This window comes from Diospyros lotus, chromosome 9, assembly GCF_014633365.1.
Source record: "Diospyros lotus cultivar Yz01 chromosome 9, ASM1463336v1, whole genome shotgun sequence".
Lineage (NCBI taxonomy): Eukaryota > Viridiplantae > Streptophyta > Magnoliopsida > Ericales > Ebenaceae > Diospyros > Diospyros lotus.
Genome location: NC_068346.1, coordinates 16611010 through 16755188, shown reverse-complemented (window position 1 = coordinate 16755188; position 144179 = coordinate 16611010). Strand labels below are relative to the sequence as shown.

General features: G+C 36.2%; 4 protein-coding genes across 7 annotated transcripts; 3 read left to right on the top strand and 1 right to left on the bottom strand.

Annotated features, from left to right (window-relative positions):
* The first annotated feature begins 3099 nt into the window (after positions 1-3099).
* Positions 3100-7585, top strand: LOC127810140 (uncharacterized). Of its 2 annotated transcripts, none has more exons than XM_052349418.1 (2): positions 3100-4614; positions 7535-7585. In XM_052349418.1, exons 1-2 carry the CDS (start codon positions 3789-3791, stop codon positions 7567-7569), a joined length of 861 nt encoding a protein of 286 aa, XP_052205378.1. In that variant the 5' UTR covers positions 3100-3788; the 3' UTR covers positions 7570-7585. The 2 variants fall into 2 exon arrangements, with proteins under 2 accessions (XP_052205378.1, XP_052205376.1); XM_052349416.1 differs by lacking the exon at positions 7535-7585 and adding an exon at positions 4932-5071.
* A 26555-nt stretch (positions 7586-34140) lies between these two features.
* Positions 34141-77275, top strand: LOC127809795 (alpha-glucan water dikinase, chloroplastic). Its single transcript, XM_052348890.1, has 34 exons — positions 34141-34307; positions 34385-34702; positions 36046-36087; positions 36209-36318; positions 36411-36489; positions 36611-36702; positions 36800-36953; positions 44174-44395; positions 51119-51457; positions 51543-51650; positions 51778-51873; positions 51960-52100; positions 52227-52315; positions 58717-58851; positions 59165-59327; positions 59469-59558; positions 59637-59822; positions 60438-60500; positions 60577-60639; positions 60748-60807; positions 60914-61066; positions 61229-61312; positions 71014-71190; positions 71266-71372; positions 71569-71782; positions 71865-71968; positions 72162-72297; positions 72467-72592; positions 73377-73487; positions 73928-74026; positions 74555-74728; positions 76015-76107; positions 76439-76554; positions 76670-77275. Exons 2-34 carry the CDS (start codon positions 34436-34438, stop codon positions 76872-76874), a joined length of 4398 nt encoding a protein of 1465 aa, XP_052204850.1. The 5' UTR covers positions 34141-34307; positions 34385-34435; the 3' UTR covers positions 76875-77275.
* A 5564-nt stretch (positions 77276-82839) lies between these two features.
* Positions 82840-87557, top strand: LOC127809945 (uncharacterized). Its single transcript, XM_052349129.1, has 7 exons — positions 82840-83932; positions 84056-84142; positions 84242-84454; positions 84888-85052; positions 85827-85880; positions 86011-86157; positions 86938-87557. The coding sequence occupies exons 1-7, from the start codon at positions 83711-83713 to the stop codon at positions 87313-87315; spliced, it is 1266 nt and encodes a 421-aa protein (XP_052205089.1). The 5' UTR covers positions 82840-83710; the 3' UTR covers positions 87316-87557.
* Positions 87558-88043: 486 nt separating this feature from the next.
* On the bottom strand, positions 88044-107108 carry LOC127809944 (pentatricopeptide repeat-containing protein At1g60770). 3 transcript variants are annotated; one of them, XR_008025315.1, is made up of 3 exons: positions 106714-107108; positions 88531-90200; positions 88044-88417 (listed from the first exon to the last, which is right to left on the bottom strand). XR_008025315.1 is itself a non-coding variant. In XM_052349128.1 (2 exons), exons 1-2 carry the CDS (start codon positions 106942-106944, stop codon positions 88956-88958), a joined length of 1476 nt encoding a protein of 491 aa, XP_052205088.1. In that variant the 5' UTR covers positions 106945-107108; the 3' UTR covers positions 88044-88955. The 3 variants fall into 3 exon arrangements, 1 of the variants encoding a protein (XP_052205088.1); XR_008025314.1 differs by having other exon boundaries at positions 88542-90200; XM_052349128.1 differs by having other exon boundaries at positions 88044-90200.
* Between the last annotated feature and the right edge of the window lie 37071 nt (positions 107109-144179).

Below are 144179 nucleotides of genomic sequence, written 5' to 3'. Positions count from 1 at the left end.
AAAAAAAAAAATAGAAACGCAACAGCAATCATGTAAACCCTAAATAATTCTCATTAAAAATTGAATATATGATTCATTCATTTATGATGCACAGAAACTTCTTAGGGGTATTGTTTTGGCGTTTTTGAAATGATTTTATTTCTGAAACTCTAAAAAAACATTTCTAAGCTATTTTTACAATTTCAAAAGTATTTTGGGACAGTTTCGTAATATTAAGAAAATATCAAAAATGTATTTTTAATTTATAAATATATTTTCATACACAAAGAGATTAGAGAGAGAATTTTTTCTGTCTCTAACACAAAATTTTTAATTTTTTTAGAATTTGTTTTAATATATTATAGAATTTATATTTATTTTTAGATTGAATAATTATTTTTTATAATTTTTATATTAAAAATTATATTTACAAAAAGCCCCTATATTTTTTTATTTAGAAGTTTCTCCCGCATTTTCATTTTTTACTTTTTTTAAAAAATTATTTTTTCATTTCCATTTAACATAACACTATTTAACATAAATATATTTAATTTATATAAATATATTATTACTAATTACTAACATCCTAAAAGATATTAGCAAAACGTAGAAACATGCATGAAGCTCTAATTAAATACTTAAATTTTAAAATAAAAAAAATCTAATTAAGATATTCAAATCTCATCTATATACAAAGTACAAACAAAGTTTATTATCCCACATGCATGGTGCAGTGATAAAGCACCTAAAATTTTACATGGAGTATCAGAGTTTGAATTAGTATAGAGACTTGCTGACTACGTGGACTACTCTGAATATCTAATTCTGGGTGTGTGTAGACTGTATTCGCATTTGAATTTATCAAAATGGTGCATTAGGTAAAAAAGTCACCCGTCCTTGAAAATTAGTCAGATGAACTTTGGACATCTCAAGTAAATAAAAAAAATAATATAATATTAGGATACAGTTTCTTACGAAAACGACTCATTTTCTACTAAAAAGATAATGTAGTAATTAGTTCACTTATCAATCAATTTTAAAATATTCCATGGCTAATTTAAATGAGATGCTTGAATTAGTGAAGAATTGAGATGTGACACAATTTTTAATATAAATTAATTTAAAGATTATTTAGAAAATATTTAGACTCTTTATATGATAAAATTTGACACCTTAGTTATTGACGTACATGGCACTATTGACATGTCTTGAGCCCCTGGCCCTGCTGGCATCATGTTATGACTATGCCCAGTTTCATGTTCCAAATGATATTTTCAGCAAAAATTATATTTATATTTATTATTTTATTCAATTTCTCTATTATTGAACATTTACTTAATATTCAAAATCTATCCTAAAAAAATTAAAACCCCTGAACTCATAGAAGATTAACTGGTGTTATAGGTCCCGATCTTTTGGAAAATGACATAAATTGAACGAAAGAATTGGCTGCTTCAAGCTACCCTTTTTATTTTTTATTTTTACAAAGAGATAATCCGTTTTAACCAAACAAAAAAAAAAAAAAAAAAGATACGAAAGAATTGGCATAAATTGAACGAAAGAATTGGCTGCTTCAAGCTACCCTTTTTATTTTTTATTTTTACAAAGAGATAATCCGTTTTAACCAAAAAAAAAAAAAAAAAAAAGATACGGGAATTTTGAAAAGGAGGGTTGCTTCAATTTTCATTGACTATAATTTTTTTTTTCTCTTTTTATTTTTGTACAACTAATTTGTTACTTTGTAAAGAAAAATGCATCTTTTAAGAATTTCATCGAAAAAAAAAATAACACGTTAATCATTTAAAATATATAAGGAATTAAAACCCCAGCAAGAGTTGCGTGAGACAGTGGCATCAATTCTCAACCCTTGAAACCATCGGTTGGAGGTATGACGAATGTGAACCAAACAGCAGCTTGTGCTACTTCGACTTGTCTTGTCTTGCTTGTTACCGTGGAATTGGGGGGCTGTTAAATCACTGAATCATTTCTCAACCATGTCCAAGGAGTCATTGTTCATAGATGGGCATGATTTCGGGTTCGAGGGGCCCTCAAACGGGTTGGTGTGGACACTTTTAACGGCTCAAGTAGCTGATTTGATGGCTCATCAAACCTTAACCTTTGGAGGAGACGTTGAGGTTTCCGTAGCAATATGGCAGTGCCTTTTATTATATATATATATATACACACATGTCGGTAAATGAGTACATCACCGACTACTCGTCGATGAGTCAAATGTCACCCCCCTCAGATAATTCCATCAGTTTTTTTAAAATATTAAATTTATTAATATTTTATTAAAACATTTTTAAATATATTACTTGTTGCGGTGAAGTGGTGACTCTTTTCCCATGAGATAAACAACACAACAGTGACATGGGAAGAGATATAGAGTGTATATAAGTCGGCAGATTTTCACATTTTTCTAGAATTTTGCTTTTTCCTCAATCTTCTCTCTCTTGGCATACTAACACACTCTCCCGGCAAACTTTTCCTTTCTTCTTTATCCCTTTCAAACCACATCTCCCAGCAAATTTCTCTCTCTATCTCTTCAGTGCTATTATCAAATATTCTTTTTTGATACAATTTAAAATTTGTACTGATTTTGGTTTAACTATATATATATATATTTAATTTAAGTACTTGTTAATGTTATTTATACAAATAGTAGTTTTAATCTAATAATTTATTATGAACGAAATCAATTTTTTTTCTCATTTAATAAAAGCATCATACCATACTGTAATCAATCAATTTGAAGCACTGAAGGAGGGCAAACTAGATCTCATGGACTGAATCATGCTAGTCTCCAAAATAAGATCCTATGGATGATTCAAAAATAACATTATTTTTCAAACTATACAATCATAGCATCTGAATTCAAGATAAAAAAGAAAACATCTTAAGCAATGGAATTCTTAGGTAATAGATTTTGATGGTTTATATTTGTTGTATTGTTTGTTTACTGTGTTTTTTATTTTGGCTTTGTTTCTTTGTATTTGATGTTGCTATATCTCCGTTATTTTACTTTAGTGGCAATTTTGTAATTACATATATCGATGTATTAGTTCTAGGTATTTAAGCTAAGATCAATAAAGTAAATGATCAATGAGGCATCTTAAATCTGTTATCTTTTCTCTCTCTCGTAAAATGGTATCAGAGCAAAGGTGAAACCCTAGGTTCGATCTGTGCGCCTATTCTTCTTCTCCAACGCTGTGCAGTTGATCTTGTTTTTCGGCGACGTCAGTTGATTCTCTATTGTTTCAGAGACCGTCGCGGTTCTGAATCTTGTGATTTTTCCTTTGCCTTCTTCGATCGCGAATGCGATTTCCAGATCTGTCGTTTCTAGATCTGTGATTTCCAGATCTTGTGATTTCCAGATCTGTTTTTCTTTGCCTTCTTCGATCGCGAATGCGATTTCCAGATCTGTTGTTTCCAAATCTGTAGTGTTTCTTTGTATTTCTTCTGCGATTTCCAGATCTGATTTCCAGATCTGCTGTTTCCAGATCCGTATTTTCTTTGTCTTTGTTATTTGGTTTCTTCTTCATATGGCGTCGTCTCCAGATCACTTGTCCTCCTCAATGAATAATCATGCTGTTGACGACGGAATGAGTCCGTTCTTTCTACATCATTCGGACAGCCTTGGTTTGGTCTTGGTATCTCAGCCATTGACAGGGGATAACTACGCATCGTGGAGCAGATCGATGTGAATTGCGTTATCGGTAAAGAATAAACTTGGCTTTGTTAATGGTTCGATTACTCGACCATCAGGTGATACTCCTCTACTTAATACTTGGATCCGGAATAATAATATGGTGATATCATGGATATTGAATTCTGTTTCGAAAGAGATATCTGCAAGTTTGATTTTCTCTAATTCTGCTTTTGATATATGGACTGATTTAAAGGAAAGATTTCAACAAAGTAGTGGTCCACGAATCTTTCAACTTAGACGAGAATTGATGAACTTGAGTCAGGGACAGTTGTCAGTGAGTGCGTACTTCACGAAACTTAAGACTATATGGGAAGAACTTAGCAATTTTAGGCCTATGTGCTCATGTGGAAGGTGCTCGTGTGGTGGTAATAAGGCTTTAGCTGAACATTCTCATGTTGAGTATGTGATGTCCTTTTTGATAGGACTAAATGATTCTTATGCACAAGTTAGGGGACAATTACTATTAATGGATCCCATTCCCCCAATCAATAAGGTGTTTGCCCTAGTTGTACAAGAAGAAAACCAAAGGACAATTCTTAATTCTAAGGTGTCTGATCCGGTTGCATTGGCCGTTAAGCATGGCATGGTTAAGACTGATCAAAACAAATCTCAGAAAAAGGAAAGGGCAATATGCACCCACTGTGGATTTCACGGACATACAATAGATAAATGTTATAAACTACATGGGTATCCACCAGGGTATAAGCCTAAACAACGGTTTAATCCTAGCCAAACCAATTTTAATGCTAAGCCTAATGTTGTTAGTCAAGTTTCTGATGCAAGTCATGGTAATCCTCAGGAAATTCATGGATTTATGCAATATTTGAGTCCAGGGCAATATCAACACCTGTTGAACTTGCTGAATTCTCACCTAACAATGGCTAAGACAACAGAATCTGATAATTCTATTGGTCAGGTTTCAGGTATCTGTTACTCTATATCTTCCAATATGTTATTTAATCCTAAGTGTTGGATTTTGGACTCTGGAGCCACTAGCCATATTTGTGTTAATAAATCATCCTTTGTTGAGTTAAGACCTATTCAAAATGCTTCTATTATTCTTCCCGATCACACTCGGATATCAGTAAAGTTCATTGGTACTGTTAAGCTTAGTCCACACATTGTTCTGGAGAATGTTCTATATGTTCCTCAATTCAAATTTAACCTAGTCTCTGTAAGTGAATTGGTTGGGAAGAATAGCATCAGTCTTAAATTCTCTTCTCATGCCTGTGTTATTCAGGACAATCACAGCTTGAGGATGATTGGCAAGGGTGATTTAGTTGGAGGCTTGTATCTTCTTGATGTCTCTGATGATAAGATGAATAATAAGGGATGTATTCAAAACTTTACTGTTGCACACGTTGATAAAAATACTTGGCATAATAGGCTAGGGCATTTATCTTTTCAGAAACTCAAAATTTTAAAGGATCAGTTGCATTATCATGGTGTTGGACATGATTTGTGTGCTATATGCCCTTTAGCCAAACAAAGAAGGCTTTCCTTTGTCTCAAATAATCATATGTCATCATGTGCTTTTGATCTTGTGCATTGTGATACTTGGGGTCCTTATCATATACCAACATATGCAGGGCACCGTTATTTTCTTACTTTGGTTGATGATTGTACTAGATTTACTTGGGTTTTTCTTATGAGACACAAATCTGAGGCTAAGATCATTATTCCCAAGTTCTTCTCCTTAGTTGAGACTCAGTTTAATAAGGTGATTAAAAGATTCAGATCAGATAATGCTCCAAAATTACAATTTACTGAATATTTTGCCTCTAAGGGTGTTCTCCATCAATTTTCCTGTGTTGAGAGACCTAAACAAAATTCGGTAGTGGAAAGGAAACACCAACACCTTCTTAATGTAACCAGGGCACTATTTTTTCAATCCAGAATACCTATCAAGTTTTGGGGGGATTGTATTCTTACTGCCACATTTTTAATAAATAGGACATCTGCTCCTATTTTACAAAATAGTACTCCCTATCAGTTATTGTATCAAACTGCCGTTGATTACTCAATTTTTAGAGTTTTTGGGAGTCTTTGTTTTGCTTCTACGCTGCCCTCTCATAGAAATAAATTTTCCCCTAGAGCCTCAGCTTGTATATTCTTGGGATATCCTCCAGGTGTTAAGGGATACAAATTATATGATCTCACCACCAAATCTGTGTTTGTTTCTAGAGACGTGGTGTTTCATGAAAATCTTTTTCCTTTCCATTCTATCACTACCTCTAATGAGCTGGTTGATCCTTTTCCTGATGTGGTACTACCTGTATCTTTCATTGAACCACCGTCTTCACCTAGTGTGTTATCTAATTCGGATGAAATACAGCCCATCACGTCCAATCCTTCTCCTGAAATTTTGGTTCATGTACCTATTCGTAGGTCTACTCGTGTTACTATTCATCCTTCTTATCTTCGGGATTACCATTGCAACTTGTTAACTCATCGTCCCTTTCCTACAGTCCATTCCTCTTATCCTTTACAGCATTATCTCACATATTCCAAATTTTCTCCTATTCACAGTTCCTTCCTTCTTAATGTATCTTCTGATTTTGAGCCTCAATTCTATCATCAAGCTGTCCAATTTGCTCATTGGAGAGATGCCATGGCAACTGAGTTGGATGCCATGCATTTGAATAACACCTGGACTGTTACCTCTCTTCCACCTGATAAACATACCATTGGTTGTAAGTGGGTTTACAAAATTAAGTATAAAGCTGATGGTTCCATAGAGAGGCATAAGGCTCGTTTAGTGGCAAAGGGGTATACTCAACAAGAGGGGTTAGATTTTTTTGACACCTATCCTCCTGTTGCAAAGCTTGTTACGGTAAAAATTTTGCTTGCTTTAGCTGCTATGAAACAATGGGTCCTTGTTCAATTAGATGTCAATAATGCCTTTTTAAATGGGGATTTTTTTTGAGGAAGTATACATGGATTTACCTCTTGGATATAAGCCTTCAGTTTTTGTTATTCAGGGGGAGAAGTTAGTATGTCGTTTGAATAAATCCATCTACAGTTTGAAACAAGCTTCCCGACAATGGTTTGCAAAATTTTCTCATTCCCTTATTCAGTTTGGTTTTCAGCAGTCTAAATCTGATTATTCTTTGTTTACCAAAGGCAATGGTCCTTCTTTTGTGGCTCTTCTTGTTTATGTGGATGATATCATCATTATTGGTCCAGATTTGACTGTTATAGAATCTCTCAAGTCTTTTCTTCATAGTCAATTTAAGCTGAAGGATCTTGGCAAATTGAGGTATTTTCTTGGCCTTGAAATTGCTCAATCCAAGAGTGGGATATTTCTTTCTCAAAGACATTACACCCTACAAATCTTAGAAGATACTGGTTTTCTTGGTTGTAAACCTGTTCATCTGCCTATGGTTCACAATCTTAAACTAAGTATGCATGATGGTGAGCTCCTTGAGGATCCATCAGTCTATCGACGTCTTATTGGCCGATTACTATATCTTACCATTTCTCGGCCTGATATCACATTCACAATTCATAAGTTTAGTCAATTTGTCTCTCATCCTCGCAAGCCCCATTTAGATGTCGTCCATCACTTGTTACAGTACTCAAATCCACTCCGAGTCAAGGTTTATCATTTTCAGCTTCTTCTTCTTTATAGCTTCGGGCATTCTCAGATGCAGATTGGGGTTCACGCTTGGATACCCGTCGTTCAATTATTGGTTTTTGTGTATTTCTTGGTGATTCTTTGGTCTCGTGGAAGTTTAGAAGCAAACCACGGTGTCTCGGTCCTCAGCTGAAGCTGAATACCGTGCTTTAGCTTCTACTGCCAGCGAGATTACTTGGATTAATCAGATTTTGATGGACTTTCAGGTTTCTATTTTATCTCCTGCTTTGCTGTTTTTTGACAATCAAGCTGCCATGTGGCTGCGCTTAACCTTGTGCATTTATTTCAAACAAACACATACAAAATAAACAAAGAAGAAACAAGCATGCAGGCACAAGGCGTTTATACTCGCCAGTATACGAGTGTGCGCTGTAGCACAATTTAATTTTCTGGGAAAGTCCAGGTCGATTCACTGGGAGATCAAAATAGAAATGAAATGCGGCGAAAGATTTTTATGCGCTGAATGAGTTTGTCAGACCAATTCAGCTAAATGATTTGTTTTTCAAGATTAAAAATAAGATGATGTTTGTGTATGGAAGCAATGTTGGGACAAAGCAATTTATGTGCCGGCCCACTGATTTACCAAAGAGATATCAAAATATTAACATCGACTGATTTAAATTGAGGTTATGCAGTTAATTGTATCCCAAGATGATAATAGTTCTAAGTTAAGCACTCTCCATACATGGCATGAGAGAGTCTGGATTAAGTAACTATCATAAATTGAAATACAGATTAACACACATTTGAGATCCGATAAGTAACCACAACTCAAGGTCATGGTAGTTCTAGGTTAAGCACTCTCCATACATGGCATGAGAGAGTCTAAATTAAGAAACCACCATAAATTGGATTGCAGATTAATCATTCCAGCTTGAGTATGAAACCATTTCCAGTTTAAGTAACCTCCATACATGGCATGGAGACTCTAAGTTAGGCTTATGTTTCAACTCAACCCAAAGATTCAATACACACACATTTCTCAATTCAAATAAGCATTCTGTTAATTCAATCGGAGTTCAGCTCTCTTGGGCAAACAGTGGCACTGGACACATTCCTTGCCTTGGCCCAAGCTTAAACTTAGCCACACATCTCCAACTAAAAATTAAAGAGACAGGAAGTAAAATGCGAGAATGTAATACAGAAACGTAAATAAACAGTTAAAGAACATTACAGAATGTAAACAAGCATGAAAAGAAATTGCAGAATGTAAGTAACTAAAAATGAAGAACACTGTATTGATGAAACAAAGTAAATGAACAACACTATTGGAATGAAAGAAAAACAGAACATAAACAATGCTCTCTTCCCCTTATTCTTGCAGAAATGGCGGATGGGGTCTCTTTTTTGTGAAGCTGACGATAGATATATATATATATATATTCATCTTCTGCAAATGGCCCTGGTCAAAGAAAAAATTACGTTGTGTGCCACCATGGTCATTTGCGCGTGCTCTGACAAAATCTTCAAAAAGGGATTCCGATGATGGTGATGGAAACAGCATTGAACAATTTGGAGAGGGCATATCCGGATGAGGGACGAGTCATTCGAATGAGTTTGATCTTCAACAGTACTTGGACTTCATCCATCCGAATGGGTTGTGAAGCATCCAAATGAATGTTGGCTTTATCGGATTGAGCTTCACGCATGGCTGCCAAGACATTATAATATGTTATAATGTTATATATATTATATGATATATTATATGCTTATATATTATATTATATATATGCTTCACGCATGCACTTATATGACATATATATATGTTTTATATTTATATAGGTATTATATTTATATATATTATATATATTATATTATATTTATTTTATTATTACTATTTTTTTTATATATTATATATATTTTTATATTAATTTTTTAAACCTGCATATAACCACAAATTGCATATAAATATTCAATTAAAACTAATTTTAAGATTAAACTAGGGGTATAAATATAATAAAATTTTAACATTTTTGAGCATTAATCACCATGCACATTGCCAACAACCCTGTCTTTCATGATCGTACGAAACACATCGAGCTTGATTGTCATTTTATTCGGGACAAAGTGGTTGCTGGTCATATCAAACTTCTTCCTATCCGTTCTCAGCATCAACTGGCAGATTTGTTTACCAAAGCTCTCCCAGCTCCTCAATTGTTCTCCTTATTATCCAAGATGGCTGTTGTTAATCCTCATGGTCCATCTTGAGGGGGAGTAATAGATTTTGATGGTTTATATTTATTGTATTGTTTGTTTACTGTGTTTTTTATTTTGGCTTTGTTTCTTTGTATTTGATGTTGCTATATCTTCGTTATTTTACTTCAGTGGCAATTTTGTAATTACATATATCGATGTATTAGTTCTAGGTATTTAAGCTGAGATCAATAAAGTAAATGATCAAGGAGGCATCTTAAATCTGTTGTCTTTTCTCTCTCTCGTAAAATTAGGCCACACTAGAGACAAAATTCTCGTAAGGTAACTTCGTTTCTCATAGGCCAAAATTATTGACTTCTGAATTGTTTGTCCTGCCATGTGCAAAAATAAAAGTTCATTGGCATAAGTTGAGTACAAAAGAGTTGATCATTTACATGTATGCAAGGTCTATGCAACAATGGAGTGTTAAATCACTGTCACTTGATTCAAATACAAGCCCATGACACCTTTGTGGTGCATATATGAATTATAGCAATGTATGGCATCACCTAATGTACAGTAAAAACAAAGTTTAACATATGTAAAATAATCAAATGATACCACACGTTTTTGTGCTTACCTGGAGCTAGGGGTGTCTAGTCGGTTTCAACCGAACTGAATCGCCCGAAAATCAAAAACGGAACCGGAAATAATAACCAAATCGAATCGATCGACACCAATGGAATAATCGAACTCTAAAAATGTCCTAAGCGAACCAAAATGCTAACCAAAGTTTTGCCTAGACTACTAATCGAACCGAGAACCGACCACTATATAACCGAACCGAACTAGCCAATTCGTTCGGTTTGTTTGGTCTAACCGAACCTTCGAAATGTATATTATTGTTTGAACTAGCCTAATGTACCTTATAAATTGTTCTATCTAACTGAATTGGGAAACAAAGCTTTGCAATTCAAGATTTCTAATAATGAAAAATTTAGAGCTTTCAGCTTTGCAATCAAGATTTCAAACAATAATATACATTCAGCAATAATATTTCACTCAACTTGTCACAAGACATGATTCAAAAGTAACTTCAATAACAGCAAACATAACATAATATACAACATACAAGTAATAACAACAAACATAACAGCAACATAGAGTTTGAAAGCAGATGAATAATATGTTATAACCACATACAAGTAATAAGCCTCCATTGTTGGTGCTCGTGCACTACTCTACTGTCTGCTCCACTCAAGAGCTCCTAACTTCTCCAGCCTTCGAAAAAAGAAAAGCTGAACTTCAGTACATACATTTTTAATCTTTGCAACACATTATTATCAAACAACATACAACATGCAACAATATGCTTTCTGCAACATGCAATAATTCATAATATACAGCTTCCCAACCACAAGACAAACAGACAAAGCTGGTCATAGACAATGTCCTAATGGCTTAAGAACCACAAACCCAAGTGAGAAAAGGGCATAACCAAATAATGAATTTGTTTGGAACCATAAGAAAATAACAGCAAAAAAATGGGACAATATCCCAGTACACCGCCCACCAAGAAATGTCTACTCTAACTACACAAAGGCAATTAGCATCACACTCCACAAACATACCCAAACAACCACAAGATGAAACCAGATGAACTAACAATCAATACTTTCTTTGAAGAATTACCCACAAGTGAAGAAAGTAACTTCTCCATCCAGAAAAGTCACAAGTTAATATCATATACTAATTCTAGATTGTAACTCAGAAATTTTTAGAATCAAATAAGGAGAAACTAAAATAATGGGGAGATTAACATCACATAATTATTGAATTTTTAACTAAATTTGATCCAAATAATCAACTGATCAAACACCTGGATAACCGGATACCTAATTTTGAAACCATGACAATCCCAACTCAAACATTATAGGAATTACAGAATAAGTAAGAAAAAATCATAAATATTGAACTACGAAGAAACCAAAAGAACTAAATTCTCACTAGCAAAAGAACTATATCACAGTTAGGTGTATAAATACCTAATCATATTCCTTTCAACTTGGAGCACACATGTTATATGGCATACAGTGCTAGCAATTAAAAAAAAACCTCAAACATAGTTAACCAAAGCAAACCAAATAATCAATAGATATTGAAATATTGAGAAATTCAAATTCTCTTACTTACAAATGCATTAGTCTTCAAAATCTAAATTTTTATAAGTGCGGGGCTATCAACAATAACCTTTGCCAATTCTAAAACAATACACAAAATTAATTAAATAATTTAAAGTAACAAGTATTGAACTAAAATTTAAAAAAAAAAAAAAAAGAGTAACAATGAGTTTACCTTCTTCAAATTGTTCAACATGATCCAAATCTTCTTCAACACTCATTGAGGTGGTAGATGACCGAAACCAATCTTACGTACAAATCAAACTTTTAACCACTTTAGGAGAAAGAGAACTCCTAAATGGATCAAGTTCTTGACCCCTTGTGTTGAAAGCAGACTCGGATACAATAGTAGAAATTGGAATTGCCAATACATCCCGAGCCATAGAAGATAGAATAGGAAATCGATGACAATTAACTTTCCACCAATTCAAAATGTCAAAGTCATCAGTTTCCTCCTCACACACTTCACTTAAATACTTATCACATTCTAAAGGCACAGTTGTAGACCTACTACCACTGGCATACTTATACTTCTTGAAACAAGAACTAAGCAAGTATGGTCTACTAGATTTTTCCTTCTCGACATTCTCTACAATAGGTGGAGTAGACACTTGAGACCGCTATTCTACTTCACCTTGGGGTGCCAATTTTTTCTTATATTCTTCATACAAAGCATATACGACATTTTTTAAGGATAAAACTGTAGCAACCTCTTTCTCACCTAGATAGATCTCCTGAAATGCATACTCCATAAATTCTAACTTGTGCCTAGGATCAAGCACCACAGCAATGTAAAGCAGGTGATTTATTTTCTTCAGATCCCCCCAATATTTACCAAAATTTTCTTTCATTTTTCCAACCATCTCACTCAACTCAAGATCATCACCCTCTTGCCACTCATGTAAGAGATAATGAACAGTACTAATCTCATGGAAAAAAGTGTTGGAGGTGACATATGAAGTACCTAAAACCCGCAAAGTAAGCTCATAAAATTGTTACAACACTCTAACAAACATTCTGACCCTCATCCAATCCTCTGACTTGGGTCTCCTATCAATAGTTATAATTTGTTGCAGGTCATTATTCCAACTACTTGTACCAAGATCAAGCATAAAACATGACTCTTCCTCATCAAATATCTCAAAAGCCCTCTCAAACTTTTGAGCAGTCTCTAACATCAAGTATGTGGAGTTCCATCTAGTTACAACATCCAACGACAATAGGCCCTTAGATTCTATTTTTTCCACTTTCACATATTCTTTGAATTTTCTTAGTCTTGCTATAGATTGTCTAATATATTTGATTGCATTCCTAACTCTTGTTATTGATTCATCTACCTCTTTCAACCCATGTTGCACAACCAAATTTATTATATGAGCCACACACCTAATATGTAAATACTTGTCACTCATAATGTTAGCATCCCATTTTGCCATTTTTTTCCTGAAGTTACCCACAATAACATCATTTGAACTAACATTATCTATTGTCAAAATCAAAACTCTATCAAGTTTCCACCCCATTAGACACTTCTCAATTATCATAGCAATAGCATCACCCTTGTGACTATATATTGGACAAAAATTTAATTTTTTTTTCTTTAATGTCCAATTATTGTCAATATAGTGCGCCGTCAAGCACATATAATTAATCCTTTGAATGGAGGTCCATGTGTCACTGGTTAAGCAAACTCTTTGACATGTATTTTTTACCTCATTCATCAATTTCAACCTCTCTTCATTAAATAATTCAAAACAATTACAAAAAATTGTCTTGTGAAGGAATCCAAAATTTTAGACAAATCACATTAATGAAGTGCCTAAACTCTCACGCTCAACAAATTTGAAAGGCATCTCATCTACCATCACCATGAGAACTAAATCCTTTCTAGAAAGCACTTAATCAAATTTTCAATTTACCAATCCCATACTCTCCCCCTCTCTCCTAGCCCCCGTTGTCGTTGAAGTTGGCTGCAAGTTTAATTGCATTTGATGGGTTTCTAAAGCATGAGGGTGTTTTTTACATGTTCCCATATGATTCCTTAGAGTCATAGTCCCATTTTTTTTGGGATCACAGTGGAACTCCCTAGAACAATAATTGAATCTCCTTTTAATCTGACCCTCTGCATTTGTAAACTTAGTAAAATGATCTCATACATCTGACCTTGCTCTTATTGTTTTTCTATTTGCCTTTCCTAGTGATGTTGTACCTCTATCAGCTTGAGATTGACTATCTTGACTTGGTACTATTGGTATAGGTCTTGAACTATCATCCCTACTATTAAGGATGTTTGTGGCGTGACTGGTGTCTTTTTCTCTAGCCATCTAAAATTAATACAATTGTAATTAATATGTATTAAAATAGTGAGTTAAAATGGCTTCTTGTGATTAACTTACAATCTTGTAATTTAAAAGAAAAATTAAGGGGCTACAATTAAAATTCTATCATCCTCCTAATACTAGCACTAAAAGTTCAGCAAAGTTGTCTTGTGTCTACCCTTTTTTTCTTTTTTTTGTCCACTTCTACTAATTATATGAAAATGAAAATGTGTTTGGTTTATAATTTTTTCCTTTATTATAAATCAATTGATTCAACATGGAATCCACTTCTACCACATTACACAACTAAATAATGTTGGGATAAAAAATACATGCCTGAAATTTTGCAAAAAGAACAGCAAGTTCAGCAGCCTCCTTTCCTTATACAACCTGAGATGTTTCAAAAAGAACAGGTAGTGAATCCCAACATAACAAAGAATGGCAATAACATAACGAAGAATGGAAACAACAACAAGTCAACAAGAAATGAGAAAAATAATGGCAACAACAATAAACAAAAAACCCCCAAACCTGTAACTAAAAGTCCAAAAAATATAAAAAATCTGAAACCCTAACCTAACGAAAATTTGAAACTAACCTAACCTCAGTGTTGGTGGTAGGTGTGGTCGTGTAGGTCGATCTTTGGTGACTAGGTGTGGTCTGGGTCTAATCGATTATGATTTAGGTTTAGGGTTTCGGCTAGGAGTAGGAGTAGAACGAAATGGGTCAATGACCTAACCGACGACGACGAATCGACAAACGGTAGGGCTTCTTTTTCTCTTAGTTTCGATTAGGATGGATTAGGGCTCGAACACTCAAAGAATCAAAGATACAAAGCCACTGATGAACATGAACTCACCTCACCTCTGTCGACTTCTGATAGCAAAGGAAAAGACGATGTTGCGATGGAAGGAATCGACGACGACGGTTGGAAACGATGATGACGATTGGAAGCAACGAGACGAGTTCAGTCAATTTTTTTGTAGTGATATATTTTTTATTTATGCAAGATGTAAATTTATTTTGAATTAAAAGTAGGTAAAAAGAGTAATTTTTTTTTAAATTAAAAGTGGATTGTCTTTAGATATGTTTCCTTGTTTTGATTATTTATGTCTCAAAAGTTTGTATTTAAATTTTTATATCTTGATAAATGCATTTCTTACTTATGCATAAAGTAAATTTATTTTGAGATATTTTTTCTCTTATTCATACAAAAAGTAAATTTATTTTGAATTAAAGGAGAATTACTTTTAAACATGTTTTCTTGTTTTAATCATTTATGTTTCAAAAGTTTATATTTAAATTTTCAAATCTTGAATTAAAGGAGAATTATTTTTAAATATGTTTTCTCTTACTCATGCAAAAGTAAATTTATTTTGAATTAAAGGAAATTATTTTTAGACATGTTTTCTGGTTTTAATCATTTATGTCTTAAAATCTTATATTTAAATTTTCAAATCTTGATTTCTCATGTAAAAAGTAAAATTATTTTAAATTAAAGGTGAAACATGTTTTCTTATTGTTTGAGAAAGTCTAAAACATTTTTTAAATTTCATATTAACCCTTTCTTTAATGACTAGTGTGTTTGGAAGATGTATATATATAGGGTAAGTATGGAGGCTCAATAGAGAACAAACTTGATACAGTATTCAAACAAGAGTGAGAAGTTTCGAAGTGCTGGAAGTGTGCTAGTTGGTGGAATTCTCAATCGTTGGTGACTTGTTTGTAATTACCTCTGGTTGTAAGTTTGTTATTTTTACTCACTTGCTGTGTGAAGAGATTATTTTACTCACTTGTTGTGTGAGAGGATTATATTTATTAGTAGTGTGCTAGTAGTTCTTATTTAGATAAGAGACTGTATGTTGGTTTTAACTCCAATTAAAAGATAGTGTTGATTCTCTCTAGTGGAATCTCAAGCTAAGTCTTGAGAGAGAAGATTAGGTTTTTTAGAGCCGAATCTCTATAAATTTCTCTTGTTCTTTGTGGTTGTGTGATTTTATTGTTATTAATCCTACTGCAATCATTATATATTAAAATTTAAAATTTAAGAGTTTTTAAAAGAATTAAAAATTATTAATTAATTTTTAAAAACCCAATCCAACCATTCTTTGGTATTTTTCTGGGCAACAAAAACAATGACTACTTTTCATCTTATAGTATAGTTGCTAAGGTTAAGATATGATATACATATGGTTGATCCAAAATCAAATAAGTACACATTTCAAAATGTATCAATTACATTCAAATTGTTGTATCACATTTCAAATATTTATGTATATCTTTCTGCTTGTTAATATTTTGGTTCCATCTTCCAAGGATAAGATATTTTAGTATGGTAGAGATTTCTTTTCCTGCTATGCAGTTTAAGAGAATGGAAGAGAACTGAACAAGCATGAAAAATATTGCAAAGTTTCACATTTATGCTAACAATTACTTGAGTTTAAAGGTGACTACAAATGAGTAAAATTAAACCTCCGGGCCTGTAGTTACTGCTCACATAAATAACCAATGTTTTTTCCATAACTAAAGATTGGCCAATAAAATAATAAAACATTTATATTTTTTCTTATCTTAAAAAGAACCAAAATTAGGTTCCATGATTCATCATCATTCATACTATAAAGAATATATACACCAGCATTCAAGATCAGGTGCACTCACCAAAGTAACAGGTCAGAAGCCCTTTTTCCGGTGAACTTAGCAGGCGGTGATAGTGAAGAAATCCAGAGAAATCTTTAGTTTTTTGGCAAACTTGGCAGTCAGTAACAGTGAAGAAATGTAGAGAAATTTGCTGGGAGATGTGGTCTGAAAGGGATAAAGAAGAGAGAGGGAACGTTGAGAGAGAGAGAGAAAAAGAAACGAAAAGTTTGTTTGGGTGAGTGTGTAAGTGTGCCACGTTGAGAGAAAAGAGAAAAGATGGAGGGAAAAGCAAGATCCTAGACAAGTGCGAAAATCTGCCAATTATACAATCCATGTCACTGCTGTCCATCTCCAGTGAAATAAATAGTAAAACTTTCTCCTATGACCCTCACAATGCGAAAGCTTGGTCCGTTGAGATGCCTCTCTCGTCTTTCGATTAGTTGAAGTATGATTTCATTTGTATTTATTATTATTTTTTATTTAAACACAGTTTCCAATTTTTTTTTAATAAAATTTTACTTTTTTTTTATTTTTATCAAGAGGGTGATTGAGATACACTAAAATGATGAAAATATCCCTTATTCATTTGCAAAATTATTTCTCATTCCCTTCTTATGGTTGCCTCTTTTCTTTTCCCTTTTCATGGCCGACTCCAACAATTGTTTTTCTCTTATCCCTTTTGTCTCATCGCCTTATCTCGCGTCGGCCATTGCTACATTCTCCTTCTTTGTCGTAGAAAGGGAGAATACATTAGTTGTCGACGCGAGGCGAGGAGATGAAGACAATGAAAGAAAGGTAGGGTCGGTTGATGGGATAGGTTGGTGAGACAATTGTTTAGGGTCCCAACCCCATCAACTTAATAAATAATTATTTTAATTTTATTATTAAAATAAATTTAATAAATTTTTAATTTTTCATTAAAGGTTAGGGCCCTAAATTAATGATGGCTTAGGGCCCACTAAGCCCTTGAGCCAGTCCTAAAGGAAGGTAGTTGCTAAAGGCAACCATAGAAAAAAAAAAAGAGAAGAGGCGAGCAAGAGCAAGTGAAGAAAATTTGATTTTTGGTAAGGGATATTTTCATTATTTGTATCATTTTTTGTCAAGCTGACGGCAACTCTCTCCAATAAAGTAGCAAAATTCTTATATTTTATGGATAAATTTTTCCAAAAATAAGAGTTAATTCTATTTAATTTTTCTTTTTTCACATTTAACACACAATTCCCTATTTTTGTATGCTATTAAAAAATAATAACAAACCCTTTATTTTCTTTTTTCTAATGTGTTTTTATATAAAAAATTATTAAAAATATCTACATTAAGAAATGAAAAAATATTTAAAATTTAACACATCTCGTTTATTATAAGAGATAAATCATCACTTGAATCAATCTAATCTTAATATTTCTCTTTTATTATGGATTCCAAACTTTCGGATAGATTGTCACGAAGGCTATGACCCAACTCTCTTGTTAGTGAATGAGTATGAACGACAAAAAAGATATGAAAAATAAATATAATATTATGCTAACATTACATGTAAGTGACATTTTTAAATAATATATATGTATTACTGAAGTTATGTGATACTGACATTTTTCTAACCATATCTCCGCTAACATTGATGTTTTAGTTTGATTGGTAATAATAATCCGCTAACATTGATGTTTTAGTTTGATTGGTAATAATAATAATAATAATAATAATAATAATAATAAGTTCCGTACATTTTCCCTTTTAAAAAGTTAATGAAATATTTATTTTTAAAAAATCAAAAAATACAAAAAATGATATTTTTTGTGTTTGTTCATTTGTTTTTATTCAATTAATTAGCTCCCATTTTCATTAACTTAGTTAGATGAGAGTAAAAGTTCTATTTACTTAAACTAATTAAATTGAATTGAGTGAACTTGTCAGTTCAGTTCAATTTTTTTCTTGCATCGGTTTGAATTGATTATTTTTTCTCAAAAGTTTAAGTTGCGTTCTCTTTGCTGTTTTTAAGTCATTTTTAGTTTTCAGCTTTCTAAAATAATGAAAACGTGTTCTCTTTGCTGTTTTTAAAAATACATTTTTGAAAACAAAAAAAAAATTGTAAAGAAAACTCAAAACAACAAAAAGTTGTTTTGAGTGTTTTCATCCAAAACAAACTCTAAACTCAAAATACATCTATTTATTTATTTATTCATATTTTATTATTGTAATAAAAAAAATATTACAAAATTCATTAACTTTAAAATGTATATATTTTTTAATAATATATTAAGATTAAATATTTATAATTTACTTAATAATCAAATTCATTGAATAAAATATTTTCAAAATTTCAGACAGAACGCGTTTTCTAATTTTCTGTTTTGAAAAATAGTTTTTCAAAATGACAAAGAGAACGCGTTTTCAATTTTCTAAAAACAGATTATCAAAACAGAAAACTGAAAATGAATTCAAAACTCAAAACTGAAAATTGAAAAGCAAAGAGAACGTAGCCTTAGTTTTTAATTTTTGGTTGAAAGAACCGAACTAATTGAACCGACCGAACTTTAAAATAATATTACTCTATTATTTATAAAACGACGTCATTTTCTTCGATTTTTTGCTTTTTTTCGATTTAATCAGTTTAGTTCGATTTTTTATGGTTTGGGTTTGGTTTTTTTAGTTATTAATTAGTTTAATTTTTTGGATTAATCAATCAATTCGGTTCAATTTTATTCATTGATTTGATTTAATCGATTAATGAATTTCGGTCAGTTCGATGACCGAACCAATCGTTTGTACACACCTAAGTTATTTTTATCAAACTAACTATTTATACACCCTAACTTACTCAACATTCAGCGATCATCAATCATACCACCTTTATTAATTAGATACTTGGTAACCAACTAACATTTTTCTTTTGGAGTGGGGTCTTGTTGAAGAAAAAAAAAAAGATGAAAAATAAAACACAAGATGATACAATCACACTTAAACACAAGAAATTTTTATATGAAAAATTTAAAAAAGAGAAAAATCACGACCGTCAGGACGATAGAGTAAAAATATTACTATATAGTAAAGTTTACAACTACAAAACTCAATAGGAAAATTCTATTGGGAACCCGATAAATTACTCTTCATAACCCGTTCAAGTAAATTTTCATTTTTACTCTTTACAACCACAATAATTACTATTTACAGCCCATAAATTCCCAAATATGCCCTCACAGCCACACCATTTCTCACATTTCTCAAATAAACCTTAATAATCTTCGGCCATTGTTTTGCGAGGAAGAAGAGATCGGACTGAAATCAGGTACGCCTTCTGTTCAGTGTTTAATTTCTTCAATAATCGCACATGGCGGCATCGCCATCGGCCGCAATAGCAGCCACCATGGCCACCATCGTCAGCCATGGACCTTCGCATCGCGAGGTGCGGGGGTTTTAGAAACCCCCCTCCCCTACCCTGGCGGCGATGAAGGCGGCACCTCGCAGTACGGGGGATTGAGATGGCTCCGCACTTCGAGGTGCGGAGGGTTCTAAAACCCCCCACACCTTGAGATGCGGAGCCATCTCAATCCCCTGTACCGCGAGGTGCGGGGGTCCAAACCTGTTCCGGGTTGTCAAACCCACAAAACCGGAACCAGAGATTTATTAATCTATTTTTTTTAATTTTTTTTTAGTTTTGTGCCATTTGAATTTTTTTTAAAATATCATTGATTTAATATTAATCTCACATATTATTTTTTATATTAATTATGATTTTACACTTCACCTTTCTAATAAATCTAATTATTATTAATCTTATTATAAACAATTTTATTTGTCATCATGCATTTTGACATTTAATATAACATTCTTATATGAATTAAATTAATTTTGTAGTAGATTATTATTATTTTAAAAATAACTAATATGGTACATTCATTTATAGGTATAGCACGTACTCGAGGAGGAGGAGTAGAGGGAGCTCGCCCATCTTCATCTCGTCAGCGTCCAACAGCTTCCATGAAGAGGAAGAGGGTAGAGGGCCATGATGGTCATTCTGTAGCTGATAAATTTATCTCAGAGGCGTACATTTCTGAGCAGCCAGGTACTTTGGACCCATCACCTCCTAGTGCTCTGGAGCAGTCATCTACTAGTGCTCCAGAGCAGCCATCTACTAGTGCTCTGAACGATATTACTGAACTATTTTTGGGAGGCCCTGGAGATCCATCCATTTTAAAGAGTTTTAAAAATCATGTTGATGTTAGCATATGGGCTAGAGAGGTAAGCGATTATGAAAATAATTTTACATTTAAAATAATTATTATAATTTTAGTGATTATTTTATTATTTTTATGTAATAGGAAAGAGATGTATTAAAGTGCAATAGCCATGGACAAAGAGTTCTTGATTGGCCATTGGCAAATCAGTAACGTATTTATGATGTTGTCATAAGATCTCAGTTGGCACCTTTAATAGAATCCATGTAATACCCCATGTTTGTATGAGGTTGCAATGTAATTTTAATAAGTTTAGAATACCGAAATATTGAATTGATAGCAGTTATAAGTACCAAATCAACTATAGGGAGTGTCTAGGAGTGAAATTGTCTAAGGAAAATAATATGGTCTCGATGAGCGTTGCGATATAAGATTTATGGTATCGAAAGAAATTGGATCAGGAACGATTTTCGGTACAGCTAAAATGCAGCTGCCATTTAGGCTATAAAACCGAATCTTCGTAGAGGATTCCCAAAAAATCAACGAAACCCTAGGAGGGCTCCGATTTTTCGTATTAAGCAACCCCTCAATGGTTTCAGGATGAAACGACAGCCCGGTGAGGACACTAGGGCGAAATCGTCATTATCGAGTAATTTTGAAGTTATTAATTTTGCGTTTTCGGTATTGTAATGTAAATTAATTTGAGGTTTAAGGGCATAGTTGCAATACAGAAATTTCTCAAGTGATATTATGATAAAATTGAGGATTAATGTGCAAATTTCTATATCTATTATTGTGATATATAGTATATATATATACATAGGTGTGTTGTGTGTGCATGTGCAATGGTCGCCCATCCCTCTGCAACTTTCTCCTATTCCCTGCAAATCCATCTCCATGCCCTGCAAAAAAATTGAAGCCACGCCTCTGCAACTTCAGCCATACTCTGCAAATCTCCATGCCCTACAATATTGATGGCTGAATTGGAGTGTCCTTCACGCAAGATGATATGGGCAGTGAGGTGAGGGAGCGATCGATTGCCTATAAATAGGCAGTGAGCTTGGCCGATGAGAAGCAGCAAGGGAGATCGAGATCGAGAGAGAGAGAGATCGGATGAGAGCTCGTGAGAGAGAGCGCTGGAGCCGAGAGGGCCGCATGGAATGGCCGAGGTCGGCCATGGCAGCAGCAGTAAAGCTGTTGTTCGGTAGCCATGGTCGACGAGTAGCAAGCATGGCAGTGGCAACGGGCAACTTTAAGCTGCTGATCGGCCATGGGGGTGGCTCACGCACGCGAGGAGGCTTAGGGAGACATTCAGTGGCGGCCGAAGATCCTGAAACAGCCGGTTGCAGCGGCCATGGCCGCGGGCAGCAAGCAGTCGTGATGGGAGCTAGCGAAGTCGGGGGTGGTTGGTGCGGCGGTTGGTGGGAGTAAGGGAGGGTCGGTGGAGCTCGGCCATGCGCGCGCATGGCAGCGCACGTAGCAGGAGGCAGGGGAGGAAGAAGAAAGGAGGAAAAGGAAGGGAAGAAAAGAAAAGAAAAGAAAAAAAGAAATGAAAAGAAAAGGAAAAAAAAGAAAAAGAAATAGAGAAATTTTTTGAAAACATTCTAAAAAATAGGAAGTAGATATTTATTAATATTTCGGAGATTTTGGGAGAGAAAATGGTCCTGGCACGTGTTTCAAGGACATGACACGCATATCGAGGAAGTCGGAGGGGCTAAATCAAGGTAAGTAAAATTCTCTAAAAAATTTCAAAAATTCAAGAATATTATTTTATAAATTTTTTGTAGTGAAATATTTGAGAAAATATTTTAGAAATATTTAGTTTAAATTTATTGAGGAAAAATAGGAAAAAAATAGAGAGAAAAATAAAGATAATGTAAGAAATTATGGAAAATAGGTTTTGATGCTTATTTAAATAATTATGGTGATTAGGATGCTTTGAAGCTTAAGTTGAAGTGACTTGTGTTCGTGATTTTATATATAAGCCACAAATAACACCCAAGTATACGTGGTTAAGACAAGTAAAGTGATGAATAAGATATCGTTTTCACGGAGATTATCGTTTTCACGGAGATTGGTTACTAACCTTTTAAATACTAAAATTACTCACAATTAACTATATTTGGACAATTGATTAATTAAAAAGATTAATTAATATATAACTAACAATTAATTAAGAATTAAAAATCAATTAGTTAAGACCTAGGGTTTTCTAAATTCACCTAACAAATCCACTTTATCAAATTAACTCAATTTTTGGTTGAATATATTACAAATTATGTCAATGGAGCACTCAAATTTATTTGTTAGCCTATATCTAGGTCTAACAAGTTTATTAATGTAATATCCCAAAATTTTGGAAATGATAATACATATGAAATTTTGTATTTGAGAATTTAAGGTATTAAGTAATAGAGATAATAAATAATCATAATAATAGTAATAGATGATATTAAATTAATTAATTTGTTAAAAGGTGTGGCGGTGCGCATATGCTTGGAAGCTACACGTTGCACAATGGCCACTTTCTGTCAAATTAAATCAAAGAAGAAACAGAGAGGGAGAGATCGCGAGGGAGCTGGGGGCTGAGAGATTAGGTGAGATAGAGAGAAAGAGAGAGAGCTTAGCCGAGGGGGAGAGGGAGAGAGATAGAAGGAGGGAAATGCTCGGTGGCCATGGAAGTTGGCCAAGCTTCGCTCGGCCATGGCAGCCGAGCAACCAACAGCGGCGGCGAAGGCAGAGCAGCGGGCTAGCAGGCGCGGTGGTGCGCAGTGACCGGCTTAGGGCGGGCGAGGGCGGTCGGCTGCAGCAGCAGCGGCAGCCGCGAGCGTGCGCGGGTGCGATGGCCATAGGCGAGGCTGAAGCAGGGAGGAGCAGTACACGGGGAAGAAGAAGAAAAAGAAAGGAAAGAAGAAGAAGAATGGCGCGCAGAGTAGAGGCAGGGAAGAAGAAAAAGAAGAAGGAAGAAGAAGAAGAAAAGGAAGGAAAGAAAGAAAAGAAAAGAAAAGAAAATAAGGAAAAATAAAAGAATTTTAGAATTTTTCGGCAAAGGAAGTGATCAGGTACGTGGGTAAAAATTAGTAGAAGTGTGATATGTTTAAATTATAAATTTTGCGCGATTAGAAATAATTAATTTAAGTCCCGGTTGTGTTATTTGCTAGGAAATGATTTAATTCACATCGAGAGCGCAAAAGAGGCTGAAAGCAGCTATTTTCAGGCAAGCTCCTAATCCTCTCCTCATGATCTGTAATTCCCGTGAAAGACCCCGTGATTTCTCATATTTTATCACCTCCCTTACTTTAATTCGGCACCTAGCCTTGTTTGTTGAATTATTATTCATTTGTTTTAATTTTAAATTAAATCTGAGGCTTCTAGAATTTTATTTGTTGTGAGCCTACGAGGGTTTGTATCGCTCCCACTCCTTTTGGGAATGATGTTGAACCCAGCTTGGGGACTAGGTTCCTACACGTGCGGGTTTATTTATGATTTTTCTCGAATTTATTTATGGTTCGGTTAGAGCTATCGAGCAGTGGGGCAGGAGTCGACTGTTTGGTGACGTTGGGGGCAGACTATTGTACGGCCCTAATATGGACCATCGGATGGATGCTCCTAGTCACTGACCGTTGACCGTTCCGGGCACTGCTGACTAGCTCTACCAGTATGTGATTCACTGCACATTTAGATTCATTATATTATTATTTATGATTTGATATGCACATGGGTACGGGTTGCATGTTGGGATATTTATTTATTGAGTATGCTTGGACACTGACATTCTAGCTTGCTTAGGTTGCATCCAGCACGGGCATATGCATCGCGTGTGGTTTACTATGTGGGCGGAGCATGACCTGATGTCTGGATGTATGGGCGCTAGTGTATCACGTTGATGCTCACTACGCCATTGCATTATTATGTGCATTGCATGGTTACCGGTAGTTATTAGTTCTCGGACGGGAGTATCGTTCCGAGGGAGCCTATGGCTCAAGTGTTGGGAGTACCGACATGGATGGGTGATGGGAGTACCGACCCGGGATGGCGCGCACAAATTTGCTGGAGGTATTTGTTATCGTCCAGGGCAGCGACATGTTGGTATGGGACTTGGGTGTCAGGTGTCTTATGTGGGCCCCAAGGACCGGTATGTGCTTTTATTATGCTATACTATTATGTTGTAGTGTTTCATGACTTGTGTGTATTTGGGGGTTGGTGTTCTAGGAGAAGTTTATTGGTTTTGTGCAGCCTTCAGCCTTTCTTTTCTTTTGATTGCTGAGTCTCTTGACTCACTTTGCTTTCCGTCATTTCAGGTAGTGGCAGTGTAGACCATGGCAAGGGAGTCAGTGTCTAGCGGCAAAGTCGGTACGGTGTACAGGCAGTCCCGTCAATCCCTATCAACTCTGATGTCTGAGTAGGGTTTACTCTATTATTTTGTTCTGTGCCATGTCTTTTCTCGAGTCTCGTGTATGTCAGCACATGAGTCTATGTTTATTTATTTATCATGTGACCGTTGTGCTAGCAGGGTACCCGTAGTGCATGCATGTGTTTAGCTTCGCTTCCGTTGTTCTTATTTTTGTGTATGCATGACAGGGTGGTTTTGGTATTGTGTCTCATTCTTTTCCCTTTCGTAGGCGCTCTTGTTCGGATAGTCTGGGTGGTTGGGATATCTAGGCGGGAGTGCTTACAATTCAACTAACCTAACTCACTATATGTCTATGTGAATTAGAATTAGGGAACACATTAAGAATATGTACTCATTATATGAAAATATTCATTACAAATATAATTACAAATTGCACATGTAATCAAGTGAATGTCTTCTCCAATTAACATATGTTATTTTGTCCAAAGTCTATTTCTTATTTATCTATGTCTAGCATCAAAAGAAATCTCAAATCATGTAACTGGTGATCAAGCAATTACAAGCATTAAGTTTAAAACAAAATAAACATAGTTGATGTAACAATCACAACCAAAAATTAAGTAACCAATAAAGTTTCAATGCATAGGATCCTTTAAAAACTCTAGACAATTATTTAGTCACTCATAATAAATAAAACATTCTCAACATTAATCAAGAGTTACTGCATAATTGAAATCCTAAACAATTTAAAAAAAATAGAAAACAGGAACTCAAAAGAATGAAGGAAAGAAGTCCTCGCCCGGATCTAAAACCAGATCTAATTAGGAGTAGAACCAACAAATCTGCCGCTTGCGTCTGTGTCTTGCTGCTTCCATTGCCATGCCTTTCGACTTGTTACGCATGCACGAGCGACTGCTGTGCGGCATCCACTTTACTGTTCCACCGCCCAAGTCCTCTGCCCTCCAAATCAATCTCCTCCCTGTGCACATATTATAATATATATGTATACACGTGGGCTTGGCCCTCCCCTGCAGATTCACGACACTCACTTAATAATCTCCTTATAATATATATAAGTAAAGTAATATATAACATATAATATACAATATATAATATATAATATATAATATAGTATAATATAATATATATAAAATTTAATATGCTATTAATTATATTAATTTTATTTATATTATAATATTAATTGTTTATAATACTTATTTTTTTATTATATTAATTTAAAATATTAATTTTATAATATCTTTTTATTTTTTTTATTTTTTATACCCGAATCTTTGAAATAATATCCTTTGCTAGGTTCCTACAAAAAGAGATTAAAATAATGTAAAATCTATATAAACACATTTTATGTAGGAAAAATAGCACAAGATTAAGATGAAAAGTAGATAAAAATATACATACAATTAAGTCCCATCAACTTGTACGAATTTTGAGGTTGACACGCAAATCGAGGCGATACACGAATTTTGAGACATGCGTGAATATCAAGGTAAGTGGTACTTCCCAATTAAATTTAGTTTTATGAAAAAATACTTGGTTTGTAAGTGATTTATGTTTAAAAAAAAAAAAACCCGATCCTCGGGAATGCTTTCATGATATTGACATGTTCCGCTATGTATCTATTACGTAGACTGCATACATGACATACTATGAAATGTATATGTACACATTGATATAATTGATCACACGCATCATGGCCGTAGGGAGTACGAACTAGCACCCCTACTTTACCAAGGGTGCCCCCATACACCTCGACTTCAAAAGAGGTGGCCGTAAAAATGGTAGGTAGCATAAGGGGTGCAGTTGACACCTAAGATGAGTAAGACATTACATTCATCCACGAAATATGTTTTCTATACCCTTACTTAGATGATTCATCATCTAACTTGGGCTTTACCCCTGGAATATTCAAACGTTCCAAATGAAAATTGTAGCAGATACGAGGATGAATGAGGCATGAAATGGCACTTAGCAAAGTGCATGAGGAATGAAATGTATGTTATGTAGCCCGTGTATTTAAGTTCTGCTACTTGAATTCTAAACCTTTTAAGGAATGATGATGTACAACCTTATTTAGGGTTAATGTTAGTTAAGAACTTATGTTATGTATTAAGTTATGTTGAGGAACAATGATGTAAGAACTGGATTTCAATTAATGTTAAGATATTAGGTTCGATCTTTGCTTCCGCATTTGATGTGTATAATGATTCTCTTTCGAGATAAATGAATGGAAATTCTGAGACGAATTCGAGGAATGATATGGTTTAGGATTAGTTTGAAAGAAAAAAAAATATTGTCCCAGAATTGTCCTAATTTATAATGCGTCTGGGTAAGCGGGACGTTATAATCCACGTATCGATTTGTGAATCCTACAGTCATGTCAGCCTTTTCAGAGAGATGGCAACCTGATACTAACACATTTCATCTACCATTTGGTGAGATGGCACTTACGCTAGATGACGTTGCTACTATTCTGAAGATACCAGTTGCTGGCAGCTTTGTATCAGTCCCTCATTTTCATAACTCGAATAGCTAACCGTGTTATCTTAAAAAGTAATTTTATTGTTACTAACAAAACTTATTTTAAATACTTATATGTGATATAAGTGATCTATAAAACAAGATATTATAAACTTGTTTATATCATAAACTTTAATTATGGGTTAATTAAATCAAATACATCTTGTGTGAAATAAGTTTGTGAATAGAAAATCTATAAAACAAGATATTAGTGCAATATCCACAAAATACAATGCGAAAATATACACAAAGTATAGAGAGGTTCAGATATGGACAACAAATCACGACTTAGGTAACTTCAAAAATAAGACCACTAAGCCCAATGAAACCTAACCCCGAATCGCCCAACTGTCCTCATTTCTCGGCTGAAAGCATGGCTATCATATGTAATGGGCTGGGCTTCTCCATCTCTTGAGCAAATGGGCTTATGCCCATTTCTCCTCTAAAGGGATAGTAAATGGTCTTATGGATTTCAAATTGGGTTGCCAATAAGTGGTGATATGGGTTAATGTTTCAATCACGGGTTGAAGCCTATGAAGATTAAACTTGCTCGAAAAATCATCACGCCTTGAGCCTTATTCGGAAACACAACCTAAGAATCATGTATCAGAAATTATTGTTAAAACAAACGTATGAAATCCACAATATAAACAAATAAATACCAAAATAAGTAAGAATACCTGCACAAAATGATAATCATTCACAAATCCTATAATAATCATCATGTGCTGTACTGCTGGAGGAGGGATCGATCTGAGTGGAAGATATGTAAGACATTGGATCCGTGACAAATGCACCAATACGACATTGTATTTTGAAGCAACTAAATGTCCTATGTCAGGTAAAGTTATCCAATGCTCGCACGGTGCAATGTTATCAAAGCAATACAATATATGTAGTAACTCATCCACACGCATTTTTCATCCATATAATTGCGTATACATCGCATGAAAAGATTGCAATTCTCCTATCAGACTAAAACGAACATCTCTCCAATTGTGCTTACTCATACCAAGTAACCTTGCTATCGCGCGAAATCCACAATGTCCATATGATTCTAAATTAACAATACTATGCAAGAGCGGTTGTATTTGTGGTGGGAAACAATCATCATACCCCTTGAGTCGGTTGGTGTTTCTCTTGGATATCCATGTTGTTAGGGATCTATTGTCTTGACCAGATTGAACTATTTCAAATAAGGACATATCACGTTTGGTGGATGTATCAACCTAAATTTTCTTCTTTAATGCTGGCTTACCCTTTGTCATAACTTTCATGGTTGGTGGTTGTAGTGAAGTTGTGTCTGGATTAACTATTTCTCTCAACTTTGGCTTTAATACTTGCTTCACTAGCTTCGGTTCTAAATAAAACATTTTATATATACTCTCTATTTCTGGCTCAATTGTTACCTGCGATGACACACCATCATAAGTTGACTGCACTACCTACAATCTTGTCCAATGAGGATGCAAAGTTGACAAAGGAATTGGTCGTCTTTGTACCATGAACTCTACAATTTCATGTGCACAAGGTAAATTGTATGTGCTTCTAATCACACATCCACATGAAACTTTGTCTATCCCAATTTTATGAGCAAGTTGCAACTGCATTAGTACCATATTCAATGCACTTCTCGATATAACACCTCGCAATTCTCTAAAAATTGCTGGCTTGAAGTTATGTTGCACCAACGTTAAACTTTTTTCAAACGACCCCTTAATCTCTACATGTTGCAACTCAATAAGACTGTTGATAATTGTCCATGATGACTCTAAGTTACCTTGAGAAGATCCAAGATATCTCTTCAACTTTGCATGTGCACTCTCAACCCTGTTTGTAGTAACGATGCCAAAATGTATTATTCTATTTGTCCATATTGCAACAAATTTTTCCTTATAATCATTCAACCATGTCTTTCTCACATAATTAAGTGCGCTCTCATATGCATAGTACTCAAGTGTTAACTCATACAGACGACGTTCATATTCATCCTCAGTCAACGCAAAAAAAACCAGGTTCCACTTAACATAAATTTCTCCCATGTCTCATTTCTATCAAATAATTTCTTATATTTGGCGATCACATTTTTTGATATATGCCACCTACACAATAAAGTGCTCGTGGTTGAAAACACTTTTTGTATTGCATTCATTAATCCCAATTCTCTATCAGTTACAATTACTCTTGGATATGTATTATGAGTCATTAGACTCTTTAATTTCTCCATTGCCCATGTGTAATTATCCTCATATTCATGATCCATAAATGCGAAAGCAATAGAAAAAGTTAGCTCAGTTGACGTCACACCAACGATCTCTAGCAGTGGATACTTATATCTATTAGTTTTGTATGTACAATCCATTATTAACACATGGGGAAATGTTTTAAATAATTCTATAGCCACCGGATGAGCCCAAAATAAGTTTGTGATACAATCTGATAATGTATCACTTCTATGCCACTCCACATAATTACAATCTTTCAATTTTTTCATCAACTGTTGTATTTGTGATCAACCACCTTTATCCATGACTCTATATCTTTTCCGTGCATTATATATAATTTTGATGGTACTCACATTTTTTTTATCTTTTGCTTTTAATGTCATTAAAATATTTCTTTGCTTCACAAGATTGTTAAACATTGTTATCATAATTTTTTTCTCTTTCTCTGTAAGTAGGCCAACATATGAATGACCCTCAAGTTGAGCTGCTGGTAAATGGTTGTGCAATTCACATACAATCTTCAACATCCAGTGTTCATTTGACAATTTAACACCAAGTAACTTAAATGGACAACCACACTTTTAAGAACCTGTCGTCCTACGATTTGTTTCTCCTATTGTCTCATCTTTTTTTTTTTTTTGATGATTTATACTTTCTACTCTGTTCACAAGCAAGGCGAACTCTAGGTTTTCTTCCTATACCCCCAGATTCAGAACCCTTTATAACAATAACCATTCCATTTTCTTTTTCAACTGTCTTAACCCATTTAATCAGTGTTTACCTATTACTGAAAATCTCATTCCTAATAAAAGTTTGACTAGCATCAAACGATAAGCCATTCTCATTCTCAAAATTCTCTAAATTTTGATGATCAAATCCCTATTATCAAAACAAAAATAAGATACATCAATTAAAAATGGGTTGTGCTTTAAACAAAATATGAATAAAACATATAAATTAAAAATAACAAAATTTATATAAATAGAAGAAAAAATATAAATTTTAAAATAGTGTGGGACAGAATGGAGAATGGAATCGCGAGTCGGGAACCACCGACCCATTCGAGAAAAATCAGGGATCACCCTCGGGTTCCCTACTGTAAATGGTCAGGAACCGGGTATGAGTCGCGGAACCCTTGGGTTCTCGACGGCTAAGAGTCAGGGAAGCTTGGCTTCCCCGACTATAACGAGTCGGGAAACCCGAGCTTCCCCGACGCATTCCAATCAGGGTATGCCCGACTGGAATGCGTTGGAGAAGCTCGGGTTCCCTGAAGAGTTACAGTCGGGGAACTTGGGTATCCCCGACTGGAATGTGTCGGGAAGCTCAGGCCGCCATTCATGTAGTGATTCTCAACATCAGTTAATAGCATGCATTAATCTAAAATTACAAATAAAATGACTTACCAGAATATTGACGTGTTGTTGGTGCGATTCATTGTAGTCCACCTGCTTATTATGCACGATCTGGTGCTCATCATCTTCTCCATAAAATTCTTCCCATCTCATCAATTTTTGGATATAATCATCCATAGAGAAAAGTCAAGAACAGAATTAAAATTAACAGAAACAAGAAGAAGGTAATCGCTGTAAGTGATCAGAATCAGAAACGTTTGCAAATGTTTAGTGAAAGTGATCAGAGATTGGGCTGCGAAGATCAAAATCAGAAACGTTCGCAAAAAATTTAATGAAAGTGATGGGAGATTGGGCTACGAAGAGTTAAAGAAAGTAGTTGGGAGAAAATAGTTAGGTAAAGGTAGGGGTGGCAATTCGTGTTGGCGGGTTGTAATCGTGTCGTGTCGAGACACACGTATAACACGTGTCAGGCTAACCCGAACACGACCCGTTTAATAATCGTGTCAAATTCCTTAAACCCGAACACGACACGTTTATTAAACGTATAACACGGTACGACCCGTTTAACCCGTTTAATTAAACGTGTCGTGTTACCTGTTAACCTGTTTAACCCGTTTAATTTAAATGGGTCGTGTTGTGTCACCTGTTAAACGTGTTATTTAGCTTTAAACGTGTTATTTCGTTTTAAACATGTTATTTCGTGTATGATCGTGTTAACGTGTTCAGATTAACCCACTAACTTTTTAATTAAACGTGTCATTTCGTATATAATCGTGTTAACGTGTTTGGGTCAATCCGTTAACACGTTTAATTAAACGTGTCATTTCGTGTCTAAACGGGTTAGACGGGTTGACTCGCCTAAGACACAAAAATAATCGTGTCATAAACGAGTTGACCTGTTTATGACCCGAACTCGATTAACCCAAATCCTAACCCGCTTAACTCCGTGTCATGTAATCGGGTCGTGTCCAAAATTGCCAACTCTAGGTAAAGGTAATAAAGGCTTTTTAATAGAGGGTAGTTGAGGAAATAAAACTACGGGTTATAAAGAGTAATTCGTCGGGTTGCTGATAGAATTTTCCAACTCAATATTCTCTCTCTGAACCTAAGTTTCAATTACACCTAATTCCTAACTCCCATAAGTGATTTGCTCACATTGAATAATAAGCCAACCATCCTATTTATAGACTTGTTTCTTTATTCACCAAGATTAAGGTTTACTTGTCTAATAAGTGACTAATAAATATTAATATTAGGAATATGAAATAATTCCCAAGACTAATTAGGATTTCGCCTTAAAAATCCTCACAGGTATAAAGAATGATATTTTTTTGTCAAATATTTGTATTTTATCATATATATTTAATTACATAAAATTATTTTTAGTCTAGATTACATTTGTTTTTTGCAGTTGGGATTATAAAATATTTTAAATGTCCTTAAATCAAGTGTATAGAAACAAACAAATTAATAGAAATATTTAAAATATTTTATAGTTTAGATTATGAAAAATAAGTACAGTTTAAATTGAAAATAATCCACATTTATTTAATTATATAATTAATTTATGCGGAACACTTTTTTTTATCAAGTGTTATCTTTTTAGTTTTAAAAATTTTGAACACAGCATTTTATTTTTGTTTTTTAATATAGAAATAAAATTGAACAGAAAACAGATAAAAGAGACGTACGCCAAGAATGCACACATGAAAATTAATAATAAAATCAAAAAAATTCTAAATTATCGGACTTCATTTTGGTTATGCTTTAAAAATATTTGATATTAAAACTGAAAATGTAAACTCACTCCAGAAAGTAGCGGGTCTGATCCAATGTAACCTGATTTGTTTTCAAATAGATTTGGGTCAAGTCTCATCTTTGTGGGCCTAAGCTGGGTCTAAATTTGATGGGTCTGGTTCAGACCCAACTCAATCGACAGACCTTATAAATATATAATATTGTAGGGATATCATCCAAGAAAACCGCCAGGTTCTTTTCTTTTGTGCTTTAAATTTGGAAGTGTTTGTGTGTTTGTAAAGAAAGGATTCCGCACAAACAGATGTATCGTATGATTCTGTCTGATCAACGGCCCATAGTAACTTGATTTGTTCATATTCTAAAAGAAGCATCCGCATCCAATGCATCTTCCTTGATGTTCATCTTTAGAAAAGAAAGAAAGACGGAAAGAAAGAAAGAAAGAAGTATCTAAGCTGCTAAGAGGCTGGCAGTCAAGTCAATTAAGGCAAAAAGCGATAAAGAATTGCTTCACTGGTTGGAGAAGTGTCTTCCCTTTGAAATATATATATATATATATATATATATCCCAAAAAAAAAAAAAAAAATCCCTTTCCTTGTGAAAAATAGTCGTTGCTCCTACGTACTAATCTTTTTATCTCTTTCATGTTGAATGTCACCAATCCAAAATTAGCCCAAAAAAACAAAAAAAATGGTAAAGATGTTGAGAGAAATATAGCATGAAAGCCCAAGCACAAAAGTTTCAAAGGGCTCCCCAGATTATATATAATATGGTTACCTCTTTTGTTAATAATGCTTCAAATTTTTCAAAATTAAAATATGCAAATTTAATGCGTTTCAACAACTTTTTAATTCACATTGTGAAAAAGAAATACAAATTTTAATTTATAAGAGACATAAATTATTTTTTTAATTTAAACTCCTAACATCTAAAATATAGCCACGTGGTTTTGGCCCCAAGTTGCATGCAAAAATCAAGACGGTTATCATCAAAAATATCAAAAACGAAGCCAAGGGGTATTTCCGTAATAGTCTGCCATCGCGAGGGCATTCATTTACCAGCTATTTAAATATCAAAGTATCCGCTATTTATGGCCCCACGCTCCATTCCACGGCACGTGAGAAAGCTCGCATCCCCAATATTTACCTCAACGTGGCCCAGTAAGGTGTCGCCATGCCTCCCGACTTTCTTGATAAAGCGCCATTTTTCACGTACTCGTCGTCTCCCTTGTCAGTTTCACAGCTCGCCAGTTGCTTCTTAACTCCGCTCACGATCCCGCGCTCCGATCTCCATCTTCGCCAATTCGAGGTAATTCTTATTAATTCAATCGGTTCTCTGTGAATTGATCGAATCTAATGTATTTGTTTGCGAATATGTGACTCCAGGTATATGCTTTGAGTGTATCCTGACCGTCGGTGTGAATTCAGATTCGGAATATGAGCAATTCGCTGGGGCATAACTTGTTTCACCACAGCTTGCTTGCTCCGGCGGTTTTAGAGCATCAAAGCATCATCAATTCCTCTTGTATTCCCGGCAACGCTTTGTTTCAAGCTCAAGCAACTTCTCAGGCACGAAAGTCGGCTTTAACTACCAAATTCCGTGGCGGCACTCTCAACTTGCGGAAAACGAAGTTGCCGATGGGAACGCATCGAGTGGTTTCTGCGTTTCCTCAGGCTGTCTTGGCCGCCAATACCACTTCAGAGGTAATACTTGAGCAATTTGGAACATTATGTGTTCGATTGAATAATTTCGTGATTCTATGTTTTGTTTTGTCCAATTTTCTTGCGAAAGTTGTAAAGTTTGATGAGCAAGAGGCAAACGATTATGCCTTTGTCGTTTTCTGGTGAATGTGGTTAAACTAATTGATCTGAGAGACAATTCAGTTAAGGATATTTGTTCACGTGCTAATTTCTAAGAATTTTGTCATTGAACTAGTCATTGTTGGCGCATATAGTTTTGGAAGAAGGTGACATTTGGCTTATTATATTGAATGCGAAAAGAAAAAGAAATGAACAAAGAATAGTGGTATTTACGTCTTTCCTGTAACTAGCACTAAATTTTCTTTGCCCAGTATGTTAATCTAAGAATTATAACATGGTAACTTCTAATTGTTCTAAAACTTGGAAGCAAATAATTATAGGGCCACGAGGAAATTAACAATTTAGATTCGTAGGTTTGATGTCCCTGGACAGAGATTGGACTGAAATTCGTGAATCAATACATCGACATTGCCTTTTTCTTTGTTTGGAATATTGGCATATTTAATTTCAGTAAGGGAAATTATATTTTGTTATTGGTCTGCATGGAAAGCACGTAACTTTCTTGTGGTTCAAATGTCACATTATTCTCTTGTGATCCAAACTAAAGCATATGCTAAGCAGTCTCAAAAGACCTATCTCCCTGTGTTCTTCACTATAAACATGTAAACTATCGTTGTTTCAAATATTTTTGGGCCAACTCAACACACTTAAATCTCTCAAGAATATTCACCATTCTCTTCATTCTCAGTTATAAAGGGTCACACATCAAGTTCTCTAACTCACATGGGATTAGATCTTTCTTTTTGGTCTGTAGTACAGGGGGAGTTAGATATATATTGAGGTTACCTTTTCACTATTTTCTTTGGTGCATTGAATTTTATTAGTCTTGTTAGGTGTACTTAAATGGTACAAATGTTTATTTTATTTTCTTTTTTCTTCCTTTCTTGCTATACTTCTTTTTAATTTTATGCATGGGGCAGTTATCATGGAGTTCACGTGTAAACTTTCGTTCAACAATGATGGCACACATTTTTTTTTTAATTATCTTTTGACAAGTAAAGATCCTTTAGAGAAATTAACAAGCATGTATCACCCATATGCTAAAATGACATTCACCAGTGCTAGCCAATATATAGGAAGAAACTTATTCAATATGTATTTGAGGAGTTCCAAAGGACCAGAATGAGTCATATCAGCTGAAAATATAGAACCCACATAATTTGTGTGCATGACATTCTGGTACTGGTCTAAATGTGTTTATTTGACTATTTCTTTCCTTTTTGCAGCTTGCAGCAAAATTCAACCTTGAAGGAAATACTGAATTGCAGGTATTTAAGCATTAGGCCTTTTGCTTTTGTAGCTGATATTAGCACTCGGATGAAATAAGGTACATAAATGTTTCAAATACAGAAAATATTTGACACGAACTTTTCCTGTCCAATTGAACAGATTGATGTTAGTGCCCCTACAGCAGGTTCTACATCACTAGTACACATCCAGGTTACAAACAGTAATGGTACCTTAATCCTTCATTGGGGTGGGGTACGTGATAGAAAAGAGTAAGTTGACTTGTATATTTAGTAATTTCTAGTGATTTAATTTTTTGATCTATATGATTTTTGAAATGAAATCTTTTATTTCAAACTTCCAGGAAGTGGATGCTTCCTGCTCGTCGTCCTGGGGGAACTAGAGTACATAAGGACAGAGCCCTTAGAACTCCTTTTGTGAAAGTAAGTAACACATTTTGGTAGACCAAATCCATTCTTTGGTCCTTACCATTATATTAAAAATTGCTGGCCTCTTTTTGACTTGCTTAAGATGATTATTTGTGTTGTGTTGCTTCCCTTGTAGTCTGGCACCAAGTACTCCCTGAAAATAGAGATTGATGATCCTACAATACAAGCTATAGAGTTTCTTATATATGATGAAGAACAGAATAAGTGGTAATCTCCACTAGTCTAAAGTTAGTGAGATTGTGCTTCCGTTTAATCAATATGAAAATTTATCTATTATTTTCTCTCCTTTATCCTTTTTTGGCAGGTTCAAAAACAATGGCGAGAACTTTTATATTGGGTTGCCAGTGATTGATAAGTTGACTCCAAATATTTCAGTTCCTGAAGATCTTGTACAGACTCAAGCATATTTAAGGTGGGAAAGGAAAGGCAAACAGATGTATACTCCTCAACAAGAAACGGCAAGTAACCAATGTTTTTATGGATCGATTGTAGGTGTTATTAGTATGATGGTTTGCATATCTGTTTATTTCTTCAAAATGGGGCTACCATATTGCAAAGTCCTGTAGTTCTTTCAATGACAATTTCTGCTCCACTAATTTTTGGATTAGATTCTCGTTCGCATATTTAAGAGGTTGAATACATTGAAAAAATTAATAATGTAATGGGCAAATGGAAAATTGGGAAATTTCGAGTAGCAGTCATATAAACACACTAAGGTTGTGTTTGGATAGAGAGATTTAAAATGGTGTCTTTTTAAATTTGTAATTGGAGATACTTACATTTCAAATTCCAAAAACCAAGGTGGATTTGGACCAAAATCCAAATGCTTTTTAATAAAATGCATCCTAACAATGAATTTCTAGTTCTAGATCCCAAATGATAAATGACCCTATCTGAATGGACCCTAAAATTTTTCTTGGCTTAAGTTTCAGTGTTCTGTGTTCTGGTTAGTTAATTCTATTTTTGAGATATTGTGTGTTCCAATTTCTTGAATCTTCTCTTGCTTGTTAATGTACTTAAATTAACTAACTAGTAGTAAGCTTTAAATGTAGGATTGTCATGCTACATATAGTTTTCCTTAACCTAATTTCCAAAATAGAAAATGGAGATCTGGGCAAGTAGCAGAATGTCCCTTTGCCTTCATCAATTTATCTTTTTGAGAGCTAGATGAAAAGTGGATGACAGCGGATGCTTTTATTCTTTTGTTGGATGTGGTTTTTGTCATGGCAGCCATTTATATTAGCGGTCTTTTTAGTTTTTTTGCTGTAATTTGTAGCTTTTTACTGTTGCATTTACTAGCTATTGCTGTAGTTTCTAGAAAGGTTGTTATCTGTTTGTTAGCCATAACTGGCCATGTGTAAAGGGGCCTGAATAGGACAAATTATATTGTTACAACCGTTGGGGTGGAGGGAATCCCCTGTGGCAGCACCTACCCTACCAAGTATATCACCTTCCAAGTCTCTCTTGGAGAGGTATCAAAAAATGAAAATGAGATTTCTGGATTCTTCCCTACATCTCTTTGTTTCTCTCTCTTTCTAAATTCTTCTAACTATCTCCCGTTCTTCTCTCCGTTCTTTTGTGAACTCGATTGCATAATTCTCATTGAATTCGGAGTGTTGTCACCCATTTCCGTGACAAATTGGTATCAAAGCATCGGTCCTTGGCCAAAGCTGCTAGGTGGTCGCAATGATGGAGGGAACCCGCATGAAAAACTTTGAGACATAGTTGCCGCAAGTGAGCTCAATTGTGTCGGATGTCCAAAGTAGGATTGACCAACTGGAGATTGGTGGAGAAAGGAACCATGAGGCGATCATGGCGATGGATCGCAAGCTGGAAGGGTCGTTGGAGGGAATGGAGCAGAGACTAGAAGGGTCCATGGCGAGGCTGCGAGAGGACATGGGGGCGCATATGCAACAATTCACGATCATGTTCACTCGCCAAAATGCGGTGAGAATGGCTCTTGATTTTCCTCCACGAGGAAGAGACAAGCCCATATTACCGAGGAATGGAACGAATAGGATGGAAGGGACCTCGGAGATTGAGGTAGGCCTTGAGGAAGGATTGGAGGGAGCTATGGGCAAAGAAAGGAACGAGCAGCCTCGTGCCCATCCTGCGGGGTTTCCCTATGCCCCGGATGAAAATACCGGCATTCGAAGAAGTTAACCCCAGGTGGTGGTTGTTGAAATGCGAGAGGATATTCAATTGGCACAACATACCTAGGGGCCAGAGGATGTTGTTAGCCACTGCTTGCTTCAATGAAGCAGTTGATACTTGGTTCTAGGGGTGCCTTAGTGCGAGGGAAGACTACACATGGGAGGAGTTTTCTGAAAAATTGTGTGAGCGATTTTAGGACAGGAGTATGGTGGATATGATAGAAGAGTTTAATAATTTTAAGCAAACAGGGAGCGTAGGGGCTTATTTGCAAAGGTTTGAGGAATTAAGATCATTCATGATCTGCCACAATCCCCACTTATCAGAAGCTTACTTTGTGTCAAGCTTCATGAGTGAGGAGTGACGTCCCATGGTTAAGATGATGAGACCAAGGGTAGTGGAGCAAGCCTCAGAAAGTGCTTGACTTCAAGAAATGTCGGTAGAAGCATTAATAAAGAAGCAAGGACAGCAACATAGAGTAGTGTTGGGAACAAACCTTGTTGGGGGAAGGAACTATCATCGGGATATGGCAAAGGGTAGCCAAGGAGTGAAGATTGCAAGAGGCTCAAGCTCAGTCCCCTATGGGGAGCAGTTAAGAGAGTAAAGAAGATTGGCGGGTCTCTATTTTCGTTGTGGTGACAAGTACCACATTGGGGATCAATGTAAGAGGCAAATTCTACTACTGGAAGGGGATGAAGAGGAGGACCCTGAGAAAGAAGAGGAAGAGGACACAGAGGGGGCTGGAGAGGAAGAGAATGGGGAGATCTTGATTCATGCTCTAAAGGGGGTAGCTAACAATAAAATCATCAAGGTAAAGGGGTAAGCTAACGGGTGCAATTTGATGATTCTAATTGATAGTGGTAGTATCTAAAGCTTTCTTGATGAAAGCATTGCCAAAAAGACTCAAGTGTCTGCTCACGGGAACCCCACCCTTGAGCATGATAGTGGCCAATGGGAGTCGAGTGATGAGTAATTCAGCCTGTAACGGCTTTGGGTGGGAGATGCAAGGAGAAAGGTTTGAGTTAGACTTGAACTGCTGCAGTTAGGGTGTTGTGATGTAGTGCTTGGCATTGATTGGATGAAAGGGGTGAGCCCCATTACCTTTGACTTCAATCGGATGAAGGTCTCCTTTGAGAGGGAAGGGAGGAAGATGACGTTGTCGGGGGGAAAAGAAATGGGGGCGTGCAAAATGATTTCAGGAAAAAGATTGCAAAAGGTGATCAAAGGGAAGTGGAGTCAATTGGCACATCTATTCTCAATTGTGGCCCTAGAGGATAGCCATGCCGAACAAAGGGGGCAAGGGGAGCTATTCCTGATGGTCAGCACACTCCAAGGTATGTCCAACCAGGTACATTACTTAGATTCTCTTAATACATTACTGGCAGATTATGAGGATTTGTTTGTTGAACCCACATCTCTTCCTCCTACTCGAGTTTTTGACCATGCCATAAACCTAAAGCCAAACATGGATCCTGTTAACATTAAGTCTTACCAATATTCTCCAATCCAAAAGAGTGAGATTGAGAAAATGGTTAGGGATATGTTTTAACAGTCTATTATCCACCCTAGCCAAAGCTCTTTTGCCTTCCCTGTTTTGCTAGTTAAAAAGAAAGATGAATCTTGGCAAATTTGTGTGGATTATCGCCAACTCAATGCCATGACCATTAAAGATAAGTTTCCTATACCCCTTGTTGAGAACCTTTTAGATGAATTACACAATGCCCGATTCTTTTCTAAGCTTGACCTATGCTCGGGTTATCACCAAATTAGGATGAGATCCGATGACATACCAAAAACAACCTTTAGAATCCATCATGGGCACTTTGAATTCTTGGTAATGCCATTTGGGCTTACCAATTCCCCGGCTACTTTTCAATCCCTTATGAACAGAATTTTTGAACCCTACATTTGAAAATTTATATTGGTATTCTTTGATGATATACTCATCTATAGCCCTACTTTTGATCAACACCTATCCCACTTAAGGACTACCCTCGAAATTCTCGGGTCTAACCAGCTCTTTATTAAGAAATCTAAGTGTGCTTTTGGTCAAGGACATGTTGAGTATTTGGGGCATATCATATCCCGAGAAAGTGTTAGCATGAACCCAAGAAAAGTAGAAGCTATGGTGACTTGGCCGAGACCTACAACGGTGAGGGGGCTAAGAGGATTTTTAGAACTAACCGGTTACTAGCGCTGGTTTGTGAAAGACTATGGGGCCATCAGCAAGCCCCTAACAGACCTTTTGAAGAAGAGGGGATTCAGTTGGGGTCCCTTGGCTGAGGAGGCCTTTAAGAAGCGGAAGGGGGCCATGAGCAGGGTGCTAGTCCTAGGGCTTCCCAACTTTACAAAACCTTTTGTTCTAGAAACTGATGCAAGTGGCACAAGAATTGGGCCAGTGTTGGTACAAGAAGGTCAACCATTAGCCATTTTGAGCCAGGTCTTGAGCCCTAAGTATTCGGGACTTAGTATCTATGAAAAGGAATTTATAGCGGTGTTAATGGCGATTGACAAGTAGAGGCATTATCTTTGGGGGGGGGTGGGGAGATTCATATTTAGGACCGATCATGAAAGCCTAAAGTTTCTGTTACAACAGAAACTACATAAGAAAGGCATGTCTAAATTGATGGGTCTTGATTATACCATACAGTATAGGAAGGGAAGGGAAAATGTCGTAGCTGATGCTTTATCAAGGCGCCACGAGGAAGGGAGTACAACAACCATAACTCTGGTGGTTCCGGAGTGGTACCAGGAGGTGGTTAACAGCTATGAAGGAGATGAGAAGATAAAAGGGTCGCTGGAAAAGTTATCCATGGGATCCATTGAGGTAAAAGGGTACACCCTAGTGGAAGGAATGCTATCTGGGAAGAGTGGTGATTAGGGATAAGGCAGAACTCAAGGGTAAAATCATTCAAGCCTTGCATGAGTCTCCCTTGGGAGGGCACTCGGGAGTACAAAACACTTACTTGAGAGTGAGGCAGCTCTTCCACTGGCTAGGAATGAGAATGGAAGTTAAGAAGTTTGTGACAACCTGTGACACTTGTAAGAGGTGTAAGTCAGAAATGGTAGCCTATCTAGGGCTATTACAACCACTGCCGATTCCCAACCAAGCTGGGTCAAATGTGTCCATGGATTTTGTGGAAGGCTTACTCAAATCAGAAGGGAAGGACAATATCTTGGTGGTAGTGGACCGCTTCACAAAGTTTGCTCATTTCATAGGGTTGACTCACCCTTATACAGCTTAAGAGGTAGCTAGGGCCTTTTTAGACCGAGTGGTTAAGCTTCATGGGACTGTACATTGTTTTCGATCGGGATAGAATTTTCACTAGCTTGATGTGGCAAGAACTTATGAGGGCCTTAGGAGTAAAACTGGGCATGTCGACAGCATACCATCCTCAATCAAATGGGCAGACTGAGCGAGTTAATCAAAGCTTGGAGACCTACCTAAGATGCAATTGCCTCTTACAACCTAAGGAGTGGCATAGGTGGTTATCTTTGGCTTAATGATGGTATAACACCAACCACTATTCCTCCATCAACATGTCCCCCTTCGAGGCCCTATTTGGATACAAATCCCCTATCCTACCAGCCGTGGAAGGAGGCACTAAGGTAGCAACAGTGGATGATTATCTTCAGCAACCAAGAAGGGTATCGCAACAATTGAAGTAGGAACTAACAGCTACTCAAAACCGAATGAAACAAACAACTGACAGGAGGAGGAGTGAGAGGGATTTTGCTGTGGGGGATGAAGTTTACTTGAGGCTGAGGTATCCACATTTAAAGTCAATTACTCAGGGAAAGGTAACCAAACTTAGTCCCAAGTATTTCGGACCTTTTCCCATAGAGGCTAAGGTAGGAAAAATGACATACCGACTTAAGGCTGGCAGTCGGGTCCCAAATCCACCCGGTGTTTCATGTGTCTCTTCTAAAGAGTTCAGTGGGAGCACAACCGGTGGGCATTGCCTTACCCGTACTTCCTAAAGAGACTAACAAGCAGGTGGAATCGGAGGCTATTATTGAAAGAAGGGTGATTTACAAGCACGGGGCTCCATTGATTCAAGTGCTGGTCAAATGGCAAGATAGTTCGTTCGATTGCAGCACTCGAGAGTACCTCCCGGACCTCCTAAAGCAGTTTCCGAGAGCTGCAGTCTCCTCAACATTTCTTGAGGACAAGAAATCTGCTAAGGGAAGGGGAAATGTCACGGAAGCCATTTATATTAGCGGTCTTTTTAATTTTTTTGCTGTAATTTGTAGCTATTTACTGTTGCATTTACTAGCTATTGCTGTAGTTTCTAGAAAGGTTGTTAGCTGTTTGTTAGCCATAGCTGGCCACATGTAAAGGGGCCTGAATAGGACAAATTATATTGTTACAACCGTTGGGCTGGAGGGAATCCCCTGTGGCAGCACCTACCCTACCGAGTCTCTCTTGGAGAGGTATCAAAAAATGAAAATGAGATTTCTGAATTCTTCCCTACATCTCTCTGTCTTTTTTCTTCTCTCCGTTCTTCTGCGAACTCGATTGCATCTCCTAATTCTCATTGAATTCAGAGTGTTGTCACCCATTTCCGTGACAGTTTTTCAGAAGTTGAAATTAGATGAATGGCATCTAAAGAATGTCTGTGGAATACTCATGCATAGAAAAGATAAAACGCATTAATCTGTGTGTCAAAGAAGTTTAATGCTGATTCTTGTTTCTGCTAGTTGGATTGTAAAATTTTGTGGATATTTCCCCTTTTTGGGGGTGGGGCAGCGGGGAAGGGAGTATAGCTAAGGCTTAAGAGAATTTTTGCAAATTTATTATGGCCAAGGAGTGTGTGTTTATAATTCTTCAAGGATTATTTGCAGAAGGAAGTAGCATCAGGTTTGTATCATTTCAGTTCAGTGGTTTTTTCCCTAAACAAGGAGTACATTTGAATGAGCTTTCTTCTTTTATGATGGAGAAGGTGATTATTTATGGCCTTTCATTTTCTTTAATAATATAGGCATTTAATTTTTTTATCTATAAAAAGACCTCCTTATGAAGCCTTCTCATACATGGAGCACTTCTAAAAAGTTATGCCATTCTCCTGAAATCTACCATTGGACAAATCCTGATGACAGAGGTCTATAATTCTAATAAATGTCGCTAAAATATAGAGTTGTGCCATGAGGATGATTATTGGAAGCAGCAGCTTTTGGTTACTGATTTTTGTTCTTAACATGCTAGCCACTAGTTTCTCTTATTTCTTTATTAGTGTCAATTATGGTCAATAGACAAGTGAAAGAGAGGGAGTACAATTCAAAGTACCCCACTACTCGCTTTTATTATGCATACTTAGGGGTAGTAAAGAAGAATGATCAACCTATTTAGCTATTACGATGTTGATGGAGTTCATCTTTGATGAGAATCTTATTCAGTGGTGCTGTAACTATAGTTCAATGACTATTTTCCAATGCAAGTGAGGATGATTATGTATAGTATAGATTATTTGTATGACTAAATCTCTTTGTCTCATTGCTTATAATTCCTGTATTTTTACTGTTGTAGGAGGAATATGAAGCAGCTCGACGGGAGCTATTGGCAGAAATAGCAAGGGGCACTTCCATACAAGACCTTAGGGCCAGGTTAACGAACAAAAACAATACAACAGAGAGCAAAAAGCAGCTTCCTTCTGAAATGAGTGAAATACCTGATGATCTTGTTCAAGTACAAGCTTATATTAGATGGGAGAAAGCGGGAAAACCTAATTATTCTCCAGATCAACAACTTGTAAATCTCAATCTTTCATGCATCTACACTTTTGTTCTCTCTCTCTCTCTCTCTCTCTCTTTCTCTCTCTAGTATCTAGTTCTGTCAAGTGCATATGAAGGGCTAACTTTAAATTAGATCCTATTTTTTTGCTACATATAGGGAAATAAAATCCTATTTTTAATAATGTAAATAAGAACCATAGATTAAGTAGCAATTTGACCTGGAAAACCAGGTAGTCCTGGCCCCTTAATAGGAAGTTATGGGATTAATGGGGCAAGTTATAAGGAAATTGGTATAACCTAAAAAGCGAGTTTAGCAAGGTAGGATTTAGGTAACCTCAGTGCAGACTTTCCCTATTATATATAACATGCCTCAAATACCCTTATTCTATATTAAAATACAAAAATATCCTTGTTAAAAGATATATTATAGTTCTGATCATTACAAAAATGTTTTCTTTCATTTTTATATTGTGTTTGTGCGTTTCTAATTTAGATTTGAAAAATTGACCTTTTGAAGTGTTATGCGAGTTTATTTTTTCTCAATCTGAGTACCTAAGCCCCCTTAACGTGGGTGAGTGGAAAAGAAAATGAGAATGGTCTGCCCATCAAGGGTATGAGATTGGGGTGTTTGGTTAGAGGTATGGGGAAGATTTCTCCTAGCCCATATAAAAACACAAGATATAGACCTTTGGCAATTGAAAGGAAAAAAGAAAAGAAATTAATGACAATTTGTTGTAGGGACACATCAATAATTAAATATAGGTATACTTGGAGAACTCAATGGTAAAGTTCCTCCTTTGTGACCAGGAAGGTGTTATGACCCAGTGGTAGTTTTGTAAATTTTTTGCAATTTCTGTGGTAATAATCGCATCCCACATGGGCCATTTGTAGCGGGAACTAGAAGCTTCTTCCCATGGTTACAATATGAACAGCGGAAGGGCCTATAAAAGGCTGATTACTTGAGGATGGGACTTCTATGTTGAATGAGAAGATCTTTCCCTCTTAAACTCTTTCTCTCTCCCCTCTCAATTCTCCCATTTTCCCTCCCAATTCTGTCTCTATCCCTCTGTCTCAATCCTTCTAAATTTTGTTCTCTCAAGTCTTACCGCTGAGACTTGACATTTTGGTATTAGAGCCGATCATTCTTGGCCGAGATTCCGGTGTAGGAAGGTGTGTGATCGGTTAATTGTATCGGGCCAAAAGGAATTCCGAATGGCGGAAGGCACTAGGATGAAGCAGCTGGAGAATAGGATGGAAGCGATGGAATTTGGAATGAATCAGATGCAGGAGGCCGTGGCCCAGAATAGAGAAGAAATAAGAGCAATCCGAGAAGAGCTGCGCGAAGATATAATAGCTTCCCAAGAAGGAGTACAACAAGAACTAGCAAGGAACTGGGAAAACATGGAGCAATTTGGACAGAGAATCAACAACATGTTCAACATGTTGTTGTCATTGCCTCAATTCCGATTGCCACCGGAATTTCCTCCCAGAATGAGTTCCGAGCAAGGAATGGTGGGAGCAGGTATCTTCCCGAGGCCGCAAGGAGTTAATGAAGCAGGAAACTCATCCTATGATGAGACAAGAGATCAGGTAAGAGAAGCTAATTCCCCTAGATCTAATCAAGGTCCAATGCCGAGATTAGAGATCCCTCTCTTTGAAGGATCCAAACCGAGGTGATAGATCCGTAGATGTGAAAGATTCTTTCAGTTTTATGGGGTAGTGGAGAATCAAAGGATCAATCTAGCTACTGCCTATCTAAATGATACGGCAGATGCCTGGTTTCAAGGCTGGTTTAGATCGAGGGGAATGAATGTGAGGTGGATAGATTTTGCAGAAGAATTATGTGTAAGATTTGGTGAAAGAAACATGATAGATATAGTAGAAGAGTTCAATAAGCTTAAACAAAAGGGATCAGTGACTGAGTATCAAGAGAGGTTTGAAGAACTGGGGGCACTAATGTGGAATGCATAGCCTACATTAACGGACTAGTACTTTGTGTCTAGCTTTATTAGCGGCCTCAAAGATGAATTAAGATCAATGGTTAAAATGATGATGTCCACCACAGTTAGATAAGTTGTGGAGAAGGTGAGACTTTAGGAGTTAACATTGGAAGCCATCTACAAGAAGAACTGGACACTGATTAAGCCCCTACCACCCAATAATCATACCTTAGGAGGAAATTCCAGAGCCTTAGTGGCTAGAGGGACAGTAGGAGGACTTAGGGCCAATCCCAATCCTCTACGATCTACTACTATGGAGCATAGGAGACTCATGGGGTTATGTTAGAAGTGTGGAGAAAAGTTTGGACCAGGACATATCTGCAGGAGACAATTGTTGAACATGGAAGGGGAAGAAAAAGACGAAGGTGAAGAAGGGGAGGAGATAGTGGAAGGGGAAACTGTCCAAGATGCAACAACAACCCATAACAGTGAGGAAGTAGAACAAGAAGGGGTGGAAATCTCATTTCATGCTCTCAAAGGAGGCACAATAGGAAAGATTATCAAGGTACCAGGGAAATGGGGAGGAAGGGAACTGCTAGTACTAATTGATAGTGACAGTACACATAGCTTCCTAAATGAAGCTACGACATTAGAATTGGGATGTAAGATGATGGCCACCACCCCCTTATCAGTGACAGTGGCTAATGGTAGCAAAATGTACAGCCACAACAAATGTGAAGGGTTCAAGTGGCTTATGCAGGGATAGCTGTTCCAAAGCGATCTGAGAATACTGGAACTGGGAGGGTGGGATATAGTGCTGGGCGTTGATTGGATGCAAATTGTAAGTCCTCTCACATTTGACTTCAACAAACTGGAAGTCACATTGGATATGGGGAAGTACCAAATTGACACTGAAGGGCATCACAGAACAAGGAGAGTGTAAAATGATAGAGGGGGGCAAATTGCAGAGACTGATGCATAAGAAGAAAGGGTAGATTGCCGAATTATACTCTATTCATGTGCGGGGATGGGACGAGCAGGAAGGAAGAGAAGAGGCGAATGTGCAGAGGAGGGAGAACAGCTTGGGCACCCTACAACACCCAACTAAGGTACTCCTTACTGATAGCTTACACTTACTCTTGCAAGAATTTCAAGACCTCTTTTTTGAACCCAAATCACTGCCACCCAAAAGAGCCTTGACCACTCTATACACCTTAAACCAAACTCACTACCCGTAAACATACGTGCCTATACATATTCACCCATCCAAAAAGCCGAGATAGAGAAACAAATCTCTAATATGCTCTCTACCTCTATCATTAGACCCTCTCAAAGCCCATTTACCTCCCCCGTGTTACTTGTTAAAAAAAAAAATGGGTCATGGAGATTTTGTGTTGACTATCGTTAACTCAATACCAACACTATCAAAAACAAGTACCCTATAGCCTTAATTGATGACCTATTAGATGAATTGAATGGAGCACACATTTTTTCTAAATTGGACTTGAGATCCGGCTACCACCAAATTCCGATGACCCCTAATGACATACCTAAAACTGCATTTACTACTCATCAAGGGCTGTATGAATTTGTGGTGATGCCCTTTGGGCTTACCAATGCCCCAACCACCTTTCAAGCCCTAATGAACCAAGTTTTCCAGCCTTAATTGAGGAAATTCATCCTAGTTTTCTTTGATGACATCCTCATATACAGCCCGAACTATGAACAACACCTAGACCACCTTCGTACCACCTTTGAGGTCTTGACTTCTAACAAATTGTATGTTAAGCTATCAAAGTGTACCCTTGCTGAAAAAGAAGTGGAATATCTAGGTCATATTATATCGGGAGAAGGAGTGAAGACTGATCCAAATAAGATCACAACCATGGTAGAATGGCCCAGGCCGCAAACGGTAAAAGAACTAAGGGGTTTCTTAAGGTTAACAGGTTACTATTGGAAGTTTATACAAGGTTATGGCCCCATCAGCAAACCCCTAACTGAACTTCTCAAGAAGGACAATTTCTAATGGAATCCAAGAGCAGAAACAACTTTCTTAACACTCAAGAAGGCCATGACAGAGGCATCGGTGCTAGCTCTCCCAGATTTTTCTAAGAAATTTGTGGTTGAAACAGATGCATGTGACAACGGGATAGGTGCGGTGTTAATGCAAGAGGGAAGGCCCTTATCGTACATCAACCAAGCTTTGGCCCCTAGGCACCTAGGCCTAAGTGTGTATGACAAAGAACTACTGGTTGTGTTAGGAGCTGTTGATAGATGGAGGCATTACCAGGAAGTAGGACCCTTCATTATCAAAACGGACCACGAGAGCTTGCAATTCCTGGACCAACAAAGGCTGCACACCCAGTTACAGAGGAAGGGAGAGTTAATGGGAATGGATTATACCATTGTATATCGCAAGGGTAAGGAAAACGTGGTAGATGATGCCCTCTTGAGAAGGGAAGAGAAAGTAGAGTGCAGATCAACAACGACTGTGGTACTCGAGTGAGTTAAGGAGGTAACAGGAAGTTATGACCAAACACCTTGGGTGCAGGACCTAATCACTCAGCTTGCAGTACAACCCACAAGTAAACCAGGGTATACTCTCTCCAATGGTCTGCTAAGGTTCAATGGCAGAGTAGTAGTGGGTGAGGATGAATCACTCAAAAGGTAGATCCTAACCTCTCTACATGATTCACCCATAGGAGGCCACTCGAGAATACAAGCCACTTATCAGAAGGTGAGACAAGTGTTCTACTGGCCGGGGCAAAAGAAGGTTGTGGTAAGTTTTGTGCTAACATGTGAAGTTTGCCAAAGGTGCAAGAATGAGAATGTGGCTTACCCAGGTTTGCTGCAACCCTTAGCAGTGCCCGATTAAGCATGGGAAAGGATCTCTATGGACTTCATAGAAGGGCTACCCAAATCAGAGGGTAAGGATGTGGTGTTAGTGGTGGTAGATAGGCTGACTAAGTTCTCCCATTTCATCAGGCTAACCCGTTTCTTTTCAGCACAAGAAGTAGCAAGAAAATTCATGGATTTGATAGTTAAATTACACGGGGTTCCGAAGTCCATTATCTCGGATAGAGACAAGATCTTCACAAGCATGTTTTGTCAAGAATTGTTCAAAAGAATGGGGGTAGGGCTGCACATGTCCACAGCCTATCACTCTCAAATGGATGGCCAAACCGAGAGAGTTAATCAGTGTTTGGAAACTTACCTGAGATGCATGTGTTTCAACAGACCAAAGAGTTGGAACAAATGACTGTCATTAGCTCAGTAGTGGTACAATTCCAGCCACCATAGTGCTATCAATAGGAGTCCTTTTGAAGCTGTGTTTGGCCATAAACCACCCCTCTTACCAGCCTTATCGAGTTCTATAGCCACTCTGGCTTCGGTAGAATAATACTTACAACAATGATAGGGAGTTTTGAAGGAATTGAAAAGAGAATTGGCCATAGCCTAGAACAGAATGAAGCAGAATGCCGATAAGAAGAGGAGTGACAGAACCTTTGAAGTAGGGGACTAGGTTTATTTGAGAGTGAAGAGGTCTATGCAACAACCATTCACTGGTACCCTGGCATCCAAGTTAAGTCCAAAATACATTGGGCCATTTACTGTACAACCTAAAGTGGGACGGGTTGCCTACAAGCTCAAACTACCACCCCAGGTCCACATGCACCATGTATTTCATGTGTCTCTACTTAAGAAAGTCATAAGACCCCAGGCGGCAGTTAACCTAGAGCTCCCTACAATCGATGAGGAAGAGGAAGTGCTCGTGGAGCCCCAGGCTATCTTGGACAAAAGGGTCATCTACCAGGGGTCGCTACCCTTAACTCAAGTGCTGGTTAGGTGGTCTCACATGGATCCTCATCACACCACCTGGGAGTACTTACCGAAACTGCTAACCCAATTCCCATGAGCTACCAGACTTATACAGATTCTTGAGGACAAGAATGTTTTCTAGGGGTAGGGAATGTTACGACCCAGTGGTAGTTTTGTAAATTTTTTGCAATTTCTGTTATAATAACCGCAGCCCACATGGGCCACTTGTAGTGGGAGCTAGAAGCTTCTTCCCATGGTTACAATATGAATCGCGGAAAGGCCTGTAAAAGGACGATTACTTGAGGATGGGACTTCTATGTTGAATGAGAAGATCTTTCCCTCTTAAAACTCTCTCTCTCTTCCCTCTTAAACTCTCTCTCTCTTCCCTCTCAATTCTCCCATTTTCCCTCCCAATTCTGTGTCTATCCCTCTGTCTCGATCCTTCTAAATTTTGTTCTCTCAAGTCTTACCGCCGAGACTTGACAGAAGGTCATGGGTTTAAATTATAAGTTTCTTTGCCAAAAAAAAAAAGGGGGGAAGGTTGCATACAAATACAACCCTCTCTCAACCCTTGCACAATGAGAAGTCTCTTGCATGGGGGGGGTGCCCTTTATACTTAGGGATGACTAATAAATAAACATATATCTTTCATACAAACATGAAGTTATACTCCAGAAATGCCTTTTATTGTGCAAGGAAGTTAATTCTCATATTCTATATATCAGGAAAGTAGTGGGCAAAAGAGTCCAAATATCTACTAGAAAGATCCATTTGTAAATAAATTTAATATTTTGGAGGTCAAAGTTTTTGAAATTAGAAGATGCAAGGAGGAAGAACTAATAAATATAAAATTACATTATCTTCTTAGGCTTTAAAATGTGCATTAACTGGTAATTATTATTTCTTCATTATTCTTTATAATTAAGGTGTCACTAGTTATTGTTCTGTTTGATTTTAAGTGTCTGATGTTACATTACCAGATTGAATTTGAGGAAGCAAGAAAAGAGTTGCAAACTGAACTGGAGAATGGTACTTCAATCAATGAAATACGGAAGAAGATAACGAAAGGAGAGATAAAAACCAAGGTTGCAAAGCAACTAGAAAGAAAGAAATATTTTTCTGTTGAAAGAATTCGGCGCAAGCAAAGGGATTTCATCCAGCTTCTAAATAAGTATGCAGTTGGATCTGTGGCAGAAAAGACGTCAGTCGAACCACTAGCGTTGTCTAAGGTTGAACAATTTGTGAAGGAAAAAGAAGAACAAAGTGGTAGTTCTGTTGTGAAAAAGAAAATATTTAGGCTTGCTGATAAGGAACTTATGGTGAGATACAATATGCTGTAAAGTTCAATAAATGTTTTGCAGGGATGATTATAATATTTTAACATTTTACTGTTCCATTCATAAGGTACTTGTTATGAAGGCTGCTCACAAGATAAAAATCCATTTGGCTACTGATCTCATGGAGCCAGTTATCCTTCACTGGGCCTTATCAAAAAGACCTGGAGAATGGCTGGTAAGGCATTGGAATTTATTCACAGGGACATTGTTTACTCACGCCTTATACAACTATGATTAATAATCTTTGTGTGGCACAAGTTGTGCAACTCTTTTGTGGTTATAATCTCTGAAAATTTTTGCAGCAACCACCTCCAAGTCTGTTGCCTCCTGGTTCAAAATCCCTGGACAAAGCTGTTGAAACACAATTTGCAAGCAGTTCAGACAATCCATCCTACACGGTGTGACAAGATAAATCCCTTGGATCATCTGCCTGAACTAAGACTTGATTTATGGTCTTCAAATTTATCCTTAGTTTAATTGTCAGGTCCAATGCTTGGAGATAGAAATTGAAGATGACAGTTTTGTGGGGATGCCATTTGTCCTTTTGTCTGGTGGAAAGTGGCTAAAGAAGAATGGTTCTGACTTTTATGTTGATTTTGGCATTGAACCACAGCAGGCTCCAAAGGTTACCGTGTTTGATTCTCTTAGAAAGGATTGCCTGTTATACCTTATCTAGGTGTTTTTAGTTTTATTCTGTATCATAACAAGGGACTTCCAGATATACTGACTAAACATTGTTCCACTCAAAAAGGATGCTGGTGATGGCCGGGGCACTGCAAAGGCTTTGCTGGATAAAATAGCTGGCTTGGAAAGTGAGGCACAGAAGTCCTTTATGCACCGGTTAGTAATATTCAGTATCCTCTTTTATTCCTTGGTTTTTAGACTAATTTTTTAATTTGCTTGCCTATTTGAAGTTTCAGTATTTGCCTTTCTGCCTATTGGTAAATTCAGGCTGCATTCTGTAATCCTTAGGTAATTTTATGTATGGTAAATTTCCAGTCAGCAGTTGGCTTCGGGAATTTTATGTTTTCCACTTTATTTATCGATCTTAACTTTTTTCTGCCTTTTATCATATTTTCTGTCAATTTGTGTAACTTCATATGCTATCTCTCTTTGTTGTGAGGATTGCTCTTAGAAATGCTGGTTGAATGGACCAGGCTGGTTGATGTATATTCTAAGAAGCAAGATTCAGATACAGATATGAAAGAAAGTTGGGGTTCTGGGATTTGAAAAAGATAGCAATAAGGATACAATTATAGTAATGTTATGAACACTATAACCAAAAATACAATAAAAATATAGGAGTACACTAGTTAATGTATAAATTATTGAAAAAATACCATTATCTAGCATCAAAGGTACCATTGAAATATTGAATCCATAATGGTTATAAGCATTTACATTATTCAATAGAGGAAAAAAGAGAGAAAAAAAAGAATCAACATCAATGTTGGAGTTGAAACCAAACTCAACTCTTCCCACCACCCCCCTTTTTCACACTTCACCCAAAAATTTTACATAATACTCTAGAAACTCTTTTGAAATCCCGCTGTGTCCACAGGCTTGTTGAACTCATGTGTTAAATAAGATAAGTAAGGGGGTATTAGTGTAATTAATTTTAAATACGTGTATGTTACACTTGTACTGTACACTTGTGGGTAATATATACAGTTTATTTTATTTACATAACATGGTATCAGAGTCCTCCAAACCCTAACCTAATGCTAGCCGCTGCTATCGTCGTCAACCGATACCATCACCGCTGATCGCTTCATCCGTCGTTGGTTTCGCTGGTCACGAGGTCGTTTCCTTGATATCGCGGCCTCTTCTTCTTCAGATCCGACCATCTTCGCCCCCAGATCTCGCCCTCCCCACGCCTGTCCAGATCCGACCATCTTTCATCGCCGTCATCGCTCCTGTCCAAATCCGACCATCCTTAGGTGACCCTAGATCTGGCCGTTAGTCTTCAGATCAAGCTGCTCCCGCCTAGATCCGACCACCGTGCCATCCGCTGTTGTTTCAAATCTGGTGACTCTCAGCTTTTGTGTGCCCATATTTGCCTAGATTTGTCGTTGTTTAAGATTTGTTCTTCTCTCTTCGATCATGCAGTCCGACCTGCTCCAGATCCGCTGTTCTTTCCACATCATGTCTTCATCTCCATCTCACTCTTCATCCACAAGCCATTCCACCATGTCCACACCTATAACTATTTCCCATTTTTTGGGCACACCAGTTATTATCACAGAGAAGTTGAGTGGACAGAATTATTTCGCTTGGTCATCTGCAGTTGAAATTTGGTTTCTTGGCCATGGCCTTGAGGATCATTTATCAAAGACTATTTCAACTGTTCCTGAGGGCGATCAACCTCTTTGGCAGAAGGTGGATGCTCAGTTATTAAGTTTATTGTGGCAGACCATTGACCCGACTTTGATGCCGATATTTCGACCTCTTTGGGAGTGTAGCGCCCTGTGGACTCGGGCTCATGAGTTGTATACTAGTGACATCACTCATATTTATGATGTCATTGGTGCTTTGTTCAATTTATGACAAACTAATTTGGATATGACCACATATTTGGGTAAGCTTCAAGCTTTTATTACTGATTTTAACGAGTTGATGCCATTTGATATCGATATCAAGAAACAACAGCAACAACGTGATCAAATGTTTACTATCCTTTGTCTTCATGGAATTCTACCGGAGCTTGAATTAGTTAAGACACGGATTCTCGGCAGTGCGTCTCTTCTTCCTCTGACAGAGGTATTTGCCAGGCTACTTAGAGCCTCTTCTATTACCGCCGATCGTGGCATGTTCGTACCTAGAGATCACTCTGCCCTTGTTATGACCCCGACTGATCGCAGTGGTCGTTGGGGTGGTGGTCGTCCTCGGCCCCAGTGTTCCTATTGTAATCGTCTTGGTCACACTAGAGAGACTTGTTATCGCCTACATGGTTGTCTACCTCATGCAGCTAGTACTGCTAACATGGTTGTGGGTGCTTTGGAGGGTCAGACATCTATCACATCCAGTGATTCCTCACTAGTGACTATCTCTGAGGGGGAGTATGCTCAGTTTTTTCAGTTCCGAGCAGCACAACAGGCTACTTCACCCTCACGTCCCTTGTTGACACTGGTAACCTTGCTGCTTGCTTCATTAAGTCTTCCTCTTCTCTTGGCCCATGGATCTTTGATTCCGGTGCCACTAATCACATGTCTGATAATCGTTCTCTCCTATCTCATATTCAAACTTTGCAATCTCTACCTCTTGTTACATTGGTTGATGGCTCTCAAGCCTCAGTCACGGCATCACCTCTTCCTACTTTACCATTATCATCTGTTTTACATTTACCACAATGTACCTTTAATTTGCTCTCTGTCAGTCAACTCACTCGTAGTCTTAATTGCTCTATAACCTTTTTGTCTGATTCCGTTCTTGTGCAGGATCGGAGGACCGGACGGACGATTGGCACAGGGTTTGAGTCTCATAGTCTCTACTATCTGTCTTTCCCTGCTTCTTTAGTGGCGTGCACGACGACAACTTCCACACTACAGATCCATTATCGGTTGGGGCACCCATCTCTTCCCAATCTCAAGAAGATGGTTCCCAGTCTCTCTAGTATTTCTTTCTTAGAGTGTGAGTCTTGTCAACTTGGGAAACATAGTCGTAGTTCTTTCCCAAGTAGAGTCAATAAACGTGCTAGTTCTCATTTTTCAGTAGTCCATTCAGATGTATGGGGTCTCATTCGTGTCAGTTCAAAAGACGATTTTTGTTATTTTGTAACATTTATTGATGATTTCTCTCAAACTACATGGCTATATTTAATGAAAACGCGTTCAAAGTTATTTTCAGTCTTCACTACATTTTGTGCTGAAATTAGAACTCAGTTTAATTTGCCTATCCGTGTTCTTCGTAGTGATAATGCTCTTGAATATTTCTCTCTCTCCTTTAGATCTTTTATGGCATCCAATGAGATTCTTCACCAAGCTTCGTGTCCTGGAACCCAACAATAAAATGGGGTGACTGAATGCAGGAATCGTCATTTAATTGAGACAGCCCACACGCTTCTTCTTCATATGCATGTTCTTCTTCAATACTGGGGTGATGCTGTCTTAACTGCATGTTACTTAATTAGCCGTATGCCATCTTCTATCCTTAATGACCAGATTCCTCATTCCATTCTTTTTCCTCGGGTTTACTTATATTCTCTTCCCCCTCGTATCTTTGGGAGTACATGCTTTGTTCACCATCTTGTCCCAGGTTGTGATAAGTTATCCGCTCGTTCTGTTAAAGGTGTTTTTCTGGGTTATTCCTGCTTTCAGAAGGGGTATCATTGCTACTCTCCTCAATTAACTCGATATTTTGTTTCAGCGGATGTTACCTTTTTTGGGTCATCTCCTTATCTCCCTTCTTCGTCTGAGGTCTCCGAGTCTGTGTTTACTGGGTTACCTTTGCTTGTCCCTTTTCTTGACCTTCCATCATCTCCATCTCCAATGCCTTCACCATCTCCACCATCCTTTGCCTCTTGCCTTGATTGCCTCGATCTTTAGGTCTATCAATGGCGTCCACAACTCATGGCCCAACCAGCACCGACTGTCGTCGCTAGTCCGAGGGAGCCGTCTCCTAACTCATCCTCTGTGTCGATTAGTTATTCCTCCTTTGGTTCGTCGCCTTCGACTTTTGATCTTAACTTACCTATTGCTCTTCGTAAAGATACTCGTCATTGCACCACCTTCCATTCCATTTCCCATTTTGTTAGCTATGATTCTTTGTCCCCTGAATATTCTGCTTTATCGTTTGTTTCTCTTCCTAAATTTGTTCCCGAAGCTCTTTCCTATCCAGGGTGGCAGGCTGCTATAGTCGAAGAAATGTCTGCCTTACATTCCATTGGGACTTGGGACTTGGTACCTCTTCCCAAAGGTAAGTCTACTGTTGGTTGTCGCTTGGTTTACACTGTTAAAGTTGGCCTTGATGGCCGGATTGATCGTCTTAAGGCTCGCCTTGTTGCTAAAGGATACACTCAGGTTTCTGGTTTTGATTATGGCGATACATTTTCTCCTGTTGCTAAGATCTCCCCTGTTCGCCTTTTCTTGTCCCTTGCTGCTATGTTTCATTGGCCTCTTGATCAACTGAACATAAAAAATGCCTTTCTTCATGGCGATTTACAGGAGGAGGTGTATATGGAGCAACCTCCTAGCTTTGTTGCTCAGGGCGAGTCTGGGTTGGTATGTCGCTTTCGAAAATCTTTATACGGTTTAAAATAGTCTCCTTGAGATTGGTTTGGTCGATTTTGTTCAGTTGTTCTTGAGTTTGGGTTAACTCGGAATGAAGCTAATCATTCTGTTTTTATCGCTCCCAGTTTGGCCACCACATTCTTCTAGTGGTATATGTTGATGATATAGACTTACAGGGGATGATGAGGTTGGTATCATTGAATTGAAGGCACATCTTCACCAACAGTTTCAGACTAAGAATCTAGGTCATTTGAGATATTTTTTGGGTATTGATGTAGTTTGGTCAAAGCAAGGCCTCTATATTTCTTAAAGGAAGTATGCTTTGGATATGCTAGAGGAGACATGATTGCTTGGATGTAAGCCTACAAATACCCTTATGGATCCAAATATCAGGCTGTTATCGAGACAGGGGAGCCTCTTTTTGATCCTGGGCGCTACCGTCGACTAGTTGGGAAACTTAATTACATCACAATCACTCGTCCTGATATTTCATTTGTTGTGAGTGTGGTAAGTCAGTTCTTGGGTTCATCTTGTGACAATCACTGGGATGTAGTGATCCATATTTTTCGGTATATTAAGGCTACCCTTGGTCGGGGTGTATTGTATCAAAATCATGGGCACAGTTAGATTGTGGGATATACGAATGCTGATTGGGCAGGATCACCTAGTGATAGACGATCCACATTTGGATACTGTGTATTTGTGGGTGGAAATCTAGTCTCTTGGAAAAGTAAGAAGCAAATTGTTATCGCCAAATCTAGTGTAGAGGCTGAATACAGGGTAATGGTCGTAACAACATGTGAGCTAGTGTGGTTGAAACAATTAATTGAGGAGTTAGGAGTTATGCAGGTCAAGTCTATGTAATTGGTTTGTGACAACCAGGTTGCAATGCATATTGCTTCTAGTTCTGTGTTTCATGAGAGAACCAAACATATTGAAATTGATTGCCATTTTGTTACAGCAAAGGTGTTCTTTGGGGATATAGTTACAACATATGTGGGTTCCAATGATCAATTAGCTGATTTACTCACCAAGTCACTTAGATGGTCTCATGTGAATTATATTTGTACCAAGCTGGACATGCTTAATATATATGCTCCAACTCGAGGAAGAGTGTTAAAATAAGATAAGTAAGGGGGTATTAGTGTAATTAATTTTAAATACGTGTATCTATATATATACGCTGTATTGTACACTTGTGGGTTGTATACACAGTTTATTTTATTCACATAATGGACACAAGTGTTGACATATATCCTAATCATGGAGTGTTTGTCTTGTGCCCTCGATGTTGTCTAAATTCAAAATAATAATAAAAAATTAGGACATACTATTTCTTTTGTCCAACACATACATCAAGATGACCAAGGAGCGTCTGTGTGCGATACATGTTAGGCATGGCTACAATACCCAATATGAATAAAAAATGCTTTATATAATATGCATATTTCTGAGTGTTGTTTTGCCATTTCTTTGATGTTCTTACAATTGCCTTCTTGGTATGTTGGGCGGACTCTTTCATGGTGGTTATGGTTAATTTTGAAGTGCAGTAGTTGTCTCCAAGGGATAAGGGCTTGGACTTAGCAGGATTTTGGCTTTTTCTTTCACATCTTCTTGTGCATGTATGTGTCCTGTGTCCGTATTATTGGTCATGCTTGTAGGATATGATAGGTTCAACTTATTTTTTGGATAGGTTAACTATATTGGTCCTCATCCCAAATTATGCTTTTTGAATGCTAGTGCAGCTCAACCCCTCATAAAAATTACCATCTTTAGGAGAAATAGTCACTGGGACAGTTAAACTTGCTTTATATTGGGTTTGGATCTACATGATAAATGCTGATTGGGCTTTTGATTAAATGCTTGGCAGCATGTAGACAACTACACATTCACATGGCATTACACTATATCTCATTTAATATTACTGGTTTTATATTTAACTCATGTTTGGGTCCCGAGTTGGTTCAATGTCATTGAAATTATAATGGTATGCTTTTTTTTTTTTCTCCTCAGATTTAATATTGCATCAGACTTGGTAAATGAAGCCAGAGATGCTGGTGAACTGGGCTTTGCAGCAATTCTTGTGTGGATGAGGTTTATGGCCACAAGGCAGCTCATATGGAATAAAAACTACAATGTAAAACCACGGTATAACTCTCACACTTCATTGCTTGACACATTAGAGAAATTCAATCAGGATAACTCTTGCACATTACATGCTTTGGTTTTGAAAACTTCAATCAGCTAAGATATCACTTTTAATTTATGAATATTCAAACCACGTAAAGTGCTGAAGGGTTCTAGATTTTCCAGCAAATCTTTTTTTGCTTCAATCACTTTTATAAAATTATCCTAACCTGCTCTGAACAAATTCTAAGCATCTACATGCATCCCCATCCCATCCTCTGATTGTAAATATGCATGCTCAATCTCTTGTGCTCTTTGGGCATATATGGTGCAGTGAAATAAGTAAAGCTCAGGATAGGCTCACAGACTTGCTTCAGAATATTTATAGAACTCATCCCCAACATCGGGAACTTTTGAGAATGATTCTATCTACTGTGGGTCGTGGAGGTGAAGGGGATGTGGGGCAGCGGATCCGGGACGAAATCCTTGTTATCCAGGCAAATCTCTAACTTTATTCTATTTTTTAAGCCCAAAAGTATTCCCGTGTACATGTTCTGAAGAAGCTTTCTTTTGCATTTTATTTTTCCCTTTTGACAGTAAACTTTGTTGTTTTATGAATACTTATGTGTTGGTTTCAGAGAAATAATGATTGCAAAGGTGGGATGATGGAGGAATGGCATCAGAAGCTACATAATAATACTAGCCCTGATGATGTTGTGATCTGTCAGGTACAAGAATGCAGATCTGGTGGACTTCTTTGGCTTTGTATTACTCAAGAAATTTCCTTATATTGAATCTGCGTGCAGGCATTGATTGATTATATTGAAAATGACTTTGACATCAGTGCTTACTGGAAAACATTGAATGAGAATGGAATAACTAAAGAACGGCTCTTAAGCTATGATCGTGGCATCCATTCTGAGCCAAATCTCAGGAGAGATCAGAAAGATGGTCTTTTACGTGATCTAGGAAACTACATGAGAACATTGAAGGTGGCCTTCTCAATCTTCTTGGTCAATGCTTTGGTTATTATCTAGGCAAAGTATCCGTATGGTATTGTAGCTGCATCAATCATCATTTTCATCACAGGCCTTAATCTCATTAGGGGGGGTTAGCTACATGGATTCTAGCTTTTCAATCTTCTCTATCCATCGCAAGGTAACTGCATTCTAGTAATAGGTGAAACCATAATGACTGATAACATATATAAATGAATCATTATGGGGTTTTTAGAGCACCTTTTATTACATAAATCATATTAGTGATTTTGAAGTTTGTTTGATGAAGCTGAACTATGGACAACTGTGCCTTTTTTTAGTTAGTGCATAAATATTGTATATGCAGTGTAAGCCATTGTGTGACTTTAATAGAGCTGCTTGAAAGAAGTGAAACAGTAAATGCATCCCCTAAATGTTGTCTCATAAGTGAAAGAGTCGGGGCTTTCCAGCAAAAGAAAAAAGAAAGAAAAAGAAAAGGTCAACTTTTCTATTCTGATCATTCAGATCTTTTTAAGGTTGAAGAGGGGATCTACTTTGGCTGCTCTCTTAACAATTTGTGTTGTCATAGTTTAGAAGTTGATCACACTTGCAAACTTAATCTATATGCAGGCTGTTCATTCCGGTGCTGATTTGGAGTCTGCTATATCTAATTGCATGGGCTACAGATCGGAGGTAATATAAGTAACTAGCAAGGGTTGCTTGATATAAGATTTCTTAATCCATTGATGAGAACTTTAATCTTTTTCAGGGACAAGGCTTCATGGTCGGGGTGCAAATAAATCCTGTATCTGGCCTGCCATCTGGATTTCAGGTGGTACTTCCTTGGCTATTCCTTTTATGAAGCCTTCATAATCTCACATGTAGGTTTCAAAGTTGAGAAATCCTTATCCCTTGGAAATTTGACCTGTCCTTTAAACAGGAATTGCTTCAATTTGTTCTGAAACACATTGAAGATAAAAATGTAGAAGCCCTTCTTGAGGTATGTTGACTTTTTTTTTAGAGTGCCTTCTTTTTAGCAGTTTTCCTACTTTCTAACTTTACCAAAATCTATCCGTGTATCAAAAATTATGTGTGTATATATCCAGGGCCTGCTAGAGGCACGTGAGGAGCTCAGGCCTTTACTTTCTAAATCACATGATCGTCTTAGGGATCTTCTTTTTTTGGACATTGCCCTTGATTCTACTGTAAGAACAACCATTGAAAGGGGATATGAAGAATTGAACAATGCTAAACCAGAGGTATATACCATGTCAGCATGTCTCCATTTATACTACACTAACGATTTTACTCTTCCAATCACTTCTATGGACTAAAAGTTTCCACTTGTCTTAATCTTTTTGGTCCACTTTAATTTCGTTCTTTGAAACATGTTCTTGACAATCCTATTCATGTATTTGCAGAAAATCATGTACTTCATCACCCTTGCTCTTGAAAACCTTGCTCTTTCTTCGGATGACAATGAGGATCTTATCTATTGCTTAAAGGTAATTGTGAAAAAAATGAGATTTTTCTGTCTTAATTTGCTAACTATACATGCAGCATATATATATACAAAGAGGAGATCCAATCATATCACTAACTGTAGAAACTTCCTAAGAATCTGCAATCAATCTACTTCCTAAGAATCTGCAATCAATCTAATCAAGTAAACTTAGAAACTGAAAATACACTTCCTAACATAGAAGGATCCTAGTGATATTCTTGGGATATTCTGACACTCCCCCTCAAGTTGGGGAATATTGGTTTACCATTCCTTGCTTGCGAACAATTTTTTGAAATATATGACTAGGTAGCCCTTTAGTGAGAACATCAGCGAGTTGGTCTTTGGATGGGACATACGGTGTGCAAATTAATCCGTTATCGATCTTTTCTTTTTTAAAGTGTTGATTTACTTCCACGTGTTTAGTCCGATCATGTTGAACAGGGTTGTGAGTAATGCTAATGGCTGACTTGTTATTACAATATAATCTTATAGGACCTTCCCACTTAATTATGAGATCTTCTAGTATTATCTTGAGCTGAAGAAGCTCACAAATGCCTACAGCCAAGGACCTAAATTCAGCCTTTGCGCTCGGCCTGGCCACAACTAGTTGTTTCTTACTCCTCCAAGTGACCAAATTTCCCCTAACAAAGGTGCAGTAATTGGAAGTTGACCTCCTATCAACGATAGAGCTTGCATAGTTGGTGTCCGTGTACGCTTCAAGACTGAGGCTTGTACCCTTCTTGAAAAGGAAAAGTGAGTGTGATTGGGAGAGAAAACTTGAGAGATTAGTCTCTTAATTCTCTATTATTTATAGGCTAATTACAATAAATGAGTCCTAAATGATGGAGCTAATCATGGAGATAATTATAGATCAAGGAGATAATTACAGCCTAAATCATAGAGACTAATATAGACTAATTACCTTAATTATCAGTTGACTATATACACATTCTATACATGGAAAGGAATAAATCTCACACTCCCCCTTAAGCTAGAGCATATATATCATATGCGCCAAGTTTGTTACAAATATAATTTATCCGAGGAACCTTGAGTGACTTTGTGAAAGTATCTGCTAGTTGATAATTGGAGTTGACAAATTCAGTGATAATAATACCTTCAGCTAATTTTTCTGTGATAAAGTGGCAGTCAATCTCAATATGCTTGGTCATTTTAAGAAATACTGGATTTGAGGCGATATGGAGTGCAGCCTGATTATCGCACACAAGCTTCATGGGAGATGCTTCACACAACTTTAGTTCTTGAAGAAATTGCCTGAGCCATATGAGCTCACATGTCGCATTAGCCATAACTTGGTACTCTGCCTCGGCACTTGACCTTGCTACCACATTCTACTTTTTACTTTTCCACGAAACCAAATTACCTCCAATCAGAACACAGTACCCTGAAGTAGATCTTCGATCAGAAGGAGATCTTGCCCAATCAGCATCTGAATAGCACCAAATCTCTGAGTGTCCCCTATCCTCATGGATTAATCCTTTCCCTGGAGCACTCTTGATGTACTTCAGAATACGGAGAACAACATCCTAGTGAGAGTCGCATGGGGAGTTGAGAAATTGACTGACCACACTTATAACGAAAGAGATGCCCGGTCTTGTTACTGTGAGATAATTTAGCTTTCTCACCAGTCTCCGATATCTCCCAGGGTCTGACAATGACTCCCTCTGACCTGGTAGGAGTTTGACATTAGGATCCATTGGAGTGTCGACTGGTTTGGAATCTAATAGACCAGTTTCTTCCAGGATGTCTAATGCGTACTTTCTCTATGATATAGAAATACCATCTTTCGACTGAGCCACCTCAATACTCAAGAAGTATATTGAAGGATATCAGTATTATATCATTTTTGTAGATGCCTATACAAGATATACATGGCTATACCCCTTGAAACTTAAATCAGATGTTGTGTCTACATTTGTAACCTTTCATAAACTTGCTGAAGTTCAGTTTCAAACCAAATTACAGGCCTTACAAAAAGACAATGGTGGAGAATTTAAGATATTTTTACCCTACCTCCATAGCTTTGGTATTCAACCACGATTTACTTGCTCTTATACTCATCAGCAAAATGATGTTGCTAAAAGGAAACATAGGCATATAGTAGAAATGGGGCTTACTTTGTTATCTCATGCCAACATGCCATTAAAAATTTGGGTTGAAGCTTTCCAAACAGCTGTTCATATTATCAATTTGCTTCCCCCTTCTTCTCTCAAATTTAAAATACCCTTTGAACTTCTCTATCACAAGTAGCCAAATTATATGATGCTACAACCTTTTGGTTGTGCTTGTTTCCTTTATCTACTCCTTTATAACAAGCACAAATTTGCCTTTCATTCAACCAAATGTATTTTCATTGGGTATAGTCATGTACATTTAGGTTATAAATGCTTGCATTCTTTTGGTCGAGTTTATATATCTCGCCATGTGCAATTTAATTCTGATGAATTTCCTTTTGATCGATTGTTCTCTTCTCCTGCTGCATCTCAGTCATGTTCAAATGGATTTTCCACACTTTCTTTGAGTCCCTTTTTGCTCATGCTTCCTCTAAAGCAGCACCCCCTACATCCTCTTCCTTATCAAACACTGCAGTTCCTTCACAATCCCCAGATTCATTCCCTATTAATTCTCCTACTCCTTCTCCTATTGCTCTTGTTCCCCAGCCTTGTTCTAAACTTGCAGCACGTAACTCTAAACATACTGTTGCACCTCTTCCTTCTGTTCACCCTATGCTTACCAAGTCCAAGGCCAAGCAACTTCAATTTACATCTCCTCACGTCCTAACTAGTTCCCTAGTGCCTAGTTCTATTCATGAGGCCTTTTTAGACTCATGATGGGTTAAGGCTGTGGAGGAAGAGTTTATAGCTTTGCAGCATAATCAAACTTGGGACTTAGTTCCCTTTTCTACGGACATGAACTTCATTGGCTGCAAATGGGTGTATTAAATTAAGTATAATCCTGATGGAACAATTCTTATACACAAGGCTAGGTTGGTAGCCAAGGGTTTTCTTCAAACACCGGGAGTTGATTATGTTGAAACTTTCAGTCTGATTGTTAAGCCTCCAACTATTCACGTTTTGTTTACCTTAGCTGTTACATTTGGATGGGACATATAGAAAGTAGACATTAATAATGCCTTTTTAAATGAAGATTTGACTGAAGATGTTTATAAGTCCCAACCTGAAGGGTTTATTGATGCACAGTTTCCCTCTCATGTTTGTAAGCTCAGAAAATCTCTCTATGGCCTTAAACAGGCACCTAGGGCATGGTACACTAAATTGAGAGTTGTTTTGCAGTCATAGGGAGTTGTAAGGGTTGTATCTGATGCCTCCCTGTTTATTGAAAGAACTTCTCAGTTTATTTTGTTTGCACTAGTGTATGTTGATGATATATTGATCACCGGTTCAAATTCGACAACCCTTGGAGATTTTATTCATGATTTAGACACAAACTTTGCTCTAAAAACTCTAGGATTGGTTCATTATTTCCTAGGCTTTGAAGCTCATCGAAATCAAGATGGAATTTATCTTACACAGGCTAAATATGCTTTGGATTTACTAAAGAAAGCTAATATGCAAGACTGTAAATCATGTGATACTCCTATGATTTCTGTTGTCACTAAGTAATGAGGGTGATTCTTTTGAAAATCCATCTCTATATCATACAATCATTGTCTCCTTACAATACTTGACCTACACTAGACCAGATATCTCTTTTGCTGTTAATAAGCTTAGTCAATTCTTATCCTCTCCAAAATAGCAGCATTGGACAGCTTGTAAGTGGCTGCTTAGATATCTAAAGGGTACTCTTGGTCTAGGCCTCTTTTTCTCACCAGCACCTCTTGATTTACCACTGGTTGTCTATACTGATGTGAATTATTCTGGATGTAAGGTTAGTAGGCGCTCTACTAGTGGTGTTGTGTATTTCTTGGGCACAATTTGATAGTTTGGAGTTCAAGGAAGCAATCAGTTGTTGCTCGATCAGTTGGAGAGGCTGAATATAGAGCTATTGCGCAAGGGGTGACTGAAATATTATGGCTGCAATCTCTGTTTTCGGAGCTGGGTTATAAGTGTGGGTCAAAACCAATAGTATGGAGTGATAATATGGCTGCAAAAAGTATTGCTGAAAATCTTGTTTTTCATTCTCGTACTAAACACATGGAGATTGATGTCCATTTGTGTGTGAAAAGGTTGAAAATGGTGAGGTTGAAATTCAGTATGTGCCTACTTTATGTCAATTAGCTGATATCTTCACTAAGAGTTTGCCAAGAAGCAGGTTTCAGGATTTGTGTGACAGAATCAGTTTAAAAGAATCACCTATTCAAGCAGCCTCAGATTCACAAGATGTTACAGAAAAGCAGCTGGTCAGAAGGGAGTCTCAATTGAAGGGGAATGTGAAAGCAAATATTACATAATCTGTTTGATGTTTCTGTTATTTAATTATGAGTGTATATGTTGCTGTATGTTGTAGCAGTTAGTCTTCAAATTGCGCTTATGTTGGCACATTTTATTGTCAGTAGCTTAGGCTTTTGCTGAGTATATAATCAACTTAGCCTTACCTTTTCTGTATTGATTTTCTTTCCTCTTCATTTGAGAGATTATTCAGAGCATTTTTTTCTTCTCATTTGTGTCCTATTTTCTGCCCTAGTTCATTCATTACAGCTGCAAAGCATTTTGCTTGGCTGCAAAGTTATCCTTGTACTCCTGAGTGGCCAACGCTGATCCTTCAACAACTTGGTCCTTGAGCATCACATCCCTCTGACTCTCCTCTGCCCGGATAATGGCAATGGTCTCATACTGCAATGGCAGTTCTTCCTTGCCAAAAATCTGAACCCAAACCTGATCTTATTCTGGCTAAGAAATCATAGATGCGATCCTTTTCTATAAACTGCAGCAGAGTAGCTGCATCATCTTGATCTTTCATTGGGAGGGATCAATAGTGATCCATCTCCTGCCATAGGTTTTTCAACATATTCGTATACTTGGTGACAGAGAGATTACCTTGCTTGGCAGCCATCAGTTTGACCTTGATTTCGTAGATCTGGGCTGAATCGTTCTTCTTGGAGTCTGTTTGCTGCATGGTCTCCCAAATCTCCTTTTCCGTGGATAAAAACATACATGTATCGCTGATTTCTAGTTCCATTGCATTCCATAGCCATGCCATAACCATATAGTCTTGTTTGTCCCATGCTACGAACTTCAGATCATTGGATTTTGGTCCCATACCAAGGAGATGGATGAGCTTTCCTTTCCCTTTTGAGGAACGTGCTGTTGGATTTGATATGAACAATGTAAATGGAAGCTGAAAATTACTATTGCTTCTATTGAATTGCATGACCAGACCCTTCTCTTATAGGGCTGGGAAATCTGTACATTTAGGATATGCCAAAGTAAACAGATTATCCAATCAAGAAAATTTATAAGATACAATAGGATCTTTCCAACAAATGAGGATATGATTGTGAATTGGGGATATGATCAGATCCTGCTAGATATGGAAACTTTCCTGGATTTAGGAAGATTTGTAGGATTCAATTATTCAACACATGCGAACCAGTTGAGACCACTTCAGGTGGTCCCTCCCATTTAATTTGTAAGAGGAATGGAGATTTTGTAGCTCTCCTGAAGGTGTGGCTGGTGGGCTCCTCGGTTAGGACTGGGTTTGCAGGACTGCTGATGTCTGAGGTTGAATGATCATGACATGATTCCACAGGTAGGTTGATCGATTGGATCTGGCTAGGATGAGAATAGAACCTGTGGCTATAGTGACACAGGGCTGATGTCGGAACGGAGGGCCTCTCGTGACTGTAGTGAGTGACTGGTTGGATCAGGTGCATACCGAGTCTGAGAATGTGACAGTGCCAGAACAGACTGCTGGTAGCAGTGACGACTCTGTCCTTGCTGCTTCAGTCTGGACGAACTCGGCTAAAAGGAGTACGTAAACCCTAAGGGGTTGTTCTCTTCATGTTTTAGTTTTTAGTTTTGAGTTTTGAATTCATTTTCAATTTTGTGTTTCAAGTGTCTGTTTTGAAATTACTGAAAACACGTTCCTTTTGTCTATAACGTTTTTCACATTTTGAAAATTTTGAACGTGTTTGTGATGAAAACAACTAAGATTTTTTGTTGTTTTGAGTTTTTTTTTTTTTACAAATCTATTTCTTGTTTTCGAAAATGCATTTTTGAAAATATGAAAATAAACATGTTTTCATTGTTTTGGAAAACTGAAAACAACAAAGAGAACATGGCCTAAGAGTTTCCTTACTCTTAAGGGTAGAACAACTGACAATGAAGGCCAGAGATGAAGAACAAGCTGGCGAAGGAAGCCGAACTATCCCCTAAGAACCGGGCTCTGATACGATGTGAAAAAAAAGAAGAGATTTTTCTGTATTAATTTGCAAACTGTACATGCAGCATATATATATACAAAGAGGAGATCCAATCATATCACTAACTATAGAAACTTCCTAAGAATCTGCAATCAATCTAATCAAGTAAACTTAGAAACTGAAAATACACTTCCTAACATAGAAGGATCCTTGTGATATTCTTGGGATTCATGGGATATTCTGACAGTAATTAGTGACATGATTAAGTTATTTATTCTGTCCCATTTATTTTTCTATACCTGCTGATTCTGAAGAACCTAATTAAACCATTAAAAATTTGAAAGCAGGAGATGGTAGTTACAGCGCATATTCATCATTTGTTAGATGATTACTGAATGTAGATCCATCTATACAGTATACACAATGAAAATGTTTGCACATGGGGTGAAACATTCTAGTCAAGAAGAATTGTGTATTCATTTTCATTGTGACAGATTTCTGCCAGCTGCAAAAATAATTGCTCAAATATTTTCAGTAATTCATATACAGATATTAGGGCCCAGGCCCCAGATATTTGGGGTTAAGTCTACGCACCCCTTGTGCACTTATACAATCGAATGCGAGTAAATAGTTACTCTAGGATAAGAGTTTCAAGGTTTGATCAGAAATATTCATACTTTGAGACAGAAATATATGGAGGTGGTTAATGTGATGATTAGTAGAAGAATCAATATTATTTACCTCTGAGAGTTTAAATGAGTTGCTGAGAATGAGTGTTGAGTTAGAATTTAAATTTTGATCCTTAGAGAACAAGCTTAAAAGAATGAGGCAGTAGATATGAAGAGGTTCAAAGATAGGATTATCATAGTTAAAGTTGTTATCAGAGAAGTGATTCTAAATGTTGTCCAGAATATGCACCAAGATTTCTTTTGAGAGACGAGAGAAGGAAAAAGTTTTAGGAAGATTTAGGGAAGCTGTTGGAAAGAGTACTTAAAGGAGAGAAAATCGTCATAGGAGGTAACTTAAATGACAAGTGAATGGGTATAAAGATGTTCACCAAAATCATGGCTTTGGAGAAAGAAACAATGAGGAAATATCTATTTTGATTTTGTCACTGACAGCATAAAAATTACTAGATCTTTTAACTTTAATTTTAGACAAAGCTTAGAGAGGTAAAATTCATGTCGATGACCTCATCTAGTGGGATTTAGGCTTGTGATACTGGTGATGATATAATTTTGTCATAATACCATTTTCAAGAAATAGGATAAACATTTGGTCGTATAAAAATATGGTGTATCAAATACCTAAATAGACATTTTTCTTATGATGTGAAAGAATCACTTATGTTGTAAGGACTGCAAAGTTATATCAGAAGAGTGAGCAACCACTCATATAGTCTTTTTCCTTAATATTAGGCGTCGTGTGGGGGGGGGGGGGGGGGGGAGCGAGGGTCAAGGAAGTTAATTTTAAGAAAAAAGTGTATGGTAAAAGCAATTAGATTGTAGAAAATGTGGCCAATTAAATGTGGAATGAAATGATTCTTAGAATTTGAAATATGATGAAGATTATTCTAGAAGAGTCAAAAGGAAAAAATGCTAATATAAAAGGAGTCTAGGCAGTGAAGTATGAGGTACAACAAAAAAAATAAGACTAAGGGAGCTTGTTACAAGATTTGGCTTATATGTCTAAACAAGAAAATCTGAATATATATTTTGGCTAAAACAAAAGCAGAATAGGCAATTGGTATGGTCAAAAGTTTTTAGAAAATTGTACCAATGACTTGACACGACCTAAAAAGAGATATGTGCAGATTGGCTAAAGCAAAAGAAAGAGAAATAGGGGATTTGAGCCGAGTCAAGTGCATAAAAGATGAATACCCCAAGAGTGCTAGTAAATGAGAGGGTAATCTAGTAGATAGGAATTTTGTATTTTATATATTTGTCAGAAGAAGTGAAGTCATGATGAGATGAAGAATTATACCGCAGCTCTACCAAATAATATCTTGTTACAACTACAATCATGAAAATTTATGAGAAAAGAAGGGTTTTATTATTAACAAAATTATTGGTGTTGAGTCAATTAATGGTCAAGTTATTTGTCTCACTGGTGGATCTGTAATCTGTAGTTTGACTATTCTACATGTTTTGTGGGAATAAAATAAATCAAATGCCTATTTATAAGAACAAATTAGATGTTCAAAATTATAGAAACTGTAAAAGGATTAAGCTGACAAGCCAATACTATAAATTTTGGGAAAGAATGCATGAGTAAAGGTTAAGAAAAGAAACATAAGTCCTTGAAAACTATTACAGTTTTATACTTAGTTAACAGTGGAGGCTGTTTACTTGCTGAGATGTATAACAGAAAGGTACACAAATAAATAGAACAATCTATATATGATATTTATAAATTAGAAAAAAAGCTTGTGATGAATCTTGTGGAGAGTTTTAGAGAAGAAAAGAGTATAAGTTGCTTGTATATGTTACCTAAGACATGTTTCATAGAACAAAAAATTTTGTTAGGGCTTGTGAAAAAGATACGGAGATTTGTTTAATTAAAATCGAATTACAGTAGAGATTTACTCTAAGCTCTTACTTCTTTGTTGGAGTGATGGATAAACTTACTAATCACATCTAGGAAGATGTAAATACCGAGTTCAAGTTATGGAGGGATTCCTTAAAATTCAAAAGTTTCAAGTTGAGCAGGTCAAAAATTGAATCAAGTTTAGTGGAATAAAATTGTGAATGCTATTTTAGTGAGACTTGAACATCAAGTTATTCTAAAAAATATTAGTTTTGATATCTCGAATCAATTATCCAAAAGGAGACTATTAATGATGTTACTCGCACAATCAAGGTGGGATGGTTAAAGTGGAGAACTACTTTCAACATTTTTATGGTTTAGATATGTGAGGAAAAGATAAATAGATGCACTAGTGAGGATGGTGAATAAAATGGGAAAAAACAATAGTAAAAGAGATATAGAACCGACAAAACTTGGTGGAAAACTTTTAGGCACAACATTTGACATAATGACCATATAGGAGATATGGTCATGGACAGAGATGATTGGTGAGTCAAAATCTATGTAGTTGACTTCACTTAGTGGGATTAAGGCTTGGTGGTGGTGGTGTAACATTTTTTGATTAGCCAATTGAAGTGATAAAAAAATTTTTCTCATTGTTTTAGCTATGCAGGCTCAATTAGAATGTCTTAGTCTATGGTCATCATTATACATTCACATAATTTTTGTACAACAGAAAGACAATCTAAAGAACAGAATAAACTTATGTTTGTAGCATGATATATACATTATCCATTCGCAATAGTCTAATATTACTGTTTCTACTTATTAAGGGATGGAATCAAGGTCAGAACATGTTAAAGAATGGGGATGGTCACTGGGCATTGTATGCAAAATCTGTCCTTGACAGAACGAGACTTGCACTTGCAAGCAAGGCAGAGCAGTATCATCATCTATTGCAACCATCTGCAGAATATCTTGGGTCACAGCTTGGAGTGGATCAGCAGGCTGTATGTTGATTGCACAATACTCTAAATTGACTTTCATATTATGTTGTATACACACCAATGACATGCTTAACACAGGTGAATATATTCACGGAAGAAATTATTCGTGCTGGATCAGCTGCTTCCCTATCCTCACTTCTTAACCGGCTTGATCCCATTCTTCGTGAAACTGCACATTTGGGAAGGTTGGTCCAAGTGTCTTAAACTTTTATAAACTCAATGAATTAGTGAGTGTTTCTGGGCATGTACGTGTGGTGTTTCTAGTCCTCAAAAGTTTTAGCTCTATAATTTAGAGTTTTTCTATGAATCTCAAGCATAATATTTTGAGGCTTACAATATGTCATTACATCAAGGTTAACAAACTTGTCTTGTCTGATACAGTTGGCAGGTTATAAGCCCAGTTGAAGCTGTTGGATATGTAGTTGTTGTGGATGAATTGCTTGCTGTCCAGAATAAATCTTATGGGCAGCCAACAATTTTGGTGGCAAAAACTGTGAAAGGAGAAGAGGAAATTCCAGATGGTACAGTTGCTGTGCTGACGCCTGACATGCCAGATGTTCTATCTCATGTCTCTGTGCGAGCAAGAAATAGCAAGGTTAATAACTGTCATCTTGCAACTGTTTTGTTGAAATGAGTGGTATATCTGATATCTGTGACCAAATTTTGCTCTCTGGCAGGTCTGTTTTGCTACTTGCTTTGATTCCAATATATTGGATGACCTCCAAGCAAATGAAGGGAAGTTGTTGCATTTAAAACCTACATCTGCAGATATAGTTTATAGGTAAGTGCATCCATCTGCTTGGCTGACCTCCAAGCAAGTGAATTGTTCTTTGCTTGCTGTTTTTATGTTCCTTCTTTAATTTGATTCCATTGTTTATATATTATTTACGTGTCAAAAATGTTATTATCCACTATCATTCTTCTATGGGCAAGAACCAATGTTATTCCTCTTTTCATCTGGTGCTTAACTACAGCAAAGTGGAAGGTGACATCAGCAGGACAAGTTCAACTAACTTGAAAGAAGGAGGTTTTTTGCCTTCAGTAAAATTGGTCAAGAAGCAGTTTGCGGGTAGATATGCCATATCATCTGAGGAGTTCACAAGTGAAATGGTTAGGATTGTAATGTCAAATTTTCATTTATATTTGAGGGGTTTTGTTCTCTTGTTTAATATATACTGGTGATTGAAATAATATAAAATAGGAATTATTCAGTGATTGCTGTATAAGTTTCAAATATGGTCTGCTTTTAGATTAACTTGCAGAATGTGGGTTTTCATAGGTTGGAGCTAAATCACGTAATATTGCATATCTGAAAGGAAAAGTGCCATCTTGGGTAGGGATTCCTACATCTGTTGCTCTACCATTTGGGGTTTTCGAGAAAGTTCTGTCAGATGCTTTAAATCAGGTTGGTTCATCTCAAGCACTTCCACAATTATGACATGGTTTCTAACTACAAGAATATATTCTGTCATTCAGTAATTTCTAATGTTTTCATTTTGCATGTATTTTATCATTTCACAATTGTAGATTTTCCAACCTGGTGAATTTACATGCATGTCTGTTTAAAATTGGTGTCCTTGTCTGAGATTCCTGTCCCAGCCAAAAAAATTTGGATGGGTGAACCACCGATTATAATGGGTAGTGACCATCCAATGGATTTTTCTTAGGAATGGCTTCCAGTAGGTTGACTGAGAAACAAGAGAATGCCTTAAGAGACAGCAAATGAATAATGTGACCAAACACATAGTGATCTGCCCATTGACAAACTTTTTTAGTTAAAATTAATGACAGGATCATGTGTAGGTGCACCAACATTCCTCATGTTCTAAGCTGAGTTCTAATCAGGGCATCCCTGACTTGACATAATTCAGTTTGGATGGTGCTGCAGCATAAAATCCTAATAATGTAGATATGGAATCCAGTACTAAAATTTTCAATACAGTCATTTAATTTCAATCTTTGAATATGCATCATCTTCATGATAGATGCCTACCATACATGAAACCATTAGAACAGTGGCAAACATTCAGTAGCTGAACTCTTGCATGAGTTTTGAATTCCTTACAAGGTCCATTCCTAGGCTGAAGTTGTCTAGTTGGTACATGAGCTTTTCTATTGTGTCAGTTTTGAATTGCATGATTTCTTTTACCCTAATTTGAATTCCCTATTGCTGCTTCCATTAATTACAGGGAGTGCATCAGAAGTTGCAGTTCCTGAAGAAAAAGTTAGGAAAAGGAGATTTCAGTGCCCTCAGGCAGATCCGTGAGACAGTTTTAGAGCTTGCAGCACCATCCCAGTTGGTATGTCCTATCTAGAAACAGAGAGTTTTTTTTTTTTTTTTTTTGTGTTTTCTTTCTTTTACCTTTTAACAAACAAGCCTTTGAAAATTGTGAGAGTGGAGATAACTGAGTGCAAGAAGCGTAATTCAATCTTCTCAGGATTCTGCTGTTTAATTTTTCTTTGACCCATACTCCCATGATGATAAACAGGTGGGGGCTTGAGGTGGTCTTAAAACATGAAGTTTTAATTCTTCAGCAATTGCTACTTGAGGATGAAAATATTTATTAGCTAGAATCTCCTGTGAACTGTTACAGGCTTGTATTGTTTTTCTTAAGGATTTCTATTGGACATGATAGCTTATCTGAAAAGAAAAAGAGGATAAAGGAGAAAAAAGTAAATAGATACGAGAAGAAGAAAAGTTATGTTTAAGCTAAAGACCTTATGAGAAGTTCTATTTCAGGTTCAAGAACTGAAGAACAAGATGCAGAGTTCTGGCATGCCTTGGCCTGGTGACGAAGGTCAGCAGAGATGGGAACAAGCTTGGATGGCTATAAAGAAGGTATGTTTGGGTCACTCCACAAAGAAAATTAGTTTGTGACATGGTTCCCTGCCTCACACCTGGTTAATGCACAACTAACTTACTTTCTCTAGAAACAAGAACATGTTTCAAGTACTCTATGAGCTGATATCTTCTCCATTCAAGTTTATCAGGGAAAATGTCTTCCATTTACCTCTACATACTAAATCATGGGCATAGTTAGCTGTCTGTGGCATCTGTTGGAGATGTTCATATTCTGGGTTTTGTTTATCAATGTATGCGTGAAATTTGAAATTTCATGTAGTTCAATTTTTGACTTTCCTAAAACTTATTTTTGTCCATAAATTATTGATAATGTCGCAGTAATATTTGTGATTGGAAAGTCATATGAGTTCAAGTTGTAAAAAGATCTTCTTTGCAAAAAAGTAAGGTAAGGCTATGCACAAAAAATGACCCTTGCAAAGCTAGGAGTCCAATGCACTAGGGATGCCTCTTTTTAAGTGATTGAGATGTGAGGCTTGCTGATACTGTTTACTGGTGATTGTATAGGTTTGGGCTTCAAAGTGGAATGAGAGGGCATACTTCAGCACAAGAAAAGTGAAACTAGATCATGACTATCTTTGCATGGCTGTCCTGGTTCAAGAAATAATAAATGCTGATTATGCATTTGTCATCCACACGACTAATCCATCTTCAGGAGACTCGACAGAGATTTATGCAGAGGTAACTCCCCCCTTTCTACTGTATTTCTCCTTGGTTGTGAGAGTTTAATGAGGTGATATTTGCTGGGTATCTCAACCTACCAACAAGTTAGTGTTAGGTTATTGTTTAAGGCAGGAGGTAGAGTAATAAGTTCAATTCAAGCGCACCTCCTTCTAATGACTTCTGATATGATGGATCAGTATCCTGTTCAGTTGGGACTCAGGGCCTGAATCCTTTACTACCTTTAAGATTCATCCCACTGACTAGTTCATTGCTTCCAATAAAGGCTCAAAGATGGTTATAAGATAATTAAAACCTTGGTGATCATGGCTTAGAGGCACAGTTTCAGAAATAGAGACGGAATATGGCATATTGAAAAAAAAAAAATGAGGATATGGATACAACTTGGGATACCATGAAAATAGAATAAATCTTATAATTTCTATTGTCAATATTTATGAACATAAAAACCTTGGAAGTAGTAAAAAAATATTGAAAAAACTCCAACTAATTTAGCAAGTCGGAAAATTCTCAATGATAAGTAGGTCACAACACATCAATGGCCTTCTTCACTGAAAACAGAGGCATATGACAAAGTTTCATTGCAAACAATTGCAGCAATTACAAGCCTTAATCCCACTAGGTGGGGTCAGCTATACCCCATCTATGCTTGAAAAGTAAAACATATGGTATGAAAAGATTAGTTACCCAAGGGTTACCTAAAATGCAGACTGATCAATTGAACCAGTGGTGATTGTGGTAGTGGTTCCATAGAGAGAATAAATGTGTAAAACGTTGATGAATGCCAGTGCGTGTGTGTGTGTGTGTGTGAGAGAGAGAGAGAGAGAGAGAGAGAGTTGGAGAACAGGAGATAGGAAGAGGGATGGACGGAGATTAGGCTTACCCTTTGCTAATTGCTGCTGGAAGCTGGGATGGTTGCTGGTTGGGGAAACAGATGGCTGCAGCTTGAAGGTGGTGGAGACTTTGTTAGTTTTGACTGAAACAATAGAAGCTTCTACTGAGAGAAGCTCTAAATGGAATGAGTTCTTAAATTGGGGAAGATATATGTTTTTATTCTTCACCCAATTTGTCATTGTGCAAATTTATCCCAAAGAGTGCATCCTACACATCCTGCTGGGTTTATACCGTGTCAACATCTTTTTTGTGTCGGATACTACTACCACACCCAAAATGGAGCTAGCTGACTTTAACTCCAACTAGTAGATTTGTTGTTATACTTTGTTTGAATAATTATTCATTTGATAAGCAGAGCAAATAATACGCATCTATGTCTTGTTTGGGGACAGGTGGTAAAGGGCCTTGGAGAGACATTAGTTGGAGCTTATCCTGGCCGTGCATTGAGTTTTGTGTGCAAGAAGAATGATCTGAACAATCCTCAGGTGAGTCAAAAGCCAGCTTCTTCTGATTCATTCATAGAGATTATCAAGTCTCTATATAAATGGTTATGCAGGCCACATGAAGAATACTTATATTGGCAGTTACCAAATCCACCATATTAAACAATATAGATTTACAATTTATCTATTAAGCCATTTAATTGTGAGCCTGATGAGAATCTAATTTTAAGATTTTGATGAACTAAATATGTGAGACATTTTCTTTTTTTTTTCAGTACAAGAAAAATGCTTAAGATCTTCACCACCCCTCTCCGATAGCTAGTGTTACTATTCAGTGAATCTCATCTTTGTTAACATATGTGAAAACTTCCAGATGTTGGGATACCCTAGCAAACCTATTGGCCTTTTTATAAAACGATCTATCATATTTCGATCTGATTCGAATGGAGAAGACCTAGAAGGCTATGCTGGCGCTGGTTTGTATGACAGGTAAATTATGTGAGCTGTTATTCTCCCTCCAAATTTTATCTGCTGAACTCATTAGATTATATGATGCATTCTCACCTGCTTGATCCCTCCTCTCGTTGTGCTGCATTTTTGGCAGTGTACCAATGGATGAAGAAGAAAGAGTGGTGGTTGATTATTCATCAGATCAATTAATCATTGATCAAAAATTTCGCCAAACAATCCTCTCCAGCATTGCACGTGCCGGAAGCGCAATCGAGGAACTCTATGGATCTCCGCAAGACATTGAAGGTGTTGTCAGGGATGGGAAAATTTACGTCGTCCAAACAAGACCCCAGATGTAATCCTGATCCTTTCTCTTCTGCTATCTTGAAATAGAAGAGTTGGTCAATAACAGAACACATAGTACCTTCATAGGGAAAAAGTTAAAAGTTAAGCCAAATAACTTTGTCCAAATAGATTTAAGAAAAATAAATTGGTAAGAGAGAATGATAGGATGGCATGGAAATAATGGAATGGAATGGTTACATGATGATAAGTGAAGTGAACTGCATGTGTGCAGGTGTTCTTTGAAGTTAGGTTGCCTTTATAAAAGACAATTGGATCTCTCTATGTACTACAGTTAAACTTTAAAATGTCAGTTGGCCTGGCCAGGTCAGGTCAGGTCAGGTCAGTTAAATTATTTTTGTATTCATGATAGTATAGGCATTGTATCCTTCCTGTATTGATTGAGAGTTTCTTTTTACCAAGTTTTTTTTTTGCAAAGATTTTTTTACTGAGGCTTTTAATTAGTATCTCTTCTCTTCTCTTCTCTTGTTTCAAACTTCTTTTCATTCGCATCCAAACTTTTGCCAGGATAATTATGACTTTAAGTTGCGTGACGAAGGTGTATCGAATTTGTGTGCAAAAGGTGGATAATTTTGTACTTTACCCTTCTTGTCCTTTCTTGCTATAGGGGTAAAATGGAGAGTTCTCCACCTTGACTTGACACATGAAGCCGGTCGGTTCCCCTATAAGGGTTCTTATCACTGTTGTGTTCATTCATCTTATTTTTACATGTTTCTATTATTATTATTATTATTATTTTTCTGCTAACAGCTTACACTATCTTTATTTTTTTTTTTATTAGTGTGAATCTCGAGTTATTATATTTCTTATGTGTATTTAATAAACTTATCAAGTAATATTTTAGCTTTGTTAGGTATAATACTTTTAATTTATCCTTTGTTATATGGTTCCCATTCTTGGTTGGATCACTATATATTTTTTCCATTCATACCCCGCCCGTGCTGGCAACCTGGATTCAAAGTTAGGTGTCGTTATTAGCGTCTACCATTGTTAACTTAAATGATTCGGAAATATTATTATTTAGATATTTAATTTTGATAATATTTTGTATATTGTATATTTATATTTATATTAATATAATATATAATAAAATAAATTAATATATATGTGTGTGTGTGAAAAATGTCATTTAAAAAATTTGAATGTTCAAAACACATTTCCGTAAACGATAGAACAAAAAGAGGATAACAATAATGAAATATATATTAATGCAGCTACAATCTTAATTGGCAAGGAGCCAGAAACCCGGACGGCCTTCTGTTCTGTGTTTTATTTTCACCATTATGGAACGACACATATTTGATGAAGCAAGAATCGATCCCCCAGAACATAGGATTCATTGATTTTTTTTTTTTCTTTTTTCTTTTTTTTTTTTTTTTGTTTTGAGAATTTGGGATTGAGTTGGATGGTAACTGTTGAAAGAGTTTAATTTTTTTTTTTTTTTTTGGACACAGGATGCCAAGAAAACTTAGATTGTCAATCTTTTACTTCTATATGTCTACTCTCTCAATGATAAAGTAATTACTTCGGATTAAGGTTTTATTTGATAAGTTTTGAAGGTTTTCTTTTATTAAGACTATAATAATTGTAGTATTGAAAAAAACACACTTTTCGGGTCCTATTTAAACTATATTTAGGAGTTCATCTTTCACTTTGACCATACTCTTTTGTTCTGTCTTATCTCTATAAATATACTTTGTTTGAACTCTCAATCCTTTATTATGGTATTTATATACTGTAGCTAGTTTAATCCAAGTCAAATTATAGGTTCATCAGGCATTGACTTCTAACTTGACTTTGATAACATGATTTAATCCTCTAACATGGATCTATATAATTTTTCGAATATTATCAATATTATCTTTATTTTTATATAAGAATGATTTTTGAACAAGCTAAAATATGTTTTATTATTTTTCAAGTGTCAATAATTAGGTGAGACAAATAATTTATCTAGAAAAAAAAAAACATTTTAACTATGTCATACAGAGTATTTATAAATTTAGCAAGTTATCTATAGTTCTACAAAAAAACAAGTTGGGGGTAATACACAAATTTGCAAAAGAAAAAAGAATATGAACAATTAAAGTGGCTAAAAATGGAAGACACAATGATGAATCAATGTTTATGATATTAAGTAATTAAGGGGATTAATTTTTATATCTGTGTGATAGTGGACCTTTTAAGGTAGTACGATTTGGTAATAATAATAAGATTCTTTATATAAAAAATAGACTCTTTATATAAAAATAAGCTTCATAAGCTAGAAAGCCTGAACGGATCCTTTCTTGTAATGAGAAATTTTGAACTAATAAGAAAGAAGTAAATGAGGAGTAACACTACACTTTTAATTATATGAATAATGATATATAAGAGTAAAAGTGACTTTTTAGTTTCTACCCCTTTGGCCAATGGATAAATTTATCACTGTCCCTTATACACACACACACACACACACATGAACATATTGCAAATAATTTCCTTTTAGGAGTATATAATTTTATTAAATGTTATATTAAATCATGTTATTCTTATATATATATATAAATATACACATGTATATATCTCATTTTGGCTAAATTACTTCTGGTTTCTGAAATGACAATTGGATCCCTTTGCTCCAAATGTCTAGTTTATATATATACCCTATCAAAATGGGAAATGAGAAAAATACCCTCTATACAATAGGGTGTAGATTTTTTATTTATTTCTCTCTCTCTCTCTCTCTCTTCTTTGGCCAAAAGAAGAAAAGGGGTTCTATTGCAATACATATTCGGTAAAATGTAACCTTAATGTGTCTATTAATACTACAGGTTTGGAGATAGAGCTGCCAGTGCCAGGATATCAGAATTCAATCAAAATCAGTGCAGGCCAAACTATCAGCCAGCCCTATCAGATGATGAAAATATGAAAGAATATACTGAGAGAAATGTTAGGTTGGTGAAGGTGATGGCTGCCTTAGCCTTGCTATTTTCCGGGTTATGCTTCTTGTTGGCCTTGCCAGCCTTAGTGAGAGAGAATTATTTGTAAGATTAGATCTGATCCACACCCATGAAGAACAATTAATGGGAGTGCATACGTATTAGAAATAAGATTCCTACTATAGTTGTTTTGGCTGGCAAATGTTGGGAAGTTTTCTCGGGAAAAATTTACGGGGAAAGAAAATAGGTAAGTAAGTTAACTTCCATATATGCTTCTTTTTTAGCCTGCAATGCAAACACATCATGGGCTGGAACCTCAACATATATATATATATATAATGACCATGGACCAAGCATCGCCATGACTTTATCATCATGTTTGGTGACCATGGAAATTAATGTGAAAAGGAGGTGGTTCGACCATCAATTAATAGTGTCTTGTTGTTCAAAATAAATATACAGTTAATTAATTGTTTGTCAATGATGGATGCACATGCATCCTGATGTAACAAGGGATGGCCCATGGGGATGATTCCTCAAGCATGCCCACTGCCCAACAACAAAAGTGGGGAGAGAGAGAGAGAGAGAAAGAAAGGGGGGGGGGGGAAGGAGACATTGTATTCTTTCTTCTTTCTTTCTTTCTTTCTTTTTTTTAATTTCTCTTTCCAACTATTTCCAATCCTCCTAAATAATGTTTATGGGCAAAATCTCCATTTTAGACATGGTGCATGGACTTTTACTCCTCATTTCAGTGGCTTTGGCTAGGCCCTTTTTGGGAATTTAAGTTGGGAGGATTGTTTGGCTAGAAAAGCTGCCCTCAAGCCCACCTGAGACAGAATCATTGCTTAACATCACCATTCCATGCTTGGAAGCCTTTAATATCTTCTTTTTTGTTTTCCCCCTTTTGCATGAGCCATTAGTTTTCTTTTTAGTTCTTTTAAACTAAAAAGAATGGAAAAATCAAAAATACCATCATCCCTATATAATTTTTATTTTCATATATATATATATATATACAGAGAGAGAGAGAGAGAGAGAGAGAGAGCAAATTATCAAAAAAGCAGCTAATTAGTTTTTTGATTTTATCCTGTTATCATTTTATGAGATGAAATTGAACCAGTTGTTGAACTAGTTACTAGCTACTACTGTCCATTCTTTCTCACGATTCCATTCTCTTCTTTTGATGGATGTGGATTTCTCCTTGCCATTATTCCACTTTTAAATTATTCCAAAGTTTAGCCGCCTTTGAAGTGAAGGCCACATTAATGTGTTATCTCTAATCCACACTGCTTCTTCATTCATTTTGTTTCTCACTTTATTCTTCGTTTCTTTGCTCTTGAGAGGCTGAGAATGAGAAGAATAAAGAATCATAAATGCATTTAATAACGAAAACAATATTACACCTTCAGCAGTACGTAGCACACCACACTTTTATTTAACCTTTGCGACAATTATTAAATTATTTTTTTATACTGTATCTCACTTTTACTTTATGGAAACATAAAGTTATTTTCACAATAATAATAATAATAATAATAACCCACAATTTTTCATATGGTCATGCCAATTGCCAAGCCTGTCAATTAATATTTAGACTAAACCATATTTCTTTAAAAATCATTCATAATTGCGTGTCAAAGACGAAAAAGAAATAAAAACCAAGTCAAAAAGAAAAGAAACAAGGTGATGTGACCCTGAGATGGATTCAGCTGGGCTTCGGGACAGTCAATGCAGCCTAAAACCTTTGACTTATCCAAAGTGGGAAACTTACTTTGGCTCCCACCACGGAACTGAATTGACCATAAATATATATACATATATTTAGTTTCCTTTTTTATCCAAAAAGGAAGAAGCCAACAATAAATTCCAACGCGAGGCCTTTCTTCTTCATTCTACTGTTTAAGACCTCTCTTAATTACTTCCCTTTCATTAATTAACAATTAGGAGACACTTTGACTGCTCCAGTTAAACATAGGGTTTAGGTAATCAGTCATTCATTTCAGCCAACTGGGTGGCCATCACAATTTAGAAATGGAATTTTTTTGAAAAAAAAAAAAAAAAAACTCACTTTAATTTGTTTTCTTGAGGCAAACTTTCTCAGACACACATGACAGTATGAACTCAGCTTTTCTTCATTCAAGACAACGAAAACTGAAACATTGAATGTTTTATGCTTATTAATTATTACACCACATGCTTGCCTGCTAGCTAGTTCATCCAAGCAATAGCTCCTCAGCCTCTCACCTACCAAACTTGAAACATCAACTGATCATATATGTGTCTTGATTTTGACTTGAATTCTCTTTCATCTTAGCTTTCTCCAAACAAAATTCACAGAGGGCAGCTCCTTGTGGGTCATTGTCCCCTAAATCCATGTCCTTTCTGTGCTTCTTGGGTTCCCATGATTACGTCACAACTTAACCTTATATATGGTTAATCTATTAAAGAAATTCTGATTATATTATTTCGTCCATTATCATCAAAAGTTGAGAGTTATATTGACCAGCAATCCCATATTTCAATCTAATAAAAGTTTTAAGTCTAAAAATACTTTTGCCTTGCACTAACTCAATAGTGATTTTGATTTGATTTCTAATACAACTTGTAATTAGCATTACCGTTACTAATCCAAAAAATACTAGACGAAGTGTGATTTTAAGATCATAAAATCAAATACTATACTTAAACTCATGAAGATTATTAGATTGTGCCAATTTAAGTGATTTTATTTTCAGAAAATATAAGATGTCCCAACGAAACTTCCTGAATATATATGCAACTGGTATGGATCCCTCTTTTTGTTTGCAGATTAGAATAATATCTAAATTAAATGTATAGGCGCGCGCGCATGCACAATATAATTAAGGATGCTTGTGTTGCATATTCAAGCATGCATGCAAAGTGCACATAACCAGGTGCGCATGCCGGCCGGCAAAGTCCCAGCAAAATCTAACCAAAAACCCATGACATACATATATATATTTATATATATACATATGCAAGGCTGAGAAGAATGGAGGATGTCTAGGGAAGTGAGAAAGAAACTCCCAAAGCAAGTCTAATTCCTTTCCTGTCTCTCTTCTCTTCAGTCCCAAAGTTCAAAGAATAACAGAAAAATCAGTATCCATTATCATCCCCCTTATACCCACCCATTATTTACACAAAAAGATAAAGTTCCAGTCTTTGCTTGTGTTGGAGACTGGAAAAAACTCTCTCTCTCTCTCTCCAATTTCTTTTTTTTTTTTCCCAACAAAATTTGCATCATAACCCAGTATTTATTTCTACACTACTATATATACTAAACGTCAATCTCATTAACTATGCGCAGTCTCTTATATAAATTTTAATGAGTAAATCATCCTTACTTGAGGTCTTATTTTTTGGGACCTTTATAATTAATATAAAATTTAATTATCTTCTACTAAATTTTCTTATTCTTTATCCCATGTTCTCTTGCTATATATTTGTTTAATTTTATTCATTTTTCTTATAAGAATCTCTATTGTAATTATGTTCTCACATAAAAAGATAACCTTAATCTTAAAAAACTCATTTTAAAAGAACCCACGACAGGTTTGGGATTCATTATTAGCTCATGCCTCAAAAGACTTCAGGTGGCAGAACTTAGACCAAGCCATAGAAGGAGAAGCATAGAGAGAGAGAGAGAGAGAGAGAGAGAGAGAGAGAGAGAGAAGCTTGCTTATACTGAGGGATCGACAGAGCGAATTGACTTTGCTCGAACCGTTGTTGGGTTGAAGGCAAGGGATCGAAGGGACAAGAACTCAGAATGATTGGTGCCATTTTGATCACAGAAGAAGACACCGCTATTAATGTTCAGAAATGTCGAGAGTTCGTGGCGGCTGAAACTTGAGAGAAGAGAGAGACAGACGAGTTGATTAATTTCCTCCAACATGGCTCCCAGAAGTCCTAGCTACGGTAGAATTTCCCCAATCATCCCCATTTCCCTTCTCTTTCTGCTTGTTTCTTCCTCCATCTTCCCGGCGCATTCGTCGGAATCCAGAAGCTACAGTCGCCCGAACGAGACGTTTCGACCGGGGGAGGAGCTGCAGAGGTTGAAGATGATCAGAACTCATCTCCTCAAGATCAACAAGCCTGCTATCAAGACAATTCAGGTCTCTTTTCTTTACTTGATGATGATCTTGAAAACCTTTCTCCACGTTTCCTTACTTCTTTTCCTCCCTTCTCTCCTGTGCTTAATTATTTATTCCGATCGAGTTACCGGAGCTCTGTTGCAGAGTCCCGACGGCGATCTGATAGATTGCGTTGCATCTCATCGGCAACCAGCATTTGATCATCCTTTATTGAAAGGCCAAAAGCCACTGGTATATATATAGCTTTTCAGGGATCTGAACTTCTTCTTCTACAATCCTAGCTAGCTAGGTAAGGTTAAATGTCTGGAAATTTACTTCTTGGGTTCACAGGATCCGCCAGAGAGGCCAAGAGGCCACAACCCAACGGCCAACTTGCCGGAAACCTTTCAGTTATGGAGTTTCTCCGGCGAGTCATGTCCGGAAGGAACGATTCCGATTAGAAGAACAACTGAGCTAGACATCACACGAGCCAACTCCATTGAACGATTTGGAAGGAAAATCCCAAGGCTTACTCGACGAGACTATTCTAGCAATGGGCATGAGGTTAGCATATACATACATATACGGGTGTATATATCTGTCCTTCATCTTCATCGCCATGCACTGAGAACGCTGGGTTCTTTCTTTATTTATTAAATATTTGCGGTAGACACTATCATAGAAATCAATTAGAATTTAGAGGATGGGAACCCAAAAATAAATTTGGTTAACTTATACATAGTTGAGTTTTAATAGTAGAACCTAAAATTAATCTACAAAACCATAAATAGTCCTTCGAATTCTTATAATTCTAGATATCTCAAGTCTTGGAACACTCTCTCTATGGCTCATTGCTCTTGGCTCTCTCTCCTACCACACACACACACACCACCTCTATCTGTCTCTATATATTTTTAATATTCAATTCAACACCAATTTGGGTGTTCTTATTTGGTGATTGGATTATCCTAACAGTAATGTGTGTGTATGGGTGCAGCATGCTGTAGGGTACGTGAGTGGAGAAGAATACTACGGAGCAAAAGCCAACATAAATGTATGGGCACCTCTGGTGGAAAACCCTAATGAGTTCAGCCTTTCACAGATTTGGGTAATCTCCGGCTCCTTCGGCGACGATCTCAACACCATTGAAGCCGGCTGGCAGGCATGCATCTTCATCATCACTTCTCTTTAATATTTCTCAAATCTCTTCATCTCCACTGAGCTTATAATGCAATTTACCTCAAAAACTTATATACTGATGCGTTTTTCTCATTAATTTGGACTTTGTGTTTGGAAATTATTGTGTTTGTTCATGTTTCTTGATATACCTTTGCTACAAATGAAGGTGGTTTTGTTGTTACATTACAATTATGCTACGAAATTATACCCAAAAAAGGAACATGCAAAATCATGGGTCATATTAATATTTATAAATTAACTCTACGTTTCGAACACAAAATTCATGAAGAAAATGAAACAATATGACGAAATATTGGGAAACAAATATTCATGAAGACACAATAATAGATTATTTTAATAGATAAGATTGGGTCACACACAATCATACAGAAATTCAGAGGAAGAACATAAAAGTTTAAAATGGTTTAGTCTCAAGGGAATTTACACCCCGGTCCTCCATCTCACAATAATATGATAGATTCAGTTAATATTTAGCTGTTTATATAATTATTTTTTTTTGTAAATTCTAGCAATTCTTACAGCTCTAGGTAATTAGTAACTGACATGTCAAAAATTTTAATTATCAAATTATAAAACACACCTTATAAATCTCTCTATATTTACCAGATGCCGAACACCTATCTGTCTCTGTTTAATTAATTTGCATTTAAGAAGTTCTCTAACATTAACAAAAACAACCTTTAAAAATGACTCATTTCACCTGGTTTTGTAATCAAAAGTCATTGATCTTCCACAGGTTAGCCCGGAGCTCTATGGGGACAACTATCCAAGGTTCTTCACTTATTGGACTGTAAGCTTTTGTTGTTTCCTAAGCATAGTATATATATGATTGTTTATGTAACAACATATTCATTTAGTTAAAAACAAAACAAAAGCAAAAGTAGCTAATTAATATATATATGAAACCAATTTACGTACAGAGCGATGCATATCAAGCAACAGGATGCTACAATTTACTGTGCTCGGGATTTGTTCAGACCAACAATAAGATTGCAATTGGGGCTGCAATCTCTCCTACTTCGTCCTACAATGGCGGCCAATTTGACATCAGTTTGTTAGTTTGGAAGGTAACTTTTCTTCCTGCAATTCCTGTTTGGATGCTGGGAAAGTGAATTACATCTTATATACTTTCTCCTTCTTAAATGGATGGTAGACATACATGCCGTGGGTACATATATATACATATATATGCAATGGGCTTCGTCCATATTTGGAAATGAGGACCGTTACCACAATTAATTGGGGAAGACCATATATAGTTATTGGGTCCCACCATCTAAGTAAAAGGAAAAAAGAAAAAAAATCAACCAAGATAGTAACGAGGACTAATAGCTTTTTTTAAAGTTTGAGAAGATTCCTAATAATATATTTCATAACATTCATACATATTCAAACAGTAAACCAATAATGTTGCTGGCACAATATGAGATTGGCCAAATATGATGAGTGGGCATTGGGCATTTTGGGCAATTCATCTTATTTTCAATCTCCTTGATTGATTTACCTTACAAAGTGGCCTTGAGATGAGTTAGCGTCCAGCTTTTCTTTTCTTTTTTGTTTTGAGAAAGAATAAATCAGAGTAAACTCCGCACCCCTTTAATTTGAATTTTTTTTTTTACAAATATCTCAATGTGATTTAATTTTTAGCATTTTGGGTCTTCTAATTTGTTTGTTTTTTCTTTTGACCTCTCATTTTAGAAGCTAAACACATTTTGGACTAAAAAGGGGGTTGTTTTGATAAAATCATAGAAATTCCAAATACTAAAAATAAACGAGAGAGCAATTGTAGAAAACTAGCATGAGATGAAGAATTAATGAAACAAGGATAACGATGTTGTTTTATGCAGGATCCGAAGCATGGGAATTGGTGGCTTGAATTCGGATCTGGGGTCCTAGTTGGGTACTGGCCGTCGTTCCTGTTCACGCACTTGAGAGACCACGCTAGCATGATCCAGTTCGGTGGCGAAGTTGTGAACACAAACCCGTCGGGTTCCCACACTTCGACCCAAATGGGTAGCGGGCACTTCCCTCGAGAAGGATTCGGGCGGGCCTCTTACTTCAGAAACCTTCAGGTTGTAGATTGGGACAATAGCCTGATTCCACTTTCGGACCTTCGGGTCTTGGCGGATCACCCCAATTGCTACGACATCCAAGGAGGGATTAATGCCGTTTGGGGGAACTATTTCTATTATGGAGGGCCCGGAAGAAATCCAAACTGCCCCTAAGGGACACTTTTTTTTTTTTTTTCTTTCTTTTTCTTTTTTCTATTTTTTGGTGAGTTGGGTTTCAATTATTCAACTTCATTGGGGTCAATTACTATTTTTGTATTTATTTTTCTTTGTCAATCCATTTTTTGTTCTCAAGGCCTAGCAGTTGGTCCATTGATTAATTATATATACGGTTTCAGGGACTCTTTTATGTAAATGGGACAAAATATAGTGAATATACTTGTGATTTTGAGATCAGCAAAACTTTGCTGCTATCTCTCTCATTATTATACTTGCAAGCATTGAGTTTTAATTTTGTATGAAAGCATTCATACCATACATCAAACTCTTGTTATCATACCCAATCTTATTCTTACTTTTACTAAATCACTGGTTGGTTCTATAGAATTATAAAGATTTTTAGAAAAAAATTTCATTTTCCTTCTGAATACCGGAAAGAATGGCATCCTAGTCAACACAACTTGTGTTTACAAAACTAAGGAAACAATTGAAATAACTCAAAAGCAAAAATTAAAAAGTGGGTGTTTTAAATTTAAAATAAAAGGCCTTTATCCTGTAGGGGAAGACACAGCTGTGGTGCCAATGGCATCATAATTTCTTGAATGAGAAGGCATAAGTGCACAAGTATATGGAGTAGCTTAGAAGCATATAAACCAAAATGGAGAGCCATTATAACGCAAGGCGGCAACATGAAGAAGATGGCACTGCCAAAAAACTCGACAAAATAAACGCAAAGTCAGCTCAATTTAATAATCAGCACAGCATGCTGTTTGCCATGGAAACTGTCATGATTCAATGGGTAGTCTAAGGGGCTCCTCAAGCTTGCTGGCATTATGCCCTCTACACTTTATGTCTAAGCTACTCGCATAATGTCTTCAAATGATGCAAAACAAGCTTAAATTTATCAAGGCTTTGACATAAATAACCTTCCAAGTAGAATGAACAAACAATAATTAAGAGTTCTCGGATCATGTGCTGACGAAAAGCCATTCTGGTAGTCTCTCCTTTGCCTATCTATACTTGTCATTGCAGTTGCTGCCGGATATTCTAATTAAGAAGCCGAATGTCGTCTCTAATACAGGCCCCCAGAGTCCAGAACCTACCAAAATTTCACTTTTCATTAGTAAACGGCGAACATATGAAATGTGAAGGAGAGTGGCTGCAAGTTCTCATTGATAGTAAAAAGAAAAAAAGTAAAACATAAGAGCTAACCAGTACATTACCATCTCCTGCATATGCTGCTCTTGTAAGGAAGCAGCAAACCGTAGATCTAATCAATGATAAATAAGGATAAATCTACACTTTCATTTCATGAGCAAAAAGCTAAAGGAAATCTGGACATTCAGTTGAAGGAACATCATGTCCCTGTTTTGCACAGATTGTTGACTCATTGCTGCCTAAGTAGTCAAATCACCACACATCACATAATCAGTATAGGAGATACATGAGAAAAGAAAGTAGCATCATCCAAACCACTTTGTCCAGAAGAGCTGTCATGGATCAGTGAATTTCATAAATTCACAAAGATAAGGCAAATAGTTCAATTATTTGGAAGTAACAGAATGATACGTCAAAACCATTTGATTTATCTCTTCAGATTTCAAGATTATCTGAGAATAATGAGAAATGAACAACAATCACTCCGTACAAACCACATCAAGTAACTTCTTACAGTCCTCACTCAATTCCACATTCTCCATCTTTAGACGTCTACGGATTACAGGGCTTGTCCTACCAGCTGCTGCATAGGTCCTTATCAATGATTCAAGGACCTCCACCCCAAGGCCGTCCTTGGCTTTTTCCACAATTTCCAGAAAACCTTCTGCACCCTCCACATCTTTGTTTTGTTCGAAATGTTCCATCAACTTCCTAATAATCTCAGGGGATGGAATCCACTTCCCACCATCCCCTCTACCAACAGAAATTGCTTTCTCAACACAATCAACTGCTGATTTGATCTCCTTGTTTCTCAAATAATAATCCAGAAAGATCTCCCAGGTTTTAGCATTAGGTTTGGCCCCCCTCCTACGAGCCCTCTCCTTGAGCTCTTTAGCCTTCTCCAGTGAACCTTCTTTAGCATAAGCTCCTATAAGTGCGTTAGCAACCCTAATATCATAAGTTGAGCACCCTGATTCCCATTCCCTAAAACACTTCTCAGCACCTGGTAAATCATTTAACTTAACCAAAACCTGAATCATGTTCAGATAGCTTATGTTTGCAGTTTTAGGAAAAGCCAATCTTAAAGAACGCCATACACGGTAAACTTCAAGCAGTTTCCCAGTTCGCCCATACAATGTGATCAGGAACTGGAAAGCAGATAGATACCGATGGGCATTTCTCATCTCCAATTCTTTGAGAGCCTTCTCTGCCTTCTCAATCATGCCCATGTCAACATAAATTGAAGCTAGATTGCTATAAGTTGTCCAATCTCCAGAGACTCGGCCATCCCTCTTCATCTCATCAATGACCCTCTCAACACCGGAAATATCATTGACAGCGGCAAGAGCCCTCATCCAGACATTATACGTGTATGAATCTGGCATTATATCACAGGCTTTCATTTCTTGGATGATGGATGGTATCTTTTCTGGGTGGCCAGTTTTTGTGTAGAGGGTCATCAGGCTGTTATAAGGCATGGAGGTTAACCCTAACTTCAGTTCTTTCATCTTTTCCAGTAAAGCCTCTGCTTTTTCAGTCAGTAATTCCTTGCAGTAACAGTTCAAAAGAGCACCATAAGTAAGATGATTCTTTGATGTTTCGGGAAGATTGATGAAGTAAGTTTCTGCGGCAGCTACACCTTGAGTTTTAGCAACAAGATCTAGATGTATAGCTTGATCACTGACTGTTTTGTTCATCCCTCTTTTTTCCATTTCTTCTGAAAGCTGCAAACCCACAGAAGAACGCAAGATAAGGTACATGCAAACATTACAGGAGAAGATAAATTCACAAGAAAATATAAACAAAAAAACTCACGATAATGCCGAAATAGCACAAAATTTACTACAATATCAACAATAGAATGAACTAGAACAAAACATAATCCATGCTCCAAAATATAATATGAATAAAAATAAGTGCATGCAAGTCCTTGAAGTTAAATCCCAACAATAAATTCGGGAAAATAGGACAAGCACACAATAGGTTAGAACAGAACCGAAGAGCACATTAGTTTGTCATCACACCATCATTTCTTTATCCATACCATCTTTGAGACGAAACTGAACTTTATTTGAGAAATAGTCTGATCTCATGCATGTTTGTCAAGTTGGCAAAGTTGATTTTAAACTGATTTAACACATCCAATAACAATTGATGCAACACTAGACTGCATCTGAAAACATAATACAAAAATTTGTATAATTGGCAGCTAAACATGACCTAACATCAACTTTTAGCAAACTACAAAGGGCATTGGTTTGCCCTTGGCAATATTTCCTACCTCAGAGCTGTAATCTTTCCATATTCTTTCTAGAAGATAGTAATTAGTCAATTCAACTAAACCAGAATATTAAGAGCTGCTTGTTTGATTTGAGTGTCAATTTTCATGTGCTTTTTTAGATTTTGGTATTCAGATTCCATTTTCAATTAGAAAAATGAAACTGAATTTTTTATTTGATTTTTTCTATCATTTTCACAAATACGGAAATAAAATTACTCGTAACAAGGTCAAAGTGACTCCTATTGAAGATAAGATCCGATGATACAATTAAAATAATTTAGTCTTGTGAAAAGAAGATCAACAGAGGCTCCTAGAGGAAAATGGATGAAATAAACAAGAATCTAGCAAAAGAGGTAAAGAAAGACCAAGAGAAACTTAGTAAAATACACTTATGTACAATATTAGATATAAGAACTTTATAAAGATAAGACCATAGATAGAAATTAATGATGGTCTAGAATTCATGTAGCCAATCCCACATAGTTTTTTTTTTTTTTTTGGCTTGATGGGCAATTCCACATAATTGGGCAAAGGTTTGGTATGTTGTTTTCTTTTTCTTTTTCTTTTTCCTTTTTTTTTTTTTTCATATGGTTGGATGGCAAGAAGGGAAGGCGCAAAGTGGAAGCTGGTCTGGGGGCAGTCATTGAATCTCGACGATTGCAAACAGAGCTCGAGCAATCTTGAATTCATAGCAATCGCGATTGGATTTGGGTTGTTGATCCATAGTGATCGGTCGTAGGGTCTCAAGCATTCGGTTTGGATTAACGGAACTATAGAATCCAGCCGCTGTCAATCCTGATCTGAGATCAATTACCAATCAGAGGAGATAGTGGGTGCAGGTCAGACGGGCAATTTAGTATAAATCAGAGGAAGCGAATTAGTTGCAGAACAGAGAGATAATTCCATTGCAGAGCAGAGGAATCATTCGGTTTGAGGTATGGCGAAGGGAATGAGGATGAAACAGATAGAGGCCAGGCTTGACACAATGGAATTGGGGCTGCACCAGACTCGGGAGGAGGTGAGTCTTGGCAAAGTTGAGAATGCAACAGCTAGGGAGGCAGTGCAGGTTTTAGACTAGGGGATGGAAGAGGAATTCTCCAGAATTCACCTGGAGATCGCCAGTGTAAATCAAAGGATCAATAGTGTCCTTGATCTGTTTTCTAGGAGGCCCCAAGTGGGTTTACCAGGTGATTTTCCTCCAAGGTCCACTACCGGAGTTTGAATTCTGTCACCAGCCCCTGATTTGCATGCCGTTGATGACCGGACAGAAATTGAGTAGGAACTTCAGGTGAGAGGCCCTTACACTACTTCCCATCATACTCCTATGCCTAGATTGGAGATTCTCATTTTTGAAGGGGACAAGCCTAGATGGTGGATTTGTTGGTGTGAGAGATTCTTCCACCACTACCAAGTGGCCGAGAATCAGAGGGTGAACTTAGCAGCAGAATATTTCAATGATTGGTTCCAAGGTTGGAGTCGGATGAGGAATGTATGTAGGTGGCAAGGAGAAAGGTCCATGGTGGATGTTATCGAAGAATTTAACAAGCTGAAACAGGAAGATTCCATAATGGAGTATCAAGCTCGGTTTGAGGAATTGAAATCTCTCGTGCTGAATTCCCATCCAACCTTGACTGAAACTTATTTTGTATTGAGTTTCATTAGTGATTGAATGAGGAACTATGGCCCACGGTGAAGATGATGCAACCCATCACTGTAAGGCAGGATGCAAGAGCTGGCACTGGAGGCTATATTTAGGAAGCACAAGCTGCAGCCAAGAGCATATCCTGTGAGCAGCCAGTCAAATGGAGGTAATTTAAAAGCTGCCAACCCCATAGTTCAAAGAGGAACCTTAATTCTTAAGGCTTTGCCAGGCCCAGCCCCGGTTAAAACCCTATCAATGGAGCAGAAAAGGCAGCTGGGGCTATGTTCTAGATGTGGGGAAAAATACAGCCCAGGTCATTAATGTAAGAGGCAGCTTTTGCAAATGCAAGGGTTAGAAGAAGAAGTGGAAGGAGAAGTAGTGGCTGCTGGAGAAATGGACAATATAGAGGAAGGGACAGCAGGAGAGGAAGATGGAGAAATCTCCCTACATGCCTTGCAAGGCTGTCCATCAGGGAAGATAATTAAGGTGAAGGGGAATTATGGGAAGAGGATGCTAGTGATTTTGATAGACCGTGGCAGCATCCACAGCTTCTTGGATGAAGCCACTGCCATGGAATTGCAATGCCCCACATTGGCCACGTTCCCCTTATTGGTTACAGTGGCCAACAGCAGGAAGATGACTAGCAGATTCAAATGCCAAAACTTCCAATGGCAGATGCAAGGGCATGAGTTCACAGCAGACCTTAGAGTCTTGAGATTGGGAGAGAGCGATAAAGTCCTCGGAATGGACTGGATGAAAACGGTTAGCCCTCTAGTGTTTGATTTCAACAAACTAGAGGTGACATTCGAAATGGAGGGAAAGAAATTGACATTGACAGGGAACTTGGAGGCTGGAGAATGTAAGCTAATTACAGGAAATAAAATGCAGAAAATGCTCCAGTAAGAGGGTGGTTCGGGGGCTCAATAATACTCTATATATGCAGTTGAGTTGGAGGGAGACAGCAAGGAGGAAGTAAAGGCTGATGGGCATCTTATACTTGCAGCTGATTCTGCCTTATTCTCTCTTTCAAAGGTACATTCTCAGGGCCCTTTACATTTACTTTTGATTGAGTTTGAGGATATATTTGCTGAACCCTCATCCTTACCTCCTAATCGATTCTTTGACCATTCTATACACCTTAAGCCTAATACTGAACCTGTAAACATTAGGTCTAACAGGTACCCACCTATTCAAATAGCTGAGATAGAAAAACTGGTAAAAGAAATGCTAGCCAAATCAACTATCCAACTTAGCCAAAGCCCCTTTGTTTCCCCAGTTTTACTTGTTAAGAAAAAGGATGGGACTCGAAGATCTTGTGTGGATTACTGCCAACTGAATGCCATGACCATAAAGAACAAATTTCCAATTCCCATCATGGACCTACTAGATGAACTGACTGCAGCCACTGTTTTTTCAAAGTTAGACTTGAGAGGGGGGTATCATCAAATTAGGATGAACCCCGCTGATATTCCCAAGACCGCTTTTAGAACCCACCAAGAGCTCTATGAATTCACTGTCATCCCCTTTGATTTGACCAACGCCCCTGCAACTTTTCAATTTCAAATGAACTGTATATTCAGCCCTTACTCGAGGAAATTCATCCGTGTCTTTTTCGATGATATCCTCATCTACAACCTTACATTTGAACAACACTTAAGACCATTTGAGGACAGCATTTAAAATCCTTAGATCCAATCAATTGTATGTAAAGTTGTCCGAGTGTACTTTTGCCAAGGAACAGGTGGAATATTTGGGCCAAATTATATCAGGGAAAGGAGTGCAAACTGATCCTAAAAAGATTGCTGCCATATGGTTGATTGTCCAAGGCCAAGGACTGCTAAGGAGCTGCGGGGGTTTGTGGGCCTTATGGGCTATTATAGAAGGTTCATCCAAGGCTATTGAAAAATGAGCAAGCCCCTAACTGAGTTGCTTAAGAAGGATAGCTTCCAATGGAATCTGAGTGCTATGGATGCCTTCCAAGCACTGAATGGAGCCATGACTAGGGCACCTATATTGGGTCTACCTGATTTTTCAAAGCCATTTATCTTAGAAACTGACACATGTGACATGGGGATAGGGGCTGTTTGGTGCAGGATGGGAGGCCTTTGGCATATATTAGTCAAGCCTTAGCCCCAAAGCATTTGGGACTAAGCATATACGATAAGGAGCTGATTTCCGTTCTATTTGTAGTGGAAAAGTGAAGGCACTACTTGGAAGGAAATCAGTTTGTGACAAGGACAGATAATGAGAGCCTTTAATTTTTGTTACAGCAGCGGTTGCATGCTCAGCTATAGAAAAAAGGATTCACCAAACTGTTGGAGTTGGATTATGTGATCCAATATAGGAGGGAGAAGGAAAATGTAGTGGCAGATGCTTTATCAAGAAGGGAAGAAACAGGCAGCTGTCAAGCCATTTCAGCCATAGTCCCTAATTGGGTGAAGGAGATCTCAGATATGAAAAATCAGATTGGGCTAAGGCCCTCGTACCACAGCTAGCCATTCAGCCTGCCAATAAACCTAGGTACTCTCTTTCAGCAGGATTACCGAGATTCAAAGGGCGGCTGGTGGTAGGGGATGATAACCAGTTGAAAGATCGGATTTTGCAGTCCTTGCACAGCTCTCCATTGGGGGGTCATTTGGGGTTAAGGGTCACCTATCACAAGGTAAAGTGATTATTTTATTGTCAATGACTTAAGAAGGATGTAACGGTGTTTGTTTCGGCTTGTGAGGTATGCCAACACTGCAAGCACAAACAGGTTGCCTATCCTGGTCAGCTGCAGCCATTAGCCATTCCAGGGCAAGCTTGGGAACAAATCTCAATCGATTTTGTGGAAGGGTTGCCCAAGTTCAAAGGGAGGGATGTTATTTTGGTGGTGGTGGATAGGTTGACTAAATTTGCACACTTCTTGAGTTTGGCCCACCCTTTTACAGCTCAGGAAGTGGCCCGTATATTGCTGGATTCTGTTGTTAAAATCCATGGGCTGCCACTATCCATAGTTTCAGATAGGGACAAGATAATCACCAGCACTTTCTGGCAAGAGTTATTTCAAAATTTAGGGGTGAAGTTACACATGTTAACAGCCTAATACCCCAAAACAGATGGGCAGACGGAAAGGATTAATCAGTGCTTGGAAAGCTACCTCCGGTGCATTTGTTTTTCCAAGCCTAATGTCAGATCTGATAGTGAATTCTCACCAAATTAGCGAGAATCAGAGAAGGGGTTAGGAGGAATTGGAATAACAGAGAGTGAGGGAGAGAAGGATCGAGAGAGAGAGAGAGAGAGAGAATTTGGAGGGCAAAATCAGAGCCCAGGCCTACTAACATTGAGGCCTCAAGAGGTTTTTTGGGGTTAACTAGATACTACCGGAGGTTTGTGAGAAATTATGTTGTCATAAGCTGGCCCTTAACAGAATTATTAAAGGATGGGTTCAAGCAGGGTCCAGAGGCAGAGAAGGCGTTTGAACAATTAAAGGGAGCTATGAGTAAGGCACTAGTACTAGGTTATCAGATTTCAGTAAGCCCTTCATACTAGAAACTAATACTTGTGGTATGCAAGTTGGGGCAATGTTAATGCAAGAAGGAAGGCCTTTGGCTTATCTTAGCCAAGCTTTGTCCCCTAGACATTTGGGACTTAGCATATACGGGGAGGAGCTATTGGCGGTAGTGATGGTGGTTGACAGGTGGAGACACTATTTGAAAGGGGGTCAGTTCATAATTAGAACTAATCATGAAAGTCTTAAATTCTTGCTACAGCAAAAGCCTCGTACACACCTCCAGAGGAAGGGTATGGCTAAGCTTATGGGCCTAGATTACAGCATATAGTATAGAAAAGGAAGAGAAAATGTGGCCCTAAATTAGAACTAACCATGAAAGCCTTAAATTCTTGCTACAGCAAAAGCCTCATACACACCTCCAGAGGAAGGGTATGGCTAAGCTTATAGTTCATAATTAGAACTGATCATAAAAGCCTTAAATTCTTGCTACAGCAAAAGCCTCATACACACCTCCAGAGGAAGGGTATGGCTAAGCTTATGGGCCTAGATTACAGCATATAGTATAGAAAAGGAAGAGAAAATATGGCTGCTGGTGCCCTATCTAGGTGTTCAAGGGAAGGACAAGCAGTTGCCATTACTGTTATTGTACCGAATTGACATCAAGAAGTGGAGGCTAGCTATGAAGGAGATGAAAAGATGAAGGAATTATTGGAGGAGTTGATTTTGAATCCAAATGGAAGGCTTGGGTATACACTTAATTAGGGGGTGATAAGGTACAAGGAAAGGCTGGTGATCGGCAGTTGTGAGGCATTAAGGAAGACAATATTAAGTTCCCTCATGAATCTCCTTTGGGAGGTCATTTGGGAATTCAGAACCCATACTACAAGATAAGGCAGATCTTTTATTAACCTCAACTCAAAAGGTATGTAACTAAATATGTGATGGCCTATGACACTTGCAGACAATGAAAGTATGAAACAATAGCTCCGCTCGGTTTATTATAGCCTTTATCTATCCCTGCACAGGCCTGTGAGACTATAACCATGGACTTCATTGAGGGCTTACCTAAATCAGAAGGTAGGGATTGTATTATGGTAGTGGTGGACCAATTCAGTAAGTTTGCACATTTCCTTGGTCTCACTCACCCTTATATTGCTCAGGAAATGGCCAGGGTTTTCTTGGATCAGGTGGTGAAGCTACATGAGTTCCTAATGCAATAATTTCAAATTGAGATAAGATTTTCACCAGTCTCTTTTGGCAAGAGTTGATGAAATCCTTGGGGGTGAAGCTCAAGATATCTACAGCATACCATACTCAAACGGATGGACAAACTGAATGAGTCAATCAATGTGTGGAGAGCTATTTGAGGTGTTTATGTTTCTTGCATCCTAAAGGTTGGCATAAGTGGATCTCACTTGCACAATGGTGGTACAATTCCAGCCATCATGCATCAATTAAGAGATCACCTTTTGAAGCATTGTTTGATTGCAAGCCTCCACTACTTCCAGCTGTAGGAGAACAAACCATAGTGGCCACTGTGGAAGCATACCTAGAGAAAAGGCAAAGGGTGTTACAACAACTTAAGGAGGAGCTAGCTTTGGCTCAGAACCACATGAAACAGTATGCAGATCATAAGAGTGGAAGGGAGTTTGAGGTAGGGGAAAGCATGTATTTGAAACTCATTCCAACCCATCTCAAGGCAATTGCTCAAGGCCAGGTGACTGTCATGACCCTGAGAATATGATTGTAATTTTTGGGGGGGGGGGAATCCATGGCGTATAAGTTGTAGAGCTAATTGTAGAAGTTTAGAGGTTAGGCGAGAATAACTAACTCTTGTATAAACAGTTAGCAAGGCTGTTGAGTAGTTAGTTGGTTGTATTTTCTGTTATTTCCTTCAATTGTAAGCCTATAAAGAGGCTGACATAGTTAGAGAAAGGCATGATTTGAATAACAATTGAATTCCATTTCCCTCTTTCAATTCTCCTAGCTTTCCCTTGGTTTTCTCTCTTCTCCCACCATTCTTTCTGTTTTGTTCTCTCTTTCCCTCCCTTTCTGCTCTTTCTTCCTCTAATTCTTACCAATTTACTTCCTAAACCCTAGCCAAACCCTAGGGTCGTGTCATTTGGTATCAGAGCCACCGTTCCTCGACAGTTCTCTCTGTTAAGTAATTTCGACGACTCTTGGCTGTGATCCAGAAGCTTTAGCAGTTAGCCAAGGCGAATTTCGATTGATCGAGATCAAACAATCGACTCAATTTTGAGGTTTGTCGAACTCCAGCAGGTGACGAATTGTAGGTGAAGCAAAATCGTATCTGACCAAGCAATTTCCAGAATCGGTGGATTCATAGTGAGCGATCTTGTCTAGTATGATTTCTGCAAGTGGCGATTAAGTTCATAATAGCAGATCGTTAGCATTTGCAGTGGAGCTTGAGGCAAATCTATCAATTATGACTGGACAGAGGTTGGTGGAATTCCGATGAATTGCGGCCAGGTGATCTCTGACTTGATTCAGTCAAAAGCTGTAATCTGGAAGCGGAGTGCTGCGATTTTGAGCCAAGGCAGAGATAAGGAATTCTGGTGGTTACGGAGCTTTGGTCAGTGATTGGGTGGCGACAGTGACTCCAAGAAGATTGCAGCGAAGCTAGTGGTTCTCCAGGCCTTGGACGGTGATCGGGTGAGAGAAGAAGGCACCGAATTCGACGAGAAGGAAGTTGCAATGAGAAGCAAAGCCTTGGGCCATTGAGATCGAAAACTGTCCAGAAGCAGATTTTCGCTAGCGGCGATTCTCATGTTGTCAATTTGAAGAAGTCGACTCGAAAGTACAAGAGATGAATCGAAATTGAGCGGGCCAGGCAATCCAACCCAGTGACCAGTTGCAAGGCAGAATTAAACGCGAATTGGAAGGCGTAGTTGAGCAAAGCAAGTTTGGATTTGAAAAGCGAAGCCGAGCAAAGCAACTTTGGCTTGGGAGTGAAGATTATGCAGGTCGAAAGAATTCCAATAGGATATCAAGGGGAATTAGAAGGCAAATCAAGAGCAGCAAATTCCAAGAATTCCGGAGACAATGGGCGATTCAAGAATTTAGGGTAATCTCAAGCAGAGGTCAGTGATTGGGTGAGACGGAGGCGATCCTTGAATCACTTTGATTTCGACAAACTTGCTGCATGTGGTTGAGGTGAGAAGGCAGGCGCGATCGGGAGCAGAAATTCAGATCTCAATTGTTGCTTCTGAGTTAAGCGAATCAGGATAGGGCTGATCGAGGCTGCTTTGCGAGGTTATAGTGATGGAATTTTGGTGAAGTTGGAAGCTGTGAGTAGGCGAACCAGAAGGCTAAACAAACTCAATTAGGTTTAAGAAGAAGAGTTGCACAGCATAAGTGTTTCAGAAGCGAGCCAGGGACGATTCAGGAAGGAAGTTGCTGAATTAGAATAGGTCAATGATCCTCAGTTATTAATTTCAAATGGATGAATCTCGATTTGGTAATCTCCAACGTTGATTCTTGAGCAAGAAGTGGTGAGAAGTGAATGGTGAGAAGTGAATCTGAGCAATTGGAGCCATCGTAGTTGCTATCATATTTCAAAAAAAAAAAAAAAATTGATTTGGAGGTTGTTAGGCTGCAGGAATTAAGGTTGTTGAATTGGAAGCAACCATTGCATTGGCTTGGGTTGCTGAATTTTAGTACCGGAATAAATTTCCGAAGAGATCCTCAGAAGCTGAGTTGTTATAACAGTGAATTTTCAAGGAATTGAATGGAGGAGATGGCTGATGGACTATGTGCTGCAACAAGGGAAGGGGAGGTCAGGTGGACTGACTTTGCTAAAGATCTGTGTGACCAATTTGGGAAGAAGAATATGACTGATGTGATTGAGTAGTTCAACAAGCTTAAGCAGGAAGGATCAGTGATTGAATATCAAGAGAGGTTTGAAGAATTAGGGGCATTGATGTGGAGCTTTCAGCTAGCCTTGTCAGAACATTACTTTGTATCAAGATTCATTAATGGTCTTGACAATGCGTTCAGGCTCAGTGTGAAAATGTTCTGCCCTACTATGGTGGAACGAGCGGTGAAGAAAGTGAGGCTGCAAGAATTGGCACTAGAAGCCATTTGTAGAAAGCATGGACTGCCACCGGAAAGTTATCGTAAGAGTAGCTCGCAAGTTTGTAAAGGACTATATGTAGCTAAAGGAGCTTTAACGGAACAATCTGGACTGGAACTACTTAACAACGGTTCTAAGGAAGCTGATACTGAAGTTGTTGAAGGGAAACATGCAATCGATGAAGACTTAGACCAAAGGCAAAAACTAGAGCCTGAAGGTAAGAATGGTTCTGAGGAAGCAGATTCTAAGAGAATGGCTTCCTTGCCTTTAGTTTTGGAAAAGATGGAAGGGTCACAGATTAAAGTAATTCTAGCCGAAGAAAATTCCCTTGCTATTGTGAATAATTTTGATATCGGGCACTATGACAGTATTGCTGCCATGTTACTTGGTCTAGACAAGATTCGGAAGGTGAAGGAAGAGAAGGGTGCATCCATATGGCTTGGGAGTTTTGATATTGTGGAAGAGGAGGTTGCTGCCATCTAGTTCGGGAGATTTGACATTGGAGAAGGGAGCCATGATATGGTGATTCTTGGAGTCTACACTCCATTTGTGCAGGAAAAACAAAAGCAACAGAATGTAAGGGAAGACGGGACAAAGCTTAGAAGTAGGAGCGCCAGGAAAAAAAGGATAAAAATAAATTAGATTGTTAAGACTAGTATTGGATGAAGAACAGGTCAACAGCTGTCAATTCTTGGGAACAAGAATTGTTTGAAGGGGTGGGGATTGTCATGACCCTAAGGATATGATTGTAATTGGTGGGGGGGAATCCTTGGTGTATAAGTTGTAGAGCTAATTGTAGAAGTTTAGAGGTTAGGCGAGAATAACTTACTCTTTTATAAACAGTTAGCAAGGCTGTTAGAGTAGTTAGTTTGTTGTATTTTCTGTTATTTCCTTCAATTGTAAGCCTATAAAGAGGCTGGCATAGTTAGAGAAAGGTATGATTTGAATAACAATTGAATTCCATTTCCCTCTTTCAATTCTCCTAGCTTTCCCTTGGTTTTCTCTCTTCTCCCACCATTCTTTCTGTTTTGTTCTCTCTTTCCCTCCCTTTCCGTTCTTTCTTCCTCTAATTCTTACCAATTTACTTCCTAAACCCTAGCCAAACCCTAGGGTCATATCAATGACCAAGTTGAGCCCCAGGTATTATGGACCCTACCCGATTGTACCTAAGGTTGGGAATGTGGCCGACAAACTCACGTCTCTTTGCTCAAGAGATCAATGGGGACACAATAAGTGGCCTCCAGCCTTCCCCAACTATCTAAGGATGGGGATGCGACAGCAGAGCCTAGGTCCATACTAGATTGGAGGGTCCTATACAAGCATGGACCTCCCATCATCTAGGTGTTGGTGAAGTGGTCAAACCTTCATCAGGATAACAGCACTTGGGCACACTTGCCTGATTTACTTAGGCAATTTCCTCAAGCAACTAGTCTACTTAGCATTTCTTGAGGAGAAGAAATGTTCCAAGTAGGGGGAAATTGCCATGGCCTAAACACTTAAAAGGCGGTTAGGAGTTTGTTAGCTAATTCTAGGAGGGGCATCAATGTAAATAAAGTTTACCTTTCGCAAGAGTATGGATGCGGGATCTAGTATATAAGGACTTGTTCCCATGTAATGAGGCATGTAGAAAATTGAATTTGAATTCACTCTGAATTTCTCCCTTATTTCAGTCTCTCTCTCAATTCTCTCATCTCTCTCTCTTTTCTCTCTATTGATTTCCTTTATTCTCTAGAATTTTCCCCTTGAATTCTTGAGAAACATTGTCAAATCTCCAAGGATCTGACACACAGTTTGGAGTTTCTATACGTGCTTTACATAGTGATAATGCCCCTGAGTATTTTTCCTCTCAATTTATTGCTTTCATGACTGCTAATGTCATCCTGTATCAATCTTCTTATCCTTACACACCTTAACAAAATGGTGTTGTTGAGCGTAAAAATCGCCATCTCATTGAAACTGCATGGACACTACTTTTACATGCCAATCTATCAACCAAATTTTGGGGAGATGTTGTTCTTACTGTATGTTATCTGATAAATCACATGTCATCTTCAATGTTACAGGATAAAATTCCTCATTCTCTTTTGTTCCCTACACAGCCACTTTATTTTGTTCCTCTTCGTGTATTTGGATGTACCCGGTTTTATGCATCTTTTTTACCTGGACAGGATAAACTTGATGTCAAATCTCTTAAGTGTATCTTTTTCGGCTACTCCTGCTTGCAGAAGGCTATAAATGTTACTCTCCTGAGTTGAACCACTATCTTATGTCTACTGATGTTACCTTCTTTGAACAACAATCTTTCTTCTCGATTGCTTAGCCTAATTCATAGAGCCTTGACCAGGTATTTCCTATTCTTTTTTCTTCTCTTCCATTGCCCTTTTCGGGTCTGTCTCCTCCTCTATGGAGCCCCCCCTACAATCTTCAGGTCCATATTCCACGGATCCTCTATTTCTTACATATCATCGTCGTCCTCAGCTCACTGTCGACGCCAACATTTCTCTAGAATAAAACTCTACAAACTCACTCTCTCCGTTAGTGGTTCCTCATGGTACGGATCCTAAGCCAGATAGCCTTCTTGTTGCTCTCCGCAAAGGTGCAAGATCTACTCATAATCCACACCTTCTTTATAACTTTTTGTGCTATGACCGTTTGTCACCTACTTATAATGCCTTTGTTTCGAGTCCTTCCTTTGTTTTTGTTTCAAAAACCACATGTGAAGCCATGTCGCATCCTGGTTGGCGCCAGGCTATGTTAGATGAGATTGAAGCCTTACATTCAAATGGTACTTGGAATTTGATGCCTTTACCACCAAGAAAGACTCTCGTTGGTAGCCGAGGGGTGTTCACCCCTAAAGTGGGCCCCAATGGACAAGTGAATTGTCTTAAGGCTCGCTTGGTTGCCAAAAGTTTTAAACAAATCTATGGGTTGGATTACAGTGATACCTTCTCTCATGTTGCTAAAATGGCTTACGTTCACCTATTTCTCTCTATAACTGCCATGCGTCATTTTGGCCGCTCTATCAGCTGGATAGCTGGATATTAAAAATGTTTTTCTCCATGGTGATTTGCAAGAGGAGGTTTATATGGAACAACCACCTAGTTTTATTGCTCAGGGAGAGTCCAATATAGTCTGCAAACTCAAGAAGTCTCTCTATAGTCTAAAACAATCTCTGCGAGCGTGGTTCGACAATTCAGCACTGTGGTTCAAGCCTTTAGTCTCATCCGAAGTGAAACTGATCATTCGATTTTCTATCGACACTACTATTCTTTATTTATCTACCTTGTTGTTTATGTGGATGACATTGTTATCATAAGGAGTGATTAGGTTGACATACAAAAGTTGAAGGAGCGTCTAAATCAGCACTTTTAAACCTAAGACCTAGACAAACTCCGGTATTTCTTGAGTATTGAAGTTGCACAATCAAGAGATGGTATCTCAATTCTCTCAGAGGAAGCATGCACTTGACATCTTAGAAGAAACTGGGTATGAAAAACTGCAAACCAGTTGACACTCTAATGGACCCGAATGTCAAACTCTTATCGAGATAAAGGGAGCTCTTTTCAGATCCTCTAGAATGTATCGAAGACTAGTAGTCAGGTTGAACTATCTCACAGTCACTCGTCATGACATTGCTTTTGATGTGAGTGTAGTTAGTCAGTTTCTCAGTTCTCTATGTGATTCTCACTGGGATGTTGTTATTCGGATTCTGAGATACATCAAAAGAGTACCGGGTAAAGGGCTACTCTACGAGAATAAGGAACACAGATATTTGTTATTATGCATATACAAATTGGGTAAGATCTCCTTCTGATCATAGGTTAACTTCTGGGTATTGTGTTCTTGTGGGAGGAAATCTAGGGCCCATTCTCTTTACTGTTTTCAAGCTATTTTCAATTTTCAGTTTTCTAAAACAGTGAAAACGCGTTTACTTTGTTGTTTTCAAAAACGCATTTTGAAAACAAAAAAAAAAAAAATGTAAAGAAAACTCAAAACAACAAAAGTTGTTGTGGCTATTTTAAGCCAAAACAACCAAAATATGAAAAAGAGAAGGCAATTTATTTATTTATTCGTATTTTATTCCTGTAATGGGAAAAAATATTGCAAGATTCACCAACTTTAAAATGTATATATTTCTTAATAATATATTAACATTAAATAGTTTTAATTTATTGAATAAAATAACATTAAAAAATTATTCTCAAAATTCCAAACAGAACGTGTTTTCTAGTTTTCTGTTTTGAGAAACAGTTTTTTAGAATAACAAACATAACGCATTTTCTGTTTTTCTAAAAATAAACTATCAAAGCAGAAAACTAAATAAATTCAAAACTCAAAACTAAAAATTGAAACTCAAAGAGAACGTAGCCCTAGTTTCTTAAAAAAGTAAAAAACAAAATGTAGTAGCGAGTTTCAGTGCAGAGGCAGAGTATGGGGCTATGGCTAATACAACTTGTGACCTTGTCTAACTTAAGCAACTCCTGCAGGTTGCCCTGCACATTGTTTCCAATCCAGTGTTCCATGAATGAACCAAGCATATTGAAATCGACTATCACTTTATTAGAAAGAAGTTAGTTGAAGATGTTATCATTATAAAGTTTGTTAACTCTAATAATCAACTTGTAGATGTCTTCACCAAGTCTCTAAAGGGTCCTTGGGTTGAATATATTTGTAACAAGCTTGGTGCATATGATATCTACACTCCAACTTGAGGGGGAGTATTAGAATTATTAATATAATTGTACATATTTTATATGTATTTTATTTGTAATTATTAGGCCTTGTAATTAGCCCTAGGTTAAGCCTATAAATTAAGGATCATTATGCCTATTATAAATAACAAGCTAAGAGAGGCTAGTCTCTTAGGTTTTCCTCTCCAAATTATTCTCTCACAAGTTCAGTTAGTTCGGGTAAACTGAACTTTTGCTCTCTCCTAACTATGATACAGTCTCCAAACATTGAAAAAACAATGGATTATTATTTGTAGCATCAGCACGAGATGTTACAAGTGATGAAAAAAAGAGTTGGCAGTGACGCAAAATCGCATGAAACAAATTGCTAATAGAAAAAGAAGCGAGAGGGAGATTGAGGTAGGAGATAAGGTGTATTTAAGGGTGAAGAGGTCCACAGCATGCATTCTCTCCCTCCCTTGCATCCAAGTTGAGCCCTAAGTACTATGAACCTTTTCTACTAGAGGCTAAAAGGGGGGGAAGGTGGCCTACTGTTTGCAGCTCCCTCCTGATGTGCAGATTCACCCAGTTTTCCAAATTTATTTCCTGAAGAAATCTATTGGACCCACTAATATCACCAGTCCTCATTTACCCCCACCAGCTGAAAACTTGGCAGAAGAAGTTGAACCATTAGCAGGGCTGGAAAAGAGAGTTATCTTCCAAGGATCAGTGCCCATAACACACGTACTTGTGCAGCGGTCTCACTTGCATCCCGACCACACCACTTGGGATTGTCTTCCTAATCTACTAAAACAGTTCCATAGCATGGTTCAGCTGTTGTGATTTCTTAGGGACAAGAAATCTTTTAAGAGGGGGGAAATTGTCACGACCCTAGGGGTAATAGATGGGCAATATTGTAATTGGGCTACAATTTTTTGTTAGGAGATATTTTGTAATTCTGTTAGAGGCACATGGGTGCTGATATTCAAGAACATGCTTTCAGTTGGCAGCCAGCTAATGCCTATAAAAGACTGCTTGTAAGAGGATGAGGATCATGCGAATATTAATCGAATCCTTCCCCCCCCCCCCCCACCCCTCTCTCTCTCTCTCTAACCCTCTGTTCTTTCTCCCATTCTTGCTGTTCTCCCTCATCAGTCAAATTGCCCCTCCAAATTTCTCTCTAATTCTTAAGTTCTTCCCTAAATAGCCACTGTCAGATCTTAGGATCTGACACCCCAAAGAAACAAGGTTGCATTTCACAAAACAACTACTACAACAGACTCAATTCTAATGTATACCCCATTCTGAAAGAGATTCTCATTTAGAAAAATTTTAATTTTTCATGACAGGACAACTTAGAGGTCCATATAACAAACCAACCAATCATGCTGCTAAACCTGAGAGTACTACTCTTAATTTGTTCTCTTATTGCTTTTACCAAAAGATGACATTAAGAATACTAGACTTTACATCTGCATCCCAAAACTGGAAAACAGGCACGCACACGGGAGCACACACAGAGGAGCTCAAGGCCATAAGTACAATTATAAATGTCCAGAGCACAGAAGAATTCCAATCACAACACCACTAGTTCTGTTATGAATGCCGACAAGGTTCCACATTACTTTCTTGCTATTCTAAGTCAAGAACCAGAAGTCGTGTCAATATGCTGAGAAGAGCAAGCTGCAACACCATTAGAACCTTCTAACACAAGATATAGGTGATGCTTGTTCAAAGTTGAAGCAAGAAAGGATGCTTAGACAGCATGGTTTGAAAGCAGAGACTTAATTTCCAGATCTCTACTGTTAGGAATTCATATAAATATCCGCGTTTTTATTTCTCATGTCAGAACTTGCCACAAATCAGTATGTATTTAACTATAATCCTACCCGCGACAAATAGGTTTTCCAGCCATTCCAAATAAGATCCAGGAATCAACGTCGGCATTTCAAAAGGCTCAAATTCTTAACATTGAACGCGCCGGAAATCCATTTCATAAAGAATGTAAAATTAGAAACACAAATAAAGGCGGATATGTGATTCTGCAAAGCCGGTTACCCTGAGGGCGGGGTAGAAGCGATTGCGGTGGCGAAGCAGCCTGAGGCTGCGCCCGACCTCCCATTTGTAAACTCTCTTCTTGCTCTTGAGGAACTGATTCAGCTGCTGCCTGACGCTGAGCTCCGAGCCGCCATCTTGAAAGAGATGCCTGTACAGCGCCCCCTCCAAGTACTTCTTCGAGCGCTTGACCACGCTCTTCGATTCGCGAAACTGCTTCATAAACGCCGCCATTTCTCTTCCTCCTCGTTCTCGTTCCGATCTGAAACCCTAGCCGGATGAATGCGCGCGTGGAACAAGGAAGAAGGATTTGCAGGGTTTTAGGGGGAGGATCATGTAGTAGCTTGGAGCAGGAGAAGTGGGGTGGACCTCCTGCCGGTTTCCTCCAAGTTTCAATACTCTATTGGGTGATACTTGCTTCGCCAAGTCGTAGCATGCGGCGAGCGGGAACCCGTTGCATGCTGTAAATGGGCCAGACTGAGGTATTAGCTACTCTAGCTACGTGTATATGTGATGGCGTGCCTTAGGCCCAAACACGGCCGGTAAGAGTGCCATGAGCCCAACATGATAAAGAGTAGGACCTTAGGCCCAAACACATTTAGCAAAAGAGAAATATGAAAGGATATTTAAACTTTGAACTAATAAATTCATAACCATTAGCGGATGGTTTATTATATTTATAATAGAATTTAGAATTGAATAGATATTTCAGTATCAAACTTGGTTGAATGGATTGGAATTGAATCAGCCAGCAATATTTTGTAGTGAGGGCAAAATTTATTAAGGAAAAATAAAAAAATAAAAAATAATATAATAATATAAATATACAAAAAATTAACATAATTTAATCAATACCTTAGTTTTAAAAATGAAAAAAAAAATACATTTTTGAGACAAAAATTGATGAGGCCTTACTGCTCATTGATTAAGCGAGAGGGAGAGAAAGCTGGAGTCGGAGAGGCAAGGCGTCCAGCTCCAGCGAGCGATCAACGACAGAGGGTCGGAGCCCTGAGGGGCGAGTCGGCGACGCCAGCGAGCGATGGAGCCAGAGGCCCGAAGAGATACAGCAACTAGTAAGCAAGAGCGACTGACGGTGACAGACTAAGCGAGGCGAGCGAGAGCGATCGTAGATCGAGGAGGCGAGGGGAGGGCGAGCGAAGCGAGCAGAGCGAGTCAGCGACCTCACCTCAGCGATGGTCGGATGGTCCGAGTTGCCGACCAGAGGCCGGAGTGAGTGAGAGCGACAGAGAGGAAGCCCACAGCCGGCAGCTGGCAAGAGCGAGAGAGTGAGGAAGGCAGGGGTCAAGGGGGCAGGCGGCGGAGCTTGAACGAGAGAAGGATTGAGGGAGGGTTTTAGATTTTATACCCGAACCTGAGTGTAGGCCAAATCAATGGCGGGCCAAGGCCCTTACTAGGCCTACATTGGCTCCGCCCCTGAATTGAAATATATCCAAATCTAGACTTAATACATTGTCATGCCTAATCTGAACCATGTTATTTATTAAAAAGGACATTCTAAAGTTGTTCTTGTATGGAGCTAATATTCTAAAATTTTAATTGAAGTTAAGGATGGACTCAAGCTTAAAAAAAAAGTTTAAAGAAAATATATTATATTTATATATTATACTTGATGTTTATATACCGAAGAGGTAGCCATTGGACACTAGATAAGTGATATATGATGTTTTGCATTTGATATGGTTTGATGATATAAAATAATTATATTTTGATAATAAAATTATTTTATTAATAGCTATTAATTTGGTGTTCCAAATTATTTTTATATGTTCTATTAAGCATCAAAATAAAAATCAATTTCATCATGCAATTCAGTGCCAAAAATCTTACAATAAATTTTTTATGGCATTTGGAATATTATATTTTAGTTAATTAAAATGTGAAAATTTTATTTAAAATATTTTTTATCGTTTGCTATAGTGAATACTGAACAATACGATGAACAATAATTCGATCGTTGTAAATAATAAATTCAACCACTGTTTAATTCAACCATTGTAAACAGTTACAACTATAAAAATTACTAATTTCTTTTGAAACTCTTGAAATACCTATAAATACCATTCAAGGATGCTCTTAAAACAACCAAGAAGAAAGAATAAATTCATTTAAACTAACATTTATATTTTTACTTCTCCATTATACTTGTGCTTTCGTTTTTCTCTCAAAAAACTTTGATTATTATCTATATCATTTTGTTCAAATCTTGTGTTTATATATTGAGAGATCTTGTAACTAAGAGATTAATCTCTTACACTATATTTTCTATACATTTCCTGTATTTCCTAACTTATGAGCTAGAAAACCTACTAGATGTTGGTAGAAGGTTGTAATTCCTAACGGTTTAAGATAAAGGATTTACTTTTGTATAAGTAAGAGGTTTGTATTTCCTAACAGTTTATGCTAAAAGGCCTACCGGGTTTGGTAAGAGATTTAGTGGATTGATTTCAAAATCCTTAGTGAGGAGCTAAGGTAGTAAATTAAATTTAGTTTAACCGAACCACTATATATCGTTTGTATCCCTCTTGTATTTTATTTTGGTCATGCTTCATTGTTTTCTTGTTTAGTTTTCAAAATCTCTTTAAAAATTTTAAATTTGTCAATAAACCAATTCACCTATTTTCTTGGTGTGTGGTGCCATTGCTATACATTTTCTAACAATTGGTATTAGAGCTAAGTTTCCAAATTTTTCAAAAGTCTAACAACCTATGGATAAAAGATCCATAAATGGCACACATTTTAGTTCATCTCAATCCATGGGTCAAAGTACCACTCATTCACCTTTCTTTGATGGTTCTAATTATGGTTATTGGAAGAAACGTATGTCTTATTTTCTTATGCAGAACACAATTATTTTGCAGTTCATCAAGAAGGAAGTTAATTAGGCTATGTTCTCTTTGTTATTTTCAACCTGTTTTCGGTTTTTAATTTTTCAAAATACTGAAAATGTGTTATCTTTGTTGTTTTCAAAAATGCATTTTGAAAACAATAAAAATTTTTGTAATGGAAATCCAAAACAACAAAAAATCACTTTGCCTGTTTTCAGCAAAAACATGGTGAAAAATTAAAAACGTAGAAAACACTTACATAGTGCCTCCATTTTCCTTCTCACGCAGGTTCCATTCTCTCTTCCAAACTCCATATCTCTTCTTTCTCATTTCTTGAAACTCGAACAAATCAGACTCCATCTACACTTCATCTTCCTTCTCTCTTCCAAGCTCCACTCTCTCTTTCGACCAAAACCCAGATCTTCCTTGTTGGTTGTCGACCGTGCTTGCCACGACCATCACCGCCGGGAGCCATTGTCGCCCTCTTTCTTCCAAATTCGACTCTTTCTCTCTTCCTTGTTGGCTATCGCCATGTCTGCTACTACCATCACCATCGTCGCGACCACCAACCTAGATCCGTCGCGCCTCACCTTTGCCTATGCCCGTCGTTTCTTCTTCCCTTTCGCCATTTGCTTGCGTTGGTCATTTCTTCTTCCCTATCACCATTTGCCTATGTCGTCCATTACTTCCTCCTACGGCTCTTGTCTTCAGGTTGAACCCTTTGTACTTTTTTTGATTTTGTAATTTTGTTTCTAATTTAATGCTTAAATCTGGATCTATGTTTGTAATTTTGTTTCTAATTTGATGCTTAAATCTAGCTCTATGAATCTCTTCTAGTGAGGAAATAGGGTTTCAAATTTCTAAAATATGATGAGTTGTTAGGTTAATTGAGTTTGTTTGGTGATTGTTGGTATGATAGATGTGCATAAAGAGCTCTTTGAGTTCTTTTAATGTTATTTCTCTTTAATTTTATGTATTTTCATAAATCAAACAATATCAAAGTTAAACAGAATTTCCTTTTGAGTGTTAACAAAATTCGTTATGCCTCACCAACATCATATAATATATCAACTTAATGTAAATTTATAAACCATTTATACTACAAAATTTATAATGAAAATATTCTAAGGGATCAAACACTTAATCCAAATATGAAATCTTCATGATAGACTGGCTTCAACTTTTCTGTCATACTTTGCTTCAATTGAACTATCATAATAGGTAAACACTGGACTCTGATTTACATATATATATATATATATATATGTAAACCCTAAATAGGAAGGGCTAATTTACAAGGGGGATCTAAACCCAAACTTAGATATCAAGCATCTATACAACTTGCTGCTAACACTGCAAAATTGCAGGCTATTGTTTCTTCTTAACTTTTCACTTTATTTTCTTCTTCTATCACGAAAGTCATATAAGGGAAAAGAAGGCAGTAACTGAGAGAGATCTTTACACTTTGTTGACAGTGTGGTCTCACTTTCATTTGATTCCTTCATGATTTCACCATCAGTACCAAGGATAAATTAAAAGGCACATTAGTAAGATATTGTCGGGTAAATAGAAAAACATTGAAAATGGTAGCTGATAAGAAAAAGGATAATGTATTCAAAATGTATATATTGTGAAAGTGAATAATATATATATATATATATATGTATTTTGTTCTTGTTGAGTTATGTTTAATTATATATATTTTCTTTTTTTTTTGTTGAAAATGTAATATATATGTACATATATATATCATTCACTGTCACCATACAATTAAATATTTTGTATATTTTCCTTACACATGTGGGTCTTTGTGAAATAAGATTTTCATGTTGTGTGAAGTATATTTTGGTAAGTTGGAGTATATTTTTTATGTTGTCTTGATATTTTTAATTATCTTTAATATAGAACATGGGTGGTCACAAAAGTAAGACTACAAAACCAATGTCGTGGTTCGATAAGAACGAACATGCTTTTATTAGAATTCTTTACGAGAATGTGAAATCAGGGATATTACAATGTTCTATATTCATGAAAGACGAATGGGGCAAGATCAATCAAGCCATGATTGCTCTCACAAAAATGGATTATGGCATAGATAGATTAAAGAGGAAGTGGTGCATTGCTTATTCTCTGAACTTTTAGGACATACATATGTTACATGGGATCCAAATACCAACCAAGTTAATGCTGCAGAGGAAGTTTGACAACACTTTTATACGGTATATATTTTGATTAAATAATATTTTCTCCATCATTTTTTTTATCATATCAATTTTATCCCTTTTTGCTATTCAATATGATAATGCGACTTATTTTTGCTATCGTCGATTAACAAGTCCGAGTACAAAATATTCAAGAAGGAAGGATGTAAGTACTATAAAACTCTTAGAGAGATATTTAGCGGGAGTATAACTACTAGAGGTTTAGGCAATGCTTCCACTTAGTTTCCTCCAACATCAGACGAAGAAAGACAGTTAGAATATGATTTCTTGACTAGGGGAGCTGATGTACTGTGGAAATTGATGATGAAGTTACAAATACTCGTCAGCATAAAGAAATTGGTACATTTGGCGAATGCCAACGTAAGGAACCTAAGATTAGTAAATGTGATAAACTTGAGGCTTGAATGTCGCAATGGTCATTTCGGTTAGTATGAGGAATGAAGACACTAAACTTAGGACACTTTACCTAAAAGAAAAGCTTGCAAAGATCTAAGGAAAATCATGTAATGAATTAAATAGTGAAGCTTCTAGTTCAGATTCTTATTCAAATGTGGTTTGCTTGGACATCTTAAATAGTATAGAAGGGGTGTCTAATGAGGTTTATATGAAAGCAATAAAGGCTTTTAAGGATCCAGATTTTAGGGTGTCATTTGTGAAGATGCCAGAAACTAGGAGATGACCTATCTTGAAACTTCTTTGATTTGGTTGGTTGGATTGCGTATTTTCTAATAATGTGTTCTTTTCATTTGTGATGTTGTAGCTCGAAGTACTGTGTTTTCTTACATTAGGCTGAAGTACTGTTTTATTTTCATAGCTTGATGTTGATGGTTGTAAAACTGTGTTCCAAGTGGAACTGCTTGATGTTGAATTTCTCTAGAATTTTATGCTTGTTTTATTTTAATAAATGGATTGGAGTTTACTAATTATTTTTTTACATTGATTATAATAAATGATGATTGATATGATTACTGATGATGATTATGAATATATTTATGCATAGGATGTCTACTGAATCAAATGTGGTTGATAATGTTAGTATCAATGTTGATAATGTCTACTGAAGATTCAAGTGATGATGATTTTTTATTTACGGATGATTTTGATGAGAATTTTGGGGATTTAATTATGCTTTGTTGCCAACCAAAGAAGTGTCATCGACAGGATACCTTGTAGAACATCATTACTTAGTAGGAAACTGTACATGCCAGAAATTTTGAATGGACATCTAGACGTGTGGTATCATAATTTTTGTATGTAGAAACATGGGTTTATGAATTTTTGTAATACTTTGAAATAGAAGCAATTGCTGAAAAATGGGGAAAAAATGAGCATCAATGAGGGCGTTACTATGTTTTTGATGATTGTAGGGCACACTACACAATATAGTATTATTGGTGATAGGTTTCAGCCTTCTAATAACACGATACATAAATGATTTAAACGAGTTTTACGGGTTATTTGTTCATTTGGTACAAAAATAATTTTCCCAACACATCAAAATGTTGTACATGAGCAAATTTTGTGCAAATATCCTTACTTTAAGGATTGTTGGAAATAATAAAACAAATGGATCATTAAATTAAACCGGACTAACCTGGTTGCACAATAGAGATATGATCAAATGGTTGAATTACTGGTGTAAACAAAATCACAATGAATCTTGTTTGTATCCACAGCCTAAGTGTCTTTCACTCACCGAGAGTTTTTCCAAAGAGCATTCATTCTTTTTTGTCTATTTTTCGTAAAACAAATACACTCACACCCCATCTATCCACTTCTTCCATGAATTAAGGAAGTTGGTTCAACTATTGTTGGTAGTTTTCTTCGGCAACCGCTGTGTGAGGTTGCAAATCTAGATTTGGGTTTGGATCTGAATCTTGTACTAGATCCGAACCCGTTATGGGCAGATCTATCCAGGTACACAATCCGAATTTACTTCATCTCCCACTCGCACATAATGGGTTCATATACCCATATACTCTTATTTCTCTAAGTTCCATACTGACAAATAGGTCATGCGACCAACATACTTTTTTTTTGAGAGCTCGTTGCTATACAACTATTAGATATATATAGCAACTCCATTATTCAAGTAGAGTTTGTATACTATACCCAGAACTATTAAGTCACATTTATTCATATTTAGATTTCATTTTGATTTATTACTTTTCAATAAAATCTGTATTCACAATTATAATTCAACGAATAATTATAATTGGTCGACCTATGAATACATCCAAATTTGACACTCAAATAGATCTCTCATTCTTCATGTAATCCTTCCATCATAATTTAATCATTTTTTCAGATATGATCTGTGACGCCCCGCTCCCACTTACAGGTGCCACTCGTGAATAATCATTTAAATTGTTCACATGCTCGATCATTTGTGAAGGGCAGACTATGTTTCAACACGAAACGCCCTAGGTGAGAACTAGGCTTCGTTCTTCCCTTTCCTCAACTCTAGGATCAACTAACAGACTTGGGCTTTAGCCATACCACACTTGGCTAATTAATTTCCATTAAACTTGCCTAATCATCATTTTATTATTTTAATTTTTCTTCTTTGCAAGAATTTCACCGAGCTCTATATAATTTAAAATTTCAAACTTTCCATTGGTTTTTACCAATTTTGAGAAAAAACTCATAATTTTTATTTTTCAAAAAATTCGGCATTTATTTCCAAAATACCCGAAAAATTTGTTTATTTTGAAAATTCCTTCGGGGCTCAAATTCAATCAAGAAATAGCCCAAAAAATTCCAAAATTTCAATTTTTTTTAAAAAAAAAATTGGCTGGCGAGGCTTGCTGGCGCTCCCACGCACCCTCGCGCGTCTACTGTCTACTGTGGCCCCCTGGGAGCCACCTGGTGGCCCCGGCTGCTGCTGTTGCTGCCTTATTCACTTTTTTACCCCCCCTTTTTTTTCTCTTAGCTTCCTAGCCCAAAATTTTCAGAATTTCAATACCTACTTTAAACATCCCAAAAAGCTTCAATCCACAAAAAAAAAAAAAAAAAAAAAAACTCATTTTCTTCTTCCACAAAGCTTACACAACAAAGGAAAAATATTACTTCTTACACCTACTCATGGTGCTTATTACAACATAAATCAATACAACCAAAAATAAGCTTCCATAAGCTATACAATGGTCTTGAATCTTCATTCTCATGCATCCACATGCTATCTCATCTTTGCCTTGACAATCTATATGTGAGGGTAAAAACCTCATGAACTATTAAGCTCAGTAAGGGTGCAATGACAATAAGTATGAACATGAATATAAAATGTGATGCCAATGCATGCAATGCAACAAAGTTAGGGTTTCCATATCCTCACAACCACCTTGGTTTGAGGCTTTAACCTACCCTACCCCACACAACCTCATGACCATAGGTCCTTGAACACAAACAACATGCCAATACACACATATTTGCTCATGAACTATACTTACAACCTTGCGAGCCACCATCCTATGGGGCTATCCCTTACCTTTTTCCTTTAGATCGTCCACCAACAAGCTTAAACTTTAAAGAACATACTTGCTTCAGCCTTTTTTTTTTTAAAAAATAAATCTTTGATCAAGGAAAAATATTTGAAAGCTTGAAGATAAAAAAAAAAAAAAAAAAGATCCTCTTAATCTTTGCAAATTTAGAGAGCTTACCTCTAGGCTTCTTGATTCTTCTTCTTCTTCTTCCATTCTTTTCTTTCTATAAATGGCCAAAGGAAGACAAGTCTTCCTTACTTGCTATTATATATTAGTTCTCCATTTTTCAAGAATGAATCTATACCATTCACTAAAAGCACAATCCATGTGCTTAAGGAAGACTAAATCTCAACCATCCATTTCAAATAAACCAATCTCTTCTCTTGGAGAAAACACAAGTTTATCTACACCTTTACATACATATATCTAGCCCTTGATTTATTTGGAGACAAATCTCCACCCTCCAAATTTTCTCTTGAAACATATATATATATATATATATACACACATTGGCAATCCATGCCATGACCCAAGAATAAATAATAACCATTGGATCACAATCCCTACTCAAAGATTAATCTCATCCATTGAATTTATTAATCTCTCACCATTTTACTTGAACAAGACTTTGCCAAGTGTCACATTTAGACACAAGCCTTTGCCTCCAAGCTTCCATCACAACCATCCATGTGGTATCACCACATTAATTCACCAAATTTAGGGAAAATCAATTATTTTCTCTCATAATTGAATATTCTCAAATTCCCTATTTTTCATAATTTAATTCCTTTATGGAATTTCACTCCAAATTACTAAAATGCCCTTTGTGAATTATTAATCTCATATATCTCCACATAAATACAAAAATTAGAAAATTAATTCACTTCCATACTTAATTCCATCTAGGAATTATTTCCAATTTACCAATTTACCCTTTATTGGACTTCACTATCCAAATTACCAAAATGCCCATCTCATAGGGCACCATTATATTCAACGATCCTTCACTTTTTTCAATGGCTTTTTTTAAATTTTCTCACTTCCTTTCTTATTCTCTTAACACCAGTAACACTAGGTGTTACATGATCCGTCCAACTAAATCATACATGATTTTTGGTAGCATTCCAAGATAGCTGCACTGAATCATAAATTCAATAAACAGTTAAAGGTCAAAGGGTATTTTACAAGATCCTTATGACCTTGAGGGTCTCACACAACTAAAAAAAGAGATCCCTATATTTTGTTACCTTGTTTTGGTCGAACTTTGCACACATGGTATGAAAACACGTGTTACAATATTATTCTCCTTTCCTTATGGAGCATATGTCTCATTTTATATAAATATTGTATAGGTGATAGTTTAGATACACTCAGTATTTAACATGAGTCCACAACTCTACTTTTCACATATCTATTAAGCTCTGATATGTGATTTATGCACAATTAATTCGGGCAAGTATACTTTAGTCAAATATACATATAGTGATTAAAAGAGTGTCAATCCAACAAGAATTAGATCACATTACCAAAACAATTTTAATTAATATAAGTTGAACTAATTAATTAATCGGATGAATAAAAATACAAATAAATGACAAATTGAATTCTTTATGAGAAAAACGAATTAATGAATGCACTAGGGTTTAGATTTCATTTAATCTGTGTTATGTAATTATCTATTCAACCCGATTCAAAACCACAAATACCCTTATAGTATTTTATAATTATTTGCATGTGATGGTATATTTTCCTAAATTAATTAATAAGCTTTCTCAAGTCATATTAATCATTTATTAATTCAATTTCACTGTCAAATTTCTGAGTAAATATCAACGAAATAAATAAGAATTAAGTTCTTTGAAAGCCTCTAATCTCAGAAAGGGATTTGACTCACTAAACTTCCTCAATTCCCACACATGAGTTAATCATATCTCCATATCATAGTCAAACATGTGATTTATATTGCGTATGTGTAATACCCTCAAACGTCGTTAATAATAGGCGTAATTTTCGTATTCGGACCATAGTAAAATTATTAAAATCTTAGTGTAGATTTAATAGAGCTAGGTATGTATAAATTATTTATATCGTATAAATAATGAGTTTAAGCTTGGTTATACCATAATTATATGTAAAGATTATGTATTAAAAAATAGAATTTCCTTGCAAACATTATTTTGATATACTATTATATAAATTCATGTATATATATATATGTATATATGTATAAAAGAAAAAAAAAACAGAAAAATCAAAATCAGAGCAGGCGCAATGGCCATGCTCTGGCTGCCGTCTGAGGCAAGGGATCAGAGGGAGAGGAGGGGAGGTTAAGGCCGTAATGGCCTTCGGGATGGAGTTTAGGGCATGGGGTGTCCTTAATGGGACAAGACACGTCGGTTTTGGGCAATAAATAGCCGAGTTCGAGCGAGACTCTTCACTCAAACTTTTACTTCAGAAATCGGGTGATTAGGGTAGTGTTTGAGAGATTGGTGAGTAAGGTTTTAATCCTTGAGTCGTGGGAAAGAAAATTGGAGAGTTTGGTGGCTATTGGAGCAGAGGAAAGTAGCAAACGGAACTCGCTAGAAAATCACGCCATCGCCAGAGCTGAGGCTTCAACCGCTGATTTGAGGTATTGTTTGATGTTTTTTTCTAAATTTTAGAGCTATAATCGATGTCAGGAGATCGGTTTTAGGGGGGGTAGAGGGTCGTTTCGAAGCTTAGGGGCTCGAAAGGGTCGACGGCGGCGAAATGGCCACCGGAGAAGATGACCTAGAGGGGTCGGGCGCATCGTGGCACGTGCTAGGGTGTGGGGGGCAGCGCGTGCGCCAGGTCAAAAATAAAAGAAGAAAGAAAGAAAGAAAAATAAAATAAAATAGGAAGAATTTTTTCAAAAAATCTGGAAAAATTCCAAAAAATCTAGAATTTGATTTATGCCTTATTTTGGGAAAAGTTTACTGGAAAATGCTAAATTAACTATTTATTTTGTGATTTTGTTATTATGGGAAATAGAGAAAAAATAAAATTAAATCCAAAAAATAGCAAGAAAATTTCAGAAGTCTAGAAATGCTAGTTGAAGAATATTAGTGAAGAAAAATTGGGTTAAATAAGGGTTTAGATATTTATTATGAATTTTGAGGAAATAAGACTTAGAAAATAAGGAGAAATTATGAGAATTATGAACAAATTACGAGCAGATTATGAAATTGATATTTTGGAATAAATTTGATGTTTAGGAACTCGTGAGGCCAAGGATTGAGAAATAGCAAGTCTGACATGTCTCTCGAGGTCGACACGCTTATTGAGGCAGCTTAATTTGTGAAAAGTAAGTGTGCCTTTTCAAGCTTTATACAGTTATAAATGATTTACCCTTAAGTAAGTACTCAGTACTACGTAAGTGATTTATGTTTTAAAAACCCAATCCTCGGGAATGTTTTCATCATATTGACATGCCCTGATATGTATCTATTGTTTTACTTTTTTGTATATTAGTTTTGATGATGAAAAATATATTTTATTAAATCCCTAAGTCATGAATCAAGGTGTTGGTTTTCAACATAAATCAATTGCAATATCAAATATTATTTTGTGAGAATGAAAACCAAATGAATTTCAAGTATTGAGATTTCAAAGTCATATTTTTCTAAGTCTGGAAGGTTAGCACCTTATAAGGAGATATATATGTAAATGTTTTCTTTTTAGAAAACTAACTCTCGGTATTTCAATAACTAACATTCATTAGTGATAAAATAATTTTTAACGAATTTTTTAAAAAATAGAAGGTGTATATCTTGGAGGTGGTAAAATCGCAAAATCCTAAGTTCCTACTAAAGCCCAAATTCTACTTTCTTATTTTTATGGATTTTGATTTTTTAGATATTTTTATTGAATCGAAATGGGGGGTACTTTCTTATTTACATTTATGTATTAAAATAAATGGAAGGTAAAATATAAATTAAACAAAATGAGGACATTAAAGAAATGTAAATATCTTGTGATGTTTTGTATCAATCAAGTGTGCTTCTTCATGTTATCAGTTGAGTTTTCAATTTTTCATAATGGATAGTCGACTATGTGGTTCTGTGTTGTCGACTATGCCCTAGGATAGTCGACTATGCTTGATTGTTCTGTCGACTATATTTCATTCTGTCGACTATTGTGTAAGGATAGTCGACTATGCTATTTCTTCTGTCGACTATGTTTCTTCATGAATTTCAAAATTTTCCTTGTATTTTTGATCTGTCGACTATGTAAAAGGATCTGTCGACTATGAGAAGTTTTGGTTGAGAAATAGTTGACTATGCTTTCTTGTCTGTCGACTATGCCTAGTTTTATTTGAAGAAATAGTCGACTAACCCATTTCATCTGTTGACTGTTTGTTTCTCAGAAATCAATAACGGCTAGTTTTTTTAAACTCCAACGGTCATAAACGGTTACATTTCTCTTCAATCTTGTGGGAAGCTTATAAAGACAAGTCATGGATGATCAAGAGAAGGCTAATGGATGAGAATGAAATAATTTGAGCTTACTGTTACTCTCATTTGTATTTACAATGATTGGGCTTCAATTTTTTCTCTCTTCAAGGCTTTGATTTTAACTTGTATTAATTCATTCAAGCCTTTTTTTCTTTGTGAGAGAACTTGTAACTAAGAGTGCCAACTCTTAGCATCTCATTTACATTTGTATCACTCTTATTTTCCTAACTTTGTGCTAGAGGACTTGCTCGTTGAATCAAGGGGCTGTAATTCCTAGCTAGGTGCTAGAGGGCTTGCTTGTATAAACAAGAGGTTGTAATTCCTAGTCTTTGACTAGATGACCTACTTGGTTTAAGTAGAAGGTTTTAGTGGATTATTTGCAAAATCCTTAGTAAGGAGCTAAGGTAGTGAATTAGGCTTGGGTTAAGCCGAACCACTATAAATTCTTGTGTTTCTTGTGCTTGTGCCCTTTGATCTAGTTATCTTTCCAAGCATTTCGTTTTTCCTCACTTGGTTCACATATTTATTTTTGTAAACTTTCATCTGTCATTTTGTATGCTTCACGTTTTAAATCATTAAACCTCAACTTGTATTAAAAAGTTTTTCAAGTTAAATTAAGTTTTTAAAATATCCAATTCACCATCCCTCTTGGTGTGTGCCACAGCACTTCCTGGTCTAACAATTGGTATCAAAGCCTAACTCCTTGTTTCAAGGTCTAACAACCTAAGGAGAGATCCATGGCTCTTAAAGAAGGTTATCCTATTAATGTGGCACCGTATTTTGATGGCTCTTATTATGATTTTTGGAGAAAAAGAATTTGTGTATTCATGGCATCCATTGATTGTTATCTGTGGTATATTGTGGAAAATGGTTTTGTTTTAAAACCAAAGATGGAATGGGATGATCGTGCTAAAATGAATTTTTCTTTAAATATTAGAGCTATGCATATTTTACAGCATGCCCTAAGTGATGATATTTATGTTATAGTTTCTAAATGCTCCAATGCTAAAGATATTCTAAAAACTCTTGATTCATTATATCTTTCTAACAAATGTTGTGAGCAAGTTGATGAAAATTCACAGGTTGAAAATTCATTGAATCATCAACAAATTGAGGAGAAAGGAAGTTCCCGTGCCTTCAGTGAAGAAAGCTCAAACATGTGTTTCATGGTAAATGAAGAAGAGGAGGTAATCTCTACTTCTACTTTTGTTATTGATATTGATCATGAGTCTAGTTCTTCGTATGCTTATAATGATGATAGTGAGAATGATTTTTCAAATGAAGAGTTATTGAATGCTTTGAATGATTTATATGAAAATTTTGAAAAGCTATGTTTGAAAAATAAAACTGTTCAAAAGAAATTAGATTTATTGTCAAAAGAATTGGAAATTTTAAAATCTACGAATGAATATTTGATTACTTCCAATAAAGAATTTTTAAAGGAAAAAGTTTTGGAAGAGTTTGAATTGAAATGCTCGAACAGTGCATTAAATGAGAGATCCTTTTTAAAAGAAGAGATTTCAAATTCTTGTGATCATGACAAAGGTGTTGAAATCTTTCATAGCTCAAGAGAAAAAGTTAAAAGCTCACATTTACACTCCTATCGTGAAATTAAATGCTTTTGTTGCAAGATAGGCCACATGGCATTTTGTTGTCCTTTTAAAAGGAAATCAAGTAGTGGTCCTAATTTAAGATGGATTCCTAAGGAAACTAAAGTATCAAATGTGTCTCATTCTAATCCTCAAGAATCCAAGCAAGTTTTGATACCAAAAAATTCTCATGTTAATTGGAATGTGGATAAGGATAAAAAGAAAACTATTTTCATAAAGAGGAAACAAAAGTCCTTTGCTTCACATCCTAGCTATTGGTATCATTTTAGAAACAAACAAAGGCTTTGAAAGAAAGAATCCACATAGGTTGAAACAAATTTGGGTTCCTAAGGAGGAGTTTTATGCTAACAATGGTGATCCTAAGGTGGTTTGGGCACCAAAGGCTTGTGGATAGTTACTTTTACAGGTTGCTTATCATCCAAATATATCTCAAAGAAAAATCTTTATGGATGAATCAAGCATGAAGGAAAGAGGAAGTGAACAAGAAGATCACTCCTTATTTTACCAACCAGGTGTAAGAAATATTTTATTAATTAAAATCTTGATGGTACATTTCTATCCCTAAATTTCCTATGTTTATAATTTTGATGATTTTGAATTATAAGTTTTCCATTATGATTTTGTTGAAAATTTTTATTCATAATGTCAAATATATTGGTTTCTCAAAATTAAGGGATATTTATAGTGTTTTGATATAGGCATTGACTAAGGGGGAGAATAAAATTTGTTTCCCTAAATTTTGTGCTAGAAAATATTGTCTTGATAAATGGTCTTAAGCTCAACCTAATTAGCATATGTTAATCATGTGACAAAAGATATTAAATATGCTTTAATGCTAATTCATGTGAAGTATCTTGTCAGAAAGCAAATGAAATGAAGATCATAGAAAACAGGATAGAAATTGTACATAGACTTATTCTCATCTAGTATAAAAGAAATGCCTAGTATCATTCATCTCCCATCTATTTATCTATGGCATAATGAACTAAGTCATGCAAATATGAATATACTTCTACTATCTATCCAACATGATCTTGTTGAAAGATTGCCTAAGCTATATTGAAAAGACCACAGTTGTGGTGCATGAATGAAAGACAAATAAATAAATATATTATTTAAGCCTAACAATAGAGTCACAATCTCTAGGTCTCTAACTTCACTTTATTTAGATATTTTTGGTCCTATGAGAACACTAAACTTAGATGAAAAATAATATGTGCTAGTTATTATGAATGATTACTCTAAGTTCACTTGATAATATTTTTTGCATCTAAGAGTGAAACACTTAGCCCATTTGAAATATTTTCAAAAGATAAAAGTATGTGTATTTCAAAAATTAGAAAGTGAACATGAGGATATTTTGAAATGAACAATTCAAGCACTATTGTGAGGAAAATGGTATTGATCATAATTTTCTAGTGTTAGAACAAAATGAGGTAGTTGAAAAGAAAAATAGATCTTTACAATAAATGGCTAGAGTTGTGCTATGTGACAAAATTCATTTTTAGTCTAAGCCATTAACACCTCATGCTATATGTTGAATAGGATTTCTATAAAGCCTATCTTAAAGAAAACCCCTATGAGTTATAAACCAAATATTCCATATTTTCATGTTTTTGATAGTACATGTTTTATCCTTAACAGTGGTAAAAACTCTTTAGGAAAGATTTGATGTTTAGAGTGATGAAAGAATTTTCTTAAGATATTCTACTCAAAGTAAAGCATATAGAGTATTTAATAATAGAACTCTAACAGTAGAAGAATCTATTCTAGTTATAGTTAATTATGTGAGGGTTGAAGTTCCAAAACCCAAGGAATGTGGTGATAAAGAATTAGGATAAAGATTTGAAAATTTCTCATTAGATCAAAAAGAATCAAATCTATCAAATGATATTATGTTTAAATGCTTAATGAGAAGGAAAATCATCATTTTCAAGAGAGAAAATATGTAGCTTGTCCTTTCTCAAATAGAACCCAAAAATATTCAGGAAGCTCTAATGGATGAAAATTGATTTATGGCTATGCAAGAAGGGCTAAATAAATTTGAAAGAAGTGGTGTATGCAATTGGTTCCAAGACCTAAGGATCACCCAATCATAGTAACCAAAAGGTTACTTATAAACAAAATTAGAATTAAATCCAGATTAGTAGCTCAAGGGTTCAATCAAGAAAAATGAATCGATTATAATGAGACTTATGCCCTCGTAGCTAAGTTAAAAGCATTGAGAATATTGTTGGCATTTGCATGTCATAAGAAGGATAAGCTATTTCAAATGAATGATGAAAAATATCTTTTAAAATTGTTTTATAAATGAGAACGTATATGTGGAACAACCTCTTGGTTTTGAGAATCCTTAATATGAGAATCATGTGCTCAAACTCAACAAGGGACCATATTGTTTAAAACAAGCCCCTAAGTCATGGTATGGAAGTCCTAGCAAGCTTGTTCTAGAAGAAAAACTTCAAAGAGCTCAAATAGATATAACATTGCTTCTAAGCCTCAAAACAAGGACATTTTATGAATCTACAAATAATTTATGTAGATAACATTACTTGAATCTTCAAATAAATCCCTATAAAATGAGCTTGTCAATCTAATACAAAGGGAATTTTAGATGAATATGATGAGAGTTAAAATATTTTCTAGGATTACTTCTTAGGCAAGAAGATGAAAGAATTTATATATTCTCAACAAAAATTCATAAAACATCCTCTTAAGAGATTCAAATATTCATAACTTCTCCTATGATTAGTTCATCAAGCTTTATAAAAGTATGATTGGATTATTGCTATATTGATAGCAAGTAGGTAGAACATTGTGTTTAGCATTTGCCTATATGCTAGATTTCAATCCAATCCTAAGACAAGTGAACTAGAGAGGTTTGCATCTTGATATAATGTGTGATTAAAACAATTATTAGGAAGAGTTCTTACATATGATTTTCTTAGACTCTATAGATTTTCCATATACAATTAATCTAGAAAATATTGTTTGGAAATACTTTCTTACACTCCATAGAATCATTTATGAAGATGCCATTAGATCTTTATATTGAAATGCCCCTAACACCTTTAATTGTTTTCTATCTATAAAAGGAGATATTGTTTACAATTCTATTTTTTTTTAAATGATTGGAGCATTCACTTCAAACAAAAGATGTCTTCCATATGGCATAATTCTTATCTCAATCATTGGTTCCAAAGTAGATTAACTGGGAAATGTTCGTAGAGTTTCAATCCATCCTTCCAAATTTCTTAATGATTCATCTTTAAATTGTGTGTGATATGCAAAATCTTATATCCCTTGAAAATATACAAAAAATCTTGTGATCTAAATTGTCAAAAGCCAAGCTTGTTTTTGCAAGTAAGAAATTATTCTAACACATGCTTTGTCTTTAAAAATTAAAGGATCATCTTGCTTATTGTAGATCTCTATATAAAATGATCCTATGTTATAATCCTAAGTTTAGGATATGGTACCTATGGCTTGATCAATAAAGGCATTAAATATATGATTGAATGTCATGTTTTGGGTACTTTAATGATTATGCCTTGAATCACTAGTGATCCATGACAAGTTATAAGAAATTTCCTAGTGTCTTTGTTTAAAAGGAAGTGAATTTCCATTCCATTCTCTTTCACTAAAAGTGATTATATAGTTGCTCAAATCTTATGGATGAAACATCAAATCTATGGCATAAAATCCCCAATATTCCAAATCAAATGTGCCAATACTAGTGCTACAGTCCCTAACAAAAATTCTAGTTTTCATGCTCAATATATTGAAATCAAGCTTCATTTCATAAGCGATCATGCTCAAAGAGAAAATATCATTTTGGAGTATGCAAAAGTTTGAACACTTTAGATTGTGTCTAAACTTGTTAGAAATCAAATTCTAGATAAATCCCTATCAATCTTTGAGTTCAAGTTTTTTTTTATGTGAAGAAGTTTCGAAACATCATATCTTCTATTTCGAAACACAATTTCCAAAGAGTTCTATTTTGAAATATATTGTTCTAAGTTTTGAAACCTTTGATTTCAAAGATAGATCAACCTTTCATTTCTCTCAAATCCATCATTGGTTGAATCAAAGAACAATGCCGTCAGACTCTTAGATCTTTAAATGATATATTTTGATGGCATATGGTATTCATGTCTTGAATCATTTTCAATGATATTTTTTTTGGTATGAAATAGCTTGCTTATTTTTATGATAAATGAATACTCGAGTAAGAATTTTTGCTTTATCTTTATTTTATTAAAGGATCATCTTGCTTCTTGAAGTAATCTATATGTAATGATCCTATGTGATTACAAGTATGGTTATATTTATCAAAAGACAAATATATGTTCTTAAAGGCTATCTTTAATGTCTCTTGTATGAAATCTTCCATAACTTGTTTAGAGTTATACTTTTGGATGACCACTTATTTTTGAATATATGGAAAGTAAATTCATGTGGTTCATTCCTTAAATTTATGGCCATTGATATGTTTGTGAAAATCTTTTTTGAGACAATTACAATTTTTTATATGAAAAATGTCTCTATATCTTAAAATCTCCCGTATAAGTTTAAGGGGGAGTCTTTTTCAAAAAGAGTCTTTCTATTTGCTTGAAATGATTTATTTCACTCATATATTGATCATTTAATGTATCTGTCTCTTATATGATGAGTGGCTATGCATTTGATCTAGTGCTTTGATTGTTTAAATATGAGTGATTACTTTGAAAGATATAGATTGACTCTGATATGATCATGAGTTTGCAATATGTATGAAAATTCTTTTTGGCATCTCATGAAAAAGGTTTTTTAGATATATATATATATATATATATGACATGTGCTCAAAAATTATGTTTGATATTAATAATGTCATCTTAAGGGGGAGCTATCTCTAGTTCATAAAACTATCTTTACTTGATTATATTTATCTCCAATTCATTTCTATTGAAAAGATTTTGGTTTAAGGGGGAGATTATGTATTTTAAGATTTGTGAAATCATTTTGAAATATTTTTATTTAAAAATGAAGTTTTTCAAACTATCGTTGGGGGAGAGTTAAAAAAGGGGAGAGAGATTATCTTTTGGTTTAAGAAAGAGTCTATTTTTTCAAAAGCCTTACCTTTTTGATTTATGACAAAAAGGGGGAGAGATTTGTTAAAATTGATTTTAAGTTTTGTCATCCTCAAAAATGGGGAGAATGTTGTTTTACTTTTTTGTATATTAGTTTTGATGATGAAAAACATATTTTATTAAATCCCTAAGTCATGAATCAAGGTGTTGGTTTTCAACATAAATCAATTTCAATATCAAGTATTACTTTGTGAGAATGAAAACTAAATGAATTTCAAGTATCGAGATTTCAAAGTCATATTTTTCTAAATCTGGAAGGTTAGCACCTTATAAGGAGACATATATGAAAATGTTTTCTTTTTATAAAACTAACTCCCGATATTTCAATAACTAACATTCATTAGTGATAAAATAATTTTTAACGAATTTTTCAAAAAATAGAAGGTGTATATCTTGGAGGTGGTAAAATCGCAAAATCTTAAGTTTCTACTAAAGCCCAAATTCTACTTTCTTATTCTTATGGATTTTGATTTTTTAGATATTTTTATTGAATCCAAATGGGGAGTACTTTCTTATTTACATTTATGTATTAAAGTAAATAAAAGGTAAAATATAAATTAAACAAAATGAGGACATTAAAGAAATGTAAATATCTTGTGATGTTTTGTAACAATCAAGTGTGCTTCTTCATGTTATCAGTTGCGTTTTCAATTTTTCATAATGGATAGTCGACTATGTGGTTCTATGCTGTTGGCTATGCCCTAGGATAGTCGACTATGCTTGATTGTTTTGTCGACTATGTGTGGCTTCTGTTGACTATATTTCATTCTGTCGACTATTGTGTAATGATAGTCGACTATGCTATTTCTTCTGTCGATTATGTTTCTTCATGAATTTCAAAATTTTCCTTGTATTTTTGATCTGTCGACTATATAAAAGGATTTGTCGACTATGAGAAATTTTGGTTGAGAAATAGTTGACTATGCTTTCTTGTCTGTCGACTATGCCTAGTTTCATTTGAAGAAATAGTCAACTAACCCATTTCATCTGTTGACTGTTTGTTTCTCAGAAATCAATAACGGCTAGTTTTTTCAAACTCCAACGGTCACAAACGGCTACATTTCTCTTCAATCTTGTGGGAAGCTTATAAAGACAAGTCATGGATGATCAAGAGAAGGCTAATGGACGGGAATGAAATAATTTGACCTTACTGTTACTCTCGTTTGTATTTACAATGATTGGGCTTTAATTTTTTCTCTCTTCAAAGCTTTGATTTTAACTTGTATTAATTCATTCAAGCCTTGTTTTCTTTGTGAGAGAACTTATAACTAAGAGTGCCAACTCTTAGCATCTCATTTACATTTGTATCACTCTTATTTTCCTAACTTTGTGTTAGAGGACTTGCTCGTTGAAGCAAGGGGCTTTAATTCCTAGCTAGGTGCTAGAGGGCTTGCTTGTATAAGCAAGAGGTTGTAATTCCTAGTCTTTGATTAGAGAACCTACTTTGTTTAAGTATGGGGTTTTAGTGGATTGTTTGCAAAATCCTTAGTAAGGAGCTAAGGTAGTGGATTAGGCTTAGGTTAAGCCGAACCACTATAAATCCTTGTGTTTCTTGTGCTTGTGCCCTTTGATCTATTTATCTTTCCAAGCATTTCGTTTTTCCTCACTTGGTTCTCATATTTATTTTTGTAAACTTTCATCTATCATTTTGTATGCTTCACGTTTTAAATCATTAAACCTCAACTTGTATTATAAAGTTTTTCAAGTTAAATTAAGTTTTTAAAATATCCAATTCACCCCCTTCTTGGTGTATGCCACAGCACTTCCCGATCTAACAGTATCCATCACGTAGACTGCATACATGACATAACTATGAAATGCATATGTACACGTTGAAATAATTGATCACATGCATGATGTTCGTTGGGAGTACGAACTGACGCCGCTACTTTACCAAGGGTGCCCCCATACGCCTCGGTTTCGAAAGAGGTGGTTGTGAAAACGGGAGTAGCAAGAAGGGCGCAATTGACCCCTACGACAAAGTAAGACATTGCATACATACATGATAAAAAATTTGGCACCTATACTTAGATGGTTCATCATCTAATTTGAGTTTTGCCCCTGGAATATTCAAACATTCCAGTTGGGACTTGCAGTGAAGATACAGCAATCGAAGATGTGTAACAACTCGAGTTGTTGAGGAATGAGCAAGTCGTATCATGTTTTGTTGCAGCATAAATATTTCGAGTATTATGTAATTTTTCATGACAAGAATGTATGTTTTAAGTCATATTTGGAAAGCTTATGTATTGTACCGAGTTTTGAAGAATTTCGCACCATGTTCGATTATCAATGTATGAGATGCTATGATCAGGTTCGATTTCAGTTTCCGCTTTATAAGATTTTGTTTAAATCTAGTGTATGAATTGTTTGGTTTGGCACTAGATAGGGTTAATGGAATTTCGGGAATAATGTAATTTAGCACGTGAAAAAAAAATAATAAGTCTCAAATTTCCTAAGATATAACACGCCCTGAGTAGGTGGGGTGTTACACTATGGATCTAATTTATAACAATCATTTAGTCAGTTATGTATAAATCATTAAAAGTTGACCAATCTTTTAAAGCATTAAACACAACAATATAAATTCCTCATGTAAATAATAATCCAGTTTTGAATCAAACTGAATAAATAATCACATAATCCTAAAATTAAAATCCATCTAAACCCTTCTAAAATAATTTGGCTAGACATAATTAAAATAAAAATGAAAAATAGAAAATTGAAGGGAGAAGGATGTTCCCTGCCCAGATCTGAAACAGATCTAGGTCACAATAGATTTGCTTCAACTGCTGCTCGTGAGGAGTTCTTGTGCGTGAGGCTTGGCTGGTACATGAGGCTTCTCCACAATTGTGCCGTCTCCTTGCCCTCACTGTCCTCACTATGCGCCTTCCTCCCTTCTACTGTCTTCAATTGCGCTGTCTTCTCGTGCTCCCAATCTCCCCTTCCTGGTTTGTTATAATTTAATAATATATATAGTAATGCCATGCGCCCTAAGGCCTTCTCCAATTCACGCCACTATGATTTATAATTATACTAGTGTATACCTGTAACGCCCCACTTTTCCAACATCGAATATAAGCAAACATCACCTATGGGCGTTATGGAAACCCTTACCAATGGAGCATTGGATCGAACCTGAAAACTTAACCAAAGCTAAATAAAAGGGGTTTTCACTAGATTCCTTTATATGAACAGGAAACGCATACAGCTTTTAATAAACCCAAAATACACAACTCACTGCTTATAGTTATAACTACAACACATGCCCAAGCTAGCGAATAAATCCCCATCATGGCAACTTCCCCATACAACATTTGAAGTGCACCAATTGAGATATTACACCCACACATTTAATACAAGCTCGATCGTCCTAGCTACTATTACAATACATCACTTGAATTACATAATGAAATAAAACCCCAAGCTAGTTGCAAAGCCCAAAGCTAGCCAAGCACCACCATTTTTTCCTTGCTCAAACTAGAACTTGGAATACCTGGCACTTCTAAGAAACTTGGGACGTTGAATGTCCCAGGGCTATGAAACACCCGAGTTAGATAATAACATCTAAGTGAGTGACTCAGAAAAGGAGAGTACATGCGTGTAAATGCAATAATACTATTATGAAATCCACCCATGTGGTAGCAATGCCAAGGTGTTGCAATCACCCCTGCGGTCATCATAGTCACCCCTGGCTCACCGTAAGAGCACGAGTTCTTCCATGATAACCCAACAACTAGCCACAGTCACCAATACAAACATGATATATGACAAAGCAGAAGGAATATGCATAGCCAAGGGAAAATATGACATGTAAGCCACGAAGGCATGATATGCAATCCATCATCCACACACAAGTAAAGCAACAAATGCTCAAAGTGTCACGAAACATGCAGGAATCACTCACCTTGATTGGTTACCTTAGGAAGCACGGTTTACGAGCGGAATGGGTTTTCTCGCAGTTTTTCTTACTGCTTGGCACGAACTTCGAGAAAGACCCAAAAATTCTGTCAAGGCTTATTCTCGCTCGACTTTCTCCCTTCTTTTCGACAGCATTTTCTCCCTCAAACGCCCTTCCTTTTCCTCATTTCTTGGTACTCAAAATGAATAACCCCAAAGCCCTTATTTATAGGAAACTTCGGCAAACCAAATCGCGCCACGTGTCGCGTCATCATTCCATCCATGAGCATCCAATTAAAATATGCCATGTGTCCCTAGGGATTTGTGCCTCCACATGTTTAATTAGATTTTCAAGATTCCTCATCATTACATCCCACATGGTAAATTACATTTTCTACATTTCCCATCATTACAACTACATCCCACACGGTTAATTGCATTTTTCACATTTCTCATCATTATACTTCAAATCCTATCTCCAAGTGGCTAATGAATGCTTGCCACATGTCCTTAGGGATAAGGTTTGGAGAATTTTGCAAACTTGAAAGCTAAGTAAGCTTTTCCTTAGCCAATCATGCAATGTCACCTCAAAGGGTCATTATGAGCCATCATGTGACCTTATCTTATCTTCCAAGTGGCCAATGGTTGATTGTCATGTGTCATTGAAGATAAGGCTTCATCATTTCTCCCATATGCATCCAACCCAAATGCACCACTCATCTCTTAATTGAATTTAATAGAGTTTGGAATCCAAAGCTCCAATTGATTTGAATTTGAAATCCATGATACCTTGAAGAGATATTTTTAAGGTTTCAAGAACTACACCTTGGCCCAAGCTTTTTGGATAATTTGCATTTAGGCCCTTGCAACTTGGTCCCCAGACCATTTTTAATTGCCCTTTTTGGTCCCTGAAAAATGGATAAATTACACTTAGCACGCCAAAATTTTAGGTAAATTACACTTTTACCCGAACTTCAGTATTTACGATTTTGCCACTGGTTTAGAAACTTAACCTTTGTCTCAAGACTTCTATAATCCCTTGAAACGACATATTTCCTCAAGTATTAGAACCTAATAACCTCAGGTATTACATCATATTTGAGTTGAAAATTTGGGATGTTACAATACCCATGCCTAAAGGCACGGTATAAATAATATTAAGATTAAAATATAGTTATAATTTATATATATTATGTTAAAATTTGTGAAGAATTTATAACGATTTTATTTGTATTAAACGCTTTACAAAACTCAAATAAGAAACAAACATATAAGATTTATAATGTTCACCAATATTGCAAATCAAAACATAAGAGCAAGTAAAAAAAAAATTATAAACACTACACAAAAAACAGAAATTAAAGTTATTATAAGTGCTCTACAATTTAAACAAATTAAATTAAAAATTAAATATTAAACAATACATACCAACCTGTATTCTATAATTCCAAACAAATCAAATATAAAAAAAATTAAATATCAAATAATTCATAAGACCGAGTACTCTGCAATCTAAAAGAAATTAAAATTAAATTGCACGCCAGTTAGTGTTATTGACATCAACGGGAGAACTCCAGTTCTGGGTCGAAGAGAACCTTCGGTTCCCCGATCGTGAGTGGTCGAGAACCCTTTGATTTTTATATTATTTTAATTAAACAAAATTATTGTAATAAAATAAAAATAAAAATAAATAAAATAAAAATATAATTAAAAAATAATACGAATAAATAAATTATTTTTGAATATCTGCATCTTTAAGTAACTCAATTTCATGTTTCTTTAACCAATTTCACATTTCTTTAAGTATCAAAGATTCAACACCGAAAGATAAAAATATTAAATTTCGAATTAAACTTCTTACTTTGATATCATTATTAAATATTTAAATGCTATAGTGCTTACATCCGAATGCATGAGAGAAAAGAAGAGGAAGCATAAGAGTGAAAACCGAATGTGCTCCATGCCCCTATCCGAATGTTCACAAAGGGTGAGAAACCCATGTGAATGACATCCAAATATGTGGCCTCTCCATCCGAATGCTTTCCCAAGCCATCCAAATGCATCATGCCTCATCCGAATGTGGCCAAGCATCTAAGACATTTGAATGGCTCAAGCCTCATTCGGATGCCTTACGATAAACACTATCATTTTCTTCCATATACACTCGATCACACCCACACCACTTACACATAACACCCAAGCAACTTACACCTAATCCATTAAATCCCATAATATTACATTTGTCTTTTTTTTACAATCAGATTAACATCAAGGCATGCAAAATCATTCCCGAGTCCCAACATCGGGTTACTACATTTGCCTTATTTTTAAAAAATTTCGTTATGTAAAAAATTTTTGAATTAGGGAAATTTAGCTATATTTTCTGTATAAAAAAAAAAATTTGGTCTTGTATTGTTGGAGATTTGAGCAGCCGAAGATGATTCATTGCTGGTGACCCGTGGGGAGGTAGTGAATTCATGAATGGTAGCCATGTCTCATTCCTCAATAAAGAAGAAGTAAAAAAAACATAAAGGAAGAGCAAAAGTTGAGAGAGGATGAAGAATAGAAAAGGTAGACAGAGGAAGGGAAAGAGAGATAGAAAGGAATTGTTGGGCGGGAATACAAAGTAATCTCAGCCATTAAAAATATATAAAATTCATCTTAACCATTAAAATGTCTCTCTTTTACATTTTATATCTCTTTTACATTTTATACATTTTTAAATTCATGCCCTAAAGAGAACTTTATAAATAATAAACCCAGTTTTTGATTTAAAAAAAATTGAGATAATTAATATTAATAGTCTTATTTAATTGTTTGGTGCATATTAACTTAATGGCTAAAAATATAATCAAAACAAATTAAATAAAACCCATGATAAAATATATAACCTAATATATATATGGGTTGAGATAGTGAAATGAGGCCCATAAATAAAATTTGTCCACTTTATTTAATAAAATAAATGCCCCAGGCCCAATTCAAGCCTAGCCCATTTGAAATAAATTCATTGCTGCCCCAGATCCTTTAATGGATCTTTTAACAGATTGGGCAGCCCAGATTCGACCTGATAGCTCGGTCCGACCTAAACTAAAACCATATTTTTCTTTCTATAGCTAGGTTTCTTCTTACCTAATTTCCTTCTTGCGTCACTGCCGACTGTATCTTCCTCCTTGCATCGCCGCTAACACAGCCTCTATTCTCCAATGCAGGCCACTTTCTTTCTTCATTGCTGGCAGCTTTATATATATAGACACACAAGTATATATAAATTACATACATATAATTTATATATACACACACACACGGCTTTATATTACTATAAATTATATGTATATTACATACATATAATTTATATATAATTTGTTGGCCATTTTCAGCATGATGAACACAAACACACACACACACACACAGGTATATATAAATTATATGTATGTATATTATTGTATTACCCAAACACACACGTAGGTATAAGGATTGAGGCGAGAAACAGATTGCACCCCCACCGCCCTTGTAGGGGGTTCCTCGAGCCCCCTATCGCTGTTGATCGGGGTCTATGGGAGCGACCAACCGAGTGTATATATATGTGCCTGTGTGTTTGGGGGCAATGGTAACTATCGGCTGTCGGCCCCGATAAGAGCAAGAGGGGTTGTGTATATATATATATATATGTTTATATAAAAAAAAAAAACAGAAAGAAAGAAGCAAAAAAAACATAAAGAAAGAGCAAAAGTTGAGAGAGGAAGAAGAATAGAAAAGGTAGACAGAGGCAGGGAAAGAGAGATAGAAAGGAATTGTTGGGCAGGAATACAAAGTAATCTCAGCCATTAAAAATATATAAAATTCATCTTAGCCATTAAAATGTCTCTCTTTTACATTTTATACATTTTTAAATTCATGCCCTAAAGAGAACTTTATAAATAATAAACCCAGTTTTTGATTTAAAAAAATTGAGATAATTAATATTAATAGTCTTATTTAATTGTTTGGTGCATATTAACTTAATGGCTAAAAATATAATCAAAACAAATTAAATAAAACCCATGATAAAAATATAACCTAATATATATATGGGTTGAGATAGTGAAATGAGGCCCAAAAATAAATCTTGTCCACTTTATTTAATAAAATAAATGCCCCAGGCCCAATTCAAGCCTAGCCCATTTGAAATAAATTCATTGCTGCCCCAGATCCTCTAATGGATCTTTTAATAGATCAGGCAGCCCAGATCCGACCCGGTAACCCGATCTGACCTAAACTAAAACCATCTTTTTCTTTCTATAGCTAGGTTTCTTCTTACCTCATTTCCTTCTTGCGTCACTGCCGACTGCATCTTCCTCCTTGCATCGCCGCTAACACAGCCTCTATTCTCCAATGCAGGCCACTTTCTTCCTTCATTGCTGGCAGCTTTATATATACAGACACACAAGTATATATAAATTACATACATATAATTTATATATACACACACGACTTTATATTACTATAAATTATATGTATATTACATACATATAATTTATATATAATTTGTTGGCCATTTTCAGCATGATGAACACACACACACACAGGTATATATAAATTATATGTATGTATATTATTGTATTACCCAAACACACACACATGTATAAGGATTGAAGCAAGAAACAGACTGCACCCCCACCGCCATTGCCAAGGTCGACCGTCGACCCACAGCCATCGGGGGACTCTCTCTCTGTGTGCTACGACTGCGAGGTGATGGCAGCCAACCCACTGCCATTACCTAGGTTCCCCATCCGCGAAGCTTGGTTTCCCCAACCCCTCGCGATCGGGGAAGCTTGGGTTGGCGGTGGGTCGGTTGCCATCGTCGCTAACCTATCTCGCGGTCGTCGCACACACGCACACACACACACACACATATATAGATATATACGCACACATATAGATATATACGCACACATATAGATATATACACATACAAAACACACACATATACATAATATACACACAGAGTTAGTATATAAACACACACACACAATACACACATACATATACACATCAAACATCACATACCTCTAAGATCTGGTTGCAGTAGCGAACGGCAAAGGGAGGGGCGACGATGGCGTGGGTGGGTGCGTCTATGAGAGAGAGAAAGAGAGAGGCAGGGAGTGAGTGGGTGGGTGGGTGGAAGGGAGAGAAAGAGAGAAAAAGAGGGGGAGAGGGAGAGAGATAGTGAGATGGATGCGTTTGGGTGGGAAAATTTGTAATCTCAGCCATTGAAATGTTAGAAATTGATCCCAGCCATTAAAATATCTCCCATTTGAGACATTTTAAAAAAGTGTTGTTTTATTATATAGATTCTACATATATATATATATGTATGTATTCACGCAGCCCAATATAACCCTAAGCCTCAAGTTATAATAATATAATAATATTATAAGTGAAATACAATCTCACTGCATCCACATTCACGTCACTTATAATATATAATATAATCTATATCTAAATAATATAATATATAATATTTAATATATTATTAATTATATTAACTTTAATTATATTATTATAATATTAATTATATAAAATATTTATTTTTTTATTTATATTATAACATAAATTTTGAAATTAACTTTATAATATATATTTTTTCTTTTTTTCTTTTCTTTTTACGGCCAAATCTTCGAAATAATATCCTTTGCTGGGTTCCTACAGAAAGAGATTAAAATAATATAAAATTCATATAAACACACATTTATGTAGGAAAAATAGCACAAGGTTAAGATGAAAATTAGATAAAAATATATACAATTAAGCTCTATTAGACTCTTACATGGCATTCTTAAACAGGTAAGGTGAAAAGCGGATCTTCACATTTTTTACTATCATTTATAGTCTCATTTTGATAATTTATCAAGGTGATTTTGTTTTAAACTTGGGCTCTCATTAGCTTGCCTTTGTGATATGCTTAAAACTTATCTTTCATTTATGTACCATTTAGTCATAGATATGGTTGTTTGTGTGAGAAAGCCAATCATTTGTCCGAGATACCTTTAATTATTGCACTCAGTAATATGCACGAAGCGTTGCACTTAGCATTATGCACAAAGCATTGTATATATGTGTAGGCATTATAAATTTGTGTATTAAACACAATTAGCATTAATAAAAAAAATAACATGAATCATTTATTGACATAAATTGGGAAATAATAATGTTATATATTAATGTTCACAAAATAAAAAAATATATTTAACATCCACGCATTTCCAAGGATTTAACATGACTTTGAAATAAATCTCTTGAAATGAGTTTTGTGAACAGATCTGCTATCATTTTGTGTGTAAAGATATATTCCAAGCGCACCTCCTTCTATGCAATAATATCTCTCACAAAATTATATCTTGTGTCAATATGTTTGGTCTTCGAATGATTTTGGGTTGTCTAGTGAATGTTATTGCAGCTTGACTGTCGCAATTCACAATAATAGAATTCGACAAATCATTCATAATTCCCAAGTGGTTCAAAAACCTTTTCATCCAAACAACTTCTTGTACTACAACTGATAATGTTACAAACTCAGCTTTCATGGTAGACAAAGCTACACAAGTTTGTTTTTTGCTAGTCCAAGAGATAGCTCCATTGCCAAGTAGAAAAGCATATCTAGAGGTAGATTTCCTTTTATCTAAATCTCCTCCCCAGTCAGCATCAGTATATCATTCAAGGTGTAGATCTTTTCCTTGATAATAGATAGAATAATCCACTATACCATTCAGGTACCTCATTATATTTTTTACGGTTTTCCAATGGAGTTGGCCTGGGTTTAACTGATATTTACTCGCCATGCCAACTGCATAACATATATCTGGTCTTGTACACATCATAGAATACATAAGACTATCTATGGCATTAGAATAATAAACTCTAGCCATTTGTTCCTTTTCTTGTGGAGTTTTAGGACACATTCTTCTAGTTAAGCCTTTACCTTTAGCAATTGGAGTATCTACAGGCTTGTAGTCTTGCATGTGAAATCGTTTAAGATTTTTTTTGAATATATGGCTCTTGAGAAAGAGCTAACAATTTCTTTGACCGATCTTTCTTGATTTTAACACCAAGAATATATGTTGCTTAGCCTAAGTCCTTCATCTCGAAATTGGAGGACAACCACTCATTGATACTCAAAAGATACTTCTTATCATTGCTAGCCAAAAGTATTTCATTAACATAAAGAGATAAGATTACAAACTTATCATTAGATCTTTTGACATACACATAGTGGTTCTCATTAATCATTTGAAAATCACATGAGATAATTGATTGATAAAACCTTAAGTACCACTGTTTGGAAGATTGTTTCATTCCATAAATGGATCTCATGAGTCTGCACACTTTGTGCTCTTCACCCTCTTTCATGAAACCTTTGGGTTGTTCCATATAAATTTTCTCTTCCAGTTCACCATTTAGAAATGCCGTTTTTACATCCATTTGATGTAATTTTAAATCTAAACTGGCTATTATTGCTAGGATAAGACATATAGAGGTAAATCTTACAATAGGAGAAAAAGTTTTCTCATAGTCAATTCCTTCCTGTTGAGTATACCTTTTGGCTACTAGACGTGCCTTATATCCTTCAATGGATCCATTAGCTTTACGCTTGATTTTCAGAACCTATTTATTTCCAATAGCTTTACGATCCCTCAAAAGGTCAACCTATGTCCAAACTTGATTTGATTTCATTGAGTTAATTTTTTCTTCCATTGCCTTTTTCCATTTGTCTTTAGCAGTTCCAAAACGAGCCTCTTGGATAATGTTAGGTTCTTCCTCTTTTTGTGGGGCAATTAGAAAAGCTTCACCTTCAACATTAAAATGACGCCGAGGTATGTGTCCTCGACTACTTTTTCTAATTTGAGGTTCACGTGAAATAAATTCAAGAACTCTCGTCTCGCTCCCACTTGGATTAGATTCTCTATGTACATTTTTAGGTAAATGTACTAAACGATTTTGAACTATGGAATCGTCCTGATTCTCAATTTCATAAAGAGACAAATTCTGACTTATCTCTCCCCTGCTAGGAAACTCATTTTCCAAGAAAAAAACTCCCGAGATTCAAACTCAGTAACACTCCCACTTGCCTGATCACCAATAAAAACATATCCTTTTGAGTGTACTGAGTATCTTATAAATATACTTTTTTTGCCTCTTGGACCCAACTTTCCATGTTTGTGAGAAGGATCATGAACATAAGCAGCACATCCTAGGGTCTCAAATGACTTAGATCAGGTTTCCTTCTAGTCCATAACTCATATGGGGTAGAAGGTACAGATTTGGAGGGTATTAAATTGAGTAGATAGGCAATTGTCAACAATGCATCACCCCAAAAAGTAATTAATAATTTTTCCCCTGCCATCATTGACCTAACCATTTCTAGAAGAGTTCTATTTCTTCTTTCTGTAACACCATTTTGTTGTGGAGTATATGAAATGATCAATTGTCTCTCAATTCCCTTTTCATCACACAACAATTTAAATTGTTTAAGCAAATACTCGCGGCCTCTATCGGTTCTTAATGCTTTAACTTTTCTATCTAACTGATTCTCAACTAACTTCAAATATCTTTTGAAGCACTCTAAAGCTTTTGACTTATGAGAAATCAAATAGACAAAGCCAAAACGAGTTTGTAAGCCTCTCTATCCCTCCTATGTTGTGCAGTGATTCCTTCAGCAGGTTCTATCATTGCTTAATTTAGAGTTTCTATTGACTCTTGTTCCTCAAGGACATATTGGATTTTCATACTCCAAATTTCATAATTATCCCCATTCAATTTTTTGCCTCTTATCAAGTCAACAATTATGTTCTTTGAAGAAGCCATTCTCAAGGATAATCTACACAAGATTTATTTCATTAATGCCATGTCTTACACACATTTATAAAATAAAATTAACAATAAATATTCAACTGGATACAGGGTCCAAAGTTCACTATGTTCCCAATCATCGCCCATGTTCCAATTGTCAATGTATTGTAAATTTTATTTTTCTTTATCTCAAAAACAATTTTGGAGAACATTTAATTCCACTTAATAAGGAATTATTGAAACATATTTGATCACATAGATTAAATAACTAATAATAGAGCATGCATATTTAATCACAAAGATTAAATAATTAATCATAATTCATTTCATAAAATAAAATAAAAAACACATAGTTTAGAAATTTGCTACAAAAGCAAAATATACTAGATACATGGATTGAGTAACACATTACTCAATAATTCTAGTCATATGAGGAATTGCATGAATGACATCACGAAAAATGACTTTAGGAGTCCTTTGAGTAATATCACTAACAATATCAAATGGTAAGCTACTTGGATATATGGCCATTACAATTTCTCTTTTTCTACATGCATTTAAGAAGAAACACAATGTCCCACAAAAACTTAGATAATTAAATTCTCAAATACTAGCTATTAATTCCTTGTTATGAGGCAACAACGTGGTAAGCAAAGATTGATACTATGCTTCTTCAGTCCATAACCCCCTATTGCCTGCAAATATAAGTTCATGCATCATATCACACACAGTGATGATTTGCTCACGTATATTTTTTCCTTCCATCATCTGATAATCATCTAGTTGCCTTTTCATTTCCATAACTTAGGCTCTTTAGGCAGTAGTTCGGATGATTTTTAGGGTTCGCACTCATGTCATTTTCCTAAAAAAAAATGTATTAAAAAAAATGATAGAGTAAGAATTTGATAAACAAATTCTTTAGACAATTTTATACAAAACAAAATATATGTTATTGACACATCCACTTATGATTAACTAATAACCTCAAAATATGCCACAATAAAATATTTAAGATTAACTAATAATAATATTTATTTTATTATTAACTAATAACAATATATATATTTTTAATTTAAATTGAAAAACAACCAAACAAAGCCTTAAATCATAAAACCCACTTTTGAAGATTTTAAGGCCACCTGTTTACTAGTTCAATTTTTTTAAATTTCAATTCTAATTTTAATTTGTATTTCAATATTGATTTAAAACCTGCCAAACATGCCCTTAAATTGATTAGCAGAATCGAGAGAGCTTCTGCAACCAATCAATTTCAAATTGACTTCATGCATGCATTTCAATTTTACTCACAAGAGGACAAAAATGAATAGTAAATTAAGTACACAATCTTTAAATTAAGGTCACTTTTTTTAAGACTATAAAGGAGGCTTTTTCTGCACAACTACAAGAGTTTGACAATTCAATTCAATCACTTGATTTTGCACAGAAGTCTCGTAAAAACTCATTTTCATTTCAATTTTCTTTTGCAGAAATCACTTGCCACCACTGATGGACTAGCATCCACTAATAATGTCTTTATTCTTCTTTGTCAAAAATCTCTGTTTGTAGCTGTGAAGTTGGTCAGAGAAGATGAAGAGAGACAAGTTATTGGTGGATGTTGCAGTCACCGAAAAAGAGGCGGACGTGGAGCAGTGGCGGTTATCCTCACGAAGAAGATGATCGACAAACTCTCTTTGCCGGATCTCCAGTATTTCCCTTCTCTAGTTGCATATAGACATACATACACAACAAGATCTTTGTATAAAAATACACATTTTGTGTATACTAATGCATCTATTTAGTGTGTATACATAAAAATAGTACTGTGCGTGTGTGTATGTTATGTATATGTTGCATTCAACACAAAAAAAAACACTAATTTCTCAACCAAAAAACAACCTTAGATGCTCTAATACCAATGTTGGAAATAATGAAACAAATGGATCATTAAATTAAATTAGACTTACCTAGTTGCACAATGGAGATAGGATCAAATGGTTGAATTACTGGTGTAAACAAAATCATAGTGGATCTTATTTGTATCCACAACCTAAGTGTCTTTCATTCATTGAGAGTTTTTCCAGAGAGCATTCATTCTTTTTCATGTGTTTTTCATAAAAATAGATACACTCATTATAATACCCTGAGAGCCCGAGGTTAGGTCTAGTATAGATATCGAGGATAGTAAGAAAGAAAACAACACCAGTTAAATACCTTTTGGGCTGAATGTGGATAAAGAACTCTCGAGATAAGCGTGCTTAAGCTAGGGTAGCTCAAGATTGGGTGACCCTTGGGAAGTTTGAGTAGGCCCATTAGGGTAAGTTGATCCGGTCCTTCCTATCGCTCGATGCAGAATGTTACACTTACACCTCATCTATCCACTTCTTCCATGAATTAAGGAAGTGGGTTCAACTACTGTTGACAATTTTCTTCAGCAACTACTGTGTGAGGTTGTAGATCCAGATTTGGGTTTGGATATGGATCTGGTACTAGATTCAAACCCGTTATGGGTGGATCTACCTGGGTACACAACCCAGATTTACTTCATGGATTATATAGGCGCAATAGATGGAACACATGTTGCAGGTTGGGCACCTGCATCGAGACAAGCATCTTTCCATGGAAGGAAAACCAATATAACACAAAATGTGATGTTGACGTGTGATTTTGATATGAAGTTCACATTTGTGTATTCTAGTTGGGAATGTACTGCTAATGATTCATGAGTATTCATTGACACAGTCACAAGAAGCTCAAACAACTTTCCAATGCCACGTGGAGGTATATTCTAATACTTCAAATGATTTGTCAAAATTTTAATAGTATTACAGTCTTTAAGTCATAGTTTTTTTGTAGATAAATTTTACTTTGTTGATTTTAGCTATCCAAACATGCCTGGTTTTCTTGCCCCTTATCGAGGTTGAAGATATCATCTATGTGATTATGTTGGATGAGGAAGACCGCATGGAAAAAAAGAACTGTTCAACTATAGACACTCTTCGTCCCGTAACATTATTGAACGTTGCATTAGAGTTTTAAAGGTAAGATTTCATATTTTGAAATTAATTACCAATTATCCACTTAGTAGGCAAAGATAAATCTCTATTTCATGTTGCACAATACATAACTTTATTCGCCAGGAGCACGCTTTAGATAATTTATTCGCTGAGTATTCATCAAAGAATATAGTATTTGAAGATATGCCAGAGTCAAGTTAAGATCAAGAAGTCATACATTTTGATACTAGTCAAACAACTCAAATGGGACAAGTTAGAGATCAAATTTCTACACAAATGTGGAATGACTACTTAAGAAGTCATACATGATTATGTGAATTTTTTTTACTGTTTAGTGTTCAAACTGTGCTTATTTATGCCATGATTATTTAAACTTGTAATTATAGTCTACTTGCTATTGAACTATTTGATGTAATCTTATTTATCATGAACAATCACATTTTGTCATTCTCATTGACCTTATCTTTAATTTTGATTTTTGTATTTCATATTTTTTACCAAAGTTAATTTATTTCTTATTTGTATTTTTCTTTGTAACAGGAAAAAAATATTGCAAATTCACTAACGTCAAAATGTATATATTATTAATAATATACTAGCATTAAACTGTTTCAATTTAATGAATAATCAAATTCATTGAATAAAATATCATAAAATATTTTTTTTTTCAAAATTCTAAAGTGAATGCGTTTTCGAGTTTTCAATTTTGAGAAACAATTTTTCAGAATGATAAAAAGAACGCTTTTTCAACGATCTCAAAACAGACACTTAAAACATAAAACTGAAAATGAATTCAAAACTCGAAATTGAAAACTAAAACACGAAGATAACACCACCTAAGCTTCTGGACATGGAGAAAATAGAACCTTGGACGGAAGAGGACAAGCGAAATGTGGAGATAAGTGTAAGAGCCATGAATATTTTATTCTGTGCTCTATGCCCTAAGGAGTTCAACTGAGTATCCACATACTCAACGGCCAATGAGATTTGGGACAAATTGGAAGTCACTCATGAAGGTACTAGTCAAGTCAAGGAAATAAAGGTAAATTTACTAATTCATGAGTATGAACTTTTTTTTACGAAATCTTGAGAGCTAATTAAGGATATGTTTACTAGGTTTAATTATATTGTCACTCGTTTAGAGGTTCTAGGAAAAAAAATTTCAAATGGGAAAGAAAGTTAGAAAAATTCTTAGGAGTTTTCCCAAAGAATGAGATCCAAAAGTAACAGCCATTCAAGAGGCTAAAGATCTAGATAGCTTATCTATTGATGATTTGGTTGGATCCCTCATGACTCATGAGATCATGATGAATAGAGAAGATAATGAAAAAAAAAAAAGAGATAAGAATCTTTTTTTCAAAGTTTCACATTCTACTAGTGAGGAAGAAGAAGACAATAATGATTTTAAAATACTCAGTAGGAAACTTAAAGGATTTATTAAAAGAAAAATGTTGAAAGAATTTGAAAGAAGAAGCATAAGTCTGAGGGAAAGAAATATAGAAGTAATGTCATATGTTATCAATGTAAAAAAATTGGACATATCAAACCTAAATGTCCATTACTTAAGAAGAATGAGAAATATGAGCACCGGTTCAAGAATAAAGAAGATGATTCATCTTCAAGTGATGAATGCTAAGTAGAAGAAGTGGTCAATCTATGTCTCATAGCCAAGGAAGAAGACGAGATAACTTCTGTAACGCCCCATTTTTCCAAATACACAACAACGTGAAATATAAGCAGACATCACCTATGGGCGTTATGGAAACCCTTACCAACGGAAGCGTTGGATCGAACCTGAAAGCTTAACCAAAGCTAAATAAAGGGGGTTTCCACTGTATTTCCTTTATAAGTACAATAAATGCTTATGACCTCCAATTCTCCAAATGACAACACATCATTGTAGGTATAATTGGACACTCACACACACTTCTTACAACCTTGAGTAATCCTAGCTGCTATTCA

Bases quoted from the DNA above. Each gene is read 5' to 3' on its own strand.
- LOC127809944 (XM_052349128.1), bottom strand. From the start codon at position 106,944: ATGGCGGCGTTTATGAAGCAGTTTCGCGAATCGAAGAGCGTGGTCAAG. The intron at 90,201-106,713 runs GTAACCGGCTTT...GTGGGTTTGCAG, and splicing joins GCTTCTACCCCGCCCTCAGG to CTTTCAGAAGAAATGGAAAA.
- LOC127810140 (XM_052349418.1), top strand. From the start codon at position 3,789: ATGGTGATATCATGGATATTGAATTCTGTTTCGAAAGAGATATCTGCA. The intron at 4,615-7,534 runs GTATCTGTTACT...ATGGACTTTCAG, and splicing joins TTCTATTGGTCAGGTTTCAG to GTTTCTATTTTATCTCCTGC.
- LOC127809945 (XM_052349129.1), top strand. From the start codon at position 83,711: ATGGCTCCCAGAAGTCCTAGCTACGGTAGAATTTCCCCAATCATCCCC. The intron at 85,881-86,010 runs GTAAGCTTTTGT...ATTTACGTACAG, and splicing joins GGTTCTTCACTTATTGGACT to AGCGATGCATATCAAGCAAC. The intron at 86,158-86,937 runs GTAACTTTTCTT...TGTTTTATGCAG, and splicing joins TCAGTTTGTTAGTTTGGAAG to GATCCGAAGCATGGGAATTG.
- LOC127809795 (XM_052348890.1), top strand. From the start codon at position 34,436: ATGAGCAATTCGCTGGGGCATAACTTGTTTCACCACAGCTTGCTTGCT. The intron at 71,191-71,265 runs GTATGTTGATTG...TGCTTAACACAG, and splicing joins TTGGAGTGGATCAGCAGGCT to GTGAATATATTCACGGAAGA. The intron at 72,593-73,376 runs GTTGGTTCATCT...CATTAATTACAG, and splicing joins TGTCAGATGCTTTAAATCAG to GGAGTGCATCAGAAGTTGCA.